Consider the following 144,179-nt stretch of genomic DNA (forward strand, 5'->3'; position numbering starts at 1 on the left):
AATTTATGCCTTCCATATTCCTTTTTGCCCAAGTGAGCAGACGTTATGTATATTTTCTTAGATCTTCCTCATTTTTACTTGAAAAATACCCTACTATTGGTATATTTTGGCATTTTGCTATCTTTCACATAAGAGTATATTCTGGTTTCTACTGTATGTTGGTTTGGTAAGATCTTCTTCATTCTTTTTTATAGCTGGGTAATACTCTCTATTATATGGATGTACCATAGTTTGAGTATTCTCTTATATATGGGCATTTAGATGCTTTTCCATATTTTGCATTTTCAAATGGTGCCCTAATGAATAACATTATACATGTTATTTGTATTGCTGTCTTCAGAATAACTATCTACAAACAGGATTGAGCCAAAAGGCAATGCATATATACCTTTGTTAGATATTGCTAAATTTTCCTGGGAATATTTAATACCTAACAATGTCCACCCCCTGCCCCCAGAGGTTCTGTTATAATTGGCTGAAGAATGCAACCAAGAATTGGTATCATTTTTTAATACTTTTTGTCACTTTATCGAGTGATAATAATACTTTTGTCACTTTACATCATAAATTCATACACTCTAAGTGTATGGTCCAATAATTTCTAAGATAAATTTATAGAATTGTACAAACATTACCAGTATTGATATGTTTTCCAAGCTAATGAAAATCAAGTTTAATTCCACCAACTGGTACACTATTGTTGGTACCACATGGTACCACATGGTGTCACTATTAAAGGCCCTGTCTGCTACTTGGAGGCACAGGGCTTTTCCTATACTGCAGCGCCCCTGCTGGTTTAGATCCAGCGGAACTGGTTTCACATTGAACAAAAGCACTCAGGTCAAAATCAGTCCTTACCCTTAGAATCACTGGGCTATAAGAATGGTATTGGAGGGACCTTCTAGCAAAAGTTACATGCTGGTCCAAACCAGTTCTCCTCCACCAGACTCTTGCGCTATGAAACTGTGTCATTAAATCAGACTTTGTGACTTCTTTAAAGGTGTTCTCTTACTCAGGGTCTGTTGGTCTTTTCTGTCCCAGCAACCAGCTGTGCTTAACCCTAAACAGAGGAGAAGCCAATATAAATTTTAAATATTTGCCATGTGAGATAGCCCTTGGGATGTCTTCCTTAAGAAGCACTCATACAGTTCCATATATAAAGGGTCTCGCCAGCATAAACCCAGTCTGAGAATGTTGGGAATGAATTTCTTAGGCAAGTGATATTTGAACAAGCTTTGGCTGATGACTCCAAATTAATCTGGTAAAACAGGGGGAGGTAAAGCAGTGCACATCCCGTGCAAAGCAAGTGGTATATGAAAAGAACCAGTTGGAGGACAGAACAGGAGAGCTGACGTGACTGGTTTGCACAGAGAGGTGATAGGAGAATACACCTCCCATCTAGATAAGACTAGATGGGTAGATCTGAGGCCAGATCAGACCCTTTTAGACCTGAAGGATTTTGCTCCTAATCTTAAAATTAGTGGAGACCCACTGAAAAATTTTAAGTGCTGGATTAGAAGAAGATAAGGGGGAACTACATGAGCTTATTTACTGAGAAAAGTTCACTGTGACAGCAGCAAAGGAAACAAACTGACAAGAGTGGGTACTGGAAGACCGATTAGAAAATAAATGTTCTGAAACAGGGAGAAATGATTTTTTCAAAAATCTGGCTGGTGACTAGAGTTGTGCTATATTGAGAAAAGCAATAGACTGATAGGACTTAATGATTGGTTAACTCTGGGGCTGAGAAAGAGAAGGTATCAAGGATGACTCAAGTTAACAGCCTATACCACCCACTTCTCCTCCTGGTGGCAGTAATCTCTGGTTCTCCCCTCATTACCCTTCAACATTCTTTTGAAACTTGAAGCTCCTCACTCTGTCATTCTCACCATCCTATGATAATTCTTGATGATTTCAAAGTATATGCAAACAATTCTTCCATTACCCTGATTGTTTGGTTCCTTGATTTCCTCTTCTTCAATCATTTCGTATTCTATGCTACCTTAACCACTGATTCCCATGGTCATATACTTGACCTTTTGCCACTATTAATTGAAATCCATCCATAATTTTATTTGCAAAAGCCCCTTCTAGTACTCCAACTCCAATAATCCTTTGACCCTACTGGGCCTTATATTCCATTGATACTACCAAGATCACACTGTCCCTCATCCCATCATGTGCTCAAGTCCATTACTAAAAAGCTTAAATTCCAGAACCAATTATTCCAATCACTCCAACTCACTTACCACCCCCACCATCCAATCTGCAGAATCTCTTGTCCAAGTTACCATTCTGACAATTTTTTTTTAAAGATTTTATTTATTTATTCATGAGAGATGCAGAGAGAGAGAGAGAGAGAGAGAGAGAGATTGAGAGAGAGAGGTGGAGACACAGGCAGAGGGAGAAGCAGGCTCCACGCAGGGAGCCCGACATGGGACTGGATCCCGGGACTTCAGGATCACGCCCTGGGCCAAAGGCAGGCACTCAACCACTGAGCCACCCAGGTATCCCCCATTATGACAATTAAATGATGCCCTTTGAACTTGAGTAAAAATAATGTGAATGCAGGTATCTTCTATTTTCATCTTAAGATCCAATCTCCTTCCTTCTCCTCTCTACCTATTGCTGACCTAGAGGGACCACATACTACAGAGCAACCATACCCTCTTGGCTTTCAAATGGTTCAAGCAACGGATAGGCCTGGCAGGAAATGGAAGGGATAAAGGATAATTGAGTTCTATCTGGTTCTATTCCTGCAAGTTCACCAAAAGTTGTCTTTGTCTCTAAGTGAAGTCAGTTCACTGGCTTGCTGTAGAAACTCACTCACTTGATTTTTGGAAATCTCTGCTCCCACCCAGGCCTTCCCTTCCAGAGATGTTAGTAGCTCTATTTCTAGTAAACCTGGGTTCCTACACATCTCTGTAGTTCAAGTGCACCCTACCTACAACTTTTGCATTACATTTATTATTAAGGTATGATTGACACAGTGAAATGCAGCCAATCAACTTTGACAAATATACACACCTGAAAATCCCACATTTCAATCAAGCTATAGAACATTTCCATTTCATCAGAAAGTTTTCTCATGACTCTTTCCAGTCAGTGTACTCTCTACTGAGGCAAGAACAGTTCTGATTTCTATCACCATAGGTTAGATTTGCTTACTTTGAACTTGTATACATTTAATTATATAGTTTTTATTCTTTTGTGTCTTGCATTCAACATCACATCTATGGACTGATCATATAGTTGAATCATGTCTCCTTTCACTGTCTTATTCCATTGTATGAGTAGACTACAATTGACCTCTTCTCCTAATCATGGACATTCTAGTGGTTTCTATTTACTGGCTTTTATACCTGAAGATGTTATGAGTATCCTTGTACAATATTTTTGTAAGCATATGCTTTCATTTTTCAATTAAAGGATAGTGGAATTGGGCACCTGGGTAGCTCAGTCAGTTAAGTGTCTGCCTTCAACTCAGGCCATGACCCCATCAGGCTCCCTGCTCAGCAGGGGAGTCTACATCTCCCTCTCCTTCTGCCTGATGCTCCCCCTCCTTGTGCTCTCTCTCATTCTCTCTCTCAAGTAATAAATAAAACCTTAAAAAAAAAAAGGAGTGAAATTGATGATTCTCAGGGAAGATCTATTTTTTTAAAGAAATTGCCAAGCAGTTTTTCAAAGTGGTCGAATGATTTTATATTCCATAAGCAATGCATAATAGCTCCAATCACTTCATGGTTTTGCAACATTTGGGGATGTTATATTGTCTTGATGTTTTTAGACATTTTACTGAGTATATAGTAGTCTCACTGTGGTTTTAACTCACATTTCTAATTCTGAGGACCTCCGCATGCACTTATTAACCATTTGTCAATATTCTTCTGTGAGGTGTTCTAGTCTTTGGCCCAGTGGAGAGGGAAACATTTATCTTCTCTGAGTTGAATTATGACAGTTCTTTTTATATTCTCAATATAAGATCTTTGCACATGTATATTTTGCCAATATTTTCTATTTAATGCCTTGCCTCTTCGTTTTCTGTGGATCAGAGAATAGAATTGTATCGATGGTGACTTCTTAGTTTGATCACTGTACCACAGTCATCTCGGAGAATGCCCTACATATTTGAGTAGCTAGAGGTAAAGAAGCATCATGTCTGCCATATAGATAAAAGAGAGAGAAAGAGAGAATGATAAAACAAATATGGTAAAATGTTAACATGAGGAATCTGAATAAAGGGTAATCAGGAATTCTTTAAACTAGCAACTTTTCCGTAAGTCTGAAGTTTTTCAACATAAAGTTTAAAAACCTTATGTGCTAATGAAAACTCGAGTCAGTTAAAAGCTGGCATATGTTGGAAAGGTGTGTAAAAGATAAGTGGTCAGAAGCCTTAAATGTAGGACTAAAGGTAATTGTATTCCTGAGAGCAACTGGAATAAATGAACAGTTGTTGAACATAGGAACATATGTGATGTACTATTTTAGGAATATTAATCCAGCAAAAGCATTCTTGGGAAGACAGGAGATTAGCTGGAGACACCACTTAATGGATAATTGCTGGCCTAGCAAATGAAAATGTAGACTTAGGTACTAAGGTACTATTCTAATGAGAATAGAAAGGAAGGGACAGATATGCAAAGAATTATGGTGCACTAGCTTTGGATGGGCCTTAGAAATCTATAATTTTCAAATATCTCCAGAGAATTCTGAAACACAGCCAGCCATGGGAACTTTGAGACTAGAGTGGGTATTGGCACCTTAAGGTAACATTAATTGAGACATGGACCCCTGGATGGGGGAATTAGTGGTCAAGGGGAACCAGACTGAGGCTAAAGAAAATGGAAAATTACCATAACAAAATTGTGGGTTTAATTATTTTAAGACAGAGCACTTAAACAAAATAAAAATTCAAAGTAATAAATCCAAAGGAAATGCAATGAAATTAACAACTTTACATTGACTGGAAATGGAGCCAGAGATTTGGATGGGACTGTTCAATATTGTTTAGGCCAAAATATTGCCACATCTTGATTAGATTATAATGCCTTTTAAGTTTGATTTTGTTATTGTGTTTTAGTTTGTGTTTTGAGGACACTACCAGTGAATAAAAACATGTGTGACTCAATACAAGCTCTATCTACTCCTATTCCCTTTCTTCATCTCCCTCATTACCCTGAGCTGTAAAAACCTTTCTTGAGTATTTCCTAAGGAGTGAGTCAAATGCCTGTTCAAAAGACCTTGCAGTTATATACTTCATTCTCTGTAATTCTACCTCAGGAGCCTCTACAGCTAAACATAGAGAAATACTTTTGTCAAACAAGATGGAGTAAAGTCACCTTGCCCTAGTCAAAGGAAATACATAATTACCTTTTTCTCTTTCTTTCTTTCTTTCTTTCTTTCTTTCTTTCTTTCTTTCTTTTCTTTCTTTCTTTCTCTTTCTTTCTTTCTCTCCTTTGAATGTCTCATAGAACTCAAATAATTACTAATAGTGAATACATTTCTAAGAAAATAAAGTTTGGCTAATCCAGAAAGTAAACACACAAGCAGACAATGGCATTAAACGAAAGCTACATAATAAAGTACTTCCTATGTCAAGGCGATCAATAAATAGAAGCCTCCTCCCATACCCAACTCCATCCACTATTTAAGGAGAATAAGAAGTGGAAAAAAAAATGTCACAATATAGTTCATTTGTGTTTTGCTGACAATCTCAGTTTTCACCCCAGGCAACAATTCATTTCCATTGGGCCCTGTTGGGATATGGACTGTTTTCCAAAAGGGGTGCAGAGAGGTTACAAAGTAGCTTTCAGGAATATTTTTTGCTTATTGTGGGTGGAAAGAAAGAGTAGGCAAAGAACTCTGGGAACAAAATTGTCTCTCCCACTACTTCTAACAATTAAAGATTCATAGTAGTTAATGAGCTGTTCTTTTAAAGTGCAAAGGTCTCATGGGGTTAAGCCTCATTTGCACCTGAATGTCATTAAACAAATAATCGATTTTAGCTAAAATTCGAGGCAGAAATTTTGTGATACCAGGGAGATGCGAAGAGCCTTTTTGAGGCATAGGGGAAGCAGCAGAGTCCTCATAGCTAGAGGCGCTGAGGGAAGTGAGTGTCTGAAACTAGGGGAAGAGATGGCAGGTGGCAGCGGGATTTCAAAAGAGAGAGAGAGAGAGAGAGAGAGAGATAATGGCCAAGTTCAATGCTGACATTTTGATCTGAAGTCAGAGAGCAATGAGTGTGTGCACCACCCATATTTCAGCAGGATTTTCAGATGACTACATTCAGACATCTAGACTCATAATAATAATTTCTCTTATTTCCATACAAAAATTATAATTGCTACAACCATTTTGCAAGGCAGATATATCATCATTTCTCAGCTTAGGAAACCTGCACACAGAGAAGTTATATAGCCTCCTCGAGGTCATACCAAAGCCCGTAAATATAAGGGCAGAATTTGACCATAAATTTTCTTGACTGCAAAGTGTGCCTTGTTTTCAAGGAAGGCCCATGTACTTGGCAGGTTACAAATCTCATCTTCTTTCTCCTGGGCTCAATCTTCTCAGGCTAGAGCTTAATGGAATTTTTAGTTCAGCTCAATATCTTTCTGGTCAACCTATGCCTTCTCACAGGAGTGGGTCAAAGAGTGGAGAGAATTCAAACTGTGGATTCAGACACCCTGGAATCCACAGCTCAGCTCTGCCATTTACATGCTATGCGGCTGTTAGCGTTTTTCTTCATCTGTAAAAGAGATGATCATATCTAGCTTACAGTATTTTTGGTGTTCATTTGAGTTATCTATTGCTGTGTGACAATCACCTCATAATTTAGTGGCCTCAAAATTTGGGTATTTATTTGGCATAACTCCATAAACTGACCAAAGTCTGGTAGGGATAACTCATCTCTGCTCCACTCAGGGTCATAGCTCCAAGGCTGGGCACAGAATCACGTAAAGGCTCAGTCACTCACGAGTCTGGCAATTGATTCCGAGTGCTGTCTGATACCTCAGCTGGTGCAGAGAGCCAGAACATCTACACATGGCCTTTCCTGTGACTTGGCCTTCCTCATAAGGTGGGATTCCAAGGGTCAGCATTCCAAGAGAAAGAAGTCAAGTGGAAGCTCTATTTCTTTTTATACTCTGGCCTCAGAAGCCACACAGCGTGACTTTTGCAGCCTTTTATTCTCTGATGTAGTCACTAAGGTCTACTCAAGTTTTAGAGGATGGGATATGTATCCTATTAATTGGCAAATGGCAACATCCTGGAAGAGCGTTTGGGACCAGAAGTATTGTGGAGGCTGTTCTTAGAAACTAAAATCTGCCACAATCCACTTTTGGCCACACCAATTCACATCTCCTCCGTATGCAAAATAAACCCACTTTCTTTGCCATGATCCCTCTCTGAAGCTCATCAGGCTTGGGCTTGAGATCCAGGATCTTGTCATCAAAATCAGATAACATTCTTTGGGTGTGGTTCCTTGGGTTTAGCCTTGAGTGACTTTCCTCTTGATATGCAGATGTGTGAACTAAAGAGATGATTTCTTTATTCCGCACACACCTGACATACAATAATGTGATAGATGGAAGAAAACCATCAAATGTGCTCACATTCAAAATGAGGAAACTTGATAAAACACAGCTGTCACTGGTTCATTCCAAAATACAACCAGAAACAGTTAACAGTTCCTTGACCAGGACTCAGCCTTACCACCTAAGAGTTCCCCATGGCTCTTTGCCCTGTCTTTGGGCTTTTTCAACCCACTACCTTATCTTTTCTATTCCATAAAGTGTGGATCGTCTTTGCATCTGAATGATTTTCTTAATATGCTTCCTGCCCATAGATTTTTGGGGATCCAATGACCTCTTAATTTTGTACTGTCTCTATCCTTTTTAGTACAAGAAGACAAAATTCCTTTAAACAATTTGTGGGTTTCTTATGAATCACTTTATAACCCACCCCATTATACAAAAGTAATATGTCCAAGTCTCACTGAGATAAGCCTTTTTTTCCTAACTTGGGCTTTCTTGAAAGACACCTACCTTAAGATTCTCAGAAGCCCTATTGTTTTACAGAAGGAAACTATAAGGCACTCCTTAAGATCCTTATGGGTACTTTCGTCTATTTGAAATGGTCTATAATGCACTATCTTAAAATTTTATGAGGCTTTAACAAATGGTTTTATATTTAGACCATGTTTTCCTGACAGCACCCTGGATTTGATCTCTGCTCAGAAGCCACATCTTAATTTTAGTATCATTTGCCATCTGGAGAGGCTGGGAATGAGAAACAGTTTTCTTTTCCAACCCAGCAAGTCCTGGAGACTTTATATATAACAGTTCTTTCTTTAGCTCATCTCTTTTCCTTACATTTTACTACAGGCAGCTAGAAACAGACAGGTGGCAAAGCATTCTCAACCCTCTTTCTGCAAATCTTCTTAGCTAGAAAATAGGTATGTTTCTCATTTTCCACCTTACTGCAGGAGACATTGTTGCTAAACTTTCTATCACTATATAACAAGAGTCCCCTTTTCTCCAGCTTCTGATGCCATATTTCTCTCTTTCTTTTAAGTCTTTACCAACAGTCATTCCAGGTCCATGAGGCTTCCTCTAATGGTCTCCTTGACCCCTTTAGTATTTCACTAACACTCTTACAGATGCTTCCCATTTCTGCCTGCCTCCCGGTCCTAAGCTGCTACTACATATATTAAGTTTAATTTTGGCCACACTCTACTCCCCGAAATTAAAATGTGTTCCAGCTGTCTACTGCTGCCTATAAGAGCACCCTAAAACTTAATGGCTTAAAAGAATTATATTTATTTTGCTTGAAAATCTGCAATTTGAGGAAGACTCTATGGGTTGCTCATCTCTGCTCAACGCAGCCTTAGTGGGGGCATCTCAAAGACTGAGGATGAAATTAACATTTCACCTCTGCTTTATGATGGGTTTGGTACCCCAGCTGGTAGACCTAAAGCCAGTGGATGACTCAGGGTGGATCTTAGAATCACCTGAGGGCTTCTTAATTCACATGTCTGATGGTTGATACTGGCTATTGGCTGAGATCTTTACTGGGGCCGTTAGCCAGAACACCTACCCGTGATCTGTCCATGTGTCCTAGGCTTCCATCATGTGGTTGAATTCCAAGAGTGAACATTTTGAGAAAAATAGTGAGCCAGATAGAATATGTATTGCCTTTCCTGACTTAGTCTCAAAAGTTATGTGTGTCACTTCTGCTGTTGTCTTGTCATTGAGATAGTTACACAGGTCCTAAGTTCAAGTGGTAGAAAAACCACTTGTGGCATGTGAGACCAAAAAACATTCCACCACTTTTGGAAAATATAGTCTGCCTCAAAAGAGTTAAACAAAATAATTTATATCAAAAAATAGATGTTCAATATATGTCAGTTCCTTGTCTGAAGCAAAATAAACATTTCTATCTTCACCCAAAATATGGACCTAACATGGGATATAGTCATGATTTTTATTTATTTTTATTTATTTTTTTAAAGATTTTTTAAAAAATATTTTTTAAAGATTTATTTATTTATTTATTTATTTACTTACTTACTTATTTACTTATTCATGATAGACACAGAGAGTGAGAGAGAGAGAGAGAGAGAGAGGCAGAGACACAGGCAGAGGGAGGAGCAGGCTCCGTGCAGGAGCCCAACGAGGGACTCGATCCGGGGACTCCAGGATCCCGCCCAGGGCCAAAGGCAGACGCTTAACTGCTGAGCCACCCAGGGATCCCCTGTTCATGATTTTTAAAGATAACTTGGATTTAATGTAAAATCTGATTAGTATATATCTGTGTACATATATCTTTTAATGTGGAGAGAAGCCATTAGAGTATTAAAATATCAATGACCAGGAAAAACATGATTGGAAACTATTTGCTGTGGTCTGCATCATAGAGTGCACGATTTTTTAAAAATCTATTTCTCCTGTAGTGCTGAAGGTCAATTTTACAGATGTTTCCTATAGAGAAATTAGCAGAAAGATAAAGGAGCATTGATACAAAAAAAAAAAAAGTAAATTTTGTATTGCTTTATAATCCAAACAATTTGCCTTGTATATTCTAAAGCAAACACATATTGTCTCTTTGTTCCATCCTGCCCCTAAATAAGCTCTCAGAACTGAAAACAAAACCAATTTGCAGTAATTTAGCATTCCTATTTCATTAGAATGGCCACCAAAAAAATGTATATTATGATAGTTCTGAAAGCCACTGTGTCAACCTGCCCCTTGAGGTTTTTTTTCCTTCAATTTCAATAAACAAGCTCTGGTGTCATGAATCTAGCCTCACAAGACTGTAAACTAAATTTATGTGGATCATGAATCAAAGGTGACCAAGCCATGGGAAGGAGGAACTAATGAGTCAAAACTCTTTTCCTCTTTAATACCAATTCTCAACAGTGTAATTCCCAATATCCACTCCTTCTTGAGTAACAAAGGGTAGGAAATGAAAGAATACACACAATCAGAAAGGGGAAAAAAAGTGGAAGGAATAAAAGGGAGCATAAGTGCCACATTAAAAATCATGTCAGGCACCTGCCACTCCAGCCCCCAGCATTCAAGAGGAGAAAAAAATGATAACTGTCAGAAATAAGGTAGAAGTATCAAAAGTATATATAATTACCTACATTCACTAGAATAATAATCAATGGTCTTGTTCTAGAGTTCTGTAAAAATTGCAAATTTGTAGAGAACTAATATTAAAGATCCAAGTAACATAGGTGCCACACGAAACATTATGTTCAAGCTACATCTATGATGAAATTGAGCATTGCTGGTATGATTCTGGAGATCTTTGCACCGCGTACAAGTAGCCCATTCTTCAAAATGAATATCATTCATTATCTCCCATCATGTTTATACTAACCCATCAATATGATCAAATGATCATGAAGCTCTTGTGATCTTTCTCTCAATACTTGTCCCCTAGTCATGCTTCATATTAGAAACGCGTTTAATAAATTGAACATGTCCAAAATTTTACTTTAGATATTTATTCTGTTGCACTTGACCTCATTCAGTTTTAATAAACTAAGTCCATAGAATACATAAATTATTGGATAAATAATTGAAAAACAAATATATTACATAAAAAAACTTTAGAGCTAAAGAGACTTCTGCGGGCAGCCCAGGTGGGTCATTGGTTTAGCACCGCCTTTAGCCCAGAGCCTGGTCCTGGAGACCTGGGATCGAGTCCCACGTCAGCCTCCCTGTATGTCTCTGCCACTCTCTCTCTTTCTGTGCCTCTCATGAATAAATAAATAAAACCTTTAAAAAAAATAGGAAATAAAGAGACTTCTGCTTCCATTCATAACAGACAAACTGGTACTATAATCCTTCTACCATAAACAGCTAAAAATCTGAAATGGAGGAGTTAAAATGACAGAGTTGTTTAGTAGGGGGCCCTGAGCTTGCCTCGTCCTTTGAAAACAGCTAGAGCAACATCAAATCATTTTGAACAACTAGGAAGTCGATCTGAGGTTTAACAAAACAATGTGCGGGCAGCCCAGGTGGCTCAGCGGTTTAGCGCTGCTTTCAGCCCAGGGCCTGATCCTGGAGTCCTGGGATCGAGTCTCACATCAGGCTCCCTGCATGGAGCCTGCTTCTCCCTCTGCCTATGTCTCTGCCTCTGTGTGTCTCTCATGAAAAAAAGAAAGAAGAAAGAAAAGAAAGAAAGAAAGAAAGAAAAGAAAGAAGAAAGAAAGAAAGAAAGAAAACAATGTGCACAATTGGAGGGAGAGAGTGTGACAGATGTGAGGTTTGGAGCCATGCACTGGTGGAGAGAAAAGCCTTGGAGTGGTGAAGGGGAGGGAGCCCTTTTTGTGGAGAGAAGTCAGGGAGAGAGGGAGAGAATAAGAGAGGGAATGGCACATAGGTTTTATACAATGCGCCATGGTGAGGGGATCCCCTAGGTTGCACTGGGAGAGCTCACTGCCCTTCTTGAAGTACATTTAGAAGACAATATTTTGCCTCTCCAAAGGCAAATGGCCCACCAGGAGCCATTGAGCAGCCAATCAGTAGCAGGGGACAGATAACCTGGTCACAGCTTTTCCCTATGCTTCACAATAGACAACAGCCACCGTGCACACACCATGTGACTGCTTTTCTGGGACAGAATGGTGCCACATGGAAACCTCCCTTCTGGTTGAGGTGAACGGATCTCTGCCTTACCAGGCACCTAAAGTTTTGGAGTTTTGAATCCCAGTCACCTGCCAGAGATAAAGCACAGGAGAACTATGGCATTGGGTATGCCCATGGCCTGGGCACAGACAGGTTGGGGGCAGGGATCTATCTGACCAAAGCCTGGGACACAGGAGGGGAGGTTGTTTGCCTTTCTGTGAGGGCCTCCTGAGCAGCAGCAGCTGTGAGTTCTACCCAGGGATGAGACGGCAGGGTGATGTCATCTTCCACCCCACCCTCCCCCACCCTCAACACAGTCAATTCGGAGAGAAACAACACCTCCAGGGAAAATAGAGTCACTTACACCAAATCCCACCACTCTGTGCTTGGCAGGGGAATCTTTACCAGGGAAGATATGACTGTGAGTCAGCCCAGCCAGCCTCTACCTCAGAAGACCAACACAGGCATGCCACATGTACCAGGGCCGCTGATAGAGTGCTCCAAAGCATCAGCTTCAGGAGTCTGGTGGAAAGGGAGCCAAACTTCTTTCTTTCTTTCTTCTTTCTTTCAATTTTTAATTTAATTTTATTTTCTTCTTTTTTTATCTTTTTCTTTGGAATCAGATTTATAGTTTTTTTGTTCATTTCTTGGTTTGTTTCCTTTTCTCCCTTTTGGATCAGGCTTCTTTTTTCTTTCTTTCTTTTTCTTTCTCCTTTTTTCCCCTTATTTCTTTCTTATTCTTTGGCATCAGGCTTATAGTTTTTTGTTTGTTTGATTGCTTTTTTGTTCCTTTTCCTTTTCTCTTTTCTTGGATAAGGTCGGTTTTTTGTTTGTTTGTTTGTTTTGTTTTTGTTTTGTTTTTGTTTTTTCAACCAGGCTTATCTTAACAAACAAATCAAAGCACAACTAGTTCAGGTCCAAAAACTCCCCACTGCAAGCAAGAAGGAACTCTGCAGAGAACTGATCTGTGGGAAAGAACAGCTAAAACACAGCAGAGTGCACAAAGCATACACCAGAAACACTTCCTGAAGCACTAGGCCCTGGACAACGTAGGACTCCTTCTTAATACAGCATTACTCTCAGGAGCAGGAAACATAATACCTAGGCGTAATGACAAAATGGAGGAATTCTCCTCAAAAGAAAGAATCACAGCCAAGGATTTGCTATAGATAAATTTAAACAAATATATACAATATTTATATAAACAATATATCTGAATAGGAATTTAGAACAACAGTCATAAGAATACTAGTTGGGCTTGAAAAAAGCATAAAAAACACCAGAGTAACCCTAGCTGGAGAGATAAAAGACCTAAAACCTAGTCAGGGAACATAAAACATGCTATAACTGAGTTGCAAAGCTGACTGAATGTAAGTTAAGGAACTAAGGGATTCCACAAAGCACAATAATATCTGTATCATAGGAGTCCCAGAAGAAGAAGAGTGGGAAAGGGGGCAGAGGGTTTATTTGAACAAATTATAGCAGAGAATGTCCCTGATATGGGGAAGGAAACAGGCACACAAGTCCAAGAGGCACAGAGAACTGCCCTCAAAATCAACAAAACCAGGTCAACACCAAGATATAGCATAGTGAAACTTGCAAAATACAAGGATAAAAAGATAATTCTGAAAGCAGCTAGGGACAATGCCCTTAACCTACAGGAGTAGATACATAAGGTGAGCAGCAGAGCTGGCCACAGAAACTTTGCAGGCCAGAAGATAGTTACATGATATAGTCAATGGGCTAAGTGTCAAAAGCATGCAGCCAAGAATACTTTACGCAGCAAAGCTATCATTCAAAATAGGAGAGATAGAGTTTCCAAGACAAGCAAAAACTTAAGGAATTCATGAACATTAATCAAGCTCTGCAAGAAATACTAAGGGGGACCCTTTGGGCAGGAAAGAGAAACCAAAAGCAACAAAGACTAGGAAGGAACAGAGACAATCTACAAGAATAGTGACTTTCCAGGTAATACATTGGCAATAAATTTTTATCTATCAATAATTTCTCTGAATGTAAATGGACTCAATGTTTCAAGCAAAAGACATAGGGTATCTGAATAGATGAAAAAGAAAACAAGACTCATCAATATGCTGCTTACAAGAGACTTATTTTAGACACAAAGATATCTCCATATTGAAAGTGAGTGGGTAGAGAACCATCTATCATGCTAATGGACATCAAAAGAAAGCTAGAGTAGCCATACTTACATCAGACAAACTGGATTTTAAACCATAAGAGATTGAGAAGGGCACTATATAATAATAAAAGGGTCTGTCCAACAAGAAGATATAGCAATTGTAAATATTTATACCCCCAACTTGGGAGCAGCCAAATATATAAATCAGTTAATAACAGACATTAAGAAACTGATTGATTATAATACAATAATAGTAGGGGACTTTAAACCCCCACTCACAGCAGTGGACAGATCATCTAAGCAGAAGATCAAAACAGAAATCATAGCTTTGAATGACACACTGGACCAGATGGACTTAACAGATATATTCAGAGCATTTCGTTCTAAAGTAGTAGAATGCACATTCTTTTCAAGTACACGTGGAACATTCTCCAGAATAGATCCCATCCTGGGTCACAAGTCAGACCTCAACTAGTACAAAAAGATGGAGATCATAGAACACATATTTGCAGACCACAATGCAATGAAACTTGAAGTCAACCATAGGGAAGAATTTGGAAAGACCACAATACATGGATGTTAAAGAACATTTTACTAAAGAATGAATGGGTTAACAAGGAAATTAAAGAAGAAATTTAAAAATTACATGGAAGCAAATGAAAATGTGACAGTCCAAAACCTTTGGGTTGCAGCAAAGGTGGTCATAAGAGAGAAGTATATAACAATATAGGCCTTCCTCAAGAAGCAAAAAAGGTCTCAAATACACAACCTAAACATACAGTTAAAGGAACTAGAAAAAGAACAGTAAATATAGCCTAAAGCCAGAGAACAAGGGAAATAATAAAGATTGGGGGAGAAATAAAAGACACAGAAATTTAAAAAGCAATGTCAAGGGTAGAACAGATCAAAGAAACTAGGAGCTGGTTCTTTGAAAGAATTAACAAAATTTATAACCTCCTAGCCAGACTTATTAAAAAAGAAAAGAGAAAGGACCCAAATAAATAAAAATCATGAATGAAAGAGGAGAGATCACAACCAACACTGAAGAAATACAATTATAAGAGACTATAATAAGCAGTTGCATGCCAATAAATTGGGCAATCTGGAAGAAATGGGTAAATTCTTAGAAGCATATAAACTATATCAACTGAAACAGGAAAAAAAAATAGAAAACCTGAACAAACCCATAACCAGCCAAGAAATAGAAATACTAATCAAAAATTTCCCAACAAACAAAAGTCCAGGGCTAGATGGCTTCCCACAGGAATTCTACCAAACATTTAAAGAATAATTAATACCTGTTACTCTGAAACTGTTCCAAAAAATAGAAATGGGAGGAAAACTTCCAAACTCATTCTGGGAAGCCAGCATCACCTTTAATCCAAAGCCAGACAAAGACTCCACTAAAAAGGAGAGTTACAGACCAATATCCCTGTTGAACATAAATGCAAAAAATTTTCAACAAGATACTAGCTAATCAAATCCATCAGTACATTAAAAGAATTATTCACCATGATCAAGTGGGATTTATTCCTGGGTTGCACGGGTGGTTCGGTATTCACAAATCAATCTGATATACCACATGAATAAAAGAAAAGATAAGAACCATATGATCCTCTTAATAGATGCAGAAAAAGCATTTGACAAAATAGAATATCCTTTCTTGATAAAAACCCTCGAGAAAGTAGGGATAGAAGGAACATACCTCAATATCATAAAAGCCATATATGAAAGACCTACAGCTAGTAACATCCTCAATGGGAGAAAACTGAAAGCTTTTCTCCTAAGAGGGAGGACAGAGATGTCCACTCTCATCACTGTTGTTCAACATAGTACTGGAAGTCCTAGCCTCAGCAATCAGACAACAAAAAGAAATAAATAAGCAAAGAGGAAATCAAACTTTCACTATTTATAGATGACATGACACTCTATGTAGAAAACCTGAAAGACCACCCAAATATTGCTAGAACTGATACATGAATTCAGCAAAGTCAAAGGATATAATATCAATGTACAGAAATCTGCTGCATTTCTATACACTAACAATGAGACAGAAGAAAGAAAAATGAAATAATTTATCCCATTTACAATTGCACCAAAAACCATAAGATACCTAGGAATAAACCTAAGCAAAGAGATAAAGATCTATCTGCTGAAAACTATAGACCACTTATGAAAGAAATTGAAGAAGGCACAAAAAATGGAAAATCAGTCCATGTTCATGGATTGGAAAAACAAATATTGTTAAAATGTCTATGCTATCCAAAGCAATCTACATATTTAATGAAGTCCCTATCGAAATAACACCAGCATCTTTCACTGAGCTAGAACAAATAATGCTAAAATTTGTATGGAACCAGAAAATAATCTAAATAGCCAAGATAATGTAGAAAATGAAAGAAAGGCAGGAAGCATCACAATTCTGGACTTCAAGCTGTATTTAAAAGCTGCAATCAAAACAGTATGGTACTGGTTCAAAAACAGACACACAGATCAATGGAACAGAGTAGAAAACCCAGAAATGAACCCAAAACTATATGGTCAACTAATCTTCAACAAAGCAAGGAAGATTATCCAATGGAAAAAAGACAGTCTTTTCAACAAATGGTCTTGGGAAAACTGGACAGCCACATTCTAGCCACATGAAACTAGACCACTTTCTCACCATTCACAAAAATAAATTCAAAATGGATAAAACACTTAAATGTAAGACAAGACCCCATCCTGATCCTAGAGGCAGCAACCTCTTTGACCTTGGTTGCAGCAGCTTCTTACTAGACATGTCTCCAGAGGCAAGGGAAACAAAAGCAATAAATAAACTATTGGGAACTCATTACGATAAAAAGCTTCTGCAGAGCAAAGGAAACAATAACAAAACTAAAGACAATGATGGAATGGGAGAAGATATTTGCAAACGACATAACTGATGAAGGGTTAGTATCTAAAATCAATAATGAACTTATCAAATTCAATGCCCAAAAAACAAATAATCCAGTTAAGTTTTGGGCAGAAGACATGAATAGACACTTTTCCAAAGAAGACATCTAGATGACTAATAGACACATGAAAAGATGCTCAACATCAGGGACACACCACCTTCCACCACTCAGAATGGCTAAACTTAACAACTCAGGAAACAACTGGTATTGGCAAGGATGCAGAGAAAGGGGAACACTTTTCCACTCTTGCTGTAAATGCAAACTGGTGCAGCCACTCTGGAAAACAGTATGAAGGTTCCTCAAAAAGTTAAAAATAGAACTACTCTATGACTCAGCAGTTGTACTAGTAGGTATTTATTCAGATACAAAAATGCTGATTCAAAGGAGCACATGCACCCCAATGTTTATAGCAGCACTATCAACATCAACAATAGCCAAATTATGGAAAAAGCCCAAACGTCCATCAACTGAAGAATGGATAAAGAAGATATGATATGTATATAATGGAATATTACTTGGCGATCAAAAAGAATGAAATCTTGCAATTTGAAACAATGTGGTTGGAGCTAGAGTGTATAATGCTAAGTGACATAAGTTAGTCAGAGAAAGACAAAGACCATATGATTACACTCATATGTGGAATTTAAGAAACAAAAAGATGAACATAGGGGAATGGAAGGAAAAATAAAATAAGATAAAAACAGAGAGGAAGGCAAACCATAAGAGACTCTTAACTAGAAAACAAACTGAGAGTTGCTGGAGGGAGGTGGGTGGGAGAATGGGCTAAATAGATGATGGGCATTAAAGAGGGCACTTGGGATGAGTACTAGGTTTTGTATGTCAGTGAAGAATCACTGGATTCTGCTCCTGAAGCAGTACTGCACTGTATATTAACTAAATTGAATTTAAAATGTTAAATATCTGAAATAAATATATGTGCAATATAAGTGTGAAATAGAAATGTAAGATTTTATATATAATATACATGTTTATATATATACATAGTATATATATATATATATATATATATATATATATATATATATTTATATCAGACATTTAACAATAGGACATACAGTATTATAATCCCTAAAACAAGGGAAACACATGAAACAAGCATCCCCATTATTGCCTGGGTTCTTTTCCCAGAGGCACTTCTTGGAGGAATGTGAGAAAGGAGGAAGCAAGCTAAGTGTGGCAGTTTGCTGAGTTGTAGAGACAGAGACTGTATTTGAGAAGGCTAAGATAACTCATATTTGCAGAATAAGGGGGAGTTTTACAGAGAAATAGCTTCAAAAGTCTGCACTAAGAGAACTTTGAATCTTTTGCTAAGTGCTAAGACTACTTAGGTGCATTTTCGTAAGACAAGGCAAAGAACACTTACTGAGAATCTGTGAACTGGACAATTTGCCAAGTTCACACAGGGCTAGCAGATGTTTGAGTTCTGACCAGCAGAGTATAGAAAGTTTATCAAAACCTGCGGCACGTGGTTGAAATCCTAAGAGTCCCACTTTTCCTGTATGGCTAAAGTAGACCTAGGGTTAGGCTACTCTAGACCTATCCTAACAAAGATTAAAACAAGACTTGAAAGAATAAAACTATTCTAAATGCCTTCTAAATCAAACTTCAAATCTCCAGGAAAAAAAAAATGACAATAAAATCCAGAAACTCAATTATTTAACCTATACAATGTCCAGAATCTAATTAAAAATTACTAGACATGCAAATAAAGAAAATATGATCCATAAACAAGAGAAAAGACAATTCAAAAAACAGCCCTAGAGGAAGACAAAGATTTTATAAAAACACTTCAGGACTAAAATACAAAGTACACAAAGTAAAGTACACATGAAACTAATGAGAAGAGATACGGTATAAAAAAAAGATTTAAGTGATACTTCTCAAGATGAAAAATACAATATTTCTGAAATGAAAATTTCACCAAGATGGTGTGTCAGGAGAGTGGAAAATGCAAAAGAATGGAGTAATGAACTTGAAGTCACAGGTAATCAAAATAAATCAAGTTTGAAGCACAGAGAGGAAAAAAAGCAGCAGAAAAAACAAACAGAAACTCAGTTACCAATAGAGCAATGCCAAGATGTCTCACAGGTGTGTATTTGAAGATCTCTACAAGAGAAGACAGTTCATGGGGTAGAAACATTCTGAAGAAATTATGGGGATTAGAAATTTTCCAGATTTGATGAAAATTGTACACATGCAGATCCAGGAAATTCACTAAAACAAAAGTAGAATATAAACAAAGAACTCCACCAAGGCCCATCATAATCTGATTCATGAAGACATGGGGAAAAGAGGAAATCTTAGAACAGTATAAAAAGGCCACAACACAGGAGAAGACAAGAATTAATGCTGCCTTTCTTATCAAAAACAATGCAAACGGGGAGATAATGAAACAATGACTTTAAAGTACTGACAAAAGAGACTCACAAACAAAAAAAGAAACTGTTAATTTAGAATTCTATGTCCAATGAAAATATTCAACAATATTTGCAAAAAGGTATTTGCAGATTAACAAAAGCTGAGAAAATTCAATTCTGTACAAGGAAAGTTAAAGGAAAATTTTCTACTGAAGAACATATCAGATTAAAACTCAAATCTAGGGGCGCCTGGGTGGCTCAGTCGGTTGGGTGTCTGCCTTTGAGCTCAGGTCATAATCTCAGGGTCCTGAGATCAAGCCCCTAAATGGGTTCCCCATTCAGTGGAGAGTTTGCTTGTCCCTCTCTCTCTGCCCCTCCCCCCTGCTCATGCTCTCTCTCTCAAATAAGTAAATGAAATATTTTAAAAAATAAATAAAATGCAAATCTACACACAAGAAAATGAAGATATAGTAAATATGATGGGAAATAATCCTCATTTAAAAGTCTTAAATTTGGGGCACCTGGGTGGCTCAGTCAGTTAAGCATCTGCCTCTTGGTTTCAGCTTAGGTCATGATCTCACGGTCATGAGATCAAGCCCTGTGTCCAGCTCCATGCTCAGTGGGGAATCTGCTTGCCCCTCTCCCTCTGCCCCTCTCCCCTCTCAAAATAAATAAATAAAATCTTTAAAAAACAAAAATTAAAATTTTAAATGTAACTTAATTATTTAACATATAATTCACAGTTTAAAGCAAAAATTAAATCAATATATTGTGAAATTATAACATATATAAAAGGACATCGTACAACAACAGAAGCACAAAGGACAAGAGAAAGAAAATGAAAACCTGTTTTGTAAAGTTCTTACATCATATATAAAGTGATATGACAGTATTAAAGGTAGATTATGATAAATTAATGATGCTCTAGGCTACATAATGCCATTTGTAAGCATAGGGAAGGCAGATAGAAGAGTAACGAGAGCAAAAGGTCCACTGTGGTGGACAGAGAAAGTGGACGGGCAGAAAGGAGATGGGGACAGGAAATGGTACCCTACTTCTACAAAAGTTTGTTTCAGGAAGGAAAGAAGAAATAATAAATAGCCAAGTCTATGTGTTTCTCAATGTCATCTTCCTACCTGATTGTAAATTTGGGGTATTTACTAAGTACTTTGTAGCAAATGGATTCTCAGTAAGAAGTTCATGATATCACCCATGTATTTCTGGTAAAGGAAAAGCTGACTTTGAGAAAAGTGCACTTCATGAACTAGTTCACGTATTATATAAAAGCAAAGATCTTGATTGCAGTATAGAATTGAAATGTGTTTTGCAGTCTTGCTTTTGCTCTGTGCAGAAAACTAGGCTCTATTTCCCTGTTCTGGTTCACTTCTATCTCTGTGTCACCTTGTGTTTTACTATTTAAAAAAAAAAAAAAGGCAGACTCAGCAGTTCCTTTTTCTTAAACTGCTTCAGTAACCAGCAGTTGCCACATTAAAAGCTTTAGCAGGAAGATTATAAAAATAGCCTAATGCTTCCTAGCAGGTAACTACTTTTGAACCAATTCTCCTTTCAGGGATGTAGCGAGGTCAAATCAAATGGCCAAGAAAGGACGGGCTATGGGAGAGAAGAAAGCTGGTTGACATTCAAAGGGCAAAAGTGCATTGTGTTTGGAATGTTTTGTGTAAATGTTAAACAGTGCCCACATTTAACCACCTGCTTCTTGTTTGGAAGAGTTCAAATGAACAATTTCAAGCACAATTGAGTAACACTCAAAAGAAAATCAAGTGTAATTTCCTAAGTTGCTGAAGCAAGGGTTCTTCTATGAAATCACCATTAGTATTTCTAAGCCCAATTTGATTATATTTGAAATGTACTGCACACAGTTCAGTGGCACCTGGAAATTTTTCATGTGGAGATGGAATTATGAGGAAGACCTTTATAAATGCTTGTTTCTATGTGTGTGTTATAAAATTCATATTTGCAATAAAACCAAACTATTAAGGATAAAATCTTTCATAATCTTTAATTTTTTTATCTTCCTTGTGAATATATTCTGCTTTGCTTTTAAGACACATTAAAAAGTGGGGGGAAAGCACCATATAAAGACACCTACATCACACCAACTGTACAGCTCATCTTAAAATTCTTCACCTGTCTGCTGTCTCTAAACATCCAGCAATTAGAGAGGAAAGGTAATGGAGGGATCTTCAGGTCTCTTTGATATATCTCCTAAGAAGGTAACTTTTTAAATTCCTTTAAGAAAGTCAGGCGTAGCTTTGTTTTATTGTGCTTCAATTTATTGCACTTCACAGCTATTGTGCTTTTTGCAAATTCAAGGTTTGTGGCAACCCTGTGTTAGGTGAGTCCCTGAGTGCCATTTCTGTGACAGCATCTGCTCACTTTGTGCCTCTGTGCTGCATTTTGATAATTCTTGCAATATCTGAAAGTTCTTCATTGTTATTTTATTTGTTATGGTCATCTGGGGTCATAAACTAAGACTTGCTGAAAGCTCAGATGATGGTTAGCACTTTTTAGCAATAAAGCATTTTTTTTTCAATAAAGCATTTTTAATTAAGGTATTTGCATTGCTTTTTTAGATGTAATACTATTGCACACTCAAAAGACAATAGCAGAGTATAAACATAACTTCTATATGTACTAGGAAACCAAAAAATTCATTTGACTCATTTTATTGTGGTATTTATTTGCTTTATTGCAGTGGTCTGAAGTTGAGCTAGGAGGATCTTCAAGGTATGCCTGTCCCAAAGTCCCATTATTGTTGCTGCTGTAAGACCTTCAGTCTCCCTCAAAGGCAGGATCAAGCTTAAATGCTGTAATCTGAATTTATAAAAACCCTCCTTTCTACTCCTGTAGATTGCTCAGTGCCTTGAGCATTCCTGTCTTTGTTTCAGACATTTTTCCTACCAGGGACCTCTCTGTCTGTCCTACTTACCCAAGTCTTTCCCATCCTATAGCATCAACTCCTAAATTTTCTTGAATATTCCAACTTAACTCATGCCTCATTCAACTCTTTGCTATCATTTATATCTGTATCCACACTCGGCCTCAATAACTTTCTTCCTTATGACATCTCTTCTGTTACTAGCTTCTAAGGTTAGACAGGCCGTTTGTGTGCACGCCTCATGTTCTTTCAACAGATTATTTTCTGAAATGCAGGAGCTTATTGTTTTCTTAGTAGCATCTGCAATAACTGTTATGATACTATGCACTTTGCAGCAATGTTTGATAAAAATTTATTTTTATCTTTATTAGTTGATAAAGATTAATATTTGAGAGGGAAAGAATTTGAATCTATTTTAAGTATGGAAGAGATTGATGGTAATTACAATTTTGTTACATACAGCATTAACAACAACAATAATAAAGAATTTCTCTATAGAAAAGTTTTTGTTTTATATAAAAGTTTTTGTCATTAAACAGATTTTAAAGAAACTATTCAAAGTTCAAATACTCTCTTTAACCACAACAAGGCTCAAAGTCATAGAGCATTTCTTTAAAATTGCCCCTGTAGAATATCCCATAAAACAGCCTGGATTTAGTTATCCCCCAATGTCAAGGAATCTATCCTAAGCGAAAAAGGTGACTACCCACTTTTAAGTTCACTCATTAGGTAAATTATTGCATCATTGTGAATGTTCATCCACTTTGCACACATTGGTGTTAAAAAATAAAAATGCTGAGAGGCTATTGCAAAGTCATCACTGAAAAAACCCGCTACTGCCAGGCCTGCTGAAACAAAATCATTTGTCTTATTTCAGGCAGGAGTTTCACAATCTAGACTGACATAAGACAAATAGTTTGCTTTTCTCCACAATTCCAGGAAGAAGCTAATCATGAAGCCAAATGAGAACCTGACTTAATGATTGTTGGGGAGAATATTCAAGTGTGAACCTGGTTAGTACCTACTTAATGCAATGAGGATATGTGAATAAAACTGACCTCAACGTGAAAAAAAATGAAGTAAAGGGACACCCACACCAGCAGTAAAACCAATGCAGTATTCTGCGTGTCTATGCTGAGTCCCAGAAAACAACCGGCTTCATAGGGTTGAAAGTACAAACCACACAACCTATTTTTCCCATCATGTCATTTTGCAGCAGCCACTATGAATTTGGATAAACTTCTTGACTGGGTTTATTACAGACATGAGGGAGGGGAAGGGTGGGTGATGAGTCCCACAGACGATTTCTTATTGTGCACAACACATTATTCTTCATGTTTTAAAACGACGTCTTCAAACTTACATGAAAAGATCTCTAATTCTACTGTTCAGGGTCTATGATACAGTATAATGCCAGTTTATGCAAAGTACAATAAAGAAAAACAAAACAGGCTAAGTGGACAGTGAATAATAAAGGGCGCTACTCTAGAAAGAACAGCCCCCAAAGACCATTTGGTGTGATAGTATTTGACAGAGACCTACACCACCCGACTACCTGCAGGAAGGATGGTCCAGGCAGAGGGAAGAGAACAATCCCCTGGGGACAGGCAACTGTCCTGCAAGTTCAAGGAGCACCAAGAAGCTCAGTCTGGAGAACAGTTGGGGCTGGAGGTGGGGGGATACCAGAAATGAAGGCGCAGAAGTTGTCAGGCCCCATACCCTGGAGGTGGTTGTAGACCATGTGAGTGTTCAGGATTTTATTTAAAAGTGAAGGAAGCAATTTTTGGCCTGAGAGCAGGCCTACCCAGAAATCTTTCAATACATCCTTCAATAAATACAAGGAATGGTTACTCTACAGAAAAAACAAGACAGACTATTGTGGTAAGTTTCACATAGAGAAATAAATGCCTATTGAAGAAGCAAGTGTCTTTTCCAGGAAGAAGGAAGAAAAATCCAGTACCCATTGGAGCCAACATTTGAATTTACAAGACCCTCCTATTTACTGCATGCAAATATAAAGACAATTTTAAAATAATAGAACATAAAAACCGAAATAGGATACATTTTCTTTTTATTTAAAATAGAGCTCTATATGCTTCACAGAAACAAGTGCAAGGAGTGATTGATTTATTAACTTGGCCACTTTACAAAACAATACATTTTCAGAAATGCATACATAAAAATATAACATTTAGGCAGATAAGTCTTTACATTGGAGGCAGCTGAAAGTTATGCAATAATATTTAAAAAGCTTTAAAATAAATACTTTTCTGACTTGCTGTTGGTAAAGTTAAACATTTTGGTATGAAGGCTATCACTGAGTTCTTACTAAATTTTAAAATACTATTATTTCTAAAGAAAATAAGTATACGTGTTACTACAAAATGCATATTTCCATAGACTAGAAGTTAATGAAACATCTGAATATCATTCATTTCTCTTTGGAATTTGGAATTCTTTTCAGTTTCAACAATTAAAATTGTAACTACAGAAATTGCCATCTGCATTTTTTATACTATATATTGCCCAGTTCTTATTTAAAACCTAATTTATTTCTTCATATTCTTTATATACATTCATTTGGGCCTCTGCCCGTTCAAGAGTAATATCTTGCTACATACTTATGAATATCAGCCAGCTTACAATAAGTCTTTACACCAGTGATTCTTTTCACAATAGTTCAAGAGTTCAAGGCATGTTTTGCGATGTCAAAATGCAGTGGTTTTGACATTTGTAATATGTTCTTAGGTATAAGAAAAGTCACACTACCAAAAGAAAAGTATAATTAATATTAGTACTTTGAAAGTCAATCCAAAAATTTTTTTTGAGATATGAATCTAATTTTCTGATTTAGGACATTTTAAAACCTGAAATACAGATTAAGTTTGAATAATTTTCTCCAGTCTAGGTTCAGAAGAGTACAAGAGCTTGACACTAGTCATTGTGGAAACTAGAAGTTAATATTTTGGGTCAGACATCCTTTATATAAATAGAAAAAAGAGTTAGATTTTTGGAAAGTATTTAATTACTTGTCTTCAGCCTATTTAAGGAAATGGAGATACTAGTAAATCTCATCTTATCCTTGCATTAGTTAGAATGTAGGCATGTAGTTGCCTCTTTACAGGCAAAGCCAATGAACAGGCTTACACATGGAAAGACAACTCAACGGAGATATTAAATGTGGGTCCATGTGTCTTGCTGCAGATTGTCGGGGCTGAAAAATTAAATCGACAGAATAAACACACAATCTCTTTTCCTTGTCTTGGAAATGCTAGGATGAAGATCTAAAGAATTTCCCACCAAAGTTCTCTAGTCAATTTGCAGATGTCAAGAAGCATTTTGAAAGTTTAATTCTCATTTTCTGAGGTTGTACAAGCAGGACCCTTTTTCTGCACATAAGGTGCATTTCTGAAAAATATAAAAATATTTGAGTTGGAGGAGCCAATTGCAGGTTAGATTTCAGCTCCTATCTTCCCCTCAGGGGTGAGTACTTGTGTAAAGTACAATATACCCAGCTGGATATGGTGACACTCAATATAAAGCTCATTTCCTAATACATTCGGGCTCTGTGGCTCAATTAACATTCAGGTTCACGTGCCCCAGTGTAAAGATCTTAAAACCATTAGATCTGGAGAGAAATTCTTCTTATACAATAACATGGACCAGTGATGAGAAAATATAGTCATATCTGAATATATTAAAATCTAGGATGAAACAGTGTGCATATTCTCCCAAATGTTGTGTTAATCTACAGCTGAATTAAGAAGTACCCTGGAAGTTCTTAACAGAGGGATTTTAAAAATGGGAACTATTACTTAATTTCAATACAATCTTATGTTACAAACCATATGCCATAACAGCTTAATTCTAAAAGATGGCCGATGCAAAACAAAGCGATTGTATGAAACAGCAGAAATAAATTTAGCAATCACATTATGAGACTTGGATTTCACATTCTCTGTCCAAGTCATCATCTCTGAAGAATTGGCATTAAGGCAAAAGTAGACATTCCTTATATGTTAGCTAAAAGCTAGAATGTAACTAACTGGTAGTCTTTTTAAAATGTAAAAGAAAATCTTCTCTGCCTTTAAGAAATACTCTCTTCATTGTGCCAAATGAAAAATCACTGGAAAAGGCAGGAGACGAGACCTCTCACATGTGGGCATGGCAAACTAAAATCTTGCCAGGAAGTTCAGTGTGGAGCAACCTGAACATGGGCTAGAAGACTAGAAGAACAGTAATTACAGAAGAAAAGCAGAACATAAAGTAATGACAAACTGAGACGAGAGAAGACAATATGCTACTAGCCATGGTCTGAGATTCAACTACCTATCATCTCTTGCTCCCATCCCATTCCCAGGCATAAAAAGAACAATCCTTACAGAAAGGAGGAACAAGAGGCATGAGGTATCTCATCATTACTTGCCACTTGCACAAAGAAATTCTACATTCTCACAATTCCTAAATTTCATTCAGCACTTTAGTGGTTGCCTACCTAACATGACAACTATTTTACGACTTTTCCCTGGTCTGTTGTAGTTTTTCTCACTGACTCCACCATGAGTGAGCAAATTATTTTAGCAGGAAAAAAAAAAAAAGAAAGAGAGAAGTGAGATTTGATCAACACCATTAAATGGTGCATTATGTCAGTATACATTCCAGGTAAGTCTCAATGCATGCTAATTATTTTTTAATTAGCAAATGTGGTAGAGCCCTGTGGTGGGTGTCATCATTTTTGCTAATGATGAGTGACTTTAATCTTTGATCCTTGGTTTCACCATCTATACAATTTGGGAGTTGAATTATAAAATCTCTTACATCCTTAACAATTTCCGAATTCTGGTTTTTGTTATTGTCTGTGACACATATTAAATAACTTAGACAACCAAGGAATTCTTTTTCATTGGAAGGCAAAATATTAGATTGATTAAGTTAAATAATACAGTTGCTTTTTACAATTGGGACTAAATATAATTTTGGAAGACAGTAGGGAATTTTTTAAAAGGAGGCAAAAAAATAAACATAAAAGCAAAGCTAGAGAGAAAAGGGAGTGTCAAATATTGGAAAATTTGCATTGAAACACTTTCCATAAAAGCTGCCTATTATGGAAATTCTATTTAATATTAACATTTTTAACGAAACTTTTGTATTCCAACCAACATTTTTTTCTTCTGTTTAGAATAAGCCATCAGAAGCAAAGGGATGACTGTGTTCACTAAATAGTGCATAAAGTCCCTGTCGGCATTACCTTAGGGAGGGAGCCAATACAGAACAGCGTCAAACATAGAAGGAACACGTTTCACATGGAGAGGATATTTAAAGTATCTTCAAAAACCATGACACCATTTTAAGATATGAATTCTTAAATATTTCCAAGTAACCTAAAATGTTGTATTTGTAAATTTATTTAAAGGAATGCTTTTATTGAAGGCGTTGAGCGCCATCAACTTGACTCACTTGCTACTGTTACTTTCTCAATTTCCTGATGGGAAATAAAATGTCCAAACTTTAAATGAATTTGTTTTAATAAATTCATTTAAAATAAAAATCTCCATATTTATTTTAAATAAATAATCAAAACATATGCCCTCCTAAGCAATTTTAACTTGAATTTCATGTAATGGCAAACGTGGGCTCCCTGCTTTCAGATAACTTGCTCAGCAGGTTCCCTGATATTTTTGCGTAAACTCTAAGACAGCCCTGAGTTTTCTCTGCCCCAGTAAGTCACATGGTGGCAAAATTCCATCACAGTAGTTTTGTTTAATAATTCTACTATAGTAGAAGTATTAATAATAATAAATCTTATGGAACTTGTAACCTAATGAATCTATCGTAGATCTTCATTTTAAAATAAAAGCTGATTTTGAAGTCTTCAGACACTGCAACCAGGTTACTATTTTCATACAATCATGGAAATTTAAAATGCAAAGTTAATTGAAAGTATAAAGATGAAAAGCAAGTGCTATGCCTAAAATAGTGCACGACACAGTCATGTTTCACTTAACTTTCAAGTCAGAACATAAATTAAGAATTCTAGATGTGACATGCCAAATATTTTAGACATAGAAGAAAGCACACAACAGAATCTGTACAATTACACACTTAAATGCGTAGCTTAAAGGCAACAAGTTCATGCTTAATATTGACAACAAATAATGTTTCCCTTATTTTAAGGAAGTGATGCTGCATAGAAACCCCATCACCACTTTATACAGTACCAACATTTCATAAATAGCATTTTCCCAAGGTTCATATTATACTCAAAGTCAAAATATTTGAAAGGAGCAAAGAACACTGACACATTGAGCCTAAGAAGAATATTTTTTTGCTTATAACACAATTCAAAAGAAATAAATATTATACAATGACACTCCATCAAAAACAAATAATACATACTTTAACAGTCTAGGTATATACAATAAACTTGTTTTATGCTCTAAACTTTATCCTGCTTTTGTAAGTGAGCATTTTCCATTTGTAATCATGTAGAGGATTAAGAAAAATTAGAGCTTTTAATTTTTTTTTTTACCATTTCTGTTAACCTATTTCTTAAGAAGTGTGTTTGGTAATTAAGATGTAAGACTAGTCAGTCAGAAGCTATAGTAAACTAACACAAAACCAAGAAAAAAAATCTCAAAATGTACAGATTTCTCTAGAGTAGAAGCTGAACCAATAAAAATATGGAGTTCTATTTGGACATACCCAAATAAATTATAAAACATAGTATCAAGGAAAATGGAGATGTTAAAACATTCTCTCAGAAATTAAATGAGTATATTCACCCAACACAAGTGAATAAAACAGAAAATACTATTCTCGTTTATTTGAACAACCATATAACTATAGTACAACCACAGTAAATAAATAATTTTATTCTCATATATTCAAAAACAATCTATGAGAAATCAAGGTATTAAGCACAAGCAAGATTACTCCTTCACGTAAGTTTTTAAAATCCCTTCATATACGCAATTTAAAAAACTGATTACATAATTTGGATTGTTTGCAATAGCCAAATAAAGACACTTTCTAAATGTTTTGCAAATTGAAAATAATTTCTGGAACCCACTGTTGTAGGGAACTCAAGACTTCCTACTTTGTATTTATTTCCTTCTGCCAACCTGACACCTACATCCCTGTTCCCATTTCCAAATTAGTCTTAAAATCTCTGAGGGCAGATCCCATCCATCTTTTCTCTATTGGCCCCAATACTGTGGCAATGAAGAAATGGGGTCCCCTATCTTATTTAATGAATGGATAACTGCATGAGTAAGAGTACCACAGCTGTCAGATATTTGCCTTCGATATCTCATCCCAGTCAAATGAAGATGGATTCAGTAACAGATCCCATGGCAAAATGAACTATAATCACTAGATTGTGCTCTGCATGAAAATACATAGATATATCCTTTCAAACACTGTTACTCAAGTTATGGTGTGCAGAACACTAAAATGTGGGATAGTAAAAAGGTTTCCCCTCTCTTCATTAAAAAAGTTCCATGGTCAAATAACTTGGGAAATTTAATTCAAAGATATTCAAGTAACATTTCTTTACTGCTAGATTCCTCAAAGCACATGATATGCTAATGTGTACTATCACTTTCTAAGAATCTATCAAAGAACGCTTTCAGTCTTGGAACATCTCAACAGAAGAATGTACTAAGGAACAGAGCTTCGGAAATAATGTTTTAGAACAACAAAAGATACCATGTTAAATCTCCTTTACCAAAGCAGAATTATAGATTTGAATGAAATATTCAATGTTCCATGTATTATTCAGAATTCATCACTTCTGTCCCCACAGAAAGTAGAATAAAGGCTAAAGTGTCAGGAGCCTTCTTTTGCATCTACTTGCTCATTTTGAAAGAGGAGGGAAATGACTACTTCTAGGTACTGAAAGAGTTTTCATATTTTTTCTCAGAACATTTCCTACTTTCCTCCTCCTCCTATTCTTTCTAAGTGTGTATGTACAAAAGTAGTGGGGACCTCTGAAATAAGTCTTAAAGATCTCTTCTAAGAACGAGTCTTTATGCCTGATTAATCTCTGGAAGAATTCAGAAAACATTTTATTTATCTAACAAATAGGCAGACTATGAAATTTCTATGAGGAAAATGTCAATGGATATTGTCCTCAGAATTCACGCAGGTCCATTATGACTGTGCAGAACGACCCAATTTGTCTTCTGTTTGACTAAATCACAAATACCATCACGAAAGACTTGTTTCTGCATAGGCAGAAAAGTACTGTAGGGGAATTAAAGGGAAAGTAGGAAGCTAGCTAAGTCTACAGTGTGGATTATCACAAGATTTGGACCTAGTGCCAGCTCCACCACTAACTATGTGACTTTCGGGATTTCTCAATGTCTCAAGCTGTCAGATGTCTCATTTGTAAATGAGAGAGAGTAACAACTGTAGTGGCTTTCATACTGCTTTGGGGGCTGCTGTGGTAGTCGATTTATGAAGAGCAGGGCAGCAGGAAGAGGGGAGGCCAAGAAACTGGCTACTTTGACCTCACTTCCATCTGTCAACTGAGCACCTCCCCTTTCAAATGTTTTAGACACTAGAGTTCAGAGAAATATGTAGTTTTTTCAAAGATCCTTCTTAATTAAAAAAAAAAGAAAACCACAGATTATGTAATCTAAAATTCTGCTGAGATATAACATGTTCTAGTTCACATTTTTAATGAATATGTTTTCATCTCAAAAAAATGCTTTTACATTTCTTTTTCTTCATTCATGTGCTCTTGATTCAAGTAAAATAAAACCTTAATGACTTGTATTATTTTTGTCTAGCTTATTTTACATTTTTGTAATATCTTTCGTATTAAATAAAAAGATGAATTGACATGCTGCTTTTCAAAATAAAATTAAAGACAACATGGAGATGAAGTCAATTCTGGCCCGTGCTTGACTTTAGAGTTATTTTTTCCATGCTGCCTCTGGGCTCTTAAATACTGTACTGCATTATATTTGAGGTAGAACAACAACAACAAAAAGGAGAAATACATTCACAGAAAGAGGGAAAATGAGAAAAAAAAAAAAGCTGTGAGAGACTTCTTTTTAACACAATTATCATCATTAGGCTTTGCAGTCTTCTTTGACGCAAAGTTGAGAGATCGTCTTCTTAATACGAAGGGCCGTTAGGCGGGCTGCCCCATTGGCATACCAACACTCTCTCATTATTCTCCCCATGACTCGGAGTGCCTTTAAGAGAGAAAAATATTAAACATTTTAGCTAGTCACACAAACACAGTACAAGAGAAGCATAACCACAAGCCCAGGAATTGATGCTAAGCTCTGCTGAAGAAACAGTAAACCTAAAACAATATTAGATCAGGACCAAACCTCTTTTTCAAAAAAGTGGAAACACACACATTAACCTTATAGAGACTCTTTTAAATGAAAATTCAAACTGAGAATTTTCTGAGAATATGGTAAAGTAGCTATCTTTTAAAGTCTGAGAAGGGGCATGAAAGACAAAAAGGGATATGGGATGAGTTGTAAATTCCTCTATATTGATCTGGATGGTGAGTACGTATGTGTATACTTCTTTTTTTAATTCATCAAGCCATATACTAAGATTTATGCATTTTAATATATTTAAGTTATGCCATAACAAAATAATGATTTAAATGTAAATATCAAAAATTCTGAATTTAAAAAAAGTACAAGTGAACTGCTAAATAAATAAGATAAATACTCAGAGGGGAAAACAAGAAGAATGCATGAATCCAGAGAGCTATAAGAAATCACTGAAGTAAGTGGCCACTCTGGTGACATTTGCTGATCTCAAAGCCTAGAATTTCAGAATTGATGAACCATTTGTGAAAGATAGGAAACACAGCCCAAAGCACACAGAGGGTGTCAAGTCAAGATGTTTCCAAAAAAGTCCTTAATATAAGGATGAATCATTCTTACCAGGAATTTTGTAAATAAAATTATCTAAATCTTGACTTTTGGGAAGGAAAAAATCAAGCCCAGGTCTTAAAATGTTACAGTAATCCTAAGCTCAAGACAAAAATTCATGAGCACAAGGGAAAATAAAGTATCATAAGCTGGAATCAATTGAAACAACGAAAAGTAAAATCAAACCATCAAAACATTAGATGCTAGAATTAAGTGTATAAAATACATAAAAATAAATATTTAAAAAGCAAAGAGGAAATTAAAACATAAGTTAAAAAGAGTGTTTTGTTTTGTTTTGTTTTGTTTTAAGAAAAAGTATGAATAAAACATCTTGACAACTCCTCAGGGAAAAAAAGTGCAAAAATAAACTTTTGGGACTAAAACAAAATTAAAAGCTTTTCCACAGAGAAGGAAACCATCAACAAAATGAAAAGCCAACCCATGGAATAAGAGAAAATATTCACAAATTATATATCTGATAAGGAGTAGTATCCAAAATATATAAAGAACTTGTACCACTCAATACACACAAAAAACAAATAGTATGATTAAAAAATAGACAGGCAACCTGAATAGATATTTTTTCCATAGAAGACATACAAATGGCCTACAGACATATGAAAAGATGCTCAACATCTCTACTCATCAGGTAAATGCAAAACAAAACCACAATAACATAGCACCTCATACCTGTTGGAATGACTAGAATCAAAAAGAAAGAAAGAACAAGTGTTGGTGAGGATGTGGAGAAAAAGAAACCTTTGTGCACTGTTGGTGGAATGGAAACTGGTGCAGCCCCTGTGAAGAACAGTGGGGAAGGTCCTTAAAAACTTGAAAATAGAAATAGCATATGATCTAGTAATTCTACTACTAAGTATGTGCCCCCTTCAAAAAAACCCCACTAATTCAAAAAGATATATGCACTCCTATGTTTATTGCTGCATTAATTTACAATAGCCATGATATGGAAGCAACCTAAGTGTCCATCAGTAGATGAGTAGATAAAGAAGATGTGGCTATAGATACGCAGTAGAATATTATTCGGCCATGAAAAGGGAATGAGATCTTGTCATTTGCAACAACATGGATGGACCTAGAAGGTATTATGCTAAGTAAAATAAATCAGACAGAAAGACAAATATAACATGATTTTACTTATATGTGGAACCTAAAAAACAAGACAAATGAATAAATTTTAAAAAAAAGCAGAAACTGACCATATATATATATACAGAGAACAAACTGATGGTTGTCAGTGGAGAGGGAATAGGAAGTATGGGCAAATGGATGAAGGGTAGTGAAAGGTACAGGCTTTCAGTTATGGAATGAGTAAGTCACTGGGATGAAAGGTACAGCATAGGGAATACGGTTAATGGTATCATAATAACATCATATGCTGACAGATGGTAGCTACACTGTGGTGAGCACAGTATAATGTATTGAGTTGTCAATGTTGCATACCTAAAACTAATGTGTCTCAACTACACTTCAATAAAAAACAAACAAAAAAAACCCCAATAAATTCCCATCTTTTTCTGATTGAAGGAAAACTTTCTTGACATGAAAAATATTAAAATAAAAAACTAAATGGATGAGATAAATGGCAGATAAGACACATTTGAAGACAAAATTAGTGAACTGGAAGATAAATATGAGAGATACTATACAAAGACACAAATATGGAAAATAGAGGAGAATAAGAGACAAGAAAAAAAAGAGAAAAAACCATAAAAGGTCTAACATGCATCCAATGAATTCTCTAAAAATGGTCAAAAGAGGGCAGCTCGGGTGGCTCAGCGGTTTAGCGCTGCCTTCAGCCCAGGGCATGATCCTGGCGACCTGGGATTGAGTCCCACGTTGGGCTCCCTGCATGGAGCCTGCTTCTCCCTCTGCCTGTGTCTCTGCCTCTCTCTCTCTCTGTGTCTCTCATGAATAAATAAATAAAATCTTTTTTAAAAAAAAATGGTCAAAAGAGGCAATGAAAGGAGGAACTATTTGGAGATCATGGTTCAGAATTTCCCAGAACTGAGGAATGTCACAAATCCTCAGAATTAGGAAGTCCAGGGGTGCCTGGTTAGCTCAGTTAGTAGGGCATGCAACTCTTAATCTTGGGGTCATGAGTTCAAGCCCCACATTAGGCTACTTAAAATAAAATTTTTAGAAATTTAATAAAAAAAAAAGTCCAAAAATTCCAAGCAAGATTAATGAAGAGACACCAAACACATCAGAGAGAAATTGCAGAATGCCAGACATACAGAAGTTCTTACGGTAGTCTGGAAGAAAAGATAAATTAACTAAAAAGAAAGAAAGCTCAACTGACTTCTCAACAGCAATAATGAAAGCCAGGGACAGTGGAATAACACCTTCAAAGTATTTAGAGAAAATAACTGAACCTAAATTTGTTCAAGATAGTTTGTTCTGAACCTAAATTTGTTCAAGATAAAAAACCAAATAAAGATATTTCCAGACACCCAAGCACTGAAAGAACTTACAATCCCTAGGTCCTCCTAACAAAAAAAATTTAAATATAATACGTTTAAAGAATGTACATCAGGAAATGAGAAAAATGATCTTCAAAGGCAAAAAGGAATGTTGAACAAAGAAAATGATAAACATGTTCTTAAGTCTAATTAAATAATAACAGTATAAAATTACAACAGTATCTAATACATGGGATTATTACAAAACAAAATAGAACAAAAATACTAGACAGAAACGGTCAAAAATTGCTCATATTCAAAATGTACAAAATTGATCACATTAAAAATGACTATGTTAGGTCTCTTCTAGAAATGTGATTGGTTTAACAGTGGGAAAATCTGTAAATGCAATTTATCACATTAAGAGAGGAAAGTAGAAAGACCATATCATCCCCTCATAGATAAGAAGAAAGCTTTTATCAAAACAAAGTCAGCTTTTATTTAACCTGATTAAAGTTTTGACAAACAAAGCCTGCAGCAAATATCAGATTTCAGGAGAAATGTACACAATTTTAAGAATAAAACACAGATATCCACTATTAACCCTCAAGCAACATTATACTGAAGGCCTAGAAACTAAAGTAACAAAGAAAAGGCTTGAGGATTGGTCCCAGAACTCACATTATTTGGAGATATGATTGTCTATGTGGACACTTCCCCCCAAAATCTACAGTTTTATACTCTAAGACATTTTTCTCCACACACATGCATATGTATAGCAGTGTTGTTTTAAAATATTAAAATCATACATAAATCAACAATAGAAAAAATTGTACTCAAGCCATATAATGGACTACTGCACCCATATGAAACTGAATAGATCATAGCTACATGTGTAAAGGAAAGAGAAAAGAGATTAAGAAGAATAACTACAGCAAGTTTCAATAATATGTTTCACAATTACACAAAAGTAAACAATGTATTTTTAGTGTGAGTATATATACACATACACACTTTTTTCTCTCATAAGGAAAAGCAAGGCAATAATAAACAATCACCATAGTAATCTCTCAGAGGGGTAAGGAATCTTGGTTCTATTTTTTGCACTTGGTAGTGAATTCACTGATTTTCATTTTATTATTATACTTTGAATTTCGTATTATACATGAAATTGTTAACATTAGAAATAATTTAGTTCAATTTCAGTTTGTAAATGTCTCAAATCCTGCTTCTAAAATAAGTAGGTAGGTAAGAAATCTATGTAAAATAGAAATGTCAAGACATAAATCCTTTCCTAAGTAGAGAAAGAGTGAAACATGAAGGAGGGGGAAATGAGGAAAAAAAACTACTATATAAAATAACCCTTATGACAAAGCCAAACTAACAAGCGACACTTTAAAAAGACCTCAAGGGCAGCCTGGGTGGCTCAGCGATTTAGTGTGATCCCGGAGACCCAGGATCGAGTCCCACGTCGGGCTCCCTGCGAGGACCCTGCTTCTCCCTCTGCCCGTGTCTCTGCCTCTCTGTGTCTCTCTCTCTGTGCCTCTCATGAATAAATAAATAAAATCTTTAAAAAATCAAAAAATCAAAGGACCTCAAGTATTATAATATGGCAAAATCTAACAGTAACGGGGCTGGGGGAGATTAAAGCCTCAAAATAGTTGTGGAACTAGTTAGATGGTTTGTAGTGTTTCCCTCATCTTTCCTGCCTTTTCCCTGAGGGAACGGGAAGTCTCCACCTTCCTGTCAGGGAGAACAGGCCCTGCCACAGCCAAGTCATAAGCCTACGGCCTACGACATGACGCTCACTAGATGCATCGTTGGGGATGGGGAGGTAGCAGTGGACTCTGCCATGAGGAAGCTTTTCTGATAAATAAGCTGATAAGCTCAAACTTGGGCCAGTGAGGGGTTAGAAATAACTTACTGGCTATAAAGAGGGTTGAACCTGTAATCCTCTGTCTGGCACAGACACGGACAACCAAACGTGTCTGTGCTCCTGGCGGGGAGAGGGGGGCTGTGCAACTGACTCTGGTCTAGGAATCTGGTCTAGGAATGCAAGTGATGTGGGTCACCTGAAGCCAAAGCACAGAGCCACGTGTGCCCCTCCAGCTCTTCTCTTTTCCTGACCTAGACGCTTGGGAACTATGTGTTGAGACAGCAGCACCCCAAGATCAAAGTTACCTGGGTTACTGAATCACCACAGGGAGCACAGCTGCCTGACGGGTAAGGGACTTTAATTACGCAGCAAGAAATAAAGCCTTGTTGGGTCAAGTCACTGGGATACCAGAGCTTGTTACTACCTCTTAACTGAGCATTCTATATACACATGACTGAAGGGAATAAAATCTTTCTGAAGACTGATCCGAGGACATACACTTACATAAGGAACTGGATGCCTAGATTAAGAGAGAAGAACTGTATGGGCTTTGACAATCTTCCCTGATACTGACCCCAAAATTATAATAGATAAAACATATAAGAACACAGCCTGGGGCTCCTGAGTGGCTCAGCTGGCTAAGCGTCCAACTCTTGATTTTGGCTCAGGCCATGATCTCAGGGTTGGGGGATGGAGCCTCCCATTAGGCTCCACCCTGGGCATGGAGCCTGCCTGAGATTCTGTGTCCCTCTGCCTCTCCCCCTCTGCCCAACAAAAAGGAACATAGTCTTACTTCACAGCTTTGCCACTGGTTTGGGATACTTGGTCGAAATTTCTGGTCACAAACAACTTTCCTCATTTCTTCTATTGAGGGATCTGAAGGCACCATGTCATAATAAGGCAACTGGTACTCCTCAACAATTCCTAGAAGATATTTGCATAATAAATTTCCCAGTGTGAATAATAAACAAAGATGCTTATTTCAAAAGAATACCAATTAAGTCCTAAAAGCACAAGTGTCACCCTGGGAAACTGGAAAGTCAGGTTTATGAAAACTTTGAATCACTATAAAACTGAGGATATAAGGATAAAGCACTCGGCTGAATAATTATTGCATAAGTTTATAAAATGTGTACTATGAAAACTTACATAATTTTGATAATTACAAAAATTTTACATAAAACAAATTGTATCTATTTTATAAAATACATAATTTCATACAATTACATTATATATAATTTTATATAAATGACATTCACAGAATTTAAATTACATAAAAGATAATTTTATATTATAAAAATTATGTAATTTCTGATTCATATAAAATACCATCATACAATTCAAAAGTTATGCCTAATTGCAAAATTTATAGCATGGCCTCACTTGAGAATAGAGTCTGTTTCTGAATTAAATAACCTTTTCAAAAGAGAATAGCTTTCTCCTTTTGAAAATTGATAGACAGTCTTTTAAAAGTTGAATTTCTTACATTTGGATTTTGGAAGTACTGGACCGGAGAATGTGCCACAGCAGCAGCAAAGGTACTAAAGATGGAGAGTTCAACATGAAGGTTCATATCTAAAGAGTCTCAAATACAACAACTTGACTAAAAAATCTGTGACAGGATTTTGAGACCCATTAAAACAAAAGTTTAATGAGAAAAAAAAAAGAGTCTCAAATGCAAAGACCTGACCTTAATTATCAGAATATTACCTGAACTTGAGAATTTCCTCAAAAAATTGTTTGGATTAACAGTCCTTTCAATTTAAATATTGAAAATATGCCCTAATATTATGTTAACTAATATACTATTTCAACAGTTGAAGAAAATTTAAGGACAATGACCTAAAAGCAGATCCAGAAAAATATTAATATGAAAAGTTTAAAAATTATTACAAGCATGTTTGAATCTTGCTATTTACCACACGCTGTCCTAAGCCCTTCACATGTTTTAAGAAGAACCATATTATCCCTACTTTACAGAATGAGGAAACTGAGGCACAGAGTCATCAATTTGCTCAAGGTCAGAGAGCTTCTAAATGGCAGTTCTGGAACTCAATCCCAGGCTTAAGAATTCCATTTTAATTCTACTGCTTCTACAAATAGCTTCACCTTCCTGAACGGTTTACTATCTTATCTGTGAATAAAAGGGGAAAAGCATATTCTCTCATTCAAAAGAATTTTACCCTTATAAGTTGAAAACATTTGTTTTTACTCATTTTTTAAAAAATGAAATTGGTGTAAGGCAAAATGACAGCAATACAAAATATAAAAAGTGACACTGATTTGATAATGACAGCTCTTTTATAATGTTTTCTATGGGCACGCTCTGTACTAATTAATTAACCAAATTAATCCATGAAATCCTCAAAGGCCAAGGGGCCAGTTTTGTTATTCATTTTACGGAGGAAAGTGAGACCAAGCAACCTGCCTCAAGTCAGACATAGAGGAATTTGCTAAACTGTGGCTCAGTTTTAAATCTATCTCACTGGAAAGTGAAAACTCTAATACGTTCTCTACCAGTAGTTAACTCTTCTCCACGGATGCCACAATGTCGTCAGGCTGCATTTGGAAGGTTCATCCTTTCAAACTCTTCCTCTCATTATTAATCTCTAAACTGCTAGGAGAGGTAGAGTCAGGAAGTTAGTCTCTGCCCACCTCTGCCCTCCACGCTCTCCCCTCCATATTCATTATCACAGGGGAAAAACAAGTATAACAGCAACAGGAAAAGCCTGAAAACTAGAAGACCTCAAGTCCCGTGGCTTTTGGTAGGTCATTTAACATGTTTGGGTCCAATTTCTGTTAGAAAGTAGGGATCCAGCTAACTTCATACAAGCTCAAGAAAATTTTCAAGTGCTTTGCAAAGTATCATTAAGAAAATCAGAATTATCAAGAGACTTGTCACCCCTACTTGAGCTGTAATCATAATACAAAAATCATCATTTTATGTAGGATGCTCCACTTTTGCCACTGGAAAGACCAGCAAAATGTATTCTCTTAAATGTTAAAAAATGACTCAATATAGTGCTTAACAAATACATAGAAATCATATCTTGTATTCAGAGCATCAAGGAAAGACAGATGCAAAGAATACTTCCAACACCTTACCTCCAACTGAACACCTTCGGGCTATTTCCCAGTAAACCAGACCAACAGAATAGATGTCAGCTCGTTTGAAGGACTCAAAGATATTCACATTCATTGTATCGTCAAGCATTTCAGGAGCCATATACCTTCAAAAACATGCACATCTCAGATCCTCTGTATGACTTTATAGCAATCCGGTAAAATACAACCTTAATAAATCCTCACACAAAATATAAATCAATAGCTTACATCAATTTTGAAAGTGGATCTAAGCCACTGTAATAAATTAAATTTAAATAATACAGTTATTGACTGACCTATAATTTTATTTTATTTTATTTTGACTGAACTATAATTTTAAAAACGTTTTAAATAAAACTAGAGGTCATCCTACTCAGTGTGTCAAAGCACATGTGCCAGGAGCCAAATACTTGCAAGGACAAGCTAGAGGGAAATTCAGTAAGCAAAGCACTCAATAAGAGAGATGGAACTCAACTTCCACTAACAGACGTTGCCATGGAAAGCTCCTTGAGGGCAAAGAGCACCTCTTATTCATTGTGGTGGGCCCAGGACTCTAACAGAGTGCTCAGCAGCATTCCATAAATACCTTCTCTGAATGAACAATTTTATTATACACTGGCTTCAAGAAATATATACACATTATATACTGGCTACAAGAAAAGCACAGCCTTGGTTGAATAAGATGAAATCAAAGAAAGTACAGTCCATTGGAGCTGATGGAGTCTAGCTGTCCTAGGGGGATTTTGACAATTTCCCAGAATATTAAGATGAGGATGCAATTACTACCCCCCCCCTCAAAAAAAAAAACTCTTAAAAGTTTTAGATCCTCTGATGGAATCCAGCATCCAAGACTTCCCTGGGGGTCTCTAATGTGGAGGCTGTCAGATGAGCAAGTTGAAGCTTACTTTTCATAGAGAAAAGAAGTCCCATAGGGCCGCTGGGTTTGAATAAACTTCCCTGAAGTGTTCCTGGAACCTCATTAAATTCTCCTAGGGAACCAAGTGAAGGGTTCCGAGGGACGGGCCTGGAATCTCAAATATGGTTTGGAGGCCAACTGTACCAGAAAGTCCGTAGTCCCAAGAGTCTTTAACAACTCCGGGAAAATATTTTGGTTGTTTTCTGATTTCAAGGTCAAGAACCCACAAATTATGTCAAAGTAGCATGAGCCTGATATTCAAATAAAAGGAAATGGAATTATGCTGGCCATATGGCCACAGGCTGTCCAGAACAAGAAAACAGCAGAAATCCCTTTACTAATGGGCCTGTCGTAATACAAATGTAGTATGTTCTGCTTCTCTTGTACTTGTTCTGAACTTTCAGAGACTCTATTCCTTGAATGTGGGACTTATGTCCAAGCTCCTATTATCCTAATATACATCAATTTGGGAGACTTGTGCAATTACAGTAAATACAAAAAAAAATGTTACATATTCTTAAATATTAGGGGAGTACAGTAGTACATGTACGCATTTATTTAGAGTCCCTCGCTTATCTATCTCCATATATCGACCCTGCATCTATTGTTTAGAACAGTGAACAAACAGAACTAGCTCCGAGTTTCAGTTCATTTATGAGTGTAAAGGCTTTGGAGAGCTGTATACTGATGACATTTATTTTCCTTCCTACCCATAGGAAAATGTATTCTCAGAAAGTGGAGCACTCAAAATAATGTATCATCATCTCTTCCACCCTCCCTCTCTACTGGATTCGCCACTCAAATGGCTACTGTCTATATGACTGAAATGCCAACCATCCTTGCTTCATAAGCATTGTGTCACTGACTTCTCAAGCGGAGAAAAGACTCTCCGCTTTCCTGGGCCTAATGATTTTCCATTTAGACCCCCACCCCCACTCCACTCCCCAAAAACCCCCACATACTCATCACAGGATTTCATGCTTACAGGGCAGTCATACATCTGAGTGTGCTATGAAAGTTATCTTACCTTTTGGTTCCCACTTTAGGATTCTGAGGTATATCTATCGTGTTCAGTACTGAATCATGCTTCACAGCCAACCCTAAGTCTGCTATGGCACAAGTTTCACATTTTTTCACTAAGATATTCTTTGATTTTATATCTCGATGAGCAATAGCAGGTTTACCTATGAAACATAAGAAAGAATACTCATTTTTCCTTTTTGTTGCTGAAGACTGACTCTCTCCAAAAGGAATCATTTTGAAGACCTGACTCAAGTGTCACCTCCTAAGACAGGTCTTCCCTGTCCATACATCCCGATCCCCAGTCATTCTCCACAGAGTACTCCATTTTGCCCTCTTCATAACCCTTATTACTATCTAAATTATATCGTTCATTCACATGTGGTTTTTTTCTAAAAGATTTTATTTATTCTTTCATAAGAGACAGAGAGAGAGACTGGCAGAGACATAGGCAGAGGGAGAAACAGGCTCCTCAAGGGGAGCCTGATGCAGGACTCAATCCCTGGGACCCCTGGATCACGCCCTGAGCCGAAGGCAGACGCTCAACCACTGAGCCACCCAGGTGCCCCTTTACATGTATGTTTAATTATCTGTCTCTCTCAACTAGACTTTAAGCTGCCTAAGGGCAGTGCCTCTGTCTTACTCATCAGCATGTCTCTGATGCTTAGAACACTAGGTGGCACTTAGTGGCCACTAATAAATTTTTGTTGCATGAACAGGGAAAGAATTAGCATTGCTACATCCACATTAGAACATAGCAAATATTCTCTTATAAAACAAGTTTCAAACTTCTACTACCCTAGACCAGCAGTTCTCAGATGTGACCCCCCAGATCTCTGGGAGTCTTGAGACTCTTTTCCAAACACATGTCTATGTGATGTTACCTTTTCTTCACATACTTCAACAAAACAATACGATGGAACAACTGAATGAAGAATATGCATGAAAATCCACACATTAAGTCAGACAGTAAAGATATTTGCAAAAGTGTAAAACAAAACCATCACTTTCACTAGGTTGGTTTTTGTATTATAAAAAAAAATGCAAATTTTTGAAACTTATTTAATATTTAATTGATTAATTATTAAGCAAATCAATAAATAATTTTTCAATTTTTCAATCTTAGCTTCTAATATAGTAAATATGAAAAGATAGAACCCAAACACATAAAAACCTTTGGGGTCCTCAATAATTTTTAAGAGTTTAAAAGGATCATAAATCCAAATTTGAGAACCACTGCTCTGACAGGATAAATGACTTTCTAGAGTAAATTCTCTATTAACTCAATAAATAGAAAAGACAGTGGGTATTATTTGGCCTTTGAGTACATGATAAGTAAATATTTTTTCAAGATCACATTACCATCTCCAACTATTTTATCTATCAAAGGTAAATATTTAAATTATTTATGTTCTCTGAATATAGAGCATTTACCACCAAAGCAAGATCTCCCGGGTATATACACTAAATGGCAAAGTTGGAGCCACCCAGTATAAAAATATTATTATGGCTAACATAATAAAATGATGAGTATGTAGATGAGAGTTGGCTATACCATGATATTACCCTCAGCTTTATAAAGTACCTTAGTGTTCCTTTGATCATTGTTTGTTAGTGTTACATTTGATCATTGTAATAAACTGAAATACAGCAAAACACTAAAACACAACTTGATGTTTCTATCCTCATACTCAAGCAGAAAAAACTTAGAAAGAAAACGCATACCTTGTGTCCCAACAATCTCCATATGTAGGTGGGCCAGACCACTAGCTATTGAAAGTGCCAGTTTGATCATGCCAGCCACTGTCACTATGTTTCTATTCAAATAGTCATATAAAGAGCCCAGCTCGTGATATTCGGAGACAAGCCAAAGTTGAGTCCAAGTTCCATTATCTAAATGGGAAAAAGTCATTGTATTGCTGTAAGTATATGATGAGGAAGAAACCAAAAGCTTTTAGCAACTGTCAGCATTTAAAGGAAATCTATGTTGTTAACAAAGCAAAGTTAATTCCTTTAGTGATGATGTTGACAGTCCAAGATGGCAAAGTAAAATTTCTCAACGAATCCCTGAAGATATTGATGTACTGGGACCTGTTGTATGTACCCACCATAGCTACAGGAAGCTGTAAGAGTGGTTCTGACCAAGTGACAACTCCTTTCTTATTCCCTCTATGTATTGATAGTACCACATTCTAAGAGGAATTACTGACAGCTGCGTTTAGGCTCAGTGCTGTGCTATAAATTATGGTGAGCTTTTAAGAAAGATTGTTTCAGCACGAGCCAGAAATGCGCCAAGTTTACACAATGTGTTATTACTGTAATAAAAGCTCTAAAAGTCTAAGAATGTTCACCTTGTTCACCTTTCAAAATACGAAGTCGATTTTCTCCAAAAGCTTGCGTTAAAGAGTCAAATACAGTTATTAGACATTTTCAAATAATTTCCTTCATTTAACCAAAAGCTAACCCAGCTTATAAAATATTTTTAGCAGAACAGAAATTAGCCTAAAACTTCTCCAGGTATTAGAATCCCTAGAGTTAGCTTTAGCTTTCAGAATAGTGTCTACAACAGCCCTGGGCAGTCCTGACCAGTTCTGACGCTCAGAGAAGGGAAGGTATAATGAGCATTTGCTAAGGACTTTTCTATTAAATGCTTTATGTACAAAAGCTACTCTTAATTCAAATATTTAATTTCCAAATCTGGGTAGTGATAAAATTTCCTAGGAATACAGAAACCAACATAGCATGATAAAGTTCAGTAATAAACTGACCACGTATAAAACTAATTCTTACTCATACCTCTCTCTCTCCCTGCTCAGCACCAAGGGCTGTCTTGCCCTCTCACATCAACGTCTTTGTCAGTTGACTAACAAGTGGAACTATAAAAATACCACAAAAGATTTAGAAATGAGAATGTAACAGGATGTTAGCGGTCATTTGAAATCACCCACAAAGCCACTGGTAAGTAAGCCAGTGACAGAGGCAGACCTGTTAAACTGAAGAAGAGACAATCAAGGATGATCTTTCTTGGGCCTATTGTTTTATAATCAAATAAACATCATGATTAAATTAGCCCCATCAAAATAATCCATATAACTAAAGTCATTACTGCTTTGAGAACAATGCTAATCAATCTAATCAGTAGGTGTAGTTCAGCTCAATCTTAGCAAGGAAAAGAAAAAGTTCAAAGCTTACTAAGAAATATAGTCTGGATATATTTTTGATAGTCTGGATATATTTTTGATAGTCTGGATATATTTTCAAAGTATATTGAGTTATGAATTTGGAAAGAACCTGTTTTGTTCAAAGCTCGTCTTGGTTCTACTCAGTTTATACCTGGCAAATCAAGACAACACATGCCATCAGCAAACATAATTATGGCCAAAATGTACAATAGTTCTAAGCTCCTCTTTTGTCATCTACTTAATAAGAATCAAGCTTATACTAGACAAAAATAATCATAGATTTTAATTTTTATAGGCAATGATGGATCCCTGATATCCACAGATAATCTATGTTTTAGATAAAGGTTGCAATCTCTGCCTCACCAAAATTTTTCATGAAGTATTACTGATTCGAATAAAAAAATTGATTGGGTCAAGTTTTGCTCATCCTTGTGCCCTGTTTCCCTCTGTTATGGGAACTGATGCACAGTTAAATGAGTAAAAGCTATGCAAAAAGAAGAAAGAAAGCATAGGTAACCCACAAACTATATCTAGTCCCCGATGACTCAGGGATTTATGCCATGTTTTATGAATACTGATTTAAATACCAGAACATTGCTGCTCTGTCTTGCACCACAAAACTCAAAAAGTCACACTGTTTGGGGTTGTTGATGTTAAACCTCAAGATATAATTCATACTCAAAGTACATTAATAGAAAATTTCACTAAAAGTAATTTGCTTGCTGCCATTCTGTGTTCATGGAAAATGTGAGTCCTGGAGTCGAAGCCTATTTATATAGATGAGAACTACAGTCCTAGCAAAGGTGAATATTCAGCTAGCACGTGTTGGTATGTCTGTACCAGTTATTAAAATATTGAAATATTTCTGTCCTCACTGGCTAACAGTTGGTATTCAAAATTCCAATGCCATTTCTTTGCCCTAGATACACAAAGCAACCTCCTCCACCTCCCACCACACCCCCTGACAAGATGCTTTCAGATCTCTGGGCAAATAAGGCATAAAAGCTAGCATGGCAGGGTTTCCCCAGGACTCTGTGCCAGCCGAAGGTGCTCTTCTGATTGGTTGATTCCTGTGCCACACCAGTCACCCAATATTTTAAATATCAACCTGGCTATGGCGTCACTATGGTTTCATATTACTTGTTTGCCCTGCCTTTATTGTATGGCTCTGTACATTTATCTGTGGGGAAGAGGAAAAGCATTTTCTACCCTCAATAAAGAAATTAGATTTTTATGTAGATTTTATTAAAACAAAGAAATTATTTATCTTGACCTGATGATAGACATAACATATTTACTTGCTGAACCCAATTACATTGAAAATACCTTTGTTGTCAGCAGCAATGAAGCCAAGTATGTTTTCGTGTCTCAGCATAACCGTCTGGTAAATCTCTGCCTCACGAAACCAAGATCTTTCATCTCTGGAGGAGAATATCTTTACAGCCACATCTTCCCCACACCATCTTCCATGCCAGACCTCACCAAATCTACCTTTTCCTACTATCTCCTGAAGCACAATCGTCCTTGCAATTGTTCTTTGAACCAACAGAGGTAGACCTAACCAAAGAAAAGATGGAATTGATTAAAAACAGGCAAGTGTCAGAAAAGAACTGTCATGATGACCATTGTTTTCTCATAAAAAGGCAAACATTTAAGCACTTTCATAATTTTACCAACTGAAGAACTAAGCACCATTATACCAAACTTTAATGCCAAACCATGCTCAAAAAAACCCTCCAAATTCTAAATATGAATTTCTCTTCTCACATTCCCAAATAAAGATTTCTTGAACATAGCCTAGTGATACAGATACCTGATTTTCCAAAACTGTTGCAAATCTCCCTGATTTGCCCACGAGAGCTAGTCAAGTTACTAAATACACAAAGGTCAAAAAAAAAAAAAAAGCCATTAGCCTCTAAAAAAAATGCATTGTTTCTAGTACAACTAGGGAAGCAGAAGAATCCCTTGTGATTTTTTTTAAAAACCAAGTTAAAATTGCACAGTGAAGAATCAGATTCAACAATCAAGGGAGGTAATCATGTTACACAAAAAGCAAGGCATAGTCATAGAAAATAATCAAACGGGTATCCTTTGTGAAAAAAAAAATTCAAAGAAAATATATTCTGAGTGTATGTGAAAAGTTCAGGCTCTTTGAACCAATACCCCCCCGCCCTCCCACCCCTAGAATTCTATCCTAAGGGTTTAATGCAAAACGCAGAAACACTTCTGTCAAAATATTTGATACATTATTATTCATGGAAAATAGAAGGGAAAGTATGAGATAATAGAAAAAGGTTAAACATAGTGCAGCGATTAAGAGGACAGATAAGAAAGATAAGGACCTAAGTTCAAATTTCAGCCGTGCCACATGGTAACCACAGGCAAGTAACAGGATTTCTCTGAGCTTCAGCTTCCTTAGATAAAAAATAGGGGATATTACCCCTGTCTCATAGGGGTAATACAAGAATGAATAAGCATGTTAAGCACCTAGCACAGTATCTGGTAGAGCACATGCTCAATAATGGTGAGCCCTTAATATTCTATCTTGGAACAGATTACCTCGAGCAAATGATAATGATGCTGCTGCTTATGAGGAGGCATTTCTTAATGACATGGGAAAATACTTTTGCCATAATGTTAAATGAAAATAGCACAGTAAGTTTTACCAGCCATCTAGGTAAGTGTACCTAGCCATTCAAAATACGCACAGGAGAAAGACTGGAAAGGAAATTTGCTAGATGCTATGATGGCTATTCCTATTTCGTGGAATCAGGGTGAATCGTGATTTTTCTTCTTTCTAATATACATTTTCTCAATTTCCACAACGGGTACTTATTACTCTTATAATTAGAAGAAAAGAGTTAAGAGGTTACAGTAGAAGTTTACTCTGGGAAGTCATGTTTAGTTATTATCCTCGTACTCAGATGGCTTGCAAACTCTCATTCTGCAGCCTGTAAGCTCTGCAGGCTTCGGCCTCTGCTCCTGAAACGAGCCGTGGTTTGTTCAGATGTTCTCCTCTCCATGAGAACCACCCACTGTGGCTAAATAAGCACAGACTATAAGGTTGCTATTATGGATCTCAACAATTAGTCATAGAGCCCCATAGCCAGAAAGTTCTGAGATTGTCTAGTTCCACTTTATCATTTTAGAGCTGAGAAAATCAGGGCCCTGCAGTAATCCAAGACTCGCCCAGAAATATGCTATAGTGGGAGGCCGACCTACAACTAACATACTGGTGTTCGGTCCAAACTCTTGATCTCCCCATTCAGTGGATGTGCCTGCTGTCCTCTCCTGTTGGGAAGACTTCCAGCAATAACTCTAAGGGCTGTTTCTGCTGAATACGGTCAAGTTTACTACTTGACGGCACAATAAAAGTTGTACTAGCAATTATCAGGCCAAACTGCAATCTCAATCTCTCTCCTCCCTTCCCCCAACCTCCCCCCCGCCCCCCGGACCCAGTCTTGCAGGCACACACTCGCAAAAACATCACCATTGTCAACCGCAACCAACAAGAGCTGACCAGAGAGCTGGATAAGCCCATGTTTTCAAACTGCAAATTGACCAAAGCACAAGACCAATGCCACAGACCGTAGACAAAGTAAGACAACAACATCGAAGGTACTTAGCACAGCGAGTAAGCTAAGACACTAAAACTCTGTAAAAGCTGCTTCTGTATCTTTCCAGGCAACCACCTCAAATCATCTAGTTCTTCAATTCTCCCTGTAGGTTCATTTTACTTCTTCTTCTTCTTCTTCTTCTTCTTATTCTTATTCTTATTTTATTATTATTTTTTTTTAACCAGGGTTTGTAGAAGGGAATGCCTGTCTGATGGGAAGGCATCTTTCGGGAATGTCACCACCTTTCAGAAATGTTACATTAGGACAGGAAAGCAGTGATTCCCCCAGTCTCTTAGGAGCCACCTGAGACACCATCCATTCTCAGAACCAGTCCAGCAGCACATCAGTCCACTCTCCTTTCTCGCAGGTATCACATCTCTTTGAAATATGTCCCTGACCTGGTCAGGGATAAGCTTCATACTTTTTACTTCTCACCATCTAACAAAACTGCCTTTGCCTAAAGTTTGCTGGCCAGTTAGGAGAAGCAAAGAGGGAGCAGAACCACCTGATTTCCTCCCAATGAATGAGCTTTCGTGATGGAAACCTCCCTGCAGCTAGACCCGTTCTCTCTGATTACCAAAGGCTGCCATCAGCTACTCTTGGCCAGGGCTCACTGCCACATGGATGTGGATGTAGCTGGCTTTGAGAGAAAGTGCCTACAACTCTTCAGATTTGGTCATTTAAAAAAGTCACCTGGGCTTGGATACATTTACAGCTTTCTTTTTAAGAATGATCTTAGAATAATCTAAAGATGAGAGTCCAGCAGCCATTAAATCCAGATTTAGGTTTAAAGGTGCATAAAAACACCAAAAATCTTAATGTTCTTTTTTTTTTTTTTTTAATTTCATGCTCTGGCACACGATTATTTTCTTAAACTAAATAAATATCCAGTCTCTGGTTATAAAATCTCCACTACTTTTATTTGAAAGGGAAATTCTTAGTCATCTTAAATATATTCAAGGAAGAGCCCTAAAATACATATTTCTACTTAACGTCTTCAGAGGAACTGAAATGTTGGGGGGCATTAAATAGATGGTTATTTAATCACCTGAACTTTATAAAGAAATTATATTAGAGGAAGTGGGCACAAATCAGAGCTCTCTGTGGTCATATTTTGTGCCTAAAATGTTACCAGCGCTCAGGAAATTAGCCAACGCTGGGCCTGGGATGTAAAGTCAGGGAAGGAATGAGTACTACATCTGAAAAGTTTTACTTTTAAGGGAAGAATGTCAGCTTTCCATGCAATAGTTTAATTTGGAATTTAGTTCTATAAATTTTTCCTGGTATGCCTCCTTTGAAAGCCTGCCACCTCCTTTGTGGCATAAACATTGTGACCATTGTCAATGACAGAGCAGGCGATCTTGCCCCCCAGAAACAACAGACTACCTGGGCTCTGTGAATGACAGCACTAGGCCTCTCTTTTCTGGACTCTTTTGGTGAGTCTAAAGCTGCTTGATGTTCACTACAGATGCTCATACAGATGCTATCACCCCTCGGTCATCTGCCCTTGTTAACCGTGCCTGTCTGGAAGCTCCTAAAGGCCAGGGGCTATGGAGTTTCTGAAAGTCTGTTTGGGGTAATCATCCTTAATGACCCTTCCAAGCAAGAGGGGGACCCAGGGGCTTCTGAAGTGACCCCCCCCCCAGGCTTATCCTGGTTCACATTTCCGCTGTACCACATGCCAACAGGATTTCTGGACATATACATGAGGAATGGGCATTTAAGAAAGTCTGGTATTATAGAGAATTCTGCGTTGTCGCCAGAAATCCAAAATGCCCTCATACAGCTTGTGCTATGAGAAAGGCTCATTTAGGCCATAAAACAGCCTGGTATCTTGAATTGCTTCACCAGGGGTCCTGGAGTTCCCCTGGTTCTGGAGAAGAACAGAATTATCATAGCATCTTAGCAAACGCCAGCCCAGCAGTGCTTGCCGCTCCCTACCATCTCCGTTTCTATGCTTTAAGAATACATTCTTGGGGCTGCTGGGGGGCTCAGTGGGTTAAGCACCTGCCTTCCGCTCAGGTCATGATCCCAGGGTCCTGGGATCGAGCCTTGCGTGGGGCTCTCTGCTCAGCGGGGAGTCTGCTTCCCCCTCTCCTCTCTGCTCCTGCTCCCTCTTGCTATCTCTGTCTCTCTCAAATAAATAAATAAAATCTTTAAAAAAAAGAATACATTCTTGATCCTAATTTCAGGTCAGCTCCCTGTTCACTTCACACACACATCTGGGGCGGGGGGGAGGGTGCACTATGGATTCTGAAGACTTTGGTCACCACAAGCAAAGACACTGTAGGAATTCCACTTTGTAGAACTGACATCTTTCCCTCAGAATTCAGCTCCCTGAATATGGTAACTTTTGTGCCCATAAAACATCATCAGAGAGCAGCAATGATCACTCCTAACCGTCATGGAGGAGGGAGAAGGGAAACTCTGTGTTGCTTCAGAAATAAATTCTGAATGAATATAAAAATGAGAATCTTACTACCTAAAGGCAGAAAAGGCAACGGGGAGGACTTCAACCTTCTGGCCCCGACTGTGGATCTTCATCGTCCCCAAACAGGTTGCTGTACCACACACCACGTCAAGCACTCTGAGCCACACAATTCAGAATCATTGTGTCCTTTGTGCTAGATTTTTTTTTTTTTTTAAGAGTCTCTTTCTCACTGTGAAACAGGCCCCGAGCACCTACCGGAGCCGGATCCAGAGGCAGTCACGTCGCAGATCAGATCTCTCAGGGTCTTGCCAGCACTGACCAGGGCGCACTCGGAGAGGGCCTCCTCCACGTTCCGCCGCCTCCTCTTCCTGCCGCCGCAGCGGCGCCCCCGGCGGGCCCACAGGGTCAGGGCCGCGGCCGCCAGCAGGGCCCCCGGCACCGACACGGCGGCCGCCAGCTGCACGGGCCCGAGCCCCGGGGCGTCTGGGGGGGCTTCGGTCACAAGAGAAAGCACAGGAGCATAAGTCAACCCTGCAGGACACCCCACGGACTGGGACTGCGGTCACGGGGTCGGGCATCTTGGCTGCGGGGCGCGGCGCGGGGCGGCGGCGGGGGCGGCGGGGGCGGCGGGGGCATCACCCGCATCACCGGCATCACCGGCATCACCCGCATCACCCGCATCACCCGCATCACCCGCATCACCCGCATCACCGGCATCACCCGCATCACCCGCATCACCGGCATCACCCGCATCACCAGCATCACCCGCATCACCCGCATCGCCGGCATCACCCGCATCACCGGCATCACCCGCATCGCTGGCATCACCCGCATCGCCGGCATCACCCGCATCACCCGCATCGCCGGCATCACCGGCATCACCCGCATCGCCGGCATCACCCGCATCACCCGCAAAACCCGCATCACCCGCATCACCGCACCCGGGCCACGCGGCCCAGGGTGGCCGCGGAAAGCAGCGTGCGGGGCGGCTTTCCAGAATCCTCGAGGCTTGACGGGCACCGAGGGGGGCACTGGACGGGATGAGCACTGGGTGTTATTCTGGATGTTGGCAAATTGAGCACCAATAAAAAGAAATTTATCATTAAAAAATAATAATAAATAAATAAAATCCTCCGAGGCGGGTGACAGCTGTTTTCTCCCATTTCCCAGCTGCCCTCCCGCGGAGCGCAGGCCTTCACCCCCCCGCCCCCCGCACCGGACCCCGGGCGCCCGCGCTCTGTCGCCAGGGTCCCCGGGGCCTCGGCCACCCTCCGCCCGCGGAGCCACGCACCGGCCGGGCCCCACGCCGAGGGGGCTCCCGCTCCGGGCCGCGGGGCTGCGGGGGGCTGCAGGGGGTCCGCGGGGGGCTGTGGGGCTGCAGGGGGTCCGCAGGGAGCCGGGGAGCTGCGGGGGGCTGCAGGGGGGCCGCGGGGGGCTGCAGGGAGCTGCAAGGGGCGCGCCCAGGGCTGCGGGAGGCCAAGCCCCCCCAGCCCCGCACCCCCAGCTGCGGGGCAGCATGCACGGGAGCCCCGAGGTCAGGGCCCACCCCCCCCCCAGCTGTGGGACCGCACGCGCGGGAACCCCGAGGCCAGGAGCCCCCCCAAGCGGGGCAGCGGGTGCAGCCCCCTCTCCCCTCCCCCCGCCCCCTCTCCCCTCCCCCCGTCCCCCTCCCCCCGTTTGCTCTCCCCCCTTCCCCCCCCACCCCGCCCCAGCGAGCTGGAGCTGCGGGCGAGCGGCCGGGCGGGAGCTCACGTGCAGGGCGCGAGGGCGGCGGAGCCGGCGGGCGGGAGCGGGCGAAGCTGAGGGGCCCTGCGGTCGGTCCCCAGGAGTGGGCCGAGCCCCGTCCGACGATGCGGCGCCGGCGCCTGGTCCCGGTCATCCTCCCCGCGTTGGTCCCGATGCCCGGCTCCCCCGCCCCGGCCCGGCCACTCCCTGTGTCTACCCCGCGAACGGGCGCTGGGGGCGAGGAAGCGGCGGCCTCGGGCGGGCACCCGCGGCGCCTCCCTGGGCCCCAGCAGGCCTCGAGGCCAGAAGCACCAGAGGCCCGGCCGGCTTCGCCCTCGGGAGGGGAGGGGTGAGGTTTTTAGTTTTAGAAAAACAAACACGGTGACTGAAACCACGCAGCGCAAGGATGTGCTTAAATTTGCGGGTCTGACATGAAAACACAGCTAGCCACTTTTTCCAAAGTTCATCTTGCACTTAAGAAATCTTAATTTAGGGAAAACAGTGATACAGGAAAAATCCATTATGACAGATATTTTTCAAAGAAGTGATTTTGACCCTTGAAATGAGCACATGGTTCATTTTCTTTTCCAAAGACAGCCTCAGGATCCGTTTCATGTCATCCCCAAGTCCTATCATCAGGGACGTTGGTTTTCGTTTTTAATAAACCTCAGGAAGTATTGAGTAGGATATGGGAACACAATTCTGGAGCCTCAGGTTCTCAAACATCACAGAAGTAGAAGGACGCAGGCTTTGGAGAAAGAGAAGCCCAAGGGAGCGGACGTTCTCTCCATCTGGGGCCTCGGTGCCTGGAGCAAACCGCACCCTCCCCGAGGGGACACCCCCCCCCCCCGCCCCCAGGCCTGCAGACGACCTCTCTCCAAAGCAGTAGCACAACACCTGCCCCTCATAGTCTAAACAAATGACCCTGCCGACAAAACAGACCTCGTGAATTAACCATCCCTCCGTCTCCCTCCTGTACGACGACAATCCTGGAGAGCTTATTACACTAAATGCACTTACATTTTCCTTAAAACATGTCAACCGGAATATGTAAATATAAATTTAAAACAAATATTATTTCATTCTCAAGGAAAAGGAATCAAATTCCTCAAAAATGTGTTCATAAGAGTTTCATTATGATCCAAAAAACAGGTGGGGTTTTTTTTGTTGTTTGTTTGTTTTGTTTTGTTTGGGGGGGTTTATACTATCCCTAAGTAAAAGATTTTAAAATGTCACGTGAACTCTGGAAACAAACATAATCCCTGCTCTTCTTTGCCCAGAAAATTCTGGCAGATAACCAATGTTCCTGCTCCAGGTGTTCCAGGATTCCTCTGAAGGCATCAGAGGTTGTACAGGTGCAGATGAGGAGAACTTGGCCTTGAAGTCCTCATGACAAGGGACTAAAAGAGTTCTCGGACTTGACTTTGCTTTAGAAATCATTAACCGTGGTATCTGCCACTTCTAACGTTTGCTGTTATAAAAGAGTTTTATTACCCATTTCACAAGGATCTTTCATATCTACATTTCAAGTTGTGTCTCTATCTTTAGGTCCTTCACCATGGTATTCTAGGAATCCTATGAAAGCCACAGAAAGCGCCTAATCACTTGGAACCTCCATAAACATCTAAATTAAACATGTTTTTAAAATAAAAATAAAATTTAAAAAAATAAGATTACGCTATAGATACATTTATATGATTATCTTATTTCAATATATGTTATCAGGGGCTATCAATATAAACATTAGAGTTAAAAAGCTTATTGATTGTCTTCATTTTAGTAAAGCCCTATTAAGCAGAGCTCAGATCATCACTATGGTAACCGATAAAGAGGCGAAAGGTCAGCAACCCTGAAAATAGAATAAAAGTACTGCTCTAGTGAAGGTTACTGCTCTCAAAGATGTTTATTACAGATGGGCAATGTTTCTACTTTTGTGAGCAAATTTACTGATAGGCGTTAGTATTAAAAAAAGATTACTCAGCTAGAAAAAGGCTAGAAGCAATATCCAGAAAGAGCTCCTTCAACACTGAGCAATTTTTAAAGCAAACATTTGTAAGGCTATCTTCTAAACCAAATGTTGATTGTAATCTCTGCAGGAGATAAATGAAAAAAAAAAACTGTAGTCTACACCCACCGAGTTATGGCAAAAGAAGATAGTAGTGTAGTTAAGAATACATTTTAATAAGTTACCTTATTAAAGTTATTTATTTATTTTTTAAGATTTTTTTATTTATTCATGAGAGACACAGAGAGAGAGAAAGGCACAGACACAGGCAGTGGGAGAAGCAGGCTCCATGCAGGGAGCCCAACGCGGGACTCAAACCAGGGACTCCAGGATCACACACTGGGCCAAAGGCAGACACTCAACCACTGAGCCCCCAGGGATCCCCAATAAGTTACCTTTAATGAGCACATTGTTTCCTAGCTGGTTTTACATTCTAAATCACAGGACAACTCTTATTATTCAATAATTTCCAATTTGAGATTGTGCCAAATGAAATGCATTCTCCATAATCTGAGTAGCTCCATCGGGGACTATGTTAAGCCCAAAAGTGAGGGACGCCTGGGTGGCTCAGCGGTTGGGCGTCTGCCTTCAGTTCAGGTCATGGTCCCGGGGTCCTGGGATCAAGTTCCACCTCAGGCTCCCTGCGAGGAGCCTGCTTCTCCCTCTGCCTGTGTCTCTGCCTCTGTCTCTCTCTGTGTGTCTCTCATGAATAAATAAATAAAATCTTTAAGTAAAAAAACAAAAACAAAAACAAAAAAACCTAAAAGTGAGATTTGGGGAGTGCTGCATTGTCCACTCATGTTACTTCACTCCCTAGCGAATTAAATAGAATAGAATGGGGGGGGGGGAGCACTAGCCCAGATGGGTGAGAGGAGCCTCGCTCACAAATATCTCTCTTATATAAGCTCTATAATACACCGAACCAAGTCAACACGGAGAATGAAGTACTTACAAGGCAGGCAGAAGGGTTGACCAGATGGGGATGGAAGATTCTGGATAGCTGGAGAGAGTCATGGGAAAGGCAGATGGATGTAAGAAAGATAACACAAAACAACAACAACCAAAAAGGAGGAAGGGAGGAAGGAAGGAAGAGAGGAAGAGAGGGAGAAAGCGAAAAAGGAGGACTTTTTAAAAAAAAAACATTTTGTGCGTGAACTTTGCAACTTCCCCTACAGACCTGAGTGGAACTGTTGATGGTGAAAGCCAATGGTCACTGTCACTGCTCAAATAAATATCAGGACTAGTTTCGATGCTTCAGCTTCTCCTAGGACAGCGCCTCCTTGCCACTCCCTACTTCCAGCTTTAGGTAAGCGTTCCTCAAGATTAAAAGAAAATGGGTATGATCCCTATGACCCCCATGTTTCCTCCTCTGCTGACCTCTTCTCTTTCCTTATTAAAAATAATTTTTATGATTACTGATGTTTATGAGATTTGTGTGACCTTTAAATTAATTAATTTATATCTTCTTAGCATATGCTATTAGTAGGAGATGACTTAGAACTAAGTGGAGCTAACATAGAACTAAATGATCTATGGACAGATCAATTGTTTCAAATAGTCCATATTGACCATTGGCACGGAAATCTTATAGAATGTCTGTTCCACATAAAGACACATTTCTTCACTACATTTGAATGACCTTCAACTGACTACGAACTAAGACGTTACAATGGAGTGAGGAACTGTAACTCTTTGAAAAGGGGCATCTGGATGGCTCAGTCAGTTAAGCATCCAACTCTTGATTTCAGCTCAGGTCATGGTCTCAAAGTTGTGAGATTGAGCCTTGAGTTGGGCTCTGCGCTGCATGTGGAGTCTGCTTAAGATTCTCTCCTTCTCCGTCTGCCGCACTGCCTCCACCAACTTAAAAAAAAAAAAAAAGCAGCTCTTTGAAAATAGAGTAACTGAAGAGATATGTGCTGGCTGGACAGCGGTTAAAAAATAAAATCAGGGCAGCTCGGGTGGCGCAGCGGTTTAGCGCTGCCTTCAGCCCAGGGTGTGATCCTGGAGACCTGGGATCGAGTCCCTCGTCAGGCTCCCTGCATGGAGCCTGTTTCTCCCTCTGCCTGTGTTTCTGCCTCTCTCTCTGTCTCTGTCTCTCATGAATAAATAAATAAAATCTTAAAAAAAAAAAATTCAGACGGGGCATCTGGGTGGCTCAGTGGCCAAGCATCTGCCCTTTGGCTCAGGTCATGATTCCAGGGTCCTGAGATCAAGTCCCACATCCGGCCTCCCTTGGGGAGCCTGCTTCTCCCTCTGCCTATGTCTCTGCCTCTCTGTCTCTCATGAATAAATAAATAAAATCTTTTAAAAAAAACAAAAAACTTCAAAGAAAACAGAGGTCTCCATCCATCCAAAGTGAAGTTTTGTAAGACTTTACAAGGTTAGTGTTTCCTTCCCAGAAGCTGCTGGAGCAAGTAGCCTAGAGAAATTGAAATCCAAAACACTCCTAAAGAAACCACAGGCAAATTTAATATTAAACCACTCTTATTCTTTTCATTAAAAGTTTTGCCCCAAGTGAAAAGATACCATCCTGCAAGATAACATTCATGAATGTATAAATATCAAAGTCTTCAACTGCCTCCCCACCCATTCTCCCTACAAGGAAAAGCATTTCTTTTTCCAGCTTGGAGCGTGTTCTCAGGTAGTAAGCCAACCAAAAAAGATAACGCTGCTTGAGATGCTTTCTGACGGGTCTGCTTCTGTCCTGGCACATGGGAGAAATGCCACCAGGGTCAACTGAATGCTGTGGTCCATCCACCTACCCTTTAAACCCTCTATTACACAGGTGCATGACATCAATGAAAGGGTCTTTGTTTAGTTTCATTCACAGGTTTCTGGGGGAAATCGTGGAAGGAATATGTGCAACTGAAACAAGAGAATACGTTGCCTCTAAGACATATTGTTGTTCATGAGCTCCACAGGAATAATTTCTTTTGTCAAAAACAGAGTGGCTAAGCATGGAGAAGTCCCCCAAATCTTCTTAATGAACCTTCTTTAACCTGCCATTTCAAATCATCCTTAAATGTGGATACCGTCATTTCAAAACATTTGCTTGATGATAACGAAAATACATTTTGAATCGGTTTCTTACTGCTCAACTAAAAGACTGGCTCCAAACGGATTGCTTTGTATAATGTTGCACTGAGAACAACTGTCTAGGGAAGATGCCAGAAAGTCGGGCACAGTCCACATCCTCATGGAATTTAAATTCTACTAAGAAATACATGATCCATCTAGGGAACAATTCCAAAGCAATCCAAAAGTAAAAATATGAAGACAACTTTACATAAGAGCAAGGGAAGTGAGAGAGAAGAAAAAGAGCATGATGAAGAATTCCATTCGTGATCAATCAGTCCAATATAAAACAATATGGAAAAAAAACCAATAAGGAACATGCACTTATTACACTTACTTACATGAAGTAGAACGGATCTCAGCTGCTAAGTAAAACATATCAGTTTTATTGGTCTAACACTCCTATGCAATTCTGCACTCCCTAATTGCAGGCAGCCCTCCACTCCCTGGAGCTTGTCCTAGCTTCTTACTTCTTCACAGTGACCCTTATAAGTGTCATCAGGAATAATCCAGTTAGAAGTTAATTCGGTTAGATCCCTCCAACATACTCCACTATAGGGAATAGCAAATGGTCACCCTTCTCCACAGAGCAAGAAAGATCATGTCAAACAGGTTGTGATCAACATGAAGCTCAAGTACTGAACGAGGGCAGCATATCTTTTAATCTAGGGACACCTGCGTGGCTCAGTGGTTGAGCATCTACCTTTGGCTCAGGTCATGATCCCGGGGCCCTGGGATCGAGTTCTGCAGCCGGCTCCCCATGTGGACCCTGCTTCTCCCTCTGCCTGTGTCTCTGCCTCTCTTTGTGTCTCTCATGAATAAATACATAAAAATGTTTTAAAAATAATACCTTCTAATCTAGAGATTGAACTGGGCGAATGAAGGGGACAGAAATGACATGAGCATTGATCTCTGCCTTTTAACTGGATCAGACGAGCTATGGATGGGCCATTCCACTGTTCGGTGCTCAGAGAATGGCTATTTGCACATGCTGTCTTCCCCTGGAATGATTTCCTGATTTTATAGCATGCGGGTCGCACTGCACCTGAAAGTATTTCCTGGAAGCTCTCCTTGTGTTATGGGGCTTCTGGGCGTAGGTGAGGAACGCTGGGTATCTCCAAATCTTCTCTTGTCCACTTTTGTCTGAATTTAAGAATAATGTTTTTACACGTTAAGGAATTAGAAATGTGAGATTGAAGAATATAATCTTTGACTTGGGGTCTGTAGAACTTTGACTTAAACAGAGATGAGATTAATCAAATGTAGAAAGGAGAATTTAAATCAGCTCCACGGTTTTTCTCAACTTCGGTGCATCCACCCAGAGGTGAGTTTATCTGTCATCAAAACACATATTCTCAAATGATACCTACTTGTAAAGAAACTAGATAGTAACTATTCAAGGAATATTTCAGGGTTTTTTTTTTTCTTAAGCCAAACTTTTACATGGAAAAAATGAAAGATCCTTGAAAGTAGCACCCACATGTCCTATCGCAGTTCCCCCTTGTTCAGAGAAGGCATTTAAAAACATTGACCACAAGAGAGAGGTTACGCTTCTCTGTCCTGAGGCTCACACTACTATAAATTCTCCCACAGCAAACACAGTCACACAAAATAGCTCATTCACTTGGAAAAGACTGGTGTGAGATGATTCTATTTTGACCCAGTCCAATATCCTGTACATAATAATCACCCAAAAATGATTTCAGTCAACAGGTAATAGTATTTACATAACTGAGAGAGTAGGTGCTTACATAGTGTGAAATTCTCAATTTAGAATTGGTTGTAAATTTACTTCCAATTTCCCATTACATCCCTATGAACAAAATTTCATAATTGAAATCAGTGTACTTGTTTCCTGAGGTAGGAAATCCTTCCTATATTAGACCCTAGAAGCACAAGCTTGACTTCTTTGTATCTTTGTATTTCAGAGCACTTTCCTAAATATAAAAATCATAGCACCTTTCAGTTTACGGAGGGGAAAAAAAAAAACCCTGTCTGGCACACCTGTCAGGTGTGCACCGAGTCCTCGGAGAATGAGCTATAAATGGATTTGTTCATGTGATAGCAGAACAATTCCACAAGGGGTCCCGTGAGTATTTCTCAGCATGTAGATGTCACCTTAGACTGACTAGAGCGATGAATTGGTTTAAAATAGAAAAGCATAAGAAAGTTAGAAAACAACAATGCATTTTTTAAAGGATAGTAGATCACAAGACCTTTAAAGTCCCAAAAGAATAATATGATCAGAGTGCAATTTATATACTTATAGCATCCTTTAAAATCATTAATTTTTGATCAATCTAATTGTACTGTTTTGGCAGTTTATCTTCCTTCAGATGTAATCCTTCAGTTTGGTTGAAATGAAAGTCTAATTTAGACACGGTCCTAATCAATATGCATTGTTTACCTACCCTGACTGATATAAATAATCAATTTCCCTTTTTCTCTTTACACATCTGAGAACAGAACAGGAAGGTGGAAATTGTACTGAGGTTAATAAAGCACCCAATATTTTAATGTTGTGCATGTCTTTTCTTTACTGAAACCAATTACCTGGAAAGCAAAAAAATATAATAGCATTATTAAAATAGTGTATGAAACCTGAAAGGAAATTATTAGCACATTTACCCTTTCAAGTGCTGTATGTTTTGGTAGCAAAATGGAAACAAAGATACCTGGAATTTGGATGTTTTTGTCGAATAGGCGATTTCCATATGAAAGGTGGTAATTAGTGTGAGCATGAACTAAATAGCAATTCCTATCAAAATTAACCCAGTAAATACCCAGCTTCTCTTGCCCAGGCTTCCTGACCTTATCCCCATGACTCTTCATAGACATTTTTAGAGTGCTCTCAATGCTATCTGATATCACAACTATTTCTCTGAGCATGTCTCTGATGTCACCTAGAGTCACAAGAAATCATATTACAAACCGAAATGCAATCCAGCCATGAGAGAATCAAGCCACAAAATGCGAATCCTTCACAAAGGAGAGACATACGTCTTAATAATCAGGTAGAAAAGTAAGATCTAAAATTGTATTAAACAGAAAACAAAGGGTTGCAGAAGGGGAGGTGGGTGGCGGGATGGGGTAACTGGGTGACGAGCACTAAGGAGGGCACATGATGAGATGAGCATGTGGTGTTATATGTTGGCAAATTGAATTTAAATAAACTTTAAAATAAAATTGTATTAAACAGAGTAACTCAACTATGCTAAAGTAGAAATCTACTAAACTATTGATAGTGGGAACTCTAGGCCAGTGGGTATAAGCTTGCTACACACTGGGGCGCCTGGTGGCAGGGTCGGTTAAGCAGCCAGCTCGTGATTTGTCATGGTCTCAGGGTCCTGGGATGAGCCTGCATCCAGCCCCAGGGGGAGACCTGAGTTGGGGTCTGCACTCAGCAGGGAATCTGCTTCTCCCTCTCCCTCTGCTCCTTCCCCCTACTTGGTCTCTCTCTCTCTCTCTCTCTCTCTCTCTCTCTCTCTCTCTCTCTTTCTCTCTCTCTCTCTCCCCTCCCCCTCTCTTAAATAAACACATAAAATTGTTTTAAAATAAAAAAGGCTTGCTACACAGAGACCGAGTGAATAAACAGGGAAAGCCCATGTCTGCTAAGGAAGACTGCGTTACTTCTCAGCTTCGACCACCAAGTAGACTTCAAGGATGCCATGCCTGATTGTTCAAGGCAAGACAGATATCTAGAAGTTTTATAATAAAACTCTTAATTTTTAACAGTGTCATGAAATTCATGTTTCTTTCCTTTTGCTGAAACTGTAGGTCAAACAAACCCAGTCTGTGAACCAGCTATAACCCCAAAGCAGGAAGAACTCTGGAGGACTTGTCGTTTCTACGTTCATTGGAACTGGGTTTAGCCACAAATAACAGAGGAAATCAGACAGCAGTTCCTTTTTCTCTTTCATGTGAAAGAAATTTGAAGATGGGTAGTCCAGGGTAGGAGGGTAAGTGGTCAGCCAGGAGCTCCCACGTTGCCACGCATATGGTGCCACACATACGGCTCTGCACCCTCGTGGTCTGAGGGAGCCACTGAAACTCCACCCCCTACACCCAGGCAGCGTGATGGAGGTGGCATAAGAACGTACCAGTTCTGTTTTCACGGGTCTTCTCAGAAGTTCTCCAAAACACTCCTCTGGTCACTCATCCCATTTGCCAGAACCTAGTCATACGGCCACACGCATCAGTAAGAGTAGCTGAAAATACTGTGTTAGGTGGACAGCTGATATTATCAGCTAAAAGTCTAGGGCCTGCTACTAAGTGGGTATTGGGAGAAAACAATATGTCTTTGAAACTCTTATTTACAAGCATGATAAACCTTGATCTATTAGATTTTTTCGGTAGAAAAAGAACATATGTGCAAAGAGACAAGTCAGACTGTACAAGAATTGATAAGGAAAGAGTTACATAATGTCCTCAGCTGTTCAGCGCTCCAGTACCAACTTAGATGTTAATAGAATGTGCCACCTCAACTCAAACAACTTTGAAACTGGATGTTTTGTTCTTCTTTTATTTTTAAATATAGTGAATATACAGAAAAGTGCATACGTACATAGGTTGAGTATAAAAAGAATGATAAGTTCCCATGCATCACCACCCTCCTTCATCCCCTTTCCCCCTCTGCCCTCACTCTGAGATACCCCCACATGATCACAACCTTATTCCTTCATCAAGGGTAACCTTTACCTTGATTTGATGAAAAATGATTTCCTTACCCTTGTACTGTGGTTCCCAGAATCCCTTTTCTTATATGGTTCCATGTTCAAGTTGGCATATTTGCATACGTGTTCAAATATGAGGGTGGCATGTAATTTCATTTTCTTATATTGTCTTTGTTGGGTTTTGATATCAAGATTATGCATAAAATGAGGCACCTGGGTGGCTCAGTGGTTGAATGTCTGCCTTTGGCTCAGAGCGTAATCCTGGTGTCCTGGGATCTAGTCCCACATCAGGCTCCCCACAGGGAGCCCGCTTCTCCCTCTGTCTGGTCTCTGCCTCTCTCTGTGCCTCTCATGACTAAATAAATAAAATCTTTTTCAAAAAAGATTATGCATAAAATGAATGAAGGAGTGTTTCCTCTTTGTCTACATTTTGGAGGAGTTTGTGTGAGTTATCTGTTTCTGGAAGTTTGTCAAAATTTTCTGGTAAAGCCTCATGGGCTTTGAAATTTTCTTTCTGGGAATATTTTTCACTACCTTTTAAAAACTATGGTATTTATTATCATAAGACTATTCAGATTTGGTTAATTGCAATTTTCTAAAAGTTAGGCTGTTTGAAAACCATATTGCTTCAACTCTATATGGTCTCACTAATTTTTTATTTATTTGTTCTATCAATTACCAAGACTGACTTATAAAAATCTCCCTCTGAGATTGTAGAATTCTGTATTTCTCCTTATAGATCTCGAAATATTTTCTTTATTTTTGAGTCCCACCCTTAGGTCCACAGAAATTTAAATTTATTAAGAATCTCTGGTAAATTGAAACTTTAATCATTACAAAATGACCCTTCTTAACTCTAGTAATATTTTTTGCCTTAAAGTTAATTTTGTCTTCTCTTAATATAAAGAAGCTAACAGGGATGCCTGGGTGGCTCAGCAGTTGAGTGTCTGCCTTTGGCTCAGGGCGTGAATCCCAGTCCCAGGATCCAGTCCCGCATCGGGCTCTCTGTGAGGAGCCTGCTTCTCCCTCTGCCTCTGTCTCTGCCTCTCTATGTCTCTTGTGAATAAATAAATAAAATCTTTTTTTTTTTTAAAAGAAGCTAACATCTTTTGTTTTAATGTATGTATAGTCTGTCTTTTCCATCAAAATAACTTCAACATTTTTGTAAACTTTCCTTTTTCAAGACATTTTTAAAACGATATTTAATTGGATTTGTTTTCTCTAGTTTGGTAACTTTTGCTTAGTCTATTTACATTAAATTATTTACATTTAATTATTATTGGCATTTGGATGCTTTCTTTTTGTCACCTCTGTTACATGCTTCTCTCTCTCTCTGCCTCTCTCTCTCTCTCTCGTTACCTCCTTTGGATAGTTTTTATTGTTTTATTTTTCCTATTGTAGATTAGAAGGAACGTAGTCAAACTCTACTCTTTCAGAAGTAATTTAGAAATGACAACAGAGACATTTCAAAGCATAAGAATTAACAATCTTTTTACCTTGACAAAAAAAGGCCCTTAGAAAATTTTAATTCCATTTACCCCTCTCTTGACATGTACAGTATGCTATTTTTATACTGAGTGACCATTTCATCTCTATTTTTAAAACCCTAGAAGACATTGCTGCTCTTGTAGATTAATGCTCTTTAGAATTAGTTACATAGTTAGTACTTTTTTTTTCATTCCTCCTTGCATGCCAGAACTTTGGTACAGTTTCTTTCTGCCTAAAGTTCATCCGTAGAATTTCCTTAATCAAAGACTTTGATTAAACTCACTTATTTGTGTTACTTTGAAAATGTCTTTTACTTAACCTCATTCTTTAAAGATATTTTTGCTCTGTAGAATTATGGATCACCAGTTAATTCCTTAGAGAATATCAAAGATATAATTCCATTTTTTCTCTTTTTACTTTTTGCTATTGAAAGGATATCAGTTCTTCTGTAACTCCTTTGAATTTCATTTACCTTTTTCATCTGTCAACTTTTAGGATTTCACTTTGTCTTTGGTGTTCTGCAGGCTTGCTATGTTATGTCAAGGTTTGGCTATCTTTTTATTTCTTCTCTTGATATTGATTGAATTTCTTGGATTTATAGATTGCTGTTCATCAATTCTAGAAAATTCTGAGCGGTTAATTCTGCAGAGACTTTTTCCCAAATATTTCTCCCTTCTCCTAGGACCACTGCATAAATGTATACATTAAATCTTTTTATGCATTCCTCTATTTGTCATTCTCTCTTCCATATTTTCCATCACATACTCTCTGTACTACTCCATACAAAAAAACTTCTGAACTCTATATGAGATTCCTAATTCTCTCCTTATACTAGTTGTTATTAAACTCATCCATTAAGTTTTCAACTTTTGTTATTATATTTTTAATTTTAAAAAGTTTTATTCTGTTATTGTTCAAATCTGGTAAGGTCACTTTTTAATAATATTCTATTCCCTAAAAATATTTCCAAATTTCTGCTGGCTCGTGCTTGCTGCCTTGCATCCCTGTGTGCTTGGGGTGCTTATTCTTCACTTATGTACTGTTCCTGTCCTTGAAAAAGTGTCTATTTTATCTGCTTGAGGCCTAGCATTAAAGTCTCTTTCTCTAGAGAGCTAGTACTTTCTTCTGGCAGACTTGGGAGCGAGAATAGTCTGGGACTGCCTTAAAGAAAGTTTGTTCTCTGGAGAGTCCCTGTACCACTCACTCAAGCAATGGGAACATAGGCCTAAAATCCATGTGATGTCCAGGCCCTGTGCATAGCTTCGGAGGAACAGGTTTTATGTTTGTCATTCATTGCTCCTGTTCTGCTTAGTGATAAGCCCAAACCTGCCCCCCTGGACTTAGAAGGAGATGGGTTTATATCTCATTTAAACCTGCAATAAGCAAAGAGACCTTTGATATCGCTGCTCAACATGGTGACTTCTATTAGATGATCTAATTTGAGCAAATTGTGTTTCTTGACCTTTGTCATCCTTCAACCTTGAGATCCTTGATAATAAAACTCAACACGTTCCATATTAGAGAAAGCAGACACACATGAGGAAAAGAGTATCAGATAAAAGTATCAGAAAGTCATATAATACTGTCTTAAAAATAAGAGTGTTTACTGATTTACATAACAAGAAATCTGGAAATATGCTGATGACATTGTTGAGTCTCTTTGTTAACAAATTTTAGAACCTCCAGATTTCCTACCATGATGAGTTAGCAAACTGCCTTATTAAGACATTATTATCTAGGTTTCTGGTACTTTTAGTAGAAAACATCTTGACTGATACCTTATTCTTTTAACTTACGTAAATCTAATGGATGGAAAAGAATGGTTCTTTTAATTTGCATCTCTACAGCTCTGAGTGATGTTGAACATCTTTTCAATACTCTGACCACTTAGAACATTCTCTTCCATAAAATTTCTGTTTGTGTCTCTTGCTCACTTTTTCATTTAGTGCCCCGTGTCCTTCTCTCTCTCCACTCTCTTGCCATGCACAGGCATATAAACACACGTACACACATATGAGCTCTTTACCTTCTCATAGCTAATTTCCTTCCAGTCACACATACTGCAAATATTTCTATGCCATATTTAACTTATCTTTGGTTTTATTTATGTTATCTTTCATTACTCATTTTTATTTTAGTTTGCATGCAATTATATCTCTTCCTTTTATAACAGTTGGATTTCCTGTCTTATTTAAAAACAGCTTCCATACTATAAAGTCATAAAAATCTTTTTTCTAAATTTTCCTCTGACATTTAAATTGTTTTATATTTCACAATTAGATATTTAATCAAGCTGTAATTTATTTTTGTATATGGTATGACACTGTGGTACAGCCCTGTTTTCTTCCAGATGGATAGATAATTATGCCAGCATCATTTCAAAAATAAACTATCCTGGAATTTCCATTTCTGCCAAGTTACACTTTAGATGTCCACAGAAGCCCTTCTTGGTACAGCATACACAAAAATGCTGAATAAAATATAAATGAAAAAGTCTTTTTTTTTTCTATTACATGATTAAGCTTGTTGGAAAAGAAGTGAATTGCTCAGAGCCACAAATAAAGCAAAACTCCAGAGAGACACTTGAGTACTGGGACTGCTATTTACCCTGGAGGCATCTGTCAGCTTCTGGTGGTTACACACTTAGCTTACCAGACTGGAGCACAAGATCAGAAGATGAAACATGGTTCCTAAGACAACGAAAGGCCAGATCAGAGATCCTCATATAAATCAAGCAACTAAGAATGGCATTACAGTGGAAATAAACAAAACACAAAGTGTTCTGTAGAGAGAGACAGAGTCTGAACCTTGACTTTGATACAGAAAAAAAAAAAAAAACTTCAAGAATTTCTCCCCCACCCCATGTATCCATGTATATACCATAGAATATTAGAATTCAGGATACATACCCCAAGTATGTACTAGAGGCAGGCTTAGAGCTTGAATTCATATTATATGTTGGGGCTTCTCCCTCTGCCTGTATCTCTGCACGTCTCTCTCTCTCTCTCTCTCTCTCTCTCTCTCTCTCTCTCTCTCTGTCTTTCATGAATTAATAAATAAAATCTTTAAAAAAAAATAAACATATTATATGTTGGCCAAAATAAACCTAATTAAAACAATGGGTTTCAGTTGGTAGGATCCCCGGGTACCTAAAAGAAGCTAATGTACATCCTCTCTAGAGGAACATATTTTAAATACAGGCTCGAAAGTGTCCTCCAGATACAGTTCCCAAAAACATGAGCTCACATTCAAAAATCACAAAACACAAGGTAAGCAGCCACCAAAATATGAGTCAGCAAAATAAAAAACAGCACATCCAAACCCACAGAAACTGTAAATATTAAAACCATCAGAGATTCAAACATTAGAAAATATGGGGGAAAGATTTTAAGAGACATGAAATAGATACAGAAGGCCCAGCTCACAGGAACTCAGTGAAAGAATTGTGAGAAAAACTGAAGAGAACCCATCAGAAGACTTGCAGACAAAATCCATCGTAGAGACACACCCAAACGCCTTCCAATACGAATGGAACCTATTATTATGTGTTTACCCTACCTGATTCTCCAGCTCCCCACCAAGTACACACCAATTTGTGGAAATAAGTCTTTTATTTTTGAAATGGAAGAATTTATCAGTTACTTGGGAAGACAAATTTTCTCTCCTAAATTCAGAGGAAACTGAGAGTGGACGATTACAGGAGTTACTAGGCAGGAAGCTTCCTGAAGCCTGGAGTACTAAATTAAAGTCAGAGCTGGAGTCAGAGTGAGAAAAGTAACATCCAGAAAGGTAAGCAGATATCTTGGGAATTGCAGATAGCTATTCTTATCTGATCTAAAAATAAACAGGAAGGATACATTAGACATTATGTAGCACACTACATAAAGTATATGTCTCTCTTGTTTAACCGATTTGCATGTTCTATATTCAACTTAAATATTTAGCACTAAACTTGTTTTGTGAAAATAGTAACATATTTGCTGTTAATAAAAATGTGAACTCAAAGCACTACTCAAATAAATGGCTATTTTTGGAAATGGATGTTGTCTTTCAAAGTTTTATATAGGAAAAAAATCTCTAAATATTTGTGATAATACTTGAACTTGGAAAGTCACTCTAGCGACATCAAAGATACCAACTTCAGTAAGCTTCAGGGAAGGAGGCAAGTTTTTTCTGATATTTTATCTCTATCAAACTATAAAATTGCTTCTATTCCCCAAATTATTAACTCCTAAAAATTAAACCTGTGTGCAATGTCAAAGAAGAAAGTATATTTTTTAAGGGCAAATGATTGAATTAAATGTGATCTAAATCAAACCTTGCTTACAATTATCTAAATTAATTCAACTTAAATCTAATACAACTTAGTATTAAAAATGAATGGGTAAAAGGCTTTTAAAAGCCATTTAGAAAGAAAGCATTTTAGATTAAAACAGTTACTAGATTCTTAATAGATTTTTGTGCAAGTAAATGAAAATAATAAGTGTCCTTGCTCCATTTTAAATTACCACATTTTAAATACCTACTAAAGTAGTGTTTCTTAAACTGTGAACAATCTCTTAATGGAGTCTCACCAGAATTCTTACTCAAGGAAAATTCATATGGAAACTCATACATTTTAAGGATATATTCTGTAAAATTCTTACGTCAGTTGTGTGTGCACGCAGTTTGAGGGAAACTGTATAAAATGTATTTCTTTCTGTGTGCCACAGTGAAAACCTGTATAAAAGCCACTAGTCTAAGGCTTTAGAAATTAGAACCAAACTTAAAAGGATTTTTAGGAGGTAAAGGGTGAGGGTCTACATTTTTCCAATTGCTGAGTTACAATTGCACAAGCAGAGAGAGGCAGGGAGAAGAAAAGTCCTGAGCTGTATTCAAGGTAGGGATTTTGTCACAAAGAAACAAAGCAAGAGCCCAATGGTTACACATAGGACTTAAGGGCAGAAGAGGGTCAGCTGAAAGATCACAAGCCTTGGTTACTACACTTCCCATCAAGTCACTACCCAGAAATGGCCCCACAGCCTGGGGTGAAGGCTGAAAGAGCCAAAGAGGCAAGGATCCACCTGGCTTTCAGAGGAACCAAGAAGGGAAGTCCAGATTTTCTCCAATCTCTTCTAGGGAACCACTGTCTCTTTTCCTATTTTGTTCACAATGTGATGCAGAACATTAACACTGTCGAAATGTCACACTCTTTACTTTGCACAGTGCTTTTGTATATTTCATGTATATGTAACCACATTTGAAATTAATAAATGTCCTCCAAGCAGAGCAGGGGATGGATATCAATCACGCTTACTGATGACACAAAAATAGTGGAGTTCTTGGCACTGTGGCTGGGTCAGTGCTCAGCCTGGAAGCTCCTTTCCAAACAGCTGCTGTTCCAAATACAGCTAATAACCATTTAGTGCTGCCTTACAGACAGAACAACCCGACACAAGATGACTACACATACGATCCTATTCAATTTCATGTCCATTGACCATACCATGTCACTAAAAGACAAAATTTCTTAGTTTCAGTGCAAAAATTTGAATTCAATAAATGTCACATAGCATTTTGTGTAGACATATTAATTACTGGCTAGACAACACATATCTTCCCCGTTATAAGTAATATTTGGAAACCAATTAATGTAATCATCACATCAATACACTGGAGAAGAAAAATCATGCTATAATTTCAATAAATTCATGAAAATACTTGAAAAAATTTAATATCCATATAGGATTAACCTTCCCCAAACTAGGAATAAGAACAAATCTCATCAACTGATAACAGGAATCCATAAAAATCTACAGTTAAAATCATATTTAATGGTAAAAGAGGGAGTGCATTTATTCCTAGGTCAGGGAAAAGGCAAGGATCTTCACTCTTAGCACTCTTATTCATCATCATATTACCAGTGTTAGTGCAAAAGAGCAAGAAAAAGACATACAATGCATACAGATCAGAATAGATGTCAAATTGTCTGTACTCACGGATATGATGATTATATATGTAGAAAATCCCGAAGAATTTTTAAAAAGAGCTACCAGAACTCATATAATTCATTTTGGCAAGCTTGTAGGAAATAAGGCCAATATACAAAATTAATTTTATTTTCATACGTTAATAATTAACATGGAGCTATTAAACACACCATTCACAACAGCATCCAAACACAGGTAATACTTATACATTCCAGGAAATACATACGAGATCTGTTCTCTGTCAACTACGAAACATTGCTAAGAGTAACTGAAAAAGAATAAGAAAAATGGGAAAGCATATTATATTCCTGGTTAATATTGTTAACATGACCATTTTCTTCAAATAACTTACACGTTCAACTCAATCTCATAAAAATCTCAGCATGTGTTTTTGCAAAAAGCATCGAACTAATTCTAAAATTTAAATGGAAATGCAAAGGACTCAGAAGAACCAAAGCAACTTTTAAAAAGAACAAAGTTGGAGAGGTCACACGACCTGACTTTGATACTTACTATATTAAGCTACAATAGCTACAATAATAAAGAATGTTGGATAGTGACATAAACATAGACATAGAGAATACTGAAGCAGAAGAGCAAGGCCAGAAATATACCCACATATATATGGTCACTCAAATATATGGTTCAAACCAAGTGGCAAGGTAATTGAAAGGATAGATTTTCAAACAATTGATGCTAAAACATCTTCAGATCCATATACAAAATAAAATTTCACCTAAACCTCACATAGTAACACAAACCTCACATAGTAACACAAATTATGGTTAAACTGAATATAGGCTTAAATGTAAATGCTGAAATATTAAAATTTCTGGAAGAAAACATAAAAGAGGGTATTTACAGCCTTTGAGGAGATAAAGACTTCCTCATTTAAGGCATGACACATATAAACAATAGCAAAATACATACTTCATCAAATGTTAATCTACTCTGCAAAAGACATGTCCATGAGAACAGCAATCCACAGAATGGGAGAAAATAGTCAGAATACGCATATCTGATAAAGGACTCGTTATTCAGAATATATAAAGAAGTTTTAAATTCAACTATAAGAAGATAACTCCATGTTTTTAACATGCAAAGATTTGACATGTTATAGAAGAAGATACACAACTGTCCAATATGCACCTAAAAATAACTGGATATCATTAATCATCAAGGAAATGCAAACTAAAACCACAGTGGAATACCACTACACAATCACTTGAATCACTTGAAAGGCTACAACTTAAAAAAACTGATTATTCTAGGTGACCGTAAAAATAGGACCAGCTGGAACTATCGTATATTTCTGTGGGGGGTGTAAAACAGTACAGTTTAAAAACTACTTGGGAGATTATATTTGTAAAGTAGATACTTATATGATCCTAGGATTCCACCTTTAGGTATTTTCTCATGAGAAGAAAAAAACACATATATCCAAAAACTTATACCTAGATGTTCATAGCACCTTTATTAACAGCCCCCACATGGAAAAGATCTGAATACTCATCAGTGGGTTATGGGTAAAACAGCAACAGCTATACTATATTCATATAATGGGTATCACCCAGGAATAAAAAAGGAACAAGCTACTAATACACCCAACAACATGAATGAATCTCAAAAAGATGCTGAATGAAAGAAGCCATGTGCAAAATAGTATCTTCCAGAAGGACTCTATTTTGTGAAACTCTGGGAAAAATAAATCTAGTCTATAGTGATAGAAAATAGATCGATCTAGCCCTGGTCAAAGTGGGGCCTGAATGAGAACATCCTGAGGCAATGGAAAAGTGGTGGTGGTCACATGGGGTATATGTGTGTCAAAACTTATCAAACCATGTGCTCAAAATTTCTGCATTTTATTATATCTAAATTATACCTCAATAAAATTGATTTTTTAAATAAAAAGACTGGTTCCTACATGGACTTGAGGGTAGAACATAAGGTTCTCAGTAGTTGTTAGGCAGAGCTTACTGTTAGGCTGGAGAGGTCCTACATTCTAGCTACACCGAGTTTCTTTAATTTGCCCAACTGCATATGAACCATCTTGTCCTCCAAGACCTGTTGCTGTCAGCGTACTATGGTCTTGTGTCCATCCTGAATGGCTGAATGTGGTCTTGTGAGTGATTCTTTACTGAGAAGCCTCCTAAAAGATGCCACCACTACAGCCTAACGCAGACCTACCGCCCCCTCCTTAATTTTTGGATCTTGGTCACGGGAAGACCAGCATCAGATACAGGGAGCTTCCGTTTCAGGCTGTCTTGGGCCCATAGATAACCCTGGGAGAAAAATATAAAGGAAGAAAAATACCCAGAACAAATGCCAGATCACCACCAAAACCAAGGAAGTCTATGGAATCTGAGGCAGGAGAGTAAGTGTGGTCTAAGAATCAAGACTGCAAGATGAAATATGGCAAGTATGACTTCTAAGGCTGCAATAGGTAGTATAATGAATTAGAACATTCCCAGAGTGGGACAAGTACCGGTGGTGATTCATGAAATGATTCTAAGGGTTCTTGAGACCATTTGGAGTGGTCAACAAACATGATTTAAATAACACTGAATCACATGATAATGATTGATAATTTTTTCTTTAGTTCTCTTAGTTTTGCTGATGATCAAAAAGCCTCATTTTGTACCAGTATGTCTTGAACATCGCATTCTCCTCCCTTTTAAACACAGAGAAAATCCAAAACACTTAACTGGAATGCAGTAGCTATGTTTGGTTTTGTACATAGTTGTCTTCTACATATGGTAAGGAAACCAGTTTTTCCTTTGTGGTAGTGACGCCAAGTTTCTGCATAAAATAAATGTTCTTTGGTAGGAAAGGGGAACCGTGAATTTATTGAAAAAAAATTGGTTAAAAATACCGGAGTAGGATATTGATATGGTGATGCAGGAAGACCTGAGATTGGATAATGGTACCTTAAAATGTCACTTTATAAATAAGACTATATATCTGTGTGAAGATATTATATTAGCATATCAATAAGCACTGGATTATTACTAAATTAATAAACAATAAAGAAAACCCACTACATAGTATTTTCAGGTCATACATTAGCTTGTGATTTTAATTACTTGCCCCTTAACATCCCCAAAATTACTGAAAAAACACCAGACTGATTGTCAGTATCTTGTAAATTAGGATAAAGCACCATGAAATTGGGTGAAAGGCAAGACTATATCTGCACAATAAGGAAGAGTTACGTTCCATCCTACCTCCATCTTTCTGCTCATAAGTGCTTGCACTTGAGTGTGGGCAGGAAAAGAAGATATGCAGAAGGTGCCCATGAGAAAAAGAGTTTGTCTCCATAAAAGTTGGCAATCTACTAATTTTAGTTTTGCTCCCTTTTCTCTTTTTTTTTTTCTTCGTATATGTGTTAATTTCTTTCCTTTACAAGAATTCATACGAATTGACATTTTACTTTAGGTCCATTAAACACTTCAAAAAATACAATCCACGTGGACAAATGTCTTCAAAATTATTATGCTGTTGTCAATGTTTTGACAGTCTTGTGCAATTAAAAAAAAAAATCAACCTCATCTAGGCTCTAGAGAATGTCACCAGTCAAAAAAAGGAGAGAACCATAAAATGGATTTTCTTACTTAAAGAAACATCCAGTATGCTTATAATTTCCCAAGAGTACAATTACATTTGGAATGAACAAAGATAAATGCATTACCTGTGGGAAGGTGCAGTGTTATGTTGTTGCAAAAGTCTGTGAAGCAGCATTCTGTTTTGGTAACATTGTTGGAACTATGACAGAAGACTTGAGCATTCAGTTCTGGGAGAGAGACACAGGACTTGATCACTTGTTCTTTTCCATTGGTCAGCATAACTGAAGCCCAGCATGCTCCTTCAGTTTGGCAGGTAAAGTTTGAAGAGTCACACAAAAGACAGACACACTTCAATCCTGAAAGGTGTAAGACAGAAAGCTTTAAGATATAGAAAATACCATGCAAATTTATTTCATAATACTTGAATTTAAGAATTCAATCTTTTTTTTTTTTTAAAGATTTTTTTTTTTATTTATGTGTTCATGAGAGATAGAGGCAGAGACACAGGCAGAGGGAGAAGCAGGCACCCTGCGGAGAGCCCGATGTGGGACTCGATCCCAGGACCCCGGGATCACACCCTGAGCCGAAGGCAGACACTCAACCGCTGAGCCACCCAGGTGTCCCTTTTTTAAATTTTTTTATTATTTATGATAGTCACAGAGAGAGAGGGAGACGCAGAGACATAGGCAGAGGGAGAAGCAGGCTCCATGCACCGGGAGCCCGACGTGGGACTCGATCCCGGGTCTCCAGGATCGCGCCCTGGGCCAAAGGCAGGTGCCAAACCGCTGCGCCACCCAGGGATCCCCAAGAATTCAATCTTAATGAGAATTGAGGAAGGATTTCAATGAACGGCACTGGATAAACACAGGCTACTGTTCTCAGCAGTCATGCATTTTATTACACAGGTGGCCCAATCATCATTTACTACTGCTTGTATTTTTGTGACTTTATTCAGTTGCTACTTCATTATAAAACCATTTTCTTGGCCATGGTCTAAGTCCCTCCTTCTCAAACTCAACTGGCCTATTTCAAAGTCAACAGCTCTCATGAAATGCTGGGATATGGTAACACAGCAACCAAGGGGCGCTGTCCAGCATCACTTGTAAACTGTGGTGGGAGAGCTGGGTAACCAAACCATCCAGGGTGCTCTGTTCATTGACCCCTTCTCCCTTTAACTTTTAAGTGAATGTTCTAAACACAAACCTAATCATAGAAATTTACAGCTCTAAAAACAAAACAAAACAGTGTGGTTCTTTACCCTTGTATTCGATGATGTGATAATATTATTGCTATTGCCATAGTAGGCACTGATAAAGGCACTGATGAGCCATGACACTTCCCCCTCTTCACTAAGAAATACATCATAGAATAAGAGTCATTTGAACAGAGACCATGACCTTCAGACAATTTTCTTTAATGAACGCATCTATTCCATGAATCAAAACACATCAACAGTAGAATATAATATCTCAACGTCAATAAAACTTTCAAAAATAGGACTTTGCTAATCTGTCCACTGTATAAATTTCCTCGATCCTCCTCACTTACTACACACACACACACACACACACACCCCACACACATGCACATGAACTCACATGTTCCAAGTGACACAGCATTCCTCTGTGCTGATGTAAAATATCCATCAGCATGAAGTTCAGTGGTTGTGACAATTTATTCAAATTTTATTTAATTACATTGTTTTTAAATAGTACAATACTAAATAAGCCTTTTGTATTATTATCCTAATGAGTTTTCTGTTAAATCATAACTACTCCCCACAATTATCTGAGTGCACCAAGTTTTATAATAAAAATCATTTTTTACTGGAATTGAAGTCTTTAAATAACTAATTACTGAAATTGGAACTATTATAACTGTACAATTTTTGATACATAAATAATTTTTATACTTGACTTCAAATGTCAATATAAGGGCAAATATGGATAATATTCCTACATAACTGTGTAAGAAAGAACAAATTACATATTGACCAATAAAAATTATCTTTCCTCTGGTCATTTTTCTTGATTGGTATAAAAATACCATCTCTATAAACATGTTTATTATGGGATAAAAGAACTACAGTCATAAAATAAAATAAAATATTCTTTTGTTAACGACATTGGACCAAACATAATAGCTCACTCCTCCGTTTATTCTAAGGGAGATTAATATAAACAAATCTACAGCTGACCCTTGAACAACATGGGTTTCAACCACACCCATCCATTTGTAAGTGGATTTCTTTTCAATAAATGTAGTACCATACTCTAAATATCCCTTTTCTTCCTTATGGTTTTCTTAATAACATTTTATTTTCTATAGTTTACTTTATTGTAAGAATACAGTATACAATACATGTAATATACAAAATATGTGTTAATTGTTTATGTTATTGGTAGGGCTTCCAGTCAACAGTAGGCTATTAGTGAAATTTTTGGGGAGTCAAACATTAAGCAGATTTTCAACTGCATGAGGGGTTGGTGCCTTCCCATGCACGTTGTTCAGCAGTCAACTGTACGCATTTGTTGGTATGTATGTGCTACAGTAGAACCTTGTAATCTACATTGATTAGGATTCGGTAGAGGTAAATGTATAAAATCCAGGTGATCTGAAAAATGTTTTAAGTCCCTTTCCTTGTATAAAAGAGAGCTCATATTGTCACTATCCATCCAATCAGGTGTCTTCTGTCAGTGGAATCTCTCTAGTACTTTTCAGTTCCAATCTGACAAATGCCTTCAAATCCCCGTTATATTAGCTTTGAATCTTGGCCATTACTTGGCCTCTTTATGCTTCCATTTCCTTGTATGAAAGATGAAGAGAAGAAGAATATACCTCCTCATACTGTTGTGAAGAATAAATTAATCTACATAAAGCTCTTAGAACAATTTCTGGCGCACAGGAAGCCTATGTAAACATCAGTGACTATGACTTGCCCTACCAGAGGAGGTAAAGCTGGTTGTCTTATGCTAACAATTGAAATACATAATCCATAAAGGAATGGCTGAATGGACTAGGCTGTAAGACCATTTAAGAGGCATAACAAAGAAATGCATCCCTTTCTACTCTGTGGAGTAACTTGAATGTTCTCCTTCTTCAAATGGCCTAGGTTAGAATCTAGAGAGTCACACAGCAGGGTGGTGTTTGGCCATGGTCCAGATAAAGAACTCAGGAAAAGAAAGTCTCAGTCCTATCTCTGTCACTAACACGCTCATTGCCTTTAGAGATGATATTTGACCTTACAGCGCCTCAGTGCCTACTTCTGAAAATGGGAAATGTTCACCCTCAATGAACTGGGGTCAGGGTAGTGGATCCCAAATCCTGAAATCTCCACCATTTTATGGTGGAGTGCCACCATTTTATGACTCCATGATTTTTTAATTCACAGAAATTTACAACTGCAAAATATAGAAAACTTTTTGACATTGAAGAAACTTAACCCACTGTGGTTATTCTTTATCCTCATATTTTAAGGGGCTGAAGTTGGGAAGACTAAGTCTCCTGACACACAGTCTCAAACCAGTTATTACTGGACTCCTCATCAGAGTCTCCATGAATTTTCTGTTTCCAGGAAAAGCCTAGCCTGGAAATCAATGCAATTAACTACAGAAGAGGGGTTCATGGAAGGAAGACAACCATAAAGCACTCAACAATTAAACATATGTTAGTTTCATGTGTGTTTATCATTACGTATAATTCCCAGTGCAAATGTGGGATGCCATCGTCTCCGTTTTCTAGATAATGAAATATGAGGGTCAAAAAGATCAAGTGGCTGAATTAATGTAGCAGTTATTAGATTATACAAGCAATGTTGTTTCTGCCCCCACCAAAGCTGATATATATCTAAAAAAATTTTTTAAATGATAGGTTCATAAAACATTTTCCAACCTCACCAATTTCTCACAATTGAATAAAATATCATTCTAATACAGCAGAAAGAAGTTAATAATTAACAATTGATGATTGAGACGTTGCCCTGTATTATCCTAATTATCTTTTAAAACACAATGATATTTTTTTTAAAAAAATTTCTACCTACTTATTTTCTGAGAAGACAGGAGGTTAAATAAAAGAGTCAATTATCATGTGTGTGCATCTACATAAGTAACCTTATCTTTCAGATTGTCTAAGTTTTGTATCAAGTGTAAACCTCTAAATACCTAACCTGATACTTTTTCTTTGAAAGACTACTAGCTCCTTATAAAAATGATTATATAATAGCTCTTATCAAGGAATGATATGGATACTCATAGAATGTTTAACAAGCTATAAAAATTTCCTTCAATTTTAAATAAAAGGTACCAATAAGATTAACTCAGACCCAGGTGATAGAGTTAAGACACAGTAAATACCACCTCACTTTAAATGGTGCACAACGGAAAACACTGACAAAACTGAGAATTTGTTGATAACAGCTTCAAACATCGGCTAAATGTTTTCATCTATTCCAGGTCAACTGGCAGTACCAGAGCACTGATGGAGAACAAACAACAAACTGAAAGGAACCTAAGATGTATCACTAACATACAACATACTCAGTCTTGCATTTTTCGTTTCCCACCAAACCACTATATGGTTACATTTGGTATATAATTAAATTATATTTATATCAACCACCCTCAACATAAAACCCTTGTGCTGCCAATTAAAACATAAGTTGCCCTTAGTGATTAGACTTATGCTTTCATATTTTGTTTTTTAAAAGACTGATGTTAATTGAGTCAATTATACTAGAATATTCCATGACAGGATAAATCTGGCTGTTAGCACACAGTAGTCCAGCCTTATGTTTCTTTATTTTGTACTTTCCCATTATAATGTACTTGAGTCATATGGAAAGATAGCAAATGAAGTTGAAGAAGGAGGTAATTACCCAGAATAAGGAGGTCTATTAGAGTTTTCCCCACAAGAAAGATTGCACTTTTCTTGCGTCTCCTCCCACCCCTTTAATTAGCCCCTTTTCCCCCTTTTTGCCAATTAGTCTGTAAAAGCCAAGACATCTGTTACTCACAAGACATCTGTTACCCACATGAAACCAAAGGATGTGCACACTCCTAATCAACCAGAAAATAAATTTTCATCCATATTTACATGTGATGGCAAGCACATCCTGGTGTCCAGAAATGTAAAAACCATCAGACTACAGAAAAAGAACCAAATTCACTGATTTGCATTTATTCTTTGCACTTGCACTATTCTCGTTAAATGGCCAAATATTTGCTTGGGAAATATTAGTTGTTTTGAATTAGATACTATTTTCAATAAGTTGGTTGCCTACATTTTGGGTCTATATTCTGAAATATCTATTGACCAGTGCTTTACACCAATTTCTGACACATATGCCCTTCCCCCTTCTCCAGACATCAGTTGATTCCATTTCCCTAATTTTAGAGTAGGGTACTGAACACAACTTTTTTTTTTTAATTCAGAAAACTGTTTCAAATTTGACCTGCTACATATATAATCTTTTCATCATTTGCAGGCTTCTGAGTTAACAAAGGAACAATTCAAGCTCATCCATGTGCTGAATATGAAAAGAACACTAGGACAATCAGCACTAGGATATGTAAAGGAAAGCCAGACGGGGTCAAAGGAAATCAGGCAAAGACCTATCTTCCCTTCTTTTCCTTTTCAACATTTGATTTTCATGTCATGGGGTCATTTCAAATCATTTCTCTTTCTTTGTGGTAGGGAAAAATATGATAGAGAAAGAAAGCAGCATTAATGAAATATGGACAATATGAATGTAAATCTTTTGGCCAAAGGAGTTTTCAATAGAGACATTACTTTTAGAAATTCTATTTACCAGGCTGTATCTAAGGACATTCAGAACTCCTAAAATATGAGAATACATCCAGCACAAAGGAAAACTGTTCTTTTGTGTTAAGTGGTAATTATGCTCCCTGTTCAGGAAGGCCTCATCCTTATAGCTGAGAAGAAAAGGAACTACTCTCATGGGAGGGATTCCATCCAGGACAGTTGTTTTCACTTCCAGCTGCAGGGCTCAAATTAGGAAGAGTCCAGCACACTTTGAATTATAGGACTAGCCATTTTGAATGTCCTCAGTCCACAGGTAACACTCAATGAAACCGGAGGTTTCAGCTCACTTCCACCACAAACCACCCAACACTATACCTCCACATCTTAGATTCTTCACCTGAAATGTGATCAGGTCAGGAAGCAGATTAAAAGATTTCTAAAGATCCCAGTTTTATAGTCTTTTCCTGCTCTGAGCCCATGTTGCAATTCTCAATACCAGTAACTACAGGGTTATCTATGTATGACAGATAAAAAGAGGGGATCCCTGGGTGGCAGCAGCGGTTTGGCGCCTGTCTTTGGCCCAGGGCGCGATCCTGGAGACCCGGGATCGAGTCCCACGTCGGGCTCCCGGTGCATGAAGCCTGCTTCTCCCTCTGCCTATGTCTCTGCGTCTCTCTCTCTCTCTCACTGTGTGCCTATCATAAATAAATAAAAATTTAAAAAAAGAGATAGCACCCAAAATATAAGTTTATACCCCGAAATTCACGCACTGGTATTTCAGTGAATGAAAGGATCTTACTAGTTTACAATCCAACAAAATTTCTCCAGTTGGTATTAAAGATGATTTATCTTGTCCTGTATCATATGGGAATCTAATGCTTTTTCCAATATCAGCACAATATTTTTAGGAAGTTAAGGGAAAGTTCACAGCTTCTCTGACTTGGGCCAGACACCCAGAGTCTAATCCCCCAATTATATATATATATATATCACAGAAATGGCACACAAGACCTAAGGCTATTCAAGGGTACCACACCATAGCAACCTGATTCTATTAAACAGAAATGAAAACACTTCCCAATAATGTCTAAATGGCTGACAAAAAGAGTAGAGTTCAAAATTGGTCAGGATTAGGTTATTTATTTAGTTACTTATAGCCTCAAAATGAGGACTAGATACAGAAAGGACATGTACTGCGGCATAATGTCAAAAAGCTTTCAGTACAATTTAAAAACTTTTTAAAAGAGGAAAAATGATCAGTTTAACATTTTTGCTTATCAGCACAGTTATTAACTGAAAAGTTCACTTTTCAAAGAAATGCTTTTCCAAAACTACTATTAATAACATTAGCCCCTAAGCTCGTACAGTATGGTACAAAAATAAGTCAACCATAAAGGGGTATAAACTAGTCTAAAAGGGGGATGGCAATATTATTTGTGCAGATTCTCTGAAAATATCCCTGTGAAAGCATGAAAATGCAGAAGGATTCTGAGCTGTGGAGAGGATAGCCTTTTCCTTCCTGCCTTTGGAAGTCAAGGCAGTAGTTAGCAGCAGGCTGGCAGGGGTGGCGGTTGCATGATGACTGCTTTTGGGAACAGTGTGACATCTCTTAGAGTATATGCTTATCTCCTTAGGGAGGGCACATTTCCTGCAATCTTCTGGCCAACTTAAAACTTTATAGTCATCCACGGAAGAAAAGGACCTCATTTGGGGCCTCCTATATCAAAAGATCATATCAAAGAATAGTGTTCCTAATCACAAGACACATTTCCTCTGCCACTCTCCCATGTAATTTTCATTTAATTTAACAAGTTATACTCTTGGGCTACCAGACTAAATGGTTCCTCACCAAACCATTCTCTTAGTCTTGCTTTTTTTTTTTATTGTCTTCTAATGAAGAAAAGAGCTATCTATGTTCAATGGATTCTAATTACATCTAGAATAAAATAAAATCCACAATCATTATTTGTGACCTAATAGGCCAGTAGGTCTGGGTTGGGTGCTTCCCACTTTTGAACCTCATTGCTTATAACAGCCCTTCAGACATACTGGTCTCCTTTTCATAGTTCTAGATAACAAGTTCTTTCCCGCCTCACGTTTTTTTTCTCTGGCTATTCCCTTTGCATGTAGTGTGCTTTCTCTGCTTCTAATTCTTCAGGCTCAGCTCAAATGTCACCATCTCAGGGAAATCATCAGACATTCTTCTTGATGAGTAATCTGCTCCCCATCCTTTCTGGCATATACTGTAATCTGTAGTAAGCTAATTTATTGTATCAGCCCTACCAGAATTAAAAATCCACAAAGGCAGGGATCTTTCCTACTACCATCTACCATCACATCCCAATGCCCACAATAGGGTATGACAGATGATTTTTTAAAAAATCAAGAAACATGTATTAAATTAAAAAGTATAAAAAACTCTACAGAAGAATGCAAAATGGCCAAACACATAAGAAGACTCACAACAACAACAACAACAAAAAAGACTCACAACCCTGTAACTATTCTCATTATGGTATATTATCTTCCAGTTTTCTTCTATTTCATAGATTTCTATCTATAAACACAATTTTACATGCTGTCTTTTTATTCTAGTATCATCATGTCATAAGCTTTTATGATCTCTTGTTTATAGTCACTTAATGGCATTTACAGACCTCCCATTAGTGTAACTGGATGATATCCAGCATTTTCTTGCTTTCAGGCCTTTCACTTGTTTCCAATTTTTGCAATTAAATAACACTGTGTTGAATATCTCTGCGGATTAATCTTTAACCAAATTTAGTTTCCCAGGCTAGAGTCCCAGAAGTGGAATTACAACATCAGACCTTCTCGAGAGACACTGTCAAATAGCTTTCCAGAAATGTTGTACCAATTAAGATTTCCACTGGCCCTGTATGAAAGTACCCATTTCACATACACTTGTCAGCATTAGCTATTCTCACTAAAATCTTAATAAAATGATGGGTGGAAGTTGCATCTTATTTTAATTTGCATTTCCCTATGATTGGGGTTGAACTTTTTTTACAAATGTTTCCTGTGGATTTTCTCTTGGGTAAGTTTTTTGTCCATGCCATTCAGCTCTTTGATTAGTCTTAAATTTCTAATCAATTTAAAGAGCTCTTTATAAACATAGAAATCCTTTGCTATGTGTGTTACATACAACTTTCCCCACTATCACATCTATTTATTTCTTCCTAATGTACCATCTTCATTGTTTTGGAAGGGAAAAAAAGTACTTATCCCTTGTCAAAAAGAAGTCAGGTTACATGTATTATATAATACATATAATATAAAGAAGTAAAATCAAATACATCACTCTTAATCCCATATCCCCAAAATGACTTAACATCTTCTCCAAATATCTTTCTATGGAGCTTTACTTATAGATATCAAAAAAACTAATGTAACAGATGGAAATTCTGTTGATCAATCTTTTACTTAGCACTTTCTTCCTTTGCCTTTAAGCTTAGGAAATCCTCATCCAGTTTATGATTTTTTGTAGTACATCTAACCCCTAAATTTATGTGGATTTGATTGTGGTGTTAGGTAATACATAAATCTAATAAATAAATCTCTTTGACAGGTGATAATTAAACTACTTTAAACTACTTTATGGTAAATGTCTAGTTTTTTAAAAATTTCTTTAAATTATTATTTAAAGAATATTGTATTAGCCATGCTTTTCCAGAAACACAGAGCCAGTAGGATGTACATGTATACACACATACACACAAAGAGAGAGAGAGAGAGAGAGAGAGGCTGAGATTTCATTTTAAGGAATTGGTTTACTGGATTGTGGAGGCTAATAATTCCAAAATTTCCAAGGTAGGTTGCAGAGAAGAGTTGATACTGCAGTTCAAATCTGATGACTGTGTGGAGGTAGAAATCCCTCTTCCTCTAGGGACCTCAGTTTGTTTTCTCTTAAAGTCTTCAATTGATTTGATGAAGCCCATCCAATTATGGAGGGTAATCGACTTCATTGAAAGTCTACTGTTTTAAATATTAATCTCATCCAAAAAATACCTTCACAATAACATCCAGACTAGTGTCTGACCAAATATGCAGGCAGGTACTGTGACCTAGCCAAGTTGATGTATAAAATACACCTTCCCAAACATATACTGTATGTCAAATATTATGCTAAGAGCTGAGAAAAGAAAAAAAGATCATTCCCTAAAGGCATTGTAGAGTCGAAGCACATTGGAATAGTGTGGTGAAACAGTCAGGGATGTGCGCACAATGTGTTTGGGCACAGAGGCTGAGCACTGCTTAATCCAATCTGGGGGTGAAGGGACAGGTGCAGGCAGGTAATTTTCTTTGAGGTGAGTCTTGAAGAGCACAATAGTTCTTCACCATCCCCAGCCCACTTCCCTCCTCCACTGTCCGACCTACCCTCTCAGCAGTGGTCAAAGATCCTCCAGCAATCCCTACCAGCCTGGGGAAAATGAGACAGACAGTGGGAAATGTCTCCTGTGGGTGGGGCTGATATGTATGGGGTTTAACTTGCCAACGTGTTCTTGTCACACACACACACACACACACACACACACACACACACACCGTTGGATCCCCATTTCCAGTTCCAAAGGCATCTCTGCAACCCAGGCACAGCCTTGCAGAGGCTCAGTTGCTGGTTGGAAAAGTTCGGCCTTCCCTGGAGTTGCAGGATGGGACTGGGAACCCTCCCCTAGGACAGGGCCCTGGGTCTCCCACCTTCTCTTCATCTGACCCATTTGCCAGCCTCCTCTTGGGTCACGGGGGACCCTCAGGCTTTCAGTCAGGCACTGGCATGAGTGCATTCCAGACCTGTCAGCCCCTGGCCATATAGCTGTTGATATTCACATAAAATCATACTTGATAGTGATTACCAGATTTTGAGATTTCATCAAGTTGAATTTGAAAAATAATTTTGGGATTCAATCAGGATTTCATTAAATTTTTGCTTTCCCCAAGGAAGAACACTGGGGACCAGGGGAAGCACCCCATACCACCATCTCAAAAAGAAAGGTTATTATAATACCAAGTACATTACAATATAAAGAATTATAGACTGAGGGATAGATCAAGGATATCTTTTTAAAATTTCAAATGTTGAAAAATATAATTATCTTCTATAATGTTCAATTTCTTTTGTCTTTTTCTGAAACAAATTGTTAATCTGGGGGTTGACTATGTATCAGAAGGTGGAGCTTGAGTGCCCAACCTGTTCCTGCGCTTTGTTTTGTTCACAATCAATGGCCATAACCCATGTAGGAATGTTCTCTAAAATGGAAAAGGCAATTTTCCATACTGCTATCTCTACTCAATATGGATATTCTGGAAAACTGAAAAAAGCTGAATAAAGAAAGCTAATAGTCCCAGATCAGTGGTCTGGCCAACAAGGAACTTCCTTGTTTAGTGAGTGGGCTACTGGGCCTTTTGGCCTCAACTCGATGAGTTCACTCTAGGCAACGCCTCCACCAGTACGGGGGCACAGAGCTTAGCACTATATTTGATCAACCTGCACATTAGAGTCTATTTTACAAAACTTGGAGGATGATATATAATTTTTGGATCATTACACACCGGCATTCAATATATTGCTTCTTGTATCTATGATTTACTTGACAATAAACTCCTGATCAGGAACATCCAATATAATTTTAATATTGTTCACATGGGAAATTATGACCAATTATAACCAACTCCAGTAAGATACAATTTCCGGCAACAACTTGTGGTGATATGCAGAGATTGCTATTGTGTTGCACGGAGAAATGAACCTGGGTAAAGAGAGGAAGAGTGTAGCTGTTCTAATCCAGTCTGGTGCATTTAGGGTCATGTTAGGAGACCTGAAGTTCTGATCCTAGTTCTACTAACATGGCCTTTGAGGCTTCTGTGCCTTCAATTGATCTGTCCAAGAAAGAATTCAATTTGATGATCGCCAGTTGTTCTAAAGTTGTAATACCCAAAGAAATGAATACCCTGGCTGCCATGTAATATCAGCAAGAACAATATGAGCGTCTGATATATATACATAAAAAAAAAGTTGTTGTCCTGGAATAGTAGTTAACAAAGCAAATTGTTCAGGAAAATACTGTATCATTCTGATAAGGACTGAAGTGAATAATCTTGAGTTCATACTTTGGAGGTCCATTAAGTCATAGAAATCTAGTTTCATGTTTCCAATCCCCATGAAGTACAAAAGATGGAAAACAAATGGGAGAGGATCACAAAGAACCTGGTCATGGAAGGAAAACAGGAGCACATGACATGGTCAATCTACTTGGGAGACAAGAAATAAACTACAAAATTTAATGATAAAAACGTAAGTTCTTAAAGCTAAGGAAGCTCTGACATTTTTAAGGGAAGCAATTAACTAATCAGTAAAGAAACAAGTAATCAATAGTTAATAGTCAAACCACAAGGCTAAAAGAATATGCAGATAGGAAAAGAGACAAAACTATCCCAAGTTTAAAATGAAAGTAGCAAAAAAAAAAAAAAAATTTGAAAAGTTAAAGTCCTTGAGTTCTCAGGGGTTCACTTGTCAGAAATTTTTATCATGATCCACAGCTATTCATTTATATGATCAGATATGGTAAGGAATAGATAATTCTTAATCTAGAAATAAAAGGAAGCTATCCAAAGTAAGATGATCTACCTAAAAATAGATTGCCAAGTGAGGAGTTGAAAGGGGAAAAGGAGGGCAAGTGATTTTAGAAGGAAAGTTTTTTTCTTAAAGGCTGATCCTAATTGGGCCTCTTTCCGAAATTGACCCCAAAACTAAGGCCTGGCTTAGACAGTATGAAGAGCTTGTATTATGCAAGCATAAGACGGGCAGCATCACCTGCTCCTCTATTCATAGAAGGTACCTGGGAGTAAGAGCTGAGGTACCTGGGTGGCTCAATGGTTGTCTGCCTTTGGCTCAGGGCGTGATCCCAGGGTCCTGGGATCGAGTCCCACATCTGGCCACCCGCAGGGAGCCTGCTTCTCCCTCTGCCTGTGTCTCTGCCTCTCTCTGTGTCTCTCATGAATAAATGAAATCTTTTTTAAAAAGTGGAAGTATCTAGAATGTTAATTCTTGTTTTTTTGTTTTGTTTTGTTTTTTACTATTCAGAAACAAGATGGACTAGGTTGTAGAAAAGGTCCTTTGCTTGACAAGACGGTTAATGTTCAATGTTAATATTCAGCATTTAAAAACTCGGGATCGGCGGGAGTCAGAATTGTTGAGTTAACGGAGGGATGCACTTAGGTTAAGAAACTAGTTTTTCAAATACCGCTTCTTGGCCTTTTGGCTAAGATCAAGTGAAGAAACTAGCTTTTCAGAAAAAACCAATTATCTTGGGGGTTGGCAATCAGTTTAACAGATTCAGACTCTTGGATTGATCCCAAAGGCTAGTGTCTCTTCTGGAGCAGCTGGAATCCGCTTCCTAGGTGAGGCTGGAGCCTCCCTAAGGAGGGAATGTGCAGAGCCCACCCTGCCCTTCCAACAGACTCCGCAAGAGTCTTCTCCAGAGCTGAGTCTGCAGGGAAGCTTCAGTCTTGTAGTCAGGGGGCTGCTGAAGGTGGGAAAGTGGGGCTCCGCTTAGGAGAGCACTAGATCTCAGTACCTAAGACTCTCTGCTTGGTGAGGCTAAAGGATGGGGGGAGACAAGGTCCTGTACTTAAGAACTCCCCTCCACTGTAAAACCAAGCACAACCGGGAATGAACAGGAGAGGCAGACTGGGCTAAAGGACGTGTCTGTTTAAGTACAAGGCCTCACAGGCTCAGTCTAGAAACGTGGTAGGAGAAATGCTGCTGTGACACACATAAAGGGTGCTTGACCGTCCCACAGGAAGAGGCTCCATGAGGAAGGTAAGTGGGAAGAGGTCTCTTCCCCACCAAAACCCAAAAGGGGTTCACTTGTTCTTTCCTGGTTCATAAACCATAATAAAATTGAAGCATGACATAAAGGATGCTAGAGAAGAAGAAGAAGTGTGTTTTGCTCCCCACAGTCTCCATTTTAAAACGGAGGCAGAGATAACTGGTAATAAAGAACTCCGTGGTGTTCAGTGGAGCACATCCTGGAGCATAGGCCAGACATAAGAGCAGAATGTTAATTCTTATATTGGTTACTACATTAATTTTTTCCCCTTCTTGAGTCTGACAAATTATTCCTTGGGTCTGACAAATAAATTTGGGAAGGACAAATATGTCAATGAAAAAATAAACAAAATAAATGACAATATATATTTCCACTTGCCAATTAAGAAATGATTTTGCAAATTAAAACACCCAGAAGTGATAAGGGGCTATCAGTGAAATTTCACCTTTTTTCATAGCTGGTAGAGTAACAACTGGTACAAATTTTGGGGAGTGCAATCTGAAATGTTTGTCTCAGGATTCCTAAAATGTTTATACTCTTTGTGCTTGTATTTCCTCTTTATGAAATAATCAAGAAAACAAAACTTTATTTTAATTTTCCATTGCAGTTTATTATTCACAAAAGTAAAAACTGAAAATAATTAAAAAATCTCCCTAAATCAAAATCTTTAAGTAAATTTTGACAAAACATATGATGGCATAATATCCTGTTTTTAATAATATTAAAATTGCTCGCTGTGAATATTAAATGAAAAGTAGAATCATAGGATGCCTGGGTGGCTCAGTCCATTAAGCATCCGCCTTCAGCTCAGGTCATGATCCCAGAGTTCTGGGATGGAGCCCCAAATTGGGCTTTCTGCTCAGCGGGAGCCTGCTTCCCCCTCTGTCCCTCACCCCGCTTGTGCACTCCCTCCCTCTGTCTCTCTGTCTCTCTCTCTCTGCCTTTCAAATAGATAAATAAAATCTTTAAGAAAAAAAAAAGAAAAGTAGGATCATAGAGGATATGATCTCAATTTACAAATATATGGACAGGAATAAAAACTAGAAGGAAAATATATCTAAATATTAATAGTGCCTTCCTCTGAGCTAAAAACTAAAGGTGATTTTTACATTTTTCAACACTTTTCTCTAATTTCCTATAATGAACACCTATTAATACTATGACACTAAGATCGTATTTTGTTAAAATCATGTCTTACTCTGTAGAAGTATTTCATTCATGGAGATTTATTTTGGAAATCACAGGGATACCATCAGTCAGCAATTGTGCACAGCCTTTAAAATCACACTGCTAGTGGAGTCTGGTGAACATCCACATGCCCACTGCCATGTTACTCCATAGCTTACAGCAACTCTATTTTCTAGGCCAAAAATTGGAATTTGTGGTCTGAAAATAGGCTAGCACATTTGAAAGCTGGTTGTCCCTGAAAATTCAGGTACATGATTATTACAGAATGACTGCCACTCAACACTGGAAACATCCCTGATCCTGAAATGTAAACCAACAGACTTGCTAGCCTGATGATCTTTCCATAATTTTACCCCTCATCTTTATCATGACTTCCCTGACTGTGTGGAAGACAATCAAGAAAATGCTGACTGCCCACTGTGTACATGACATTGTACTGAACAAGGGGTACCTCTAATCTAACTCAGCAAAATGAGGTTTGTTAATGCAGTAATGAGCCTGTTTATGGACTGCTGACGCAAGCAAAATTCTCCATAAGCAAGCTTAATGCTACAGGAAACCAACAAAAAGAGCCCAAGCAGCCCATAAGTGCTCCCTTGTAGGTGATAAATGACCTTTCAAGTCGAACCAAATGCTTTCACCTAAAGAGAGCAGGGGAGTGATGCTGCATTTACAATAGGCTTTATCTACATGTGGAAAATGTCCCTCACTTGAAATTTTCTTTGCCCAGAGAAGAAATCACTACTCCAGTCTAATAAATTAAACATAGTCTGATCTATCCTAATTTGATTTCACTTCTATCTATGCCATTTGACAGGCTGAGGATGATACAAAAAACATTTTAACAGAAATCCCTTATTTACATAGAAGTTACATAGCAAAAGCAAATCAATTCTGTGTCATTTTAAAATATCTTTTGTTTGTACAACCAACCCTATCAGTGCATATGGTAAAAAAAATATATATATATAGGAAAAATTAAAATAGAAAGCATTTATCTAGTGACCCACTTCTCTCCCCTGTCTCACTTCACAAAGGCACTTTTAACCATTTTCGTTGTTGTTCTCTAGGACGTTTCCATATATGGGACATTAACTCTAAAACTACACTGCTGTTCTTAATTAACCAATTTGAAACGGTACTGGCTGACTTCTTGATTGATATAAGACTTCTTAGTTCTCATACATGCTCTCCAATCTAGGGAGGAGGGTCAGGTTTATTAAGATTGAATTTACATGTAGTAACATTCATCCTTTTTAGTGTACAGTTTTATGGGTTTTGACGACTGCAGTTCAATCGCCCCTCCTCCCAGATTTTCTCAGACTCTTTTAGACAACTCCAGCCCCTGGCACTTTCTGTCCCTGATGTTTGTCTTCTCCAGAATGTCAAATGAATGCAGCCTTTTGATTCTGGCTTCTTTCATTTACTTCTTAAGGCTTTCATTCAGGTTCTTGCATACATCAGTAGTTCACTGAATGGACATACAACAGTTTGTTTATCCATTCGCAAGTTAAAAGCCATGTGGGCTTTTTTCCTCAGTTTTTTCTGATTTAAGAATAAGCTTGTAATAAACATTAATATACAGCTCTGTGTGGGGAATAATTTTCATTTCTCTTTGATAAATCTAGAATTGAAATGACTATATTTTATATAAAATGTATGTTTAACTTTATATAAAATTACCGGTGTTTTTTCACTTTATATTCACCAGTAATGGATAAGAGTTCTAGCTACTTAGGATTCCTACCAATACTTGATATTGTCATCTTTGTTTTCTTGAGCTCTTTTTTTGGTTGTTGTTTGTTTTCGCCAATCAAATAGACATGCAGGGGCATACCGCTGTAGTTTAATAAGGACTTCTTCAACGACTAATGATACTCGGCAATTTTGGTGTGCTTAAGTACATTCATATGTCTTCTTTATACCTGTTCAATTCTTTGCCCACTTCTTATTGGGTATTTTCTTACTATTAAGTTTTGAGAACTCTTTATATGTTCTAAGTGTTTTATTAAATATGTGTCATGTAAATACTAACTCCCAGACCATGGCTTGTCTTCATTCTCTTAACAATATCTCTCAAAACAAAATTCTCAATTTTGATGAAATCCAATTTTTCAATATTTTCTTTTATGAACTATGCTTTTGGTGGTCACATTTAAGAAATATTGCTTAACCCAAGTTCAAAAGATTTTCTTCTACTTTTCTTTTAGAATTTTTTATAGTTTTAGATTTTATTTTTAGGTTGATTTTAATACTTGTACACATGCAAGGCATATTTTGAGGTATTTTTTCTTTCTTTTGAGTATGAATATCTAATTATTACATAATCATTTGTTGAAAAGACTATCCTTTCACCATAGCATTGTCTGTACCTTAGTAAAAAAAAAAAAAATCAATTGGCTACATACATATAGGTCTACTTCTGGCCCCTCTATTCTATTCCACTAATCAATGTGCCTCTCCTTTTGCCAATAACATACTGTCTCAATTACTGTAGATTTATAAGTCTTCAAATAAGTTACTGTAAATATGACAACTTTGATCTTTGTCAAAACTAATTTGGTTATTTTAGTTCCTTTATCTTTCCTCATAAATTGTAAAAACAGCTTGGTGGCTTCTGCAATAATCCCCACTGGAATTTTAATTGGGACATTGATTGGGATTACACTGAGTCTATAAGCCAAATAGGGGGATAACTGTTATATTAACAACATTTTGACTTTGATTCTGTGAATGTAGTATAACATTCCATTTATTCAGATCTTGTCTAAATTCATTCAATTGTGTTTAATAGCTTTCAACAGACTTTCCATATATCCTGTTCGATTTTCACTTATTTCATGGTTTTTTAGGTGCTATTGTAAATGGCTTTCCAATTTCTAATTTTTCATTGCTAGCATATATAAAAATACAATTGATTTTGGTGTATTAATGTGTGTCTTGAAACCTTGAACTAGAATTTATCAGTTCTAATTCCTTTTTTTGGAGATTCTTTGGCATTTTCTCTATATAAAACCAAATCATCTGTGAATAGAGAACATTTTACTTATTCCTATCTAATCCATATGCCTTTTATATATTTCTCTCTTTTTTAAGATTTTGTTTATATTTATTCATGAGAGACACAGAGAGAGAGGCAGAGGGAGAAGCAGGGTCTTTGTGAGGAGGCCAATGTGGGACTTGATCCCCAGACTTGGGATCATGCCCTGAGCCAAAGGTAGATGCTCATCTACTGAGCCATCCAGGTGTTCCTACTACTCTTATCTTAATGCATTGGCTGGGACTTTCAATGTAGTATTGATTAGAATTGGTAAGAGCAGACATCTTCGCTTGTTTTCACTAGTAGTGAGAAACATCTAGTCTTTGATTTTGTTCATTATCTACCATTTTTCTGGTTGCTTTCTATTTGTTCTGACTGTGTTTGGTACACCTTTGCCATTTTGTCATGTTTTTGAATTAAAAATTTTTATTTCATTTTATATACTTTATTATATTCTTATTTACGCATTAATATTTTAATTTAGATTTCAGTATTTTAGGGGTAGTTCTTGGTTGTACAATATGCATCTTTAATCACAGTATAACTTGAAATAATATTACAATACTTCACATAAAATACAAAAAACTAAACAATTGTATATTCTCAATTCCTCCTCCCCATCCTTTGTGCTAAGGCTGTCGCATATTTTGTCTACATTTTATCTATACATATGCTATACACTCAAAGAGCATTGCTATTTTTGCTTTAGAAAGTCAATGATATTTTAGAGTGATTAAAGTCAAGGAAAATATATATTATATTTATCTTCATTTATTTCCAGAGATTTTTTTTTTTTTTTGTGCATTCAAATCTATGATACTTTCTGAGAAAGTTCCTTTAACATTTATTGCTGTACAGGCCTAAAAGTAGTGAATTCTCAGTTTTTATTTATTGGAAATGTCTTCATTTCACTTTTATTTTAAAAGATAAATTCAGGGGTGCATAGGTGGCTCAGTTGGTTAAGCGTCTGCCCTCAGCTCAGGTCATAATTTCAGGGTCTTGGTATAGAGCTGCATATCAGGCTCCCTGCTCAGCGGGGAGTCTGCTTCTCCCTCCTCTTCTGCTCCTCCCCTTCTTGTGCACGCATGCCCTCTCTCTTTAATAAAAAAATAAAATCTCTAAAAAATAAAAGATAACTTCATATGGTATGGAAAACTTGGTTGCTTTATACTTGCTGCACTTTAAAGTTGTCACTTCATCGTTTTCTTATTTGCACAGTTCTGATGAGAAGTCTGCTGTAATTCTTAACTTTGTTCCTCTGTAATCTATTTTATTCAGGCTGCCTTCAAGATTTACTTTTATCTTTGAATTTCATCAATTCACATATGATGTGTTTAACAGTGTGGGGTTTGGGAAAAGAGATACTTATCCTGCTTGAGCTTCTCTGAGCCTCTGTGACTGGTAATTTGATATATTTCATTGTAATTGGAAAATTATTAACCAATATCTCTTCAAATTTCTATCCCATTCTGTCCCTTTTCCATCTAGGATTCCATCTACATATATGTTATACCACTTCATATTGTCTCAGCTCTTAGATGTCTGTTTGAGGCCTTTTCACTCTTTCCTTTTTACCTCCTGACACCTTCCACTTTAGTGTAATGACTTTATAATACTATAATTACACATTTCTAAGGTCATTTCTATTGGTCTATCTTCAATTTCTTTATTCTTTTTTTGGCTGTGTTAAGTCTACTGATGAGCATATCAATAGTATAATTCTTCATCTCATGCTTTCACATCTAGCATTTCCATTTGAAATTTCCTTATATTCTTTTCCTGCTAAAATGCCATGTATTTTCATGCATATTTTCTACTTTTTCTACTACAGTTTTTAGTCACAATTATTTTAAATTCCTACACAATAGTTCCAACATTTGCATCATACTTAAATCATGAGTGCCCTGTTTCTTGCAAGTCAAGTTATTTCCTTGATTATTTGTGTGTCTCATTATGTTTGGCTGATGTCAATATAATTACACTACTGGAAAATGTAATCATACTATTATAAGGTCTTTACAATAAATGTAAAGGAGGTGTCCTGGGATAAAAAGGGAAGTGAAGTAGGCAAAATGAGGTGTCAAGTGTAAAGACTGATGTATGAAATAGTATAATACTGACTCAAAATGAATATTAAACTAAGAAAAAATACACACAAGCCTACAACTACTAAAAAACTAATTAAAAGAGAATGTTAGGAAATCAATAAAGGGAATGAAATGGAATACTCAAAAAAGTGACTAGCTCAAAAAAGGCAACAAATGAGAAACAGAAACAATAAAAAGAAACAAATAGCAACATGGTAGGCTTGAATCCATACCACTAATTACACTAAATGTTAATGGCCTAACCACTTGAATTAAAGGCAGATATTGCCATATAGTAAACGGGTAAAAAATCAAGAACCAACTATATACTATGTACAAAAGTTGCACATCCAATGTAAAGACACAGATAGCATGCAAGTAAAAGTATGGGAAAAATAAACATGCAAATATGAAGCACAAAGAAGTTTGTACGGTTATATATAACATTACACGGAGTAGATATGAAGACAAAAGTATTACTGAGATGAAGTGGGACATTTCACAATAATTAGTCATTGCATCAGGAAGACATGACACCTGTAAATGTTTGTGTACCTAATAAGAGAGTTTCAAAATACCTGAAATAAAAACTGACAGAACCAAAGGGAGAGAAAGATAAATCCACGAGTATAGTTGGAGATTTTTAACACCCCTCTCAGTAAAAATATAGATGATGTGAACAATACTATCAACAAACTTTACCTAGTTGGCATTTACAAAGCATTACACTCAACGGTCAAAACTAATCTAAAGTGGAAAAAATAAGTACTAAAGAATGGGTAGAAACATGAGGAAACTCATTGTGGTGATGTTTATGATTAATATCTTGAAAAGATTAAAAGAATGAATTTCTCAAAACACCATGAATGCACATATAAGATTTATGAATGTTATTATATGTAAATTTTTCATCAAAAGAGAAAAATGTTAGCACATACTGAACTTGTGTAATATGCATACTGAAGTATTTAGAGGCTAGGGTACTGATATTTGTAATTTATTTAGAAATACATATAAAATAATATGTATTAATGAATAGAGGAATAGATAAATGGATATATATGTGATAAAGCAAGCAAAATGGTATAATCTAGTTGGTGGATATATGGGTGGATGGTAACTAAATATCTTTCAATTCTAGGTGATGAAATTTTTTTATTATTAGTTTAAGGGATAGAATTTAGTGATTCATCAGTTGCATATAACAACCAGTGCTCATTACATCACCCAGTCACCCCATCCTTCCACCCCTCTCCCCTCCAGCAACCCTCAGTTTGTCTCCCATTGTTAAGAGTCTCTTATAGTTTGCCTTCCTCTCTATTTTCATCTTATTTCTCCTTCCCTTCCCCTATGTTCATCTGTTTTGGTTCTTAAATTCCACATATGAGTTCAATCATATGGTATTTGTCTTTCTCTGACTTAGTTCACTTAGCATAATACCCCCTGGTTCCATCAATATAATTGCAAATGGCAAGATTTCATTATTTTTGGTGGCTGTGTAATAGTCCATTGCATATGTATATACCACACCTTCTTTATCCATTTGTCTATTGATGGACATCAGGGCTCTTTCCATTGTTTGGCTCTTGTGGACACTGCTGCTATAAGCATCGGGACACAGGTACCCATTCAAATCACTATGTTTGTATCCTTTGGATAAATACCTGGTAGTGCAATTGCTGGGTCTTAAGGTAGTTCTATTATTTTTAACCTTTTTGAGGAACCTTCATACTGTTTTTCAGAGTGGCTGCACCAGTTTTCATCCCCATCAACAATGTAAGAGGGCTCCCCTTTGTCCACATCCTTGCCAACATCTATTGTTTCCTGAGTTGTTAATTTTAACCATTCTGACTGGTGTGAGGTAGTCAGTTGATGAAAAGTTTAATAAAATTTTTGAGGAAAAATGAAAATGAAATAAATCTTTTCCAGAAAACAAAAAAGCATTAGGATTCATTGTCACAAGAACTGAAATACAAGAAATGTTCTTCAGGCTGAAGGAAAATGACACCAGATGTAAAATCACATCTACACTGAGTAATGAAGAGCAATGAACAAAAATGATATATAGGTCGGTAAATGCAAAATCCTACATTCATCTTTTTAATTCATTTAAAGGTAATTAAATATTTAAGCCAAAATAAGAACTATTTTTTCAAGGTCTATAAGATATTTAGAAGTAAAATATGTGAGATTAATTGCACAAAAGACAAGAAGAGGAAAATGGAAGAATATGATAATAAGGTTCTTAAAGTACAATAATTTAAAGATGGATATTATAAAATCTGGAACAATCACAAAAAAGAGATGTAGCTTATAATAACTAATAATGGAAATAATACAGAATAGTAACTTTTTTTAATTAAGTCAACCAAAGGCAAAAATAGAAAGAAATAGAGATATAAAAATAACAAGATGACAGATTTAAACACAACCATATTGATAAATACATTAAATGTATATGGTCTAAATTCTCTATCTAAAAGACAAGTATACAAGACTGAATAAAAAAGCAGGACCTAACCAAATGCTCGCTCTCTTCAAGAAGCCCAATTTAAACATATATTTATGTGTGTGTACACGTAAGTATATACATTTATATACAGTAAGAGTTTAGAATGAGAGAATAGGAAATTTATGATATGCAGGCACTCAGTAAAAGAAAGCTGGAGTAGCTATATTAAAAGAGATATATAAATATTAAGTGTAAGAAAGCTGGGATACTAATGACAGAGCAGACTTTAAAGATTACCAGTGATAAAGAGAGATGTGTGTCATAATAATAAACAACACCAGGGGTAAAGTGGGAGATTGCCTAATGATATAAACACACATTAAGAGGACATAAAACAATCTTAATGTATATGTACTAATTTAAAAACTTTTCAAATACATGAACCAAAAATGAAAAAAAATAAAAAGAGGAGTAAACAAATTCACATGGATGTGGGAGATGTCAACATCTTGTCTTTTGGTAATTGATAAATCAAGAAGACAGAAAATTAGTAAAGATATAGAAGCCTTGAATAACACTGTCAAACAACTTGACCTAAATAACATCTATATAACATTCCACCCAACAACAGCATAATATACGTTATTTTCAAGAGCATGTAGTATATTCACTAGGTCAGACACGTGCCTAGACACATGCTAAAACAAATAGACAAATTCGGAAAAATTAAAATCACTCAGATTATGTTCTTTCCCAGTGAATTTACTTTTTTTTTTTTTACTTTTTTTTACCCCCAGTGGATTTAAATTAGAAGTCAATAACAAAAAACAACCTGAAAACTCCCCAGATATTTGGAAATTAAACAACAGACATCTAAATAACCCACAAGTCCCAGAAAATCATAAAGAAAATTAGAAAATATTTCGAACTCACTGACAGTTAAAACACAACATAGCATGATTCATGGATGCACTGAAGCATTGCCAAGAAGGAAACCTGAAGCTTTAAATGCTTATATTAGAAAAGAAGAAAGGTCTTAAATGAATGATTTAAGAAAAGACCATCAAACTATGGTCCATTAGCTGGCCTATTTGTAAATAAAGCAACACCTAGGGGCACCTGGATGGCTCAGTGGTTGAGTGTCTGCCTTCAGTTCAGGGCGTGATCCTGGGGGTCCCGGGATCAAGTCCCACATCGGGCTCCCTACAGGGAGCCTGCTTCTTCCTCTACTGATGTCTCTGCCTCTCTCATGAATAAATAAATTAAAAATCTTTAAAAAAATAAGGCAACACCTATTTGTTTATGTATTGTCTATGGTTGCTTTTATATGAAAATAGCTGAATTAAGGAGGTGCAACGGAAACTGGCCCACAAGCCTAAATTATGTATTATTTGATCCTTTAAGAAAAAGCTTGCCCACTGCTGATCTAAAGTACCAACTTAAGAAGCTAGAATAAAAAAGAATAAACTCAAAGTAAGTAGAGGAAGGAAATATGAAGATTAGAGTAGAAGACAACTAAAGAAGAAAAAATAACCCTGAAAATCCAGAAAACCAAAAGCTATTTATTTGAAAGAATTCAATAAATTTTTTAAAAAGATTTTATTTATTTGTTTATTCATGAGAGACACACAGAGAGAGAGGCAGAGACACAGGCAGAGGGAGAAGCAGGCTCCCCGCAGGAAGCCCAATATGGGACTCAATCCCGGGTTTCCAGAATCACGCCCTGGGCCAAAGGCAGATGCTCAACCACTGAGCCACCCGGGTGTCCCGAATTCAATAAAACTGATAAACTTCCAACTATATCGATCAAGGTAAAAAGAAAGAAAATTCAAATTCCCAATGCCAGGGATATAAGAGAAGACAGCACTATAAATTCTATAGATATTAAAAACATAACAGAGAAATACTAGGAAAAACTTCATGATCATGGCAATAGCTAAAGCAGAGTTCAGTAAAATCAATACCAAAGGAGCATCTTCATCTTGATTTGGCACAATAAATCTCATTCTTTTAGAGGTCCATTTGTCTTAATGAAGTCAACTTTCTTCTCTGTGCAAAAAGTAATACCTTTTAATATAATATACTCAATATACAGCTAGAGAATAGCCGTAGGAAAAAAATTTAAAAGAGAGGTTCATTTAATTACACATTTATTATTCTTTATTTATTCTTTATTATTCATATATTTATTCTTTATTTAGTGTTTCAAATTTACAACATATTATCTACTTCCTGGAAATAACACTACAGATTGTAAATGGAATTTGAGTGAGAACAAAGTTTCACTTTGATTACTAGAGCAGGCAAATATTCACAGAGCAGATCTTTACTCTTGAAGAGCAATAATGGTGATGGAGAAAAGAAAAAAACACACTTTTAGGGGAGCAGGCCAGAAAAATGTCATCAGATAAAATTATGAGATGTGATGAGTTAATACTCTTTAATATATTTGGCTCTGTTTTAAAACAATCTGGTTCCTTAAAGCTGTGTTAATCTGGATTACCACCCTCAGAGTTAACATCTCTTGGGTAAGCACGCATTTATGAAACTAAACATTTTCCTTTAAAATGATCATTGTCCGGACCATAATGGGTTAGATTTATTTCTAATCCTGTTTTTGACCACGGAGTACTTATTTCAGTCAAGCATGGTGTTAAGCGAAAAATTTAAAAGGAACTCCATCAACACCAGATATGGCGTCTTTATCATTGTACCTTATCATGAGATAAGGATGATAAAACAAATTAGAAAAGATATGTGCTCACTTTCAAAACTAAAGCATCCTAATCGTTTTCTTGATGTGAAAAGTTTAATGAAAAAGTAGATTGATCTAATTTGGGATCCTTAAGTCACTGGCAAATTTAAATTGTTTAAAAAAATAATAAGCCAAGCTCTTGAGTCATACTGAATGATTCACCCATGAATTCTTGAGGGGATTAATTTAAAACAGTTCCAAAGAAACAGTATCTTCACATACCTACTCTAAAAAAACAGAAGAGAACAACAGAAAAGGGAAATTATTCTAAAGGAGAAAAAATAAAGAATGAGGACAGAGCAGGGCCTTATTCTCCTCGTTGGCCAATCAGAGTAAGTGAATTCAAGAGCCACATGATAAGGCAAAGGAGCATCCCCCGAGAAACAGGGGCGTTGGCATCTATGGAAATAAAGTCTTCATGCCCATTTCACACTCCTACTCACCTCCTCCCTCCTTTTTACTTTTTAGTGGATCCTAAGAATGAGGAGTAGTGGTTTTACTGTCCTCATTCCAGGGAACCAAGAGGTTCTGGGCTTTAGGGAAGCAGCTTTCAAAGAATGGGCAAGGCATGGGGTTCATGACCACAGTCCCGTCTTCTCCGGAGGCAGCACATGTGGGAAGGGCAGGACCCGCTTCCTCGTAGAGGAGAACCAACCACCTCTCTCCACCCCTTCCTCCCTGAGCAGTAGCCCCTGACATTATTGCCTGAAACTCGCCCGAGCTCCCAGGAAGGCTGGGTTAACGTGAGGCCCAAGGGAAAGAGGTCCCCGCTCCGCTCGGCCGTCCGGGCTTCACCTTGCAGGCAGCACACGTCTCAGTTGGCGTCAGGATCCAGGATGCTGATGGACCACAGCCTCCTCCCTTTTATCCTTAGGCTGTTTAATTACTAAAACTAGTTTTGAAAAGAGGAGTACGTTAGAGATCTGCCGTGCAATTTGGGGACGAAGTACCAGGTAACCAAAAGAATAGTCACTTTGCTTTATTTTGCCTCTCCTTTCCAGGTGTCACCCTGAGTAACCCCTCTGACACTGCAGGAGGCACGGCTGAGACAGGAGGGCATCTAGGTATCCCTTCTTCTCTTAGGAAAAGTGGAAATTCTATATCACTTATAAACATATCCCTTTACTATCCCAGTTTCTTAAACAACGTAAGGATAAAACCTGAGATCTGACAATCAGCTGCGAATATTTAAAACAAAGAAGGCCAAAGCAATGAAAGATCCAGAGGTGGCTTCACAGATGTAAGTGAAAAGGAATAATACACAGTACACTCTTTGTGCTTAGAATTCTCCCCCCTTTTTTCCTGTTTAGTTCTGTTTTCCATTTATATTTAGAAATAAACTCTCTTTATTTTATTAATTCGACTCTTTACAAACGTGAACAGATCCATCTGAGCTTGTTAATGGTCCAGGCATAGAGTTGTTCATTTATAGGTCACTGTCCTCTACAAATCCTAAATTGAAGCCAATACTAATCATTTGGTAGCAGGTCAAGACTTGCAAGTCCTTTGGGAAATGGGCAGGGCTACATTAATATCAGCAACAAGTTCTTTAGTTCCTGATCCTAGCTAAGTCTTGACCGTCTCATAGGCACCTGCTCGAAAACCTCCGTCTGCCTCCGATGAACAGGTCCTGTGAGGCCAACCACCTCCCTGGCTCTGACTCTGTCCCTTCTCCAGTCCTGTTAACCTGTTATTTACAGTAAGACATACAAGTCCTGCCAAGAGAAATACAACGGACTGCATCTTGCCTACTGCCTGGAAGCACTTCCCCTGAAAGAGAAACAGGGGGGATCCCTGGGTGGCTCAGTGGTTTAGCACCTGCCTTTGGCCCAGGGCATGATCCTGGAGACCCAGGATCGAGTCCCGCATCGGGCTCCTTGCAGGGAGCCTGCTTCTCCCTCTCCCTGTGTCTCTGCCTCTCTCTCTCTCATAAACAGATAAATAAATAAATCTTTAAAAAAAAAAAAACATTTTGTGTGTGTGTGAACTTTGCAACTTCCCCTGTACTTCTGCTGATCAAAGGGTCAGCCCCACAGGCAAGGGGAGCAGCTTAGCTCACCGCAGTATTTCCCTCACGTCGGGCTGCCAGGCCAAAGCCCGGAACACCCGTGAAATCGGAATGAAACAGCAACTAATTTAACCCTCGATTTTTTAGCATTAGCCTAGCCTTGCGCCCTGAACCCTAGACCCCAAACAACCGATGGCTTACTTGGTATCTCCACTTTAGGGTGCACGAGGCATTCTAAGTCCCCACATGGAAAGAGCAGCCGCCCTGGGCGCCACCCCTCCGGCCCACCTGGGCCAGACCTGCTCCTGCTGTGATCCACCGGCCCCACACAGGGCTCTGCTCCTCCACTGCTCCGGGCGAAACTTTGGTATCATTCCCCCATTCCTCTCTCATACCTTACAATTATTTGTGTAGGACAACAGCCAATCAGAGGAACTCTATTTGATACTTCTGTAAACTTGAGGCTAGATAGCAGGTTGGGGCACTATAGTTAATGAAGAAATATGCTCCCAAGGACTTCTGCACAGAGTTTCTCCCGGGCCAAAGAAGTGTCTTCCTTGGGACCAGGAGCCTCCTGTCACATGTGTGTCAACCGACCAATAAATGACCCTGCTTAAAGGAGGGCAAAGGTAGCAACATCTGCATTTATGCACTCAGCCAGCCCAGGGCTTTCACTTTCACTTCCAGCACACCTTAAACTGTGCAGTGAAAAAAATCTCCCTACCTGAAACCCCTACCCTGGTTATTAAATGAAATGATTATCTTTTTACTTCTAGAGCAACAGCATCTAGCTTTCCAGACTCTTTTTTTTTTTTTAATGACTTTATTTATTTGAGAGAGAGAGTGAGAAAGAGCACCAGCACAGAGGGAGAGCTGGAGAGGGAGAAGCAGACTGGGGGATGGGGTGTGGGGGCACCATCCCAGCACCCCAGGATCATGACCTGAGCTGAAGGCAGCCGCTTAAGCAATATAGCCACCCAGACACCCCCTGGACTCCTTTTTTTTTTTTTTTTTTTTAGCTTTCTGGACTCAACTAATCCTTTCCCAACCAGAAGTCCCAGGACTTTCATAAAATTAGTAGAGAATGCACAATGTGTAAATCCATAGAATATTCCAATCACAGCTTCAAACTTCAGATCTCCAGGATAGTTTGTGCCAACTCTTTGTTTAATATCCTGATAAATGTGAGATCATGTCAGGCATCTCTTACCAAGTAACAGGGACACTGGAAACTAGATAATTAGAGTAACTCATGGTAGACTAATTTCTTAGCCAGCCCAGACCAATAAATACCTTCTCTAAGTTTCTATCAGTGATAGCCCTCTAAGGGCCTCATCAAGGAGCAATGGTTTCTACCCTACTGCTAGTGCAAGTCGTGCCTTAGGTGACAGAGATGCTGGGGAATAACAGCCCAGGCAAAAAAGGGTTTATTGGCTTATCGATGGCTCCAGATATTGAAATTCCTGGGCCTGGTGGTCAGCAAAGTCAAACTGGTAGGTTGGTGTTTTCTGTCACCCAGCTATCACAGAGTTAGCAGCAACTTCTCCTACATTTTCAAAAATATCCATTATGATGAACCATGTAATTTATAAAAATGACTAGATAAAAAATGATGTAGGTAACCACATGAGAAAAACAATTTTAAAAATGAAATAAAGAAACTAACTTGACTCCCTCTACCAAATAATAGATGTGTATAAAAGTTAAGATTCAAAAAAAGTAGACAGAGGGACACATGGGTGGCTCAGGGGTTGAGCATCTGCCTTTGGCCCAGGGCATGACCCCAGGGTCCTGGGATCGAGTCCCACATCGGGCTCCCTGCATGGAGCCTGCTTCACCCTCTGCCTGTGTCTCTGCCTCTCTCTCTGTGTGTCTCTCATGAATAAATAAATAAAATCTTTAAACAAAACACACAAACAAAAAAGTAGACAGCAATAGACGTTGTTACTGTGGGACACAAAGAGGATAAAGTTCTTAAAAGAGATTTGAAAGTGACTGCATTTGACATAGAAAAGCTTATTGTAAAAGTTCAATTTTGATAAGTACTTCTCTTCTGTACTGACACGTCATGTCCATTTTGGGCATTTTTCTTAGCCTTCAAATTTTGAGGAGAAAAATCACATTTGAACGGATAATCTGTTTTTTTCCTTTATGTACATCTCGATGTCAAAAGTTTCCATCTCTTTTAAAGACCACAGCCTGGCATGTTCTCCTGTACTGCTATGCCCAGGGCCTCTGAAACTTTCTAAAGAGTCTGTCATATAAAAAAACATGACTTTCAAGCTATTATTTTTAAATTGAGTATTTCTTTAAATGTCTGCATCAAAGTTATTAACTCCCTAAAATAAAAAGGGTTGTACAGACAGCGTGTGGAGGCCATTTCACAGGTGCCTAGTCAAAACTGTGATATCTAGAAGGCTTTTTCATTCTCTTTTTCTGTTTTTTGGAAAACCTATTAAATTCGTCAGGAGTACTCTGAGTATTCCAAGTCAGTGCAGTTTCCCCTTATTTCTTGTAAAGACTCTCCCATTGTCGGTTTTCTTCCCATTGATGAATTTACTAACTCTGCAAGTATTTCACGTTATCCCACTATTCTCTGGACAGTCTCTGAGTAACGGCTTTCCTAGAAGGCTGTGCTTTTCCAAAGATAACTAAAATGCTCGAATCCTCATGTTGTATTAATTAATCACGTCCAATAAAGAATTTTCATCTGAATATTGTATTTAGCGATTCTCTCACACCATCTGAAACATGAAATCTGCACATGACAGCAATCATACTATTCAAAACATTCCCCTGCACATGTCACCAAGAGGAAAACTAACCACCCTGGAGTACAGCTATTAATGTCAAACAGATTGTCATCTGGGAAAACAGAAATGCATAAAAATCAGCTTCGGACAAAGTACGGCTCTCCGGGGGGGAAGAAAACACCAGGTTTTTGTGCGCAAATGTCTTCCAATGTCTGATCCAAACGTTTTAAAGAATGAGTTAGCAAGGAATCTGCTGCCGCTCACGTATCCTGGGACAACGTTATACGGAAAACAGTCCCAGGGCTGGAGGGTCTTCGTCGCGGCAGCCTGGGATTGCACCGCGGACGCGTTTGCCCCAGTTTCTAGTAAACATCAAAAGAGATGTCGGGTTTCCGGCTTGGGCCCAGGGCTCTATTAGCCTATCAAGGCACAGACCTGTTAGTAACGCTGGGGCGCTTGCCAGAAGGTTTCTTCCCTGCGACTCTCGGTGAAGACCGTACCTCGAAAGCACCGCGGCTGCAGACCGCGCGGACCCACGCTCCGGTCCCGCCTGCGCACCTGGCGCCGCGGCTGCCGAGATCCCCCGCTCCCGCGGCTCAGCCCGGGCCCCCGCCCCCCCGCCCCCGCCGCGGCCCCGGAGCCCCCGCGACCCCCGCCCGCCGCCCCCACCTCGGCCCCACCTCGGCCCCGGCCCCGGCCCCCGCGGCCCGCCCCCCGCGCGCCCGCCGCGCCGCCGCCCCTCCCGGCCGCCCGCCGCGCACCTGCCCGACGTCAGGTGCCCCCCCCCGGGCCGCAGGAGCCCCCGCGTACCTGCCGACAGCGCGGCCGTGGCGAGCAGCAGCAGGGCCTGGCGGAGCGGCGCGCGCGGCTCTCGGGCCATGGCCCCGCGGCCCCCGTCCCGGAGCCCGGCGAGCGGTCGCAGCGGCGCGGGCCGCTTTGAAGTTCCCGGCGCGGGCGGGAGGCGCGGCCACACTACGCCCCGCGGGCGCCCCCCCGCGCCGCCCCCATCCCGCCGCCCGCCGCCCGCCGCCCGCCGCCCGCCCCGCGCCGGCTCCGGGGGGGGGGGCCGAGAGCTGGGGACGGCGCCGCCGAGGCTGCGGCCCGGGACAGCTGAGCGCCGCGCGGCCCCGCGCCCCGACCGCGAGCAGCCGGCTGAGGTCTCTACCGCACGCCCCGACCGCGAGCAGCCGGCTGAGGTCTCTCCGCAGTGCGGTCGGGTCGGGGCGCAGCCGGCTGAGGTCTGTCACCGGCCCAGCGCGGGCGCCGCCTCGGCCAGCCCGGGAGGGGACACCCCGCCCCGCCGCGCGGCCCCCGCGCCTGGCTGCCGCCTCCCCTCCAACCCCCGCGGCCCGACCGCCCACCTGCGCGCGCCCTGCTCCGCCCGGGGACAGGACCTGCCCGCGCCCCCCCTCGGGGCCCCCCGGGGCCGCGGGTCCTCGGCGCAGGGACGGGGCGGAATAGGGCGGCGTGGGCCCGGATCGCGGGAGACCGGGGAGCGGTGTCCGCGGAGCTCGGCTGAGCCCAGTTCCCGAAGCCGCGAGTCTAAGGAGTGAGCCTCCCCGCGGGCTGAGACGGGACGTGGAAGGGCAGCGTTACACTTCGCAGAAAGTAGCCCAAACTCAATCCTTGCAGGCAGCCTGCACAGTGAAATGGATGGCATGGTTGTCATCTGAACGACCCAAAAAGCCCCAAACCCAGCGTTGGAGTTGTTGCCACTGTTCGGGGCTTCCTTGAAAATCGACCGTCCTGCAAATTAAAAGCTTCGGAGTAAAAGCTACGACCTGCTTCCTCCCCACCTCAGCTCCGAAGAACACGGGTTCTTTGCGAGGGACCAGTGCTGAAACCACGCACCTCCCTCACTTCACTATCACAAGATCGCGGGGGGGGGGGGGTGGCGGGGGATGTTTGTTGGAGTTGGTGACAGTCCTGGGGATCTCACCCCCACCGCCACCACCCTGGATGAACCAAAACATTCCTAAGGGTAAAAAGACTTTGTGCTAATTTTATTCTGGATCCAAGCAAACAAACAAACAAACAAATGGAGTTGTGGGACAAGACTGAGCCCTTCCACACACCCACAAAACAGATGCTTTAAAAAAAAAAAAAAAGCAAGAAAATGCTAGGGCACGTTATATTTTGGCTGACTTGGCTCACTCATTATTTGATAACTGAACCCTAGTTTGTGATCTGCCATTGGATCATGAGATTTGGAGCTGAAAGAGAAGGATTTAGTGTCTGCGCCTGCTTCTTCAAAAGTAAATGGAACTTCATCTCCCCTTTTCCCCCTGATTTCTTGGAACCATGGATCCAAGATTTAAAAGAGGAGTGAATGTGAAAACACTGTGAAACCATCAGGCATTGTACTAATGTACTAATATTTACTTTCAATATCTATTTTGTCTCTTGAATACAGTGAGTAACATCCCTGCCTGTTGGAAAGCTCTCATCTTGTGAAAAAAGCAAGGTTCGTACCCAAGAAGTCTAATATTGAATGACTTTAGTATTCTAAAAAAACTCGGCACTGCCCTCTGAGGCCAAGGGTGCACTCTCTGCTTGGGTGATCCACTGGCCACATGCTGGTACGGCGGCCACGTCTAGGGAGTAAGCACTTAAAATGTGTAGTCCCAACTGGCATGGCCTAGAAGTATAAAATATGTGCTGGATTTCAAAGACTTGGCACAAAATAGAATATAAAATATATCATTAGTAACTTTTATATTGTTTATGTTGAAGTGATAATATTTTGGAAGTACTGGGATAAATATATTGCTAGAATTAATTACACCTATTTCTTGTCACTTTTTAACACGACTACTAAAATATTTTAAATTACATATGGCTTGTGTTATATGTCCAGTGAACAGTGCTGGTCTAATGAATCTTCATCAAATGGCAAGGATCGTCACCTTTGTCTTAGGCACAGTACAAAAAAAGAGTTGTTAGGTGCCTTGCCAGTCGACGTATGGCCAGCCAGTAAAGGAATCAGGATCTTTTGAATTCTTTGCACAAAGTTCTGTGGCATATCCACACAAAAAAAGGTTAGTATGTCAAAAGCTAAGTACTTAATTTGTAGAAGTATTTTACTTTTTTAAAGATTTTATTTATTTATTTGAGAGAGAGAGAGCACATGTGCAGGGAGAAGGTCAGAGGGAGAGGGAGAAGCAGACTCCCTGCTGAGCAAGGAGACCGATGTGGTGCTCCATGCAGTGCTCGATCCTAGGATCCTGAGATCGTGACCTGAGCGGAAGGCAGCTGCTTAACCAGCTGAGCCACCCAGGCGCCCCATAGAAGTATTTTAAATTTCATCTTCAAATAGTACTTCTCTCTGTCCTCTTGTGCATGTTCTTCTTCCAACATCAATGCTATAGAAGCTTTGAAGTAAAGAGTTGGTCACTCTAAAGGTATTAAACCCCAAGAGCTGGCAAAGTATATTCTTAGGTAATTATAAATATTTCTGGTATCACCACCTTTGTGACAATCAAGAAAAAAACTTAATCCTCATAATGTGTCCAGTTTTTACTTAAAAGAGTATACTTTTAACACACACACACCCACCCCTATGGACATTAATCCAGTTCTAATCCAGTAGCTTTTTGTGTGAACTATTATTGAGAAAATACCCTTTGAAGCATATTGAGTGATTTCCATCATTTAATATAAGAAACACAATGCACTGCTTGTTGAAGATATGATATAATATCATATAACGGAATATTCCTCAGCCATTAGAAACGAGAATACCCACCATTTGCTTCGATGTGGTTGGAACTGGAGGGTATTATGCTGAGTCAAGTAAGTCAGTCGGAGAAGGACAAACATTATATGTTCTCATCATTCATTTGGGGAATGTAAGAAATAGTGAAAGGGATTAAAGGGGAAAGGAGAGAAAATGAGTGGGAAATATCAGAGAGGGAGACAGAACATGAGAGACTCCTAACTCTGGGAAACGAACAAGGGGTGGTGGAAGGAGAGGTGGGCGGCAGGGAGGCAATGACTGGGTGGTGGGCACTGAGGGGGGCACTTGACAGGATGAGCACTGAGGATGCTATATGTTGGCAAATCGAACCCCAAGTAAAAAAAAAGATATGGCATAATATAATACATCTTTTATATTTTTTTTGTACACAACAAAAAATTCATGTGTGAGTGTTTTTTTATTCACTGGAAAAAATTTATGTGCAAATGTATTTCTTAGGATTTAACCTCCCCCCCACCCTTAATCATCTATTTGTACATATTCATTGCCATAGCAACATTACATCATGACTCTTGGATTCTCATAATCAAAAGAAAACAACAGCAATAATCAAGGAGTTCATAACCCACCAGTGAAATAGACTTTGGTTTAATAAATCTTATATAACCAAGGGAAACAAGTATAAGGACTTTAAGCTATAAAGACTTGATACATCTGCAGACTAACATCCTTAATTAATAAGGTAAATAAATGTGTATAATAATTGAACTTTGAAAATGACTACTTGTTGGGTATGATTGTTTGGGATTTTTTTTTTTATCATACATGTTTCCTTTTTTGTTATCCTTTCTAGAATCTCCAATGCCATGCATCTTAATTTTTCATTTCATCTTGGAACATGAACTTATCATGGAATGAGCATATGGTGAGGAGGCATACTACGATAATTTGCTATATACTATCAAGGTCTAATCTGTTCTCATTTGACTGCATTTTTCCTTCCCTAAACTCATTCTCCCTAAAGGAGCCTACAACACACTCATTTGCGCTCATCTGTCTCATCTTGTAATCCCAGAAATCTTTCTATTAGGGAACCGAGGCTTCACCTCTGTTCTCCTCCTCCTTTTGATAATGCCATTCCACAAAAATAGTCATGTGTTTTAGGAGCTTTATTAAGGATCTACAGTGTGTACCTTCAATATGTCTACCTCATGGGACAGCTCGGGTCTCATAAAGGAGAAAAATAATGGCATCTCTGTGGATATGATAATGGGCATCAAACAGTTCTTTGATAAACTGCCACCGCTAAAAGCTTAGTCTTTGAGTACTTACATTAACTGTTTTCACTGCCTTCCAAAATGGTTGCACCCCTTCACTGATTTTCCATATCCTTTTAATACTATAACTATGGTCTCTCCACACAACTCAAACTTTGTCTGTTTTCCCATGCACTGGCTAGTGTCAGTGTGCTGGGCTGATCAGCTGCATTCAATACAGGCTTTGTCTGTAACATGCAGGTCAGAGATTCAGTTCCAGGTAAGCAGGCCACTACCCCTTGGCTCATTTCCTTAGAAAGGGCCAGTAATTATACTCTATCAGAGTGAGTTATGGGACTCAGTACAAATCCATCCCTTCCTGAGTAAAGAACTAAAAAAAGAAAGAAACAGTTATTTCATTCCCAGCCAAATCAGCATTGGCATTCTGATGACCTTGACTCAAGCAAAATAATAATCTAAAGCTGCTGTGTTGAAGGTGGTAGCCACTAGCTACTTGTGGCTCTTGAGTACTTGGAATATGACTAGTCTGACCTCATAGGTACTGTGAGTGTAATATATACACAAGATTTCAAAAACTTAATATCCCCCAAAATCTCAATAATTTTTTATGTTCACTACATATTGAAATGATCATATCTTGGATATATTGGGTTAAATGAAATATATTATTAAAATTAATTTTACCTCTTTTGCGCAGCTAGTAGGAAATCTAGAATTATGGCTTTCATCATATTTTTATTAGACAGTGCTTACCTCATGAATCTTCATCAGATGTCAAGGATCATTTTTCCCATACTTAAAATGGTAGGAGAAACAAGACCTTTTTTCCAAACACATAGTTCCAACACCAGTTATCTTTTACTCCTTTCATTTCTTTAATAGTGACCCACAATCAGTCAATAATAAAATCACATTTATTTTCCTTTTGTGTTGTCCGTTGTCATTCACACTGTTATTTCCAAAGTTCAAGCCCCTAGCATCTTCATTCCCTGAGCTGTTATAATTACCAACCAAATCACCTCCACAACTTCATGTCATCCCCATCACAATGTATCCTCAAGACTGCCATCAGAATAACTTTCTATTAACATGACTCTGATTATGTTTTCCCGTGCCCTCAAATCTTTAACAATCACCCTTGCATGTAGAATCAAGGCTAAATTCTCTAGGCTGCTGGTTCTCAGACATTTTGATATCATGATCCCTTTACACTTAAAAAATTCTGAGGACCCTCGAGAGCTTATGTTTAAGTTGGTTAGAACTATCAACATTTATCATATTAGAAATTTAAATTGAGAAAATTTTAAAACACAGGGGTACATAAGCATACATTCCATTAGCCCTCAAAGCAATGACATCATTACACATCTTGTAGCTTCTGGAAAATTCCATTGTACCTTTGTGCTAGAATGATGCTGGAAAAGAAAAGTTACATCTTAGCATTACTAATAGACATAGTTTTCACCTTGTGAATCCCCAAAATAGTCTTGACCACCCCTCAGGGGTCCCTGAATCATACGTCAAGACCTGCTACACTAGATCATTTCTCTACACTTCCCCTTGGTGATCTAATAATTTTCCATGACTTCATGTTTATTTCTGTGTTATGTGCTTATGATATGTGCTTACATCCTACAGTCCTCTCTACCTACATATTCCAAAAGTGGCCAAAACTGACATGTATAAAACAGAACCTGCTCCCAAACCTACTCTCCCTGTCTTACTTATCTCAGTAATTGTCACCACTCAAGCCAGATACCTTGGTGTTTTTCCTTTTCTCTCCCTTCTTTCTCATCATTCACATAACAATTAATCAGTAGTTTCCATGGATTCTAACTCTTATAAAATTTTTCTCAATTTTTTTCACCTCTTTCCACTTCACTGCCACCACTCTACTTCAGATCAACCATCTTCTTTTACTTGAAATGTCAAAAAAGCTTCCTAACTGTTCTCCCTTCCTTAAGGTTCACTCTTCTCCAGTCTATTCCCACTGAACCTTCAGCCAGAGGGATCTTTTTATAGCAAAGGTGTGATCCTAGCACTGAAAGCTATCTAAGACATATTGCCATTTCTAACACCAGCAATTCTAACATTGGCATTTGAAATCAGCTTAGCTCATAATAAGCACTCAATAGCTACTTGTTGAACGAATAAATGACATTTAAAACCCTCAACTGTGTTACCCCAAGCCTGCTTTACCAAGTGTATATTCATCTTCCCCTCTGCTCTCCTCACACTGACACTATATTTGTTGAGTGAATGAATTAGCTGAACAACAAGTGGCATTTTTATAACTAAAGATTTGTTCCCTTTGTATTCACATTGCCAAGCCAGAGACAGTGGTTTGGGTAAAGTACACATAATGAGAGTGATTGCCAAAGCTGAGAGTGAGTAAACTTTTTTAAGTGACCAAAGAGCGTTCATTAAAGACTGTCTGGCTTGTGGGCTAAGTCATCCCAGTAAATAACTTGAGCTACATATCAAAGATTTCAGTTGCAAACAAAGAAACCTGCCTTAATAAGTTTAAGTAAGAGTTAAACGTATTAAAGAATCTTAAGTAGCTCGTAGCTTCTCTAGAAAAGTCTATGAACCAGGCTTGGAAGCTACATGGCCAGGGACAGTGTGCCCATCCTGCCACACACCTGGCCTCAGAGATACTCTGCCTCCGTCACTTCACTAAGCACAGACAATGCATCTTGCACCATTACTACCCTGAGATTGGACAGCTAAAGCCTTTCCAACCACTGCACCTGAATACTAGCTGCAACTTCCTTCATCCTAATGGGAGCTTCGAGGGAGACTTCGGAGCTGAGCATCAGGCTTTTATAAAGATGCAGGGATTCATAAAGTAGGGAATTCCCTTCAAACTGGATGAATACTCACAGGTGCTGGTGGTCCAAAAGAAATGCCAAGCCAGAGTTCTAGTCTCATTTTTCCAAAATTTAGGCACATGACTTAATCTTTCCAAAGCTACAGTCAGAAATTGAGATTTTTTTCCTGTACGCCTTATGAGCCACAGCTTTACCACATTTTATACTCTTTTATTATGCAAATATAAAGTGGTATAAATATTATTTTCGTGAACTGGGTATAATATTTTCCCCTGTATAGAATTGTTGATATGAGATAAGATCATGCGGAGTCTTTTTGAATTTCCAAAAAAGTTGAACAAACGCAAGGAACAGATTTTTAATCACTTGCCTGAGAAAGAAAAGAGTAGAATACTTAAATGTAACTTAAAAAATCACAAGTCACGCTGTTGCTAAAATTTTTTAAAAATACTGGATCTTTGTTTGCCTTTTCTGTTTTGATGATAAATGAAGTTTATGTGCAAATATTGGTTGGCATGAGTGACCTATTTCCAAATGAAAGGGACCATGTATTTTTGTTTGTTCCTATTTGCCTGTTTCTTTGTCTGGCAGGGGCTTGGTTCTCCATGTTTTTCAAAACAAAATGTGAAACATAAAATGTAAAAAATCAAAAAAAGATTGCAAATGACAAAAGCCCTAAAAATACATATACATATATCAAAAAGAATCACTTTCTGTTCCCTCAGATGAGGCCTCTTGTCCCTAAACACAGAAATCAGGGCTTCTTCCAAAACCTAATAGGTAAGAAACTAAAAAGAACAAGGATGGAAAGCATGACTGTCTGAAGCTCCAGAAACACAAGTATGAGACTCAGGAGAAGGATGGAGGACCATCTCAATAAAATCCAACAGGGTTGGATTTTCTATATGACCCAATATCTTTCATAATTCTGTTGCCAAATTGGGGTACTTGTCTTGTGGTAAGATCCCCCAAATATGTCTCTGCTCTGAGAATTCATAAGCCATTATTAACCCACCTATTTCCTTTGAGATGACTCTTATATCAGGACTTCTAACATACAGCAAACCATGACATTTTGGATGATGGGATTCATTATTTTCTTGGTACTCCCCTCCTCCTTATCTATTGTGTAGAAATGTAAAATGCACTGACACTTGTATTTATGCATTCTCTGGGAGTCAGATTGTCTCTAAGAAACCCTGCTATGGTTGGGGAAAAAGTCACCCAGTACTTGGCCCATCACTCAAAACCATGTGAGTTAGGCTCATAGCTCATAACCAGGCTCATAGCTTATCACTTTCCCCACAGACCAAAAGGACTCAGAGCAGGGCCTGTTACCCATATCTAGTTGAAAGTAAATATGCCTCATTCCAAGAAAAAAGGCAAAGTAACCCCAGCTTGCCTTTGATATTCCTAGCCTCTCTTATTTCCTTCTTCCCTACACAAAAGGATCCTATTTCTGGCCCATTCCTCCCATTCAATCAAGAAATGTCAAGAAATAGTATGTTTGTGGGTTGTTATGTTGTATTTCAGAATGAACAAAATTCTATCAGACTACTACTATAACTATTTGTTTACTGTGCCCTTCAGCTTTTTTTTTTTTTTTTTTTTGAGAAAATTTTTTCTTCAATGACTTTCAAAGAACAGCAACCTGATTAGGCAGAAATCTGAGAGCTCTGGAGAAACTTGAAATGTTACTGTAAGAAGATTCTAAAGATATTCCTCTAAGGAGACCAGAATCTTGCTCAATACGTTTAATATCTTCTGTGATTTCAATGGGGAGAATATTGTAGGTGGGGAAGAGATAGATGGATAGATATCTACTAATCAGTTCTGCCACCATCACATGGTCCCAGAGAGTGAGGACATCACATGGTCCCAGAGAGTGAAGACATGAGGAACACAAGTAGAAGCAAATGTCCACCTGTAACACTCTGGCTCAAATGTGAACCACAACTGTTCTCTAAATATATAGCACTAGAGTTAATGCAGGAATGGAGCATTTAAATAAATTCCACTTAAAGCTCAGATACAATAAAAAAGGAAACAAACCAGATAAACACAACACCATACAACTAGGCAACATAATTCACAAAATATCATTTACTCATGTTTTATCTTCTTGTCTCTAGAGAACTCTTCATGCCTCTTTCCCCAGTTCCAGGTTCCTTTCTCTGTGGCCCCTCTTTGGCAGGGGCCATCTTTAATGAAGTGGAGGCTGACCCCAGAGAGCAACAGATATTTCCTCTTGCATTTTTAAGCCCACCTTCTAAATGTTGATTCTTTCCAAGAATCCTCCCCTTCACCACCTCATTGACTCCAGGAATATCCAACTCTTTAAAGTGAAATTCTTCACTCTCCTCCCACCCACATGGATACCACTTCACAGAATAACCATACCAGAATCCAATGCAAAAAGGCATGGAAGAGAAACAATGCACACACACACACACACACACACACACACACACACACACACACAGTAGCAAGGGTCTCAACTCTCTGTAACACCAGATTTATCTCTCTGTGGATGACTGGCAGTCAAGTCTGAAATCAAGAGCACCTAAGATGAATTTCCCTGAAGAGGATGGCCAATTCCATTACCCACTTGCAGCTGTCTCTAAAAAAAACAAGCCCAGAAAATAAGATAGGGACATGGAAATGGACAACCAGCTGTCATCTGCTTCTTCAAGGTCCTAAAACCTTGAATGTGTCTGTGCTATGTCATGCCATAGCACAGACACATCTAGCAAGCTCTAATGTCCTTAGGATAAATGAAATGGCGAACAAGAATGGTTTTAGATGCTTTCATAAACCTCAGAGGTCAAAGTTTCTAATAGCACATGTCATAGAAGCAGATAGAAAACTTGCTGTTTTCCACCTTGATTAGATGAAGACTACTTCTACAAAGCCCCAAAGTTTTATTTAAGTTTTCAGGGCCATTAACACATCTTTAGTTTATGTATCAAAGCACTATTGCTAATAGCTATCTTTTCTTCATTCTTTCAGAAGTGATCATTATGTAATGGAAATGGTTTCTTGACACACAAGTCAAACAGACTTAGATTCCAGCAACTTCTTTTGTTAATAAAACTCTAAATAAATCAACATAGTTGTTTAGAAATATTTATTGAACATCTACAACATGCGAGATGTTAACCCAGAGTTCTATAATATGTAAGAAGATAAATTTGATCTGTCGGAGGTAGCAAAGAAAGTTTACAGTGGAAAGTTTATAGTAGCAAGTATGCTGAAGAGAACTTGAAAGTAGAATAGAAATTAGTTAGGTGTCATGTGTACATGCGTGTGTGTGTGTGTGTGTGTGTGTGTGTCTGACGGACTCAGGCAAGAGGGTGCATGGTTTTAGAGAAACCTGAATAAGGCCAATGTGACAAGCTGGGAAAGTACTAGAGATGAGTCAAAAATAAACATTTAGATCAGGTGGGTGTCTTTTAGGCCACATTAAGGACTTAGGTCCTAATTTCTTACTTTTTTTAAATAATAAATTTATTTTTTATTGGTGTTCAATTTGCCAACATACAGCATAACACCCAGTGCTCATCCTGGCAAGTGCCCCCCTCAGTGCCCGTCACCCATTCACCCCCACCCCCGCCCTCCTCCCCTTCCACCACCCCTAGTTCATTTCCCAGAGTTAGGAGTCTTTATGTTCTGTCTCCCTTTCTGACATTTCCCACACATTTCTTCTCCCTTCCCTTATATTCCCTTTCACTATTATTTATATTCCCCAAATGAATGAGAACATACACTGTTTGTCCTTCTCTGATTGACTTACTTCACTCAGCATAATACCCTCCAGTTCCATCCACATCGAAGCAAATGGTGGGTATTTGTCCTTTCTAATGGCTGAGGAATATCCCATTGTATACACAGACCACAGCTTCTCTATCCATTCATCCTTTGATGGACACCGAGGCTCCTTCCACAGTTTGGCTATTGTGGACATTGCTGCTATAAACATCGGGGTGCAGGTGTCCCGGCGTTTCATTGTATCTGTGTCTTTGGGGTAAATCCCCAACAGTGCATCCACGAAGGCAAAAGAAACAAAAGCAAAAATGAACTATTGGGACTTCATCAAGATAAGAAGCTTTTGCACAGCAAAGGATACAGTCAACAAAACTAAAAGACAACCTACAGAATGGGAGAAGATATTAACAAATGAAGTATCAGATAAAGGGCTGGTTTCCTAATTTCTAAGGAATGGGAAGTCACTGAAAAACTTCAAGAAAGAGAATACCATTATCAAACTGAAATATTAAAGCATCTCTTATAGATCCTAGTGTGGATAATGGGTTGTGCCTTGGCACAAGCGAAATCTGTCACTAGCTGGGAGGATTATTCAGTCATCTGTGCAATAAAAGAGTTTTGGCAAGAACCCACAGGGCAGGGGAGGTGGAAAGAAGGGGATTTTATTGAGGAAGGAGTAGGCAGGAAAAGAGAGGAATATTCTCGGTATGCCCAAGAGTTCTGATCTCTATACTGAGTGAACGAAGATGTCATTCACTAAAAAAGGGAAGAGTCAGATCGGATACGTATGAATCCTGCCTAAGACTTTGAGTCTGAAATGGCCGTGAGAACCCCAAGTGGAGCTGAGGAGGCAGGAATTTAAAAAATAGGTTTAGGGTCCAGAAGATTGGTCTTGGCTAGAAGGAAGAATTTGAGAGTTCTCTTGGTATGCAGGAGATAATTAAAACCTGTAATAAGGTTTTCTGGATACATGTTTTTAAACCAGACATCCAGTGAAGGTGTCTTGAGTTTTTTTCCTGATTTTTTATAACCTCCTAGCAAAGCTCAGTTGGTTGGTTCATCCTGACTTAAAATGTTTTCAAGAGCCATACTCTATGGCACCAAGGTTTGGGTTCTCAACCAATTACTTACTGTAACTACTCAAAAAAAAAAAATCCAAAATTCTTCCCTGAGAAAAAATACCGACTATATGCATAGATATCACTGTACTGGCCAATTCCTGTCCTGGTGTGTTGAGCTTTTTACTGGGATAGACCTCACATTTATGTACTCACATTTATGAACACATTTATATACATAATTGACAGAGAACTTTGCCCCTTTGAATCTGGGGTTGAAAGTATATGGCCTTCACTGGATTCAAAACACAAAATATATATAATAGAGGTACTTTTTGGAAAATCTAATCGTGAATGAAAGTCATCTTTCTCACCTCAGATAAGCATTCATGGGGGAGGAGGGAAACAAGATACAATCCTCTCCTAAGTTAATCAGTAAGAAAAGTGTTTTGCCATTGAAGGTGTTTGTATTATTGCGGCTATGTTGCCCTAAGTGAGGATCTTTTTTTTTTTTTTTTGTATTGGTGAAGGTTAAGGTATTAAAGAACAAATTTCTGCAAGATTTCAGAGCTCTGCCTCTTTTTAGGCATAGAGTGGCAGAAAAGGCAGAGGCAACCAAAGGTAAATTTTTAATTTATATTTCTCTGTGTTCCATGAAGAATTTGAGATGCCTTTCAGTAACATATGAAATATACATATTCAAAACAAGGAAAAATACAAATTGGAGCAGATGGTTATGACTGAGGAAAAGGTAAAGTGCAAATATATAGGCCAAGGGCCCCTGCATAAGCGTTGCAGATTTGAGTCTGACATTTCTGCTTTTGAATAAAGGGATACATCATTACATTCTTCATCATACACAAGGAAGGTATTTTCTTTCTTCCAAAAGTCATTTATTGCTTGAGGTTTTCTTTAAAGGACTCCAAACAATATATTTAAAAATATACTCAAAAATATCTCTGAAGAAAAATACAGTAGTCTATTTGTACAGCTATTTCTGGTAGTATGCTTCAGTTCAAGATTAGGGCCTGATTCTGAAAACAAATCCATACAAGCAATTCTGCGAAGTGAGAGAAGTAGAAGGGAGATAACCCATGTGGCCCAAATATGTGACTCTTTGATGGCCTAACTTAATCCACAGCTAAACCCTGGCATAGCTACATGACCGACTCTTAACTGCTTGGTTGAGATATCCTAAGGGAATCTGATTAAACTATGCACCTCCAGCAAAACAAATATTACATGCACGCATGTTGCACACACACACACACACACACACACAATGTAGCATATAAATTCAAAGGATTCACTAATCCTTCAGAGCCTAGGTTGGAACATAGGACCTCAAGTACCTGAAAAAAAAATTACGTAAAAAATCAGAGATAGTATGAGAAACTGCTTAAGAGTGTTCCGTTCTCTGCAAACAGTGTTCCGTTTGATTCTAGGTTCTGCTCCTTGCTGGCTGTAGAGCTTTAAGCAAGCTGTGTAACTTCCCTATGCCTTAGTTTTCCCATCTATAAAATGAGGCCAATTAAATTTTTACTTCATAGCATCAAGGTAAGGATTAAATGAGATGACACATAGAGGGAGTTTAGCACAATGTCTCTAACATAGTAAGGACTTAATAGCAGCTATTGGTTCTCATTAGTTTAGTTAACCAATGATTAATTGAAGCTATCATTTCTAGTTCTACTGTTTTCATTTCCCTATAACACCAAGAACATTACAGGGAGCCTGCCTGGGTGGCTTAGTCAGCTGAGCGTCTGACTCTTGATTTTGGCTCAGGTCATGGTGTCAGGGTCATGAGATCAAGCTCCCAGTTGGGCTTCCCACTCAGCGGGAAGCATGCTTCCCTGCCTCTCCCTCTGTCCTTCCCCCTACTTTTCTCTCTCTCTGTCAAATAAATTAATTAATAAATCTTTAAAAGAAAGACCAAGAACATTAGAAAAGTGGTAATCAATCCACAAAACACTATGCTTATATGTAAATGCAAAATATTTCTCTAGGAAGGGTATATAGAATCATATTTCAGATTTTCAATAAAGTCCATGAATGAAAAATGTGGAGATCACTGCAAAAAGGCAAATGCAAGTTGGCTCTGTTCATTATGAAGATACTGACTCACAATCACTCTTCTCTACTCTCCATTTCAATGGAACATTCATGAGCTCTGAGCATATATTTATCTTATAAGCTGCTTCTCTAAAAAATAATAGTGGCCTCATGGCTCACTGAGTGTCAGTCACGAAGCTCCTTTATTGATCTGGTTCTATTTCTGGACACTCTGTCATTGACCTGAGTATGCCTGGCCCACCCCAGAAGCCTCTGTATATGTCAAAGATGCATTAACATAAGAAACGACAGAAAACTCCCAGGTGAATTACTGAGCTGTGCAAAGCAAAATCGCACCAAGGGGCAGCCCCGGTGGTGCAGTGGTTTAGCGCCGCCTGCAGCCTGGGGTGTGATCCTGGAGACCTGGGATCGAGTCCCACATCGGGCTTCCTGCAGGGAGCCTGTGTCTCTGTCTCTCTCTTTGCTCTCTCTGAATGAATAAAAAAATAAAATAAAATAAAATAATAAAATAAAATCCCGCCAAAATTGCCAACAATCATCACTGCTTCTCCTGTTTGGGACTACTTTCTCCCGTTCCCGGAGTTATTTTACCTTGTGCCTCTACTGCCCTTTTTTTTTTTCCTCTCTAACCCAGACTCTCCATTTTGTCCTTTTAAAAGCTAGCATTTGTAATAAAATTATTCTTTTTGTTGACCAAATAACTAATCAGGATAAATCTCAAAACCTTAACTCTTTTCCACAGTTTATCGCATCCTGTTCAAAGATACTTTTGTTGTTGCTGTTGCTAGACATAAGACATGGCTTGTTTTATTTTTTCCCCAATTCAGAACTATTCTGAATACTTGAAAGAATCTCCTTACATACAACCAAGAATTTATGGTATTGGCATGAACATTTTAAAGCTTTAAGATTTGGAAAACTTCCAAAAGCCTCGCAACATTAGGGTTAAAGAGAAGGCCTGTGGATCTAGGGGTCAGTGAGCTTTGTTTTCTGCCAGCTCTGACTTGCTAATGTGTTTACACAGTATGTGGCTCAAATAAAAGCCATCTCCAGCTCATGCCATTGCAGCGTTATCTTTGCTCTAGTATCACTATTTCTGTTCTTAACATTTAATGTAAATAATACAACCATGAATCTCTTAGCTCAAATAACTATTTAATATTCAGGCAATATCCTCACTGCAAACCAAGCAGGCTCTTTTTGAGTGCGCACAATGAATAACAGATATTTCTAGTACTTACTATATGCTAGAAGTGTGTGCTGATGCTGTCCTACGTTCTCTGCCACACTGGTGTGAAGACAGCTACCATTCCCATTCTTTAGGTGGATAAACTAAGGCTCAGAAGGCTTAAGTGACTTGCCCTAGTTCATTGTTAAGAGTAAAGTTTTGATTTTTAACTCAAATATGTCTGACTCTAAAAAGCCCTTCTTTCTCTGGCTAATAGAGATCCAATTAATTTCATGAGAACCAATGAAGGAACTTCATAAAATTGTGTATTTTTGAGATCCTGAAGCTTCTAATTCAGGAGATCTAGGTGGAACTTGGAAAACTGGTAAGGATTGGATTAATGGTATCTATTGTTAGTTGTTAGTTATGCTGCTTCAGTTTTTTTAATAGGACCAAGAACATTAGAGAAGAGGTTATTAATATTCAAAACACTACATGAATATGCAAATGCAAAACTCTGGGAAACTTGCCATAATCTTGTTCAGATTCTCAATGAGGCCCTCAAACCAAGAAAGTTAAAAACTACTGGATAGAAGCAAACACAAGTAGGTTTGTTGTTGTTGTTGTTTTTAAACGAAGGTTTCTACTCACACCTAAATACATTTTATTCACCCTTTTAAGAATGCTAATACGCTCAGAGCAGGCATGCTTATTTTATATATTGTCGCTCTAACTCTGTAGGTCACAAAATGTCTATGAGTTTTTTGTTGTTCAAATCACAAATACCTTGGACCATTCCATTTTTCCCACTAATGCTCTTCATCTATCCCATAGACCCTTGGAATTTCTAAAGCCCTGGTCATTCAGATTCATAGCCAGTTTTGGGAACAACCAGTATTTACTGACTCTTTGGTGTAACATTAATCTTATTTACTAACTAAAACCTCTCTATTAACTAGCATCAGTTACTGGCCTAAAATAACAAAAATTTTCCTAAATATACCTCAACACGCACGGATACTAGGGCAGTCTTTAAGTAGTTAGGATACATCTTATTACCACAACCACGTTCAGAATTATTGCTTTTGCACACCTTTTACCCCCAAGCTATTTATGAACATGAATGCCTAATCATTAAGAATGCCATCCTTGATGTGAGATAACATTCATCACTGTGGCACTAGGATTTGTTCTTTGAATTCATTTCTATGTGTGATATAGCACACAATGGTGGTTACTTTCTCATCACTCATTATCCCTTTCCTTCTGATTTGTTTGCTTCGGTGTTGATACCCATAGGATGAATTATCATTGGCCCAAGTCACTCTCCTTTGCCAATAATTAGTCTAGTGGTAGACATATAACACACTTCTTTTCATTATCAAGGAAATTAAATGCAGGCAGTCTCAGTGTTCATTTCATAAATCAGCCTGTCATCAAGAACCAAGGTTCCATGCCATTTTCAAAGCTGCACAAATAACTTATGAACTCAAAAAAAAAAAAAAAAAGATTTAGGCTCCTGCCATACATTGAGCTAGCTCTATAATTTAGCATTATTGTTTTCAGTAAAAACAAAATGATTTCTGTCAGCCTCAAAGCTGGAATTATCCCAAGACATTTAATAGATATCTATTAAAACTAATTTTAAAATAATATTTATTTAAAAATGATTAATTTATCATATATGATATATCGTCTATATCAATTTGTACATATATGATAAAATTAGTTTCCAAAGAGTATGGCTAATATGAAATAATGTCTTAACGCCTAGACAGGAAATACTATAGGCAAGACAAGGAAATTGATGCCAGACACTTCACCAAACAGAACATTCTATATAAAGCTGAAGAGATACACAATTGGTTGCCCCACTGCAATGGTACAATATTCTTTGGTTTCTTCAGACACTTAAGAATCCTGAACAGTTGGTTTAAAAACAAGAACTTCAACAATGTGAAATGCTACAGAAAATGTTTAGAAGAGTAATTTATTCTTACTATTCACAATGATTATGACTCAAATACTTGTCATGATTTTAGCAAGGATTTGCAATGCTGGCCATTTTATAAACACAATGTCATTAAGAGGACATAGCTGGACATGTTTCTCAACACTTCACCTTGGATGACTTTTTTTAAAAGACTGTAGGCAAGCTTGATTCAAATGTATCTAGTGGCTTATGTACATGCTTTACATTATATATTACATGTGAGAAAAAGAATTTGTCGATTCACTCAGTCCAGACTGTTTTGTTGTTGTTCTCATTTTGTTTTTGGTAGAGAAGTTTCCCATTACCTAGCATTTACTTTTAAAAGCTCTAGCAAAAAGCCCTCATCTGAGAAAACACACTAGGTATTAGGTGCTTGTGGGTAGGCCAATGCGAGAACTAGGAAACATCTAGTCTGCCATAGAAGAGAATCAATCAAATTGTTGAGATAACAAATTGAGTTCTCCTTCTGGCTCTTCCACTAAGTACTATTATTTTAGGGGCAAACAACTTAATTTATTATGACAACTAACATTTATTTAGTGTTTGGAACATGATAAGAATTTTACCAAGCACTTAAAGTAGGTTTTCTTATTGAACCAACCTATTATCCCTATTAAGGACCCAGTATTCTTGACCTCATTTTCACATCAGAATCTGAAACTCAGAATTTACATCTAATTTCACATAGCTAGGAAGTGTTGGAGTCAGAATTTGAACCCAGAAACCTGATACCAGAAACCTCTTAGTTATAATTACGTGAAAAATATATTGGTAAGAGAATTCCTAAGGCACTTTTATGCTTTAACATCTTTTTAATTCATCAAGAAAAGTCTTCAATGCAAATACAATACTACAAGGCTATACATAATAAAAATGGAATAGCTCAATTTAATAAATATTAATTCAGCACTGCAGTTGTACCATATGTTGTTTGGATATATAATCGATAATACACTGCACAGTTACACATATATGAATAAAATATTCAAGATGGGAAAGCTTCCAGTCTAGGGAGGAAATGGCAAGTGTAAACTGATCAGTTCAATAATATGAAGCACATACTGTGATGGGGGGGCGGGTATCCTTAGGATGCTTCTACGAGGAAGCACAAGGCACTTCATCCATTCTGAAATGAAAGAGGAGGTCGGAAAAGTCCACCTCTGGAAGGCCGATGTCCAAGCTGGGCCTAAGCAGAAAGCAGGAGTCGGCCACTGGGGGAGGCGTGGGCGAGGCAAACTGCAGAAGGAACTGGGCAGGCCGCCCGCCCTCCTGCCCACCCCCACACACCCCCGCAGCCCGCCCGCCCCCCTGCGGCCCTCCCGCCCTCCTGCCCCGACGGCTCCCGCACCGCCCGGGCTCGCCTTTACTTTGCTCAGACACAGGGTGGACAGAGAAGACGAAGGCGGAATACTTTCTGGACTCTCATCTTTGTCAACAGCTGGAAAACAAAGGACACACCGAAGGGGCCAGTCTTGGAGGCAGAACGTGCAGGGATGTTAGGGCGTCAGTGTCCTTCCCACGAAATCTCAGGAAAGATTCACGACATCCTTGTGCAATGGCTTTGCCAAACAACTGTTTTAAGTCAGTTTCACAATGTTAATAAGACCACGGGAGTTGCATTCCGCCAGTTTTTCTTATATGTTAAAGAGCAAAAGGGCAGCCCTGGTGGCTCAGCGGTTGAGCACCTGCCTTCCGCCCAGGGCGTGACCCCGGGATCCCGGGATCGAGCCCCACACCGGGCTCCCTGCCTGGGGCCTGTTTCTCCCTCTGCCTGTGTCTCTGCCTCTCTCTCTGTGTCTCTCATGAATAAATACATAAAATCTTTATAAACAAACAAACAAACAAACAAATCTTTATTTAAAAAAAAGAGCAAGAGTTGAGCAGAGGGCGGCGCAGAACCTGCGCTCCGGCGGGCGGTGGGGCCTGCATGCCGCGGGCCGCCCGCCGCCTCCCTGCTCCAGCTCCGGCTCCGGCTCCGGCTCCATCTAGGGCCTCGGCGTGATCTTAGAATATGTGCGGTGGGTAAGCCAGTCCTGAATTTAGTTGTCGATGAGCAGTCCTGCGACACGTCCTGATTATTTGTGATCTCGTATTTGAATTTCCGATTGTATCCTGAAAATATAAATCATCTCGGGGGAAATTTTGGAAGCAATCATGCTAGTAAACTTCAAAGCAAGTAGGACTAAGGATGAGATTGATACGGGGTGGTTGGGTTTTTAAGTTTTAGTTACACGAGTACCTGTGAATACATTCTAGTCATAACCTCGACCAGGGGGCACCCGAGGGGCTGAGTTGGTTGAGCCCCAGAATCTTGGTTTCTGCTGGGGTCCTGATCTCGTGGGAGGTGGGATCAAGCCACCCATGGGGCTCAGCGGGAAGCTGCTGCAGGACTCTCTCCTCCTGCCGCTCCCCCCACTCACGCAGCTCTCTCTCTCTCTCTCTCTCTCTCTCTCAAATGAATAAGTAAATCTTTAAAAATAAATAAATAAACAGAAAGGCATAGAGAATAAAAAGTGTAACTCTCCCTTACTTCCCCAATGCCCCCTCCCCCATGGATCCCACTCTCATTATCAAAAGCACCCCATGAACGTTTAGGTGCGCCTTTTTCCAAATATTTTTCTACATAATTATATATATATATATATATATATATATATATATATATATATATGATACATACTTTTGTCTGAAGGATTTATCATTTATGGAATCACACTACACATTTTGTTCTGCAACTTGCTTATTTATGTAATAACATGTTGGGAAATCTTTCCTCGTCAGTACTTTAACCACATGATTTTTAACCATTTTATAATGTTCCATATCAACTATTCTTTTTCTATTGCTAGATATTTAGATTATTTCCACTTTTCCTTTCTGATGTGGCAATTAATTCCCTTAAGCATATGTCTCAGTGCCCCTATGTATGTAGAAAAGATATCCAGAAGTGGCATTTGCCAGTTCAAAGTATGTGTATTGCATAATTTTTTAGTACTTCCAAATTACAGTCTACCTGTAACGTACCCATGCTCTTGCCTTGTAAGTATTTTGAGTGTTTGTCTATCTGAAGGGCAAAAATATGTCTCTGATTTTGCATTTGAACATTTTTAACATGTGTAGTAACCATTTGTAATTGTTAAGATTTCTACTAGGATGCTTTTTCCTTCTTAATTTTCATGAAACCTTAAATATTCAGGCTGATATCTTTTTATGTATATATGTGGCAAGATTTTTTGTCAGGTTGACAGTTGCCTTTTAACTCTGCTTTTGACGTCTATTGAACAGAAATTCTCCACTTTTAAAAATTAAAATCAGTTTATGCTTTCCTCTCTAATATATAAATTTTGTGAATCCCCAGGAAGGTTTTTAATATACTCTTCAGGGTTATAAATATACTCTCCTTCAGATTCTATATGTGTTACTCACCAGGCCTACTGATTTGGGTTTGAATCTCATAATTAGGTAAATGTAGTGGACACTGAGCATAAACAAGGCTCTTCAGGGTCCAGGTGGCAATGTGCAGTCAGAAACAGACCCTTTCTCTATCTTCTAACATAATCCTGCTCTAAAGTACTGTGGCTTTGGGAGTGTGGCTTGTCTGGAGACAGCATCTGAGACAAGATGCCCACTCTATGTACCTTTGTCATCACTCAGGCTCCTTTCCAGACCAGCAAAGGCGGCCTTTTCAATGGGACTGTACCTAACAAACTGATTTTAATGGTCATAATGATAATAATATCATTAATTATTAATAACTGTGTTAATAATGATGATAATGATTATCATGCTTAACGTTGCCAAGAACTTTCAGTGTAAAAGGGATGACATGTATCATCTCATCTCATACTCTCCGAAACCTTATGATGTAGGCATTACTGCTACTATGACCATTAGCATCGACTCAGGTTTTCTGAAAGTGCCACAGCTAGTAAATAGCAGAGCCAGAATTTAAATCAAAGTCTGTTTGACTCCAGAAGCTATGATTATTGCCAAGGAATTATCCTGTCTCAAACTTAGATGATTCATGAAATTATCCCTTGAGAATATGCAAAAAACAATTGAGGGAGACTAATAAAGTGGCTGAGGTCCTCAAAACTAGTAAATAGGGGTTTGTGTCTTGTAAGTGGAGTGTTCAATCTATAGAAGTAGAATGACAAATTGATAGAGAAAAAAATAGAATGATCTCCAGAAGCATATAAGATCAAACGTGATTTAAAAAAATAATCTATAGAAGTACTAAAAAGATTAGGTGATTTTTCAAATAACTTGGAAGAGGAAATAAACTTTCTAAATGTCAAACAAAATTCAGAAATCACTAAAAATAGAAGATGAATTCTTTTTTGTAAAAATAAGAACTTTCTGCATTGCAAAAATGACCAAAAGCCAAATGACAAATGGTAACTTCGGGGAAAGAGTGGGCTAGGAATCTGCAACCAATGTCACTAATAAAAGACCAAAAGCCTTAAACTTATATAACTCAGTAAGAAGAGTCCAATAACCAAACTGAGAAAAAACAGAAGTCAAATATTAATAGAAAATCTTTTTTAAAAATTGGTTCTTAGACACATGAAATATTGCTCAGCTTCACTGATAATTTTTAAAAATAGTAAAATGAGGTTATATTTTCATCTACCAGGTTGGCCATGATAAGAGAGAGAGAAGGAGAGAGAGAAAAATTATGCTGGGCAGAGCTGAAGGGAAAATGCATTATGAATACGTGTATTTCTTTTACATTGTTGGTTGAAAACTATATTGGTATATCCACTCTACATAGGAAGCTTACAATTTTTAATTTTTCAAAAATAAAATTGCACATACTCTTTGATCCAACAATTCCACACTTAAGTATGATGCTACAAATAAAAGATCACTTGTGATAATGGTATTCATATAAAGATATTAATCGCATTACAATAGCAAAGATGGAAAACAACTTAATAAGAAATCATATAATATTTAAAAGGATGAATAAATTTCAATATATCCATATAAAGAAATACTTCAGAATCAGTAAAAAGAAATAAGCAGCTTAAACAGACTACATTTTTATTAAATTAAAAAGCAAAATACAAAGGAGTATATAGATTATGGCAATATTTGTGGGGGGAAATTTTGTATACATCCCCCCTTCCCTGCCACACACACACATAAACACATACAGAGAAAATCTCGGGAAGTAGTCACAAGAACAGGAAGGAAACTGAATGGTTGGGAAATAGGAGTCGGGGTGCAATCATTTTTCACCACATACTCGTATGCATCTTTTGAATTTTGAATCAAATATAAATAATACCCTATTAAGATTTTAATGATGAATGTTATTGGGAAATTTACAAGGATATCTTCAGCAGGAAGTATTTTTAGAGAAAAAAAGATATTGAAGATGACCTCAATATTTATCAACAAGGAAATGATTTTTTAAGTGGTACATGGAGTGGTCTGCAGTTGTGAAAACATTAATTTAGTCTTTATAAATGTTCACTTTTAAGATTAAAAAACACATACAATCAGTATAATCTGATCCCAAGGTTTATAAAACAAAAACTGTGTATATGTATGCAAATGCACATATCTAGGTGTGTTCATGAAAGAGGGCCTTAGGCTTTTATATGCTATGGATACCTGAAAAATAGGAGATGGCAGTGTGTAAACACTCCAATTTTTATTCACTTCTGCGTTGTTTGAATTGTATAAGGCCATGTGTTACATTTATTGTTAAGTACATATAGTCTTACAAATCAAGTCATTGAGATCTTATTTGTAAGTGGAGGATAGAGAAGTCAAGGACCTGGTGGTTATGTGACACCAAGCTATTTTATTATTTTTCTCTGAGTTACCCAAACAGGCATAGTTTCTGCTTCATCTACTCGATATACTCAAACATTAGGAAATACATATAAATGAGAAATATGTACTTGTTTACAATATGCCAAAGTTTATATGCTGAAATTAACCTACAGTCTACACCGCGACCTCAATAAAAAAGAAGTGTTTGATAAGGAGCTATAAAGGTACTTGATTGGGTTTAAAAAAAAAAAAAGTGAGGTTTCAAATTAAGTTAAGAAAACAGCCTCAATTTTAACTCTGAATTTCTTATGTATTTATTCTTTTGAAGCCCTATGTCAGGCCAATTTACAGATGGTCTGGTAAGCCACAGGAAAATAACCCCACTTAGCTCATGAATCATAAGCAGTTACTCTAAATAGTTATTAATGCAACTTCTCAAGGCATCTGCCTTGCCTCAAGGGAACATTTTACCCATAAGTTTGAATCTTGCTCAAAAGTAAAATGGGTAGATTGATGCCCTGCTTATAACTGAAGCTGCTTCCTAATGAAGTCCTTTGGGTACTTTATAATCTAAATTCTCCACCACAAAGAAGGATTAAAATGACTTCAATTTCATACAGAAATTCTGTTCTGTAATTAACAAAGTTTATACGAAGGCCCACGTTCAACAGAGTTTCACAGTTAAAACCACGGGCACTCTAAAATGCTAGAGGACCTTCACTTTCAGATTTTTTAGAATGCCAGCTACTAATGCGCAGAAAGCATGTTTTCCACATGTCCTTTAGTGTACTTGAATCTTTGGTTGTACTTAACAGATATTAACCAACAATGAGTTTTCCATTTTCAAAAAAAGTCACTTACCTTGCATGTGCCTAAAGAACTAGTCCTGGATGGGAATGAAACACTCCAAGGACTCAACCGGGCAAATCAAGTTCTGTTCAGTTACTCGAGTACTGTTCCACTTGGTTTCAGGGATGTGGATATTTAACTTTATTGTTTTAGATAGGAAGAATGCATACTATATGTTTTTGCAACATAACTCAACATGACTCATTTACAAATGACATTAAAGAGAATGGGTGTAGGTAGGGATACCTGGTGACTCAATAGGGTAAGTGATCTCAACTCTTGGTTAAAAAAAGAGAGAGAATGAGTTTAAAAATACTGGACTATAACCCTTCATGATTAAGTACATTGGCAATAAAATGGCTTTCCTAAAATGCTAAATATCGATGATATCTTATGCCATACATGAAATATCCAGGTTAACAGGGCTTCACGGTAAGCAATGAATGTAAAAATATTCCCAGGGCTCTATTTTGATCAACAGTCTAAGTCACCGCCTCTACCAAACACTTTGTTTATGGAAAGCTTTGGTTTCTTTCTTTTCATCCTCTATGAAATGGACGTTCTGGTGAAGCTTGTATTACCTAGAAAACAGGGACAAATTATAATATTAGAAAGAGTACAGTACTGGAAATTAAGGAATGTAATTTCTAGCCAAAATTCTGTCAAGAACAGGCTGAACTATAAAGGAAAGTCAGTTCTCTACAGTCCTTAGTTCCCTCACTTTATATATAAATAAAGGGCTAACATTAAAATTTCCCTTGGGTCTCACCAGATCTAAGGCAATATAGAATCATGTTTAGGACATTATCCTCAGGGGGATCCCTGGGTGGCTCAGCGGTTTGGAGCCTGCCTTTGGGCCAGGGCGAGATCCTGGGGTCCCTCCCTCCTCCTGTGTCTCTGCCTCTCTCTCTCTCTCTCTATATATATATATATATATCATAAATAAATAAATAAAAATAAATCTTTGAGAGATTGTCTTCAGTGATATGTCCTGCTTGTGCAAATTTGGGCAGGATCATTAACTTTTTGTGCTTCAATTCCTTATTGGGAAAATCAGGATAATAATAACGTATACTACGTTGGATTATTGGTAGTTGTCCATGAGTTAATATGTCTGTAGAATCTAATCTGCTCCCCAAAATCACGATGGCAAAGATGAAAATGATAATGGTGGTGATGCTGTTAGTGATGACTATGATTTTATGGACTGAACATTATGAGAGAAGGTAAGTTACAAATATTTGGATCAGCTACAAGCTGTACAAAACCCTAAACAATACAAAATATGATTATATATATATTAGTCAAAGAAGAAATTCAGTTGAGAAACTCATTTCCTTTTTTACTCTCTCAAGAACAGAGCCACCGTTCGATAATACTCCTTTATAAAGCCACTCTCAGAAACATTGAGTCCCATATTCCTACACAAAAAGACTCTTCACAAATGAATCGACTAATCCCTGTACCACCTGGAAATGGAAATTCTTAACACCTAGATCATAATCCTTCTGCCCAGATGGCTAGCAGTTTCACCCCTGAATGTAGCTGGCCCATCGGTTCCCTGATTCATGGGGCCTCCTTTCTCATTAGTGGAGGCATTCCCTGGAGAAGCCCAGTCCAGCGACGGACAACATGCAGCCACTTAGGCAAGCCTCCAGGAAGTACCGCTTTGCCAAAAGATGGTGAAACCCTTGCTTGATGTTTTCCGCCTCACATCCATGTCCCTGTGAAACTGGCAGGGGGCGGGGCGGGGAGCAGAAGAGGGGTGTATGACTGAAAATCACTCCCCTTTGGTTTACAGAAACTGGAGTTAGTAACTGACTGGAGCAACTATCGATGCACTCGAGCCGTGTCAGGGCCCACCAATCAGCGAGCGATGATCGAGCAACACCGTGAAGGATGCAGTTATTTTCAATAAAAAGGATGGTGGTTTTGAAAACAGACTGTTAAACTCAATCACGCTCTTCCTGGGAAAGTCTAATCAAATGTGTTTGTGTTGTTAAACAAATTTTCTGTACTGTCTCCCAGTTCAGGGGGACAAAATCAGCCCTCAGCAGAATTATAATAAGTTTTGGGGGAAGTAATCTAATCTCTTCTTTTGTCCATCCAATGCCCAAGGATAAACAAGTTCCTTTTTAAATTTACTGTAAACTGCAAACAGATACCCAATCATGTTAAAATTTTGTGTGAGATTAGAGGAAATTGGCTCAAAGTGAGGGCCTGGATTGTTTTCCTGCAAATAAAGTATATGAGCTTGGTAAATAGACTCAGTGACTTCTATTTTGGATCCTTAGAGGTTCATTTTTACTTATTGGATAGATGTTATTTTTCAAAATTTGAGATTCTTGAATTAGTGAGCTAGTGTTGCTAATGAGCACATTTATCATTGCTTTAGAGTCGCTTAGTCATCTCCATGTCTATTATTTCCATCATGAAATAGAAACATTGAAGGAGCAAAGGCTCTGCCGAAGCCACTTCACACAGGTCTTACACATGGGCCATACAGTGAGTCCTAATGCCAAGTAAAAGCAGTAAAAGAGATTTAAAAAACAACAACGACTCAAATTTGTGATGAAAAACAAAATCCATATCTTCCAGCTTGGCATAGAGCCCCCTGAGGGCTAAAATAGTGACTCATTTACCTTTTTATCCCAACACTGAATACAGTGTCTGGCATATTCTATAGTAGTTGCCTTAATCATTACTTGTTGATAATGAATAAATAAAGGAGGTCTTTTTAACTGACTCCTAACACAAGGCAGCCCAGTGTAAAGGCTAGACTATTTACCCAACGTGAGTTTTTTTTCTCATCTGTAAATTGAGTATGATAATATAATACTCAGGAGGGTAATTGTAGGACCTATGCTGACACAGGACCCGGCCCAAAGCAGGTACTGTTTGCTGAACTGGAATCTTAGATACTTTAAAATAAATTAATAGGCAAAGAGAGAACATGCATGCCATCCGTTCACAGAGTTTGTTTAGATCAGAACAGCTTGCTGCAAAAGAGGAGGTGGACTTTCCCTCAACATGGGGAACATTTATAGGTAGTCTCCGTTCCCTAGTTATGGAGATTGTATTTATCAACAGCAAGGGATTTGCTAAGAACAACTTGCAACAGACCAGAATCTTGCATCTGTGCAATTGCTGGCTGAGCTATTGGGCACTGCGTCATTCAGAAACACGACGGGCACAATTGAAATTTGGGTCTGTAAACCCCCTTGGGCCAGCAACCCCAACCCTACTCAGTTAAGAGACTGACTACTTTAATGAATCTATAAGACCAGTTTCATATTTAAGGGCTTAAATATTCATTTTGGAACATCCAAGTCTCTCTTGTTTCTCTCTTTTTTTTTTTTTTCTCTTAGACACAATTTTGATTTGATTTTTTTTTAAGATTTTATTTATTTATTCATGAGAGACAGAGAGAGAGAGAGAGAGAGAGAGAGAGAGAGGCAGAGGCAGAGGGAGAAGCAGGCTCCCTGTGGGGACCCTGCTGTGGGACTCAATCCCAGGACTGGGATCACGGCCTGAAGGCAGACACTCAACCACTGAGCCACCCCGGCATCCCACAATTTTGATTTTAACAGACTCATTCGCCACTGAATCAAGAAAATGGTAAACTTAGGTAAAGAAAATCATATCAAAATCATTCACATTTATTATTTAATAGCTATAGAAATGGGTTTAGTGTGGGCAGAAAAAGGTGACATCAAAACCATGGTTTCTAAACCAACCCTGTCCCCTATTATGGTGATGAATTGAAAGTGGCTAGGACTACTCTATTCAGGTTTCACAAAATCCAAAGTATGCTTTTATCCAATTAATAAACTAATAAATTTAGAGTGTATAGAGTGTTCCTCTTTTATAAAGGAATCTAAGCCCAAGGTTAGTGAAATAAACATCTTAGCAAAGCAATAGCAACAAAAACAGAGAAACCAACTTTTTATATATTCTGCACTGTGACAAAAGGTTACAGTGATGGAACTGATTAGATTGATTAAATTTCCCAGGTTGACACACTGGAGCCACTCATTTACCATAACAAGAGAGCACTCTATGTCCTCCAGATTTTATTTTGGATTGTTGGGGAAGGTAAACACATCTCCTGCTCTAAAGAGGAACACCATGTGCTGTTGGAGACATTCCTTGTCTTACTACCTAAATAACTTACAGAATATTCCACAAGTCTTACTGGAATTCATGCAGAAGCATTATTTAATGGTAATCAACTTATTTCTTGTATTGGAACAAATGCTATCATGCTGTCCCACTGTTCAATATGATTCTCACAGGGTTCCAGGAATTATGCCCAGTGTGATTGTCTCAAGAGCAACAGAAAAATAGCCTTGTTTTGCATGACTTTTTTTTTTTTCATTTTAGAGCCACCATAACAAATTATGGATAGCAAATAACTTTTTTATTTTTTATTTACCAAACCTCTCTCCATCAAAGCTATTAGTACTAACCGCAGCCATGGGGGGATATAAATCAGAAACAGTGAGGTGGACAAACAGAGACTGGGTATTTTGTCATCAACCAAATGGAGTACTGCGGCATGTAATAAAACAGTAACTGCTTTTGACTACAATCACTAATCACCCATAGCCACTCTCAGATTCGAAAACTGCTCAGGGTTGGCCTCTTCCTTGATAGTCAAAGTATGTGGCTGCTTAACGGTATCATTTGAGGAGTCCTTCAAGTCTCTCTGACTGATAAATGTCCACCTTGTTAGTTTCTAGAGTTCTAAGACTCTATATTAAGGTTTTATTCATTAGGGTTAAGCCCCATGGCTTGTTAGCATAGTAATATTCCTGAAATCCATAAACAGTAGGCCTTGATCCAAACTCTCCGTATCCATTAGAGGCAATGCCTTCTGAAGAATGACTTCCTTTGGGGTTCTCCTGAGTCTCCCAAAGGCAACTAGATGAGTGCTCTCCAACTTTGACATATATACAAATTATCTGGCCATCTTATTAGAATACGGTTTCTGATTCAGTAGGTCTAGGGTTGCGCCCAAGATTTTCTATATTTATAATACATTCCTTGATGCAGCTGCTACTGATCTGTAGACCACACTTGGAGTAGCAAGCTCCTAGACTCTTCCCAAGGTCCCGTAGGCTGGGACACAAGACCAGGGGTCAGCAAGACTTTACTGTAAAGGGACAGATAGTAAATATTTTAGGTTTTGTGTGCTATAGGGTCTTCGCTGCAACCATTCAACTTGGCAGTTATAGCAAGAAAGTATCCATAGACTATATGTGAGTAGACGTGGCTATTAATAAAGTATTTGAACAAAACTTTATTTACAAAAACAGGCAGCAGGACAAACCTGGCTCACAGGCTATGGTTTGTGGACCTCTGCTCTAGCCATGCCTAATCAAGGCAAAGAAAAACAATGCAAACAAAAGAGCAACCAGAAAGCAAAACTGTGTGTTTCACTATCCTCATAGAAAATTTGGAGTTACCTTGAGAACCCTAGCCTTATGCTCTAAACCAATAGGACATGAGAAATGGACATTCAAGAGTACCAAACCACCTACCACTTCACAAGTTTATGTGTAACTTGCCTTGTGCTCATTTTGGGTTGTTCCTAGCAGAATAAGGGATCTAGGACTAAGAAAGAGGCAAGGCAAGTTTATACCCTGTGAGCTCATACCCCTATCACCAGCCTTTTGTTAATATAGGTAAAATCACATAAAAAAAAGTTTTTTGGCAGCCAAGAGGAGAAAAGGTATTCCTGATGTACCGTGAGGTTCACTGTACAAGCAACACAGAGATGGCCCTCCCTTTTGTCTAAGAGATCTAACCCTTGCCCTCAGAGTTGATGGTGTAGTGGTGGCTTTGCTGTGAGAAGAACCATGAGGGCAGGAATTCTGGAGCTTTGAGCAGTAACAGGACAAACATACAGCTCCACTGTGACTGCAGAATGAGTGGCTGTTACCCAGGACTGAAAAAGGATGCAAAGAGGCTCAGGAGGAAAGAAGTGTATGGGAGCAAAAGAATCACGTATGTCAGAACTGAAAAGCTTTTGGAAAAACAGAGTATAAGTAGGAGATAGTGAGAAATAAGATGAAAAGGTATGCAAAACCCAAATAATAAAAAGTCTTATATATAGCACAGCCCTATAATCTATCAACAAAAGCAGAATACATTTGTGAGTGAAAGGAGGGACTGTTAATTATGCTGAAATAACAAGCATAAACTGACACTATTCCAGGAAAGTGGATATATGGTCAGCTTACTTATAAACCATATGAAGGAAAAAATAAACATAAATAAATGATATGAAGGAGATAGGTCTATATCTAAGTGCAATGGGAAGCTGTTAAATATTTAGGGCAAGTGGTGATATGACCGTATTTGTGTCTTAAAAGAATTATTCTGGCCACATTATACTGAAATTGGAGGCAGGACAATCATGAGGCAATTACTACAGTTTCCATGTGGGAGATATGTTAATCTCAACCAGAGACATGACATTAGGCTGGAAAGAAGTTAATAGAGCCAAGAGCTACTTGGGACTTAGAATCTGTAGCACTCAGAAATGATTAGGTTGGTCACTGGCGGGGAGGTGGTAAGGAGAAAGAGAGAAGAGGGTGTCAAGGATGAATTCTTGGTCTCCACTCTGAGCAAATGAATTCATAGTGGTGACATTCAATAATATTAGTAAGCATAGAAGTCATTATAGATCTGATTATAGATAAGTATGAATGAAGTTTTTGTATATTCTAAGCTTGAGAGGTGGTGGACTATCCCAATGGAAATGTCCAGCAGGCAACTGGCTACATATGTGGACATGAAACATATGAGAAAAGATCAGGGTGGGAGATCCCTGGGTGGCGCAGCAGTTTGGCGCCTGCCTTTGGCCCAAGGCGCGTTTCTGGAGTCCCGAGATCGAATCCCACGTCGGGCTCCCGGTGCATGGAGCCTGCTTCTCCCTCTGCCTGTGTCTCTGCCTCTCTCTCTGTGTGTGACTATAAAATTCATCTTGTTTTATGTTTTCCTCTCTTCCCCTATGATCCTCCATTTTGTTTCTTAAATTCCACATATGGATGAGGTCACATGATAATTCTCGTTCTCTGATTGACTTCTTTCACTTGGCATAATATCCCCTAGTTCCATCTGGATTCTCCATTCATCTATGTGTCTGTTGTTGTGCCAGTACCATTCAGTCTTGATGATTACAGCTTTGTAAAATAGTTTGACATCAGGAGTTGTGATGCCTCCAGCTTTGGATTTTCTTTTCAACATTCCTTTGACTAAAAAACTTTTTTTAATTAAAAAAAAATCCCTTTGACTATTTGGGGTCTTTTCTGGTTCCTTACAAATTGAAGGATATTTGGTTCCAATTCTGTGAAATAAGTTGATAGTATTTTGATAGGGGTTGCATTGAATGTATAGATTGCTCTAAGTAGCATAGACATTTTAATAATATTTGTTCTTCCAACCCTCAAGCATGGAATGTTTTTCTATTTCTTTGTGTCTTCCTCAACTTCTTTCGTGAGTGTTCTATAGTTTTCTGACTACAGATCTTTTGCCTCTATGGTTAGGTTTACTCCTAGGTATCTTATGGTACAATTGTAAATGGGACCAGCTCCTTAATTTTCTTTTCTTCTGTCTCATTGCCAGTGTATAGAAATGCAACTGATTTCTGTGCATTGACTTTATACCCTGACACTTTGCTGAATTCCAATATGAGTTCTAGCAATTTCGGGGTGGAGTTGTTTGAATTTTCCATATACAGTATCATGTCATCTGCAAAGAGTGGGAGTTTGACCTCTTTGCTGATTTGGATGGCTTTCATTTCTTTTTGTTGACTGCTGAGGCTAGGACTTCTAGTACTATGTTGAACAACAGTGGTGATAGTGGACATCCCTGTCGTGTTCCTGACTTGAGGGGAAAAGCTCTCAGTTTTTCCCCATTGAGAAGGATACTTGCTGTGGACTTTTCATATATGGCTTTTATGATATTGTGGTATGTTCCCTCTACACTGTGAAGAGTTTCAACCAAGAAAGGATGCTGCTGTACTTTGTCAAATGCTTTTTCTGCATCTATTGAGAGGATCGTATGCCTCTTGTTGTTTTCTTTTATTAATGTAGTGTATCACATTGATTGATTTGTGGATGTTGAACCACTCTTGCAGTCCAGGAATAAATTCCACTTGGTTGTGGTGAAATTTTAATGTACTGTTGGATTTTATCGGCTAGTATTTTGGTGAGAATTTTGGTATCTATGTTCATCAGTGTGATATTGGTCTGTAATGCTCCTTTTTAGTGGGGTCTTTGTCTAGTTTTAGGTTCATGGTAATGCTGGCTTCAGCATTTAGAAAGAGTTTGGAAGTTGTCTTTCCATTTCTATTTTTTGAAATAGCTTTAGAAGTATAGGTACTAATTCTTCTTGAAATGTTTGATAGAATCCATCTGGGAAGCTATCTGGCACTGGACTCTTGTTTGTTGGCAGGTTTTGATTACTCCTTCAATTTCCTTGCTGGTTATGAATATGTTCAGGCTTTCCATTTCTTCTATACATTTCTATACATTTCTTCTATACATTTCAGTTTTGGTAGTTTCCAGGAATGCATCTATTTCTTCCAGATTGCCTACTTTTTTGGCATATTGTTGCTCATAATATATTCTTATAATTATTTGTATTTCTTCAGTAATGGTTGTGATTTCTCCTCTTTCATTCGTGATTTTATTTATTTGGGTCCTTTCTCTTTTCTTTTTGATAAGTACGGCCAAGGATTTATCAATCTTATTAATTCTTTCAAAGAACCAGCTCTTAGTCTCATTGATCTGTTCTACTGTTCTTTTTGTTTCTATTTCATTGATTTCTGTTCTAATCTTTATCATTTCTCTTCTCCTCCTGGGTTTAAGCTTTACTTGTTGTTGTTCCTTCAGGTGTAAGGTTAGGTTGTATATTTGGATCTTTCTTGTTTGTTCAGAAAGGCTTGTATTGCTATATCCTTCCCTCTTAAAACTGCCTTTGCTGTATCCCAGAGATTTTGAACAGTTATCTTTTCATTTTCATTTGTTTCCATGAATTTTAAAAATTCTTTTATTTCGTGGTTGGTCCATTCATTCTTTGGTAGGATGCTCTTTAGTCTCCATGCATATGAGTTATTTCCAAACTTCCTCTTGTGATTGAGTTCCAGTTTCAGAGCGTTGTGGTCTGAAAATACACAGGAAATGATCCTAATCTTATGGTACCAGTTGAGACCTAATTTGTGACCCAGGATGTGATCTATTCTGGAGAATGTTCCATGTGCACTCAAGAAGAAAGTGTATTCTGTTGCTTTAGGATGGAATGCTCTGAATACATCTGTGAAGTCCATCTGGTCCAATGTGTCATTCAAAGCTCTTGTTTCCTTGTTGATCTTTTACTTAGATAATCTGTCCATTGTAGTAAGTGGGGTGTTAAAGTCCTCTACTATTATTGTATTATTATCAGTGTGTTTCTTTAATTTTGTTATTGATTGACTTATATAATTGTTTGCTCCCATGTTAGAGGCATAAATACTTACAACTGTTAGAAATTCTTGTTGGATAGACACTTTAATTATGATATAGTGTCCTTCCTTATCTCTTATAGTCTTTAGTTTAAAATCTAATGTCTGATATAAGGTTTGCCACTCCAACTTTCTTTTGATGTCCATTAGCATGATAAATGGTTTTCCACCTCCTCACTTATGTATAGAAACACTCACTTTACAGGTAATACAATGGCACTAATTTCATATCTCTCAATAGTTACTCAATAGTTACTCTCTCAATTCTGTTACTCAGAATGTAAATGGGCTAAGTGCTCCAATCAAAAGACACAGGGTAGCAGGTTGGATAAAACAGTGAGACCCATTGATATGGGTCAGCAAGAATCTCATTTTAGGACCAAAGACACCTCTGTTTTTAAAGTGAGGGGGAGAAAACCATGTCTGATTCTTAGCAATGGACCTAGCCTTGCTCAATCTAGAACCTCTGTTAACAGAGATAGTGATCTAAAATGGTCATTCTTACAGAAATGAGGCCAAGAATGGGGCCTCTCAGACTGTCCAGACAAACAGGAGGTTTTCTCCCTCCTAACAGTCTGTATTGGAGATCCCTCTTATCTATTTCCAGAGCAACACAAATGTAATTCCATCCGAGCCCTTGCCTGTCTGTACTGTATCATCTGCTTCCTTGTCATCTTCCCCATGGACTGGAAGTCTTTGATGGTAGGAACTATATTTTGTTTGATGTTATGGCCCAAGGCCCAACATAGTGCCTGATGGGTAATAAGATTCCTTAAATATGTGCTGAATTAAGAGAGAATGGGCAAAAAGAAAGATGTTTATATCTTCTTCCCCACTGTTCTTGTTGGTATGTTTTTATTAACCTTTTCCTTTGTTCCTTGTAAGAAAGAATAATTTTGCTAATTAAAGAAGCCTTTGGATTCAGAGTGTGGTGCCTATCCCCTGTATATGTCATAGCATATGGTATCAGGATGTCGGAAACCTATGAATTGGAAAAAAAAAAAAAAAACAACTATGTAGAAGAGAAACCCAGTGGACACTAAATATTAAATGGCCCTGAGAAAGAAGCACCTCAAACAACAAAACTACTCCTTTAGTATAGGATCTCATAACAGGGACTCACAAACACATTTCTAGCTTGTGATCTTGACAAGTTGGATAAGATGTCAGTGCTTCAATTTCCTTAATTGTAAAATGAAGGAAGGGGAGAAAGAAAGAGAGAGATAGAGAAGCAAACCACAAGAGATGAGAACAAACTGAGGGTTGATGGAGGAAGGAAGGTGAGGAATGGGCTACATGAGTGATGGATATTAAGGAGGACACTTGTGATGAGCACTGGATGTTACACATACGTGATGAATCATTAAATTCTACACCTAAAACCAATGTTACACTATATATTAACTAACTAGAATTTAAGTAAAAAATTAAAGTAACAAAACAAAAATACCAACAAGCTGCACATTTAAAAGCTGTGCATTTTGCTATATGTTAATTAGACCTCAAACTTTTTTAGAAAAAAAATTGTCCTTGATTATCAGAAAGCATTTGGTGGGTAAGAAAACATTTAAATTATATTTTATTGATGAAATAAGCAAATCTCATCACCTGTGATATCCCATGTGCTCCTCCCACCTTCATTCATTATTCACACCTGATTAACAAGAAGGCTAAAGTTATAAGGGTCTGGAAATTTATCACACCTGATAAAATAGAGTCTGAATAATGGTATTAATACAGTTCTTGGTCTTCAAAAAATAATAATGTTGTTACCATTTATTCAGTGCTCACTGTGTGCTGAGGAATATAGGACTCAGCATGCATTAACTCATTTAATCTTTACAATAACCTGAAATATAGGTACTATTTTCTCATATTATAGATTTTTTTTAAACCTGAGACACAGTACATTTTCTAAGTTATATTCATTCTAGGCAGATTGGCTCTAGCACTGAACCTTTTACCACTATACTGTATAGTCTCTCAACAAAGATGGCCATTTTCACTGAAATCCACATTTACATAAGGACTATAACATCATCTTTTTATTGAGAAACATGGGTTTGCTTCTTCCACACTCAGGTCTTCATCTGGTCTCTGGTTTGTACTTCCTAAATATGCAGTATTTGGCAGTTAAACTAAGGCACACACAGGACATGACACCAAAAACACGAGCAACAAAAGCAAAAATAGACAAGTGGGACTATATCAAGCTAAAAACCTTCTGTACAGCAAAAGAAATAATCAGCAAAGTGAAAGGCAACTTACAGAATGGGGGGAAATATTTGCAAACCATATATTAGATAAGGAATTAATATCCAAAGTACCTAAGGCACTCCTAAAACTCAATAGCGAAGGAACAACAGCAACAACAACAAAACTAATAATCCAATCAAAGAATAGGCAAAGTATTTGAACAGATATACATATCTGACATACATACATATGGCTAATGAGAATATGAAAAGATACTCATCATTACTAATTAATGGGTAAATGCAAATAAAAACTACAATAAGATATCACATCACACATTAGGATGGCTATTATAAAAAAAGAAGAAGAAGAAGAAAAGTATTGGTGATAATGTGGAAAAATTGGAATGCTTGCATACTGTTGGTGGGAAAGCAAAGTAGTTCAGCCACTTTGGGAAACAGTGTGGATATTTCTCAAGAAGTTAAAAATAGAACTATTATATGATTCAGCAATTCCATTTATGCATATATATTCAAAAGAATTTGAATTCTGCACTTCCATGTCCATTGAACCATTATTCACAATATCTAAGCTATGGGAACAACTTAAATGTTTATTGATAGAGGAGTGGATAAAGAAAATGTGGTCTACACATAGAGTGGAATACTATTCAGCCCTAAAAAGGAAGACAATGCTGTCACATGCACCAGCATGGATGAACCTGGAGGACATTGTGCTACGTGAAGTAAGCCAGTCACCGAAAGACACACAGTGCATGTTTATATGAGGTATCTAAAATAGTTAAACTCGGTGTCACCTGCCAGCCGCCGGCTCCTGCGCCTGCTCTTCGGCTCCCTGCCGGCTCCAACCAACCATGCTCTCGGCCCTCGCCCGCCCTGCCGGCGCCGCTCTCCGCCGCAGCTTCAGCACCTCGGCCCAGAACAACGCTAAAGTAGCTGTGCTTGGGGCTTCCGGAGGAATTGGGCAGCCCCTTGCGCTGCTTCTCAAGAACAGCCCCTTAGTGAGCCGCCTGACCCTCTACGGTATTGCTCATACACCCGGAGTGGCCGCAGATCTGAGCCACATCGAGACCAGAGCAACCGTGAAAGGCCACCTCGGACCTGAGCAGCTGCCGGATGGCCTCAAAGGCTGCGATGTGGTGGTTATTCCAGCGGAGTCCCAAGAAAACCAGGCATGACACGGGATGACCTGTTCAGCACCAACGCCTCAATTGTGGCCACCCTGACTGCTGCCTGCGCCCAGCATTGCCCTGAGGCCATGATCTGCATCATTTCAAATCCGGTCAGCTCCACCATCCCAATTGCAACGGAGGTTTTCAAGAAACACGGAGCTTACGACCCCAATAAAATCTTCGGGGGGACGACCCTGGACATTGTCAGGGCCAACACTTTCATTGCAGAACTAAAGGGTTTGGATCCCGCGCGAGTCAATGTTCCTGTCATTGGCGGTCATGCTGGGAAGACCATCATCCCCCTGATCTCTCAGTGCACTCCCAAGGTGGACCTTCCCCGGGACCAGCTGACAGCAGTCACTGGGCGGATCCAGGAGGCCGGCACGGAGGTGGTGAAGGCCAAAGCTGGAGCAGGCTCTGCCACCCTGTCCATGGCATACGCTGGAGCTCCGTTTGTCTTCTCCCTTGTGGATGCAATGAATGGGAAGGAAGGAGTTGTCGAATGTTCCTTTGTTAAATCCAAGGAAGCCGACTGTGCCTATTTCTCCACACCATTACTGCTGGGGAAAAGGAGCATCGGGAAGAATCTAGGCATTGGCAAGATCTCCCCTTTTGAAGAGAAGATGATAGCAGAAGCCATCCCGGAGCTGAAGGCCTCCATCAAAAAGGGAGAGGAGTTTGTGAAGAACATGAAATGAAAGGGCAGTCAGCTAGCAGCCCGTTTCCCTTACTTATGAAGGCATCATGTCCCTGCAAAGCCATCTCCTGCCCTCATGTTTCCGTTGCGTTAACCACCAGTGTCATGTTAACGTCACGGCCCCTTCCAATCGCAAGTCTGTCAATGTGTGCATCAATAAAAGCAGGCTTCTGTTTTCTTTTAAAAAAAAAATAGTTAAACTCATAGAAACAGTAGAATGGTAGTTGCCAATATCTGTGGGGAAAGGAAAAGGAAGAGATTCTGTACAAAGGGTATAAAGATTTAGTTATGCGAAATGAGTAAGTTCTAGAGATCTGCTGTACAACATAGTGTTTATAGATTACAGCATTGTATTGTACTCTTAAAAATGTATTAAGAGAATGGATTTCATGTTCAGTATTCTTACTACAATAATAAAAAAAGAAAGGGAAGCCGTCATCACACAACATATAATTAGATTCATTCCATTTACTCAAAGCTTTATGTCTTGTCCTTCAATGTTCAATAATCTGCTAAACTACGATAGGCAAATTCTCTTTTTTATCTCATTCTTCCTTTGTTTAACTACTTATCTATAAAGAAGCTCAGAATAAAAACAATAAAGAAGAAAAAAAGTTAAAGCCCACGGTGAATCAGGAGAAAGTATGGAACCAACAGTATTTAGTCAATCCTTAAAAGCCTGTCTCAAATGTCACTTCCTCTGCAAAGATTTCCCCAAATCCCAAAGCCAGATGAATCTCTCCTTCCTCTCTGTTCTTAAAGTTCTGTGGCTTTGAGCTACGTTAACATTTGCCATGGTAAAATATTACATTTCTAAGTCTAAGAGGAAATGAGTCATAACCAGCCTTCTATCCCAGAAGCATATATGGCATACAGTGAGTGGCCAATACATATTTGATTGCTGAAGGAATGAAAACACTTTTAGAAGTGCTTGGAAACTTTGTGTTATTTAGTATATAAAGTAGCATCCATAAGTTGATTGTATAGAAACTGAAATTGACAATACATTAGGATTAGGCAATGGTTAGTTATTAATTAGCAGTCTGCTGTAATAGCCCTTGCATTTGTTTGGTTATAAGCAGAAATTCTCTCTGAAAAACAAGTGATTTTTGAAGTCATTGACATAATTTTTCCAATACATTCCTCCATAAGTTCTTGCAAACTCTACCTCCACCAATTATCTTGAGGAATCTGTTAATATATTTCTCATTTTAATATCTACAGTGCTTGACAGATTAAAGCATTTTATAATTCGGATTTCCTTTTGCATACAGCAATCCAAATATTTGTGTTTAGTGCTTTTTAAAAGCTTATTTTTTTTTAAATTCCAGTATAATTAACATACAGTGTCATATTAGTTTCAGGTGTAAAACTCAGTAATTCAACAATTCTGTATATTACTCCATGCTCATCATGATAAGGGTACTCTTAATCCCCTCCACCTATTGCACCCATCCTCCCACCCACTTCCTCTCTGGCAACCACCAGTCTTCCTTGTAAGAATCTGGGGTTTTCATTTGTTCATTTGTTTCTGTTTTTTCTTTGTTCATTTGTTTTGTTTCTTAAATTCCACATATGAGGGAAATCATATGGTATTTGTCTTTCACTGACTGACTTATTTCACTTAACATTTATACCCTGTAGGTCCATCCATGTTGTTGCAAATAGCAATATTTCATTCTCTTATGCTAGGATTCCATTGTATATATGCCACATTTTCTTTACCCATTCATGTATGGATGGACACTTGGGCTAACTCCATATCTTGTCTATTGTAAATAATGTTGCAATTTGAGTTCTGGATATTTCCTTAGACCATTCTACCAAATGTCTCTCAGAGAATTACTGAGGCTGTATGTCTGCTACCATTCTCAGCCCCTGGCTGATATTTGAACCAATTATAACCCTATTTCCTGCACCTTCTGAAACCTCAACACATTCTCAAGACAGTCATTACTAAATAACCGAATAAGCCTAAGCAGTATTTCTAATGACCAAGAGTCATTCTCCCATACCACTGGTCTGCTTTCCAAGCCATGTTTTCCCAATCATTGCCCCACTCACTGTTTCATACATACCTGAACCACCTAATGAATCTGAATGTGAAAACCTAAGCAGTTATCAAGATCTTCCTTGGTCCCAGGCTTTGAAGTTTCCCCACCCTTTGAGTTCTTGTACCTCTCAAGACCTTGGTCTCTAGCCTGAACTCTGAGCCACTTGCATTCTCTCTTCATGAGTATTTTTTCTTATGACATGGCATTCAGAATATTTGGTTCTTCAATTCAAGCTACCAAGGTCTTACACCCTGGACTTCAATAAGCACAATTTCTTGTGCTTGTGAATCTTTAGGCAAAAAAAAAAAAAAAAAGAAAAAAAGAAAACTCAAAAGATTCCCATGAAACATGAACAAAAAGTTCAGGAAAGAATTCTCAAGTCTTGCTGAATATAGCTTTTTCATTACCACATTATCATTGTGGGTACCAAATTGTTAATGGCCATCATATAGGCTGGGTCCCTAAGGAGTAACGTATTCTCAAGGGTGGGTTCTTTGTTGATGGGAAATATCTAAAAGGTATGATAATTCATATCTAAGACATATAATTTTCCTAATTGCAACTCTCCATTCTTTCACTCATGTCCAAGTACTGCAAATCCAACCTACTAAATACAACCTGAAATTCAAGAAATAGTCACATTTGCTAATTGGCATAAATTAATGTGAAATGAGTCAT

At 38.3% G+C, this 144,179-nt stretch overlaps 1 protein-coding gene and 1 pseudogene across 4 annotated transcripts; one reads left to right on the plus strand and one right to left on the minus strand.

Annotated features, from left to right (window-relative positions):
- Positions 1-24,544: 24,544 nt before the first annotated feature.
- ACVR1C (activin A receptor type 1C) lies at positions 24,545-105,167 on the minus strand. 4 transcript variants are annotated; one of them, XM_041722038.1, is made up of 9 exons: positions 105,150-105,167; positions 73,586-73,816; positions 51,218-51,454; positions 46,241-46,471; positions 43,458-43,625; positions 41,740-41,896; positions 39,797-39,921; positions 37,485-37,615; positions 24,545-31,693 (listed from the first exon to the last, which is right to left on the minus strand). In XM_041722038.1, exons 2-9 carry the CDS (start codon positions 73,737-73,739, stop codon positions 31,568-31,570), a joined length of 1,329 nt encoding a protein of 442 aa, XP_041577972.1. In that variant the 5' UTR covers positions 73,740-73,816; positions 105,150-105,167; the 3' UTR covers positions 24,545-31,567. The 4 variants fall into 4 exon arrangements, with proteins under 4 accessions (XP_041577972.1, XP_041577971.1, XP_041577974.1 ...); XM_041722037.1 differs by lacking the exon at positions 105,150-105,167 and adding an exon at positions 104,164-104,378; XM_041722040.1 differs by lacking the exon at positions 105,150-105,167 and adding an exon at positions 103,789-104,010.
- Positions 105,168-140,335: 35,168 nt separating this feature from the next.
- LOC121471991 lies at positions 140,336-141,647 on the plus strand (annotated as a pseudogene).
- Positions 141,648-144,179: the final 2,532 nt, after the last annotated feature.

Source organism: Vulpes lagopus, chromosome 11 (genome assembly GCF_018345385.1).
Source record: "Vulpes lagopus strain Blue_001 chromosome 11, ASM1834538v1, whole genome shotgun sequence".
In the NCBI taxonomy this organism is placed as follows: Eukaryota; Metazoa; Chordata; class Mammalia; order Carnivora; family Canidae; genus Vulpes; species Vulpes lagopus.

Coding starts and splice junctions, on each gene's coding strand:
- ACVR1C (XM_041722037.1), bottom strand. CDS start 104,233: ATGGCCCGAGAGCCGCGCGCGCCGCTCCGCCAGGCCCTGCTGCTGCTC. Junction 41,897..43,457: donor GGAGATTGTTGGGACACAAG/GTATGCGTTTTC, acceptor TATGTTTCATAG/GTAAACCTGCTATTGCTCAT. Junction 31,694..37,484: donor ACCAGTGGCAAAGCTGTGAA/GTAAGACTATGT, acceptor TCTCTCTTAAAG/GCACTCCGAGTCATGGGGAG.